This window comes from Strongylocentrotus purpuratus, unplaced genomic scaffold (genome assembly GCF_000002235.5).
Source record: "Strongylocentrotus purpuratus isolate Spur 01 unplaced genomic scaffold, Spur_5.0 spur5_scaffold_21, whole genome shotgun sequence".
Taxonomy (NCBI): domain Eukaryota; kingdom Metazoa; phylum Echinodermata; class Echinoidea; order Camarodonta; family Strongylocentrotidae; genus Strongylocentrotus; species Strongylocentrotus purpuratus.
This window is the reverse complement of record NW_022145607.1, coordinates 32,501,293-32,618,237: the sequence shown is the minus strand read 5'-3', so window position 1 is coordinate 32,618,237 and position 116,945 is coordinate 32,501,293. Positions and strand designations below refer to the sequence as shown.

General features: G+C 38.3%; 6 protein-coding genes across 6 annotated transcripts; 2 read left to right on the top strand and 4 right to left on the bottom strand.

Moving 5' to 3' along the window:
* Positions 1 to 11,345: 11,345 nt before the first annotated feature.
* LOC582336 (peptidyl-prolyl cis-trans isomerase sig-7) lies at positions 11,346 to 44,531 on the bottom strand. Its single transcript, XM_030994529.1, has 13 exons — positions 44,387 to 44,531; positions 34,039 to 34,106; positions 32,379 to 32,443; positions 30,709 to 30,826; positions 29,456 to 29,598; positions 28,984 to 29,080; positions 26,658 to 26,774; positions 22,615 to 22,739; positions 21,337 to 21,403; positions 19,665 to 19,776; positions 16,511 to 16,580; positions 14,197 to 14,329; positions 11,346 to 12,604 (listed from the first exon to the last, which is right to left on the bottom strand). Exons 1-13 carry the CDS (start codon positions 44,454 to 44,456, stop codon positions 12,107 to 12,109), a joined length of 1,683 nt encoding a protein of 560 aa, XP_030850389.1. The 5' UTR covers positions 44,457 to 44,531; the 3' UTR covers positions 11,346 to 12,106.
* LOC105445509 lies at positions 38,814 to 41,820 on the bottom strand. The gene is made up of 3 exons (XM_030994530.1): positions 41,421 to 41,820; positions 40,068 to 40,357; positions 38,814 to 39,814 (listed from the first exon to the last, which is right to left on the bottom strand). Exons 2-3 carry the CDS (start codon positions 40,302 to 40,304, stop codon positions 39,737 to 39,739), a joined length of 315 nt encoding a protein of 104 aa, XP_030850390.1. The 5' UTR covers positions 40,305 to 40,357; positions 41,421 to 41,820; the 3' UTR covers positions 38,814 to 39,736.
* An 8,047-nt stretch (positions 44,532 to 52,578) lies between the features above and the next one.
* Positions 52,579 to 69,731, top strand: LOC115927951 (uncharacterized protein K02A2.6-like). The gene is made up of 4 exons (XM_030994332.1): positions 52,579 to 52,884; positions 55,566 to 58,862; positions 58,991 to 59,582; positions 69,624 to 69,731. Exons 2-4 carry the CDS (start codon positions 55,687 to 55,689, stop codon positions 69,729 to 69,731), a joined length of 3,876 nt encoding a protein of 1,291 aa, XP_030850192.1. The 5' UTR covers positions 52,579 to 52,884; positions 55,566 to 55,686.
* Positions 69,732 to 77,140: 7,409 nt separating this feature from the next.
* Positions 77,141 to 79,487, top strand: LOC115927950 (sterile alpha motif domain-containing protein 9-like). Its single transcript, XM_030994331.1, has one exon. The coding sequence runs from the start codon at positions 77,239 to 77,241 to the stop codon at positions 79,384 to 79,386; it is 2,148 nt and encodes a 715-aa protein (XP_030850191.1). The 5' UTR covers positions 77,141 to 77,238; the 3' UTR covers positions 79,387 to 79,487.
* Positions 79,488 to 90,870: 11,383 nt separating this feature from the next.
* LOC115928233 (G-protein coupled receptor GRL101-like) lies at positions 90,871 to 93,529 on the bottom strand. The gene is made up of 3 exons (XM_030995232.1): positions 92,642 to 93,529; positions 92,020 to 92,161; positions 90,871 to 91,258 (listed from the first exon to the last, which is right to left on the bottom strand). The coding sequence occupies exons 1-3, from the start codon at positions 93,446 to 93,448 to the stop codon at positions 90,930 to 90,932; spliced, it is 1,278 nt and encodes a 425-aa protein (XP_030851092.1). The 5' UTR covers positions 93,449 to 93,529; the 3' UTR covers positions 90,871 to 90,929.
* An 838-nt stretch (positions 93,530 to 94,367) lies between these two features.
* On the bottom strand, positions 94,368 to 109,793 carry LOC105438398 (prolow-density lipoprotein receptor-related protein 1-like). The gene is made up of 14 exons (XM_030994330.1): positions 109,339 to 109,793; positions 105,791 to 105,875; positions 105,082 to 105,254; positions 102,724 to 102,840; positions 101,689 to 101,808; positions 100,375 to 100,527; positions 99,862 to 99,978; positions 99,275 to 99,394; positions 98,432 to 98,528; positions 97,734 to 97,859; positions 97,154 to 97,225; positions 96,118 to 96,189; positions 95,733 to 95,804; positions 94,368 to 94,461 (listed from the first exon to the last, which is right to left on the bottom strand). Exons 1-14 carry the CDS (start codon positions 109,673 to 109,675, stop codon positions 94,368 to 94,370), a joined length of 1,755 nt encoding a protein of 584 aa, XP_030850190.1. The 5' UTR covers positions 109,676 to 109,793.
* Positions 109,794 to 116,945: the final 7,152 nt, after the last annotated feature.

Genomic DNA, 116,945 nt, shown 5'->3' with positions numbered 1-116,945 from the left:
TATTTTTTCTTTCTTGCTCTCTTTCTTTCTATTTCTCTTTAAAATGCTTTTCAAAAAAAAATTGGGGGGGGGGGGGAGCTGGAGGGGGGGGGGGAGTTTCCCCCTTTGACGTTTCATTGAATTATTAGAGAAAGAAGATGATTCGTTGTACCGTTCTTGACTCTTTATCCTTTTCTGAATTCCAAGGGAAGCGCAGAAGCTTAGACGTTTTTAATAAATTATTAGGGAAAGAAGACGATTCGTCTCGATCTCGACTACCGGTATTATCCTTTTCTGAACTCAATTCACACCCCTCCCGCGCGATGGGCGGAAGCTATGACGTTTTAATTAAAACGTATGGTAAAGAAGACGATTCTTTGTACCATTATCTCGACTCTTAATCCTTTTCTGATTTAATTCCAGACCCTCCTCCCGAGAAAAATCCAAGTTTTTCACTGATTAAAAACTGTGAACACGCACCAAAAAAGGTCACAACGCGAAGTTAAGATGTTGAACCAACGATGGGTAAACAAAACTTCCTGATATTGATTGGTTCAAATAAAAAGGATGGATTGAAAAACTAAGCCTGAGTCATTACGGTTTTTGTGCCAAACGTTTCAGTCATTTGGATGAAGACATTCTTTCATATCTCCGTAAGCAATTAAGTCCCGCCAATTAATTTAGGAGTTCCATAGTGGAAATTAAGTCTCGCCAATAATTATTGTTTTAGATCTCCGTAGGGGCAACAAAGTCTTGCCGATTATCATTGTTTTAGATCTCCGTAGGGGCAACAAAGCCTTGCTGATAATTATTGTTTTTAGAGCTCCGGAGGGGCAACAAAACCTTGCCGACTATTATTGTTTTCAGAGCTCCGGAGGGGCAACAAAACTTTCCGGTAATTTTTGTTTTTAGAGCTCCGGAGGGGCAACAAAACCTTGCCGACTATCATTGTTTTTAGAGCTCCGTAGGGGCAACAAAACCTTCCGGTAATTATTGTTTTTAGAGCTCCGGAGGGGCAACAAAACCTTGCCGATAAATATTGTTTTTAGAGCTCCGGAGGGGCAACAAAACCTTGCCGACTATTATTGTTTTTAGAGCTCCGGAGGGGCAACAAAACCTTCCGGTAATTGTTGTTTTTAGAGCTCCGGAGGGGCAACAAAACCTTGCCGACTATCATTGTTTTTAGAGCTCCGTAGGGGCAACAAAACCTTCCGGTAATTATTGTTTTTAGAGCTCCGGAGGGGCAACAAAACCTTGCCGATAAATATTGTTTTTAGAGCTCCGGAGGGGCAACAAAACCTTGCCGACTATTATTGTTTTTAGAGCTCCGGAGGGGCAACAAAACCTTCTGGTAATTATTGTTTTTAGAGCTCCGGAGGGGCAACAAAACCTTGCCGATAAATATTGTTTTTAGAGCTCCGGAGGGGCAACAAAACCTTCTGGTAATTATTGTTTTTAGAGCTCCGGAGGGGCAACAAAACCTTGCCGACTATTATTGTTTTTAGAGCTCCGGAGGGGCAACAAAACCTTGCCGACTATCATTGTTTTTAGAGCTCCGGAGGGGCAACAAAACCTTCTGGTAATTATTGTTTTTAGAGCTCCGGAGGGGCAACAAAACCTTGCCGATAATTATTGTTTTTAGAGCTCCGGAGGGGCAACAAAACCTTCCGGTAATTGTTGTTTTTAGAGCTCCGGAGGGGCAACAAAACCTTGCCGACTATCATTGTTTTTAGAGCTCCGTAGGGGCAACAAAACCTTCCGGTAATTGTTGTTTTTAGAGCTCCGGAGGGGCAACAAAACCTTGCCGACTATCATTGTTTTTAGAGCTCCGGAGGGGCAACAAAACCTTCTGGTAATTATTGTTTTTAGAGCTCCGGAGGGGCACAAAACCTTGCCGATAAATATTGTTTTTAGAGCTCCGGAGGGGCAACAAAACCTTGCCGACTATTATTGTTTTTAGAGCTCCGGAGGGGCAACAAAACCTTCCGATAATTATTGTTTTTAGAGCCTCGGAGGGGCAACAAAACCTTGCCGACTATCATTGTTTTTAGAGCTCCGGAGGGGCAACAAAACCTTCGGTAATTATTGTTTTTAGAGCTCCGGAGGGGCAACAAAACCTTCCGATAATTATTGTTTTTAGAGCCTCGGAGGGGCAACAAAACCTTGCCGACTTATCATTGTTTTTAGAGCTCCGGAGGGGCAACAAAACCTTCCGGTAATTATTGTTTTTAGAGCTCCGGAGGGGCAACAAAACCTTCCGATAAATATTGTGTTTAGAGCTCCGGAGGGGCAACAAAACCTTGCCGACTATTATTGTTTTTAGAGCTCCGGAGGGGCAACAAAACCTTGCCGATTATTATTGTTTTTAGAACTCCGTAGGGGCAACAAAACCTTCCGATAATTATTGTTTTTAGAGCCTCGGAGGGGCAACAAAACCTTGCCGACTATCATTGTTTTTAGAGCTCCGGAGGGGCAACAAAACCTTCCGGTAATTGTTGTTTTTAGAGCTCCGGAGGGGCAACAAAACCTTGCCGACTATCATTGTTTTTAGAGCTCCGTAGGGGCAACAAAACCTTCCGGTAATTATTGTTTTTAAAGCTCCGGAGGGGCAACAACACCTTCCGGTAATTGTTTTTAGAGCTCCGGAGGGGCGACAAAACCTTCCGATAATTATTGTTTTTAGAGCCTCGGAGGGGCAACAAAACCTTGCCGACTATCATTGTTTTTTAGAGCTCCGGAGGGGCAACAAAACCTTCCGGTAATTATTGTTTTTAGAGCTCCGGAGGGGCAACAAAACCTTCCGATACATATTGTTTTTAGAGCTCCGGAGGGGCAACAAAACCTTGCCGACTATTATTGTTTTTAGAGCTCCGGAGGGGCAACAAAACCTTGCGATTATTATTGTTTTTAGAACTCCGTAGGGGCAACAAAACCTTCCGATAAATATTGTTTTTAGAGCTCCGGAGGGGCAACAAAACCTTGCCGACTATTATTGTTTTTAGAGCTCCGGAGGGGCAACAAAACCTTGCCGATTATTATTGTTTTTAGAACTCCGTAGGGGCAACACAACCTTCCGGTAATTATTGTTTTTAGAGCTCCAGAGGGGCAACAAAACCTTGCCGATTATTATTGTTTTTAGAGCTCCGGAGGGGCAACAAAACCTTCCGATAATCATTGTTTTTAGAGCCTCGGAGGGGCAACAAAACCTTGTCGACTCTCATTGTTTTTAGAGATCCGGAGGGGCGCAACAAAACCTTGCCGACTATCATTGTTTTTAAAGCTCCGTATGGGCAACAAAACCTTTTTGAACATTACAAGTCGGGTTGGCTTACGATGACTATAATGTCGGCAAAACTTTTGTGGATTAAAATATTGTGGCCGTAAACGGTTTGATTTTGAAAAGGGCATTCCGGCCAGTGAGAGGGGCATGGCGGCAAATTGCCGATTGCCGGTGGGTAATTCGAGCCCTGCCAGTTTGATGTACATCTAGGTCATATTTTCTTTTTTTTCTATATCAAAATTGTAAGATTTTAAAGATTATACTTGGAATACATTTTCTAAGAGTCTGTCAAAACAAGATTTCATATGCAAAAGAGGTAACTTGGTATTTTGTAGTCCAGAACATTTATCAAAGTTGTTCAAGTCTTAGTTGGAACTGGAAAAGGTTTCAGGTGTTTCAAACAAGAGAGATTTCATATGGTAAAGAGGGACACAAGTATTGTGTTCATTTTGGTTGTGGGTAATGTTTTGGCACTATCCATTGAGGATGTCATCAAAGTACATATATATGTATGTGTGTATCATAGATATAGCTGCAGACAGAGCAAATGCCATCATAAATGTAGATTATACATTGTATTTGAGGAGGAAACTCAGAGGTCCATGTAAGTTTCGTCCTTTGTTTATATAGTACACAATGAAAAACAGCTTTATTAGACTTTAAAATGTATTCAGGTATTTGTTTTTATTCCACATTTTGATAATTAAATCAAAATTTTTAAAATGTAAAACAATTGATCAGTACTTGGGACTGTATTTTTATTTTATAAAGGTAATTTTTAATCATTATTTTTTAGTTCTAATTGATTGATTTTATTTTCTATCATTCGCATCTTACTGTAATTATGAATATAATATTTACCATCAATTTGTTAAATAGACTAGAATATGGTGTCTTAATTGATAGCATTTAAAAAATGTCTTATTGTCCTCGAAGCCTCTTTAAAGCCTGCAGCCACCGATGGTGGTGCACTATGTGATGGTGGAGGCATTATGTTTTCGGGTTGTCCGTCCGTTGGTCAAGCGTTCTTGTTAAGGCGATATTTCAAGAATCACTTGAGGTACAAACTTCAAACTTGGCGATAGTATCACCATAGGAAGACAATATATATATATATAAGCTTATTCTCTCTAGAATTAAGCATATATGCTCAATGGTGAAAGTTTATTTTTGTACAAAAATAAAAACAGTCTTATAAATATTGAGATAAATACATGATAGGTCAAATGAGGTTGTATTTTTTTCGAGAACATTTCTTCTAAGATATGCTTCCAGTACCTGAACCTAACCCACTGCATACAGGAATCGAATTGATCCTGTATTAAGCCTATGGAAATGAGATAATTCAGTAATCAATGGATTAACTCTCACTGTGCTGAGGAGTTTTGCTTGTCTTGACATTTTACGTAAATGTGAAGGACGTTTTCTTTTCTTATGCTTGCATTTCTGTAATTTTCCTTTGTTTAAGAAAGTGTTTATTACAAGTTTTTTACAAGACAAAGACAATAAGAAGCCCTTTCAGATGGTACCAAGCATTAATGTAATGTGAATGTATTTTGTGCTTAGGAACTAGTGAAATGTTTATGCTGAAATATTTCCATCACATAAAAATGATAGATTCATGACATGTATGTGCCTTCCAAAGATGTCTTCCAAAACTGAAATAAAATGTTTAAATGTTACTGTTTTTCAAATCTCAACATGAAGGACATTTACTTTTCTTATGCTTGCATCTCTTTGATTATGCCTTGTATAAAAAAGTGGTATGTACAAGTTATTACAAGTCATAGAAATGTAATGCCCTTTTGGATAATACCTAGCATTGTATTGTGAATGAATTTTTGTGCTTTGGAAGTAGTGAAATGTTTATGCTGAAATACTTGATCGCATAAAGATGATGGGTTCATTACATGTATGTGCCTTATCTCGCCTGAAAAGATGTCTTCCAAAGCTTAAGTAAAATGCTCAAAATATTACGTTTTATTTTATCTTAACATGAAGGATGTTTACTTTTCTTATGCTTGCATCTCTTTGATTATGCCTTGTATAAAAAAGTGGTATGTAAACATTTTACAAGATATAGAACTTTAATGCCCTTTTGGATGATACCAAGCATTGTAATGTGAATGGATTTTGTGCTTAAGAAGTAGTGAAATGTTTTTGCTGAAATACCTATTCACTTAAAGATAATAGAATCATTACATGTATGTGCCACATCTCTTTAAAAAAAAAGTTCCTTCCAAAACTGAAGTAAAATGTTAAAAATATTATGTTTTATTTTACCTTTTAATATAAACTTGAAGGATGTTTACTTTTCTTATGCTTGCATCTCTTTGATTATGCCTTGTATAAAAAAGTGGTATGTACAACATTTTACAAGATATAGAACTTTAATGCCCTTTTGGATGATACCAAGCATTGTAATGTGAATGGATTTTGTGCTTAAGAAGTAGTGAAATGTTTATGCTGAAAAACTTGATCACATAAAGATGATGGGTTCATGACATGATGGGCCATATGTTGCCTTAACAAAATGTCTTCCAAAGCTGACGTAAAACTATTTTGTAAGTAAATAAAAAACTAATGAAAGAATTAAACAGATATACACTTGAGTTTTTGTGATTATTTTGGTTGTTGTGTGGATAGAGGTGGTGGCGGCCAGTCCAAGGTAGAGTACCTAAGTCTGCTGACCACAAGAGGGCCGTAAGAGTCACACCAGGGAAAAAAAATGATATTTATTTTTCAGGGCTTACTTTTCAAGCTTGCCTGCATAAAAATAACACTCTAAAATTTGTTTTGCGTTATTAACTATGCAAATTTTATACGGGGGCAAATTCGCCCTGAGCCCCCGTATCAATGACAATAACAGCCTTCTAGCATGCAGTCGTGGTTTCCAAGTGAGGCGTTAGTCATGAAGCAGGATTGACATCCATCGTGCCATACCCTGGGGAGTGTTTCACAAAGACTAAGATCGACTTAAGTTGGACTTGAACTATGGCGGGCCATTCATGCCACTAGTTCCTCTAACCATTCCTGGCATTGGTTACTCAAGGGACGTACAAATCATGGTCACAAATCTACAGAATTTATTTTTTGATAATTCATTATTGAAGGAAAAAATATTATCTTAAGATCATAATTGAGAGACCAATGGAGAGAGCAACCAGTGGCATCAACGGCCTGCCATAGTTAAGTCCAACTTAAAGTCAATCTTAGTCTTTGTGAAACACTCCCCTGATGTTGTAACCTTGTATTAAAATGGGTAATGCATGATGATCCTTGATCATTGGCGGAGTAAAAAATTACCCGTTTGCAGACTTCAAGAATATATTCCACAAGATATCGCCTGTTTTTAGGCAAAAAGGTACTCGTACAAAACTTAATGCCATGGGCTCCAAGTAACTGAGTCACGTTTTTTGGATGGTGACATTAAAAGGTCGGTCCCCAGACGTAAATAATCATATCTGATTAATACACGACTGTAAAAACCCAATACACACATGCACACGTAAAACCATTTTTTGGCTAACCAATTACATGTACATGTATTGCAGAGTCATGAAGCAGGATTATTTGGCATCCACCGTGTCATACCCTGGTGCTGTCACTTCGCATTCAAAGGGGTAATGCATGATGATAACATTAAACGCTGGTGGACAGGTACTGTACATGTATGTCATTTGGCAACCTAACTAGAACAGCTGGTGACAGAAAGTTATGGAGAAACTGTGTCTCAAGGTCCATTGCAGTGTTCCCCTAACAGCCTCAAAGCTATTTGACGTAGATAGATAGATAGAATGAATGATGATCATTAACAGGGTCTTAATTTCTTAAATCACCAGTTTGCATACAATCAAGAACATTTTCACTAAAAAATATCATACTTTTTCGCCTCAATACAGGTACAAATGGGCCATTCATGAATACTAAGTCCAAATTCACAAAAAAGTACACTATTTTCATGGAACTTTCTGTGTTAGAAACGTTTAGAGCCCTCATTGAAATACATGTACATGTTTATGACTAGTTGTCTTGAAATTTCTTGCTATTTCAGACTTTAACATATCCTTTTTCTCAAATTCGCGATCATTAAAGTGTCTGTGAAAATCCTGAAAAATCGCTCAATTTTTGGTGAAATTTCTAATTTTCTTTAAAGCACATGCTTTTAATGTTTAAAGACAATATTGACTGACTGGTAAAAAAGCTTGTGTATGCTTGTATTTAAACTTAGTTAGCAACCAGGGCACCAATGGCTTCCCATCCTCTCAGAGGGACTTGGTAATGAGGATTAATGCCTTACCAAAGGGCACTAGCACATCAAATTGGTTTCCAACAAACAAACGAGAATGGGCTAGTAATGTATGAAAAAAATAACCTGGACTTAATGGACTGGTTTCACTTTATGAGTGTGGTTAGATCATGCACTGATGTGATGTTTGAGCGGTTACAATATTGAATCAAAATTCCAATATAATACTCTTTACACCATTCCTTCCCATAGTATTAAAACATTTTTTTTTTTTTAAGATTGTAAATTTGTAAACTTAATATTTTTGGCAAGGTTTGAGTTTTGCCAAACTCAAGGTCTACTTTGGCAGTATCAGACACACGCATAAGCTTTTCTGGTTTAAAAAATTGAGGACTTGTGTATAACATCAGTGTTATTAAGGTAAAGACCAGTATTGGAAACGCCCCAATTTCAAAAAATGAAATGGAAGCTTGTATTACCAATCATGTGAAAAAATATGTTTTGACTAATACATGATGATAACAATTTTGCCGGGGAACCGCCTACTAATTGATATATTTGGTAAATTAGTTTATCTACATGGTCTGTGAGAGATAAACGCACGTGTCGCGCACGTGTGCGTATAGTCCCATATACATCTTTCTGTGTACAATGCTTGTAACTTTACGAAGACTGGGCAAAATTTCTTATCATTTTGATGATTCCAGAACCTTGCAGTACACACCAATACTTATATGCTAGATGATCAACCTTTTCTGATCGATTCCACAACGTTTCTTTCACAATGCAATCGCATGACCATAACTGGTCTTTACCTTTAAATGGTCGAAGACACACATGTTTAAGGAATCTACAGGCTCATAGTAGTGGGTTTTTATGGGGATTTTGACACCTTTCTGGTGTCCACTCAGTATATTAACCCTATGTTAACTGGGGGGGGGGGGGGGGGGGTCAATTTGACCCCCCCCCCCCCCCTGTAGAAATTTCGCGACTTCTCCGAAACCGCGGCAGATATAAAATTTTCCTTTCATGACTTTTTACTTTCGAGTCTTACGCATCTTTTAAAACCATTTTTTCAAAAATCGGACCTACGGTTACAAGGTCACGTGACGTTTTGTCTTTGCATGTCAGCCCGAAAATCGCTCATTTTCGTGATTTGTGTACAAAACATATGTAAAAGTCATTTTTCCTAAAAATAGATAAAACATTGGTTATTCAGTCTTGTTTAAAGTTTAGATGTTTGTTTTGGGGTCAAAATAGTTTAATTGTAGTTATAAATGAAATAAAACAACAAAAACAATAAAATACATAAGTTAAAAAAAACAATGAAATACATAAGAAATTATAAAAACAAGAGATAACCTGGCTCTTCCAATTCTTTTTTTTGTATTATTATTCCAAATGGTCTAATAAATATATGTAGTGAAAAAGAATACGTAAACATGAATAATCTATGATTTATGGGCAGAAATGTGAATTTGATGACCTTATTTGCATAAATTACCATAAATATGCAAATGAGTGAATTTTTCAAAAATTTGAAATTACCATAGTATTCTATACACTTCACTTGACATGCATGCAAATTTTCGCGCGATCGGCGGTGAAACGGCCGAGATCTTAGGGGGGGGGGGGGGTCAAATTGACCCCCCCCCCCCAGTAAAAAACCTGGTCTGAAATAGCCCAGTTAAAATAGGGTTAAAGGGAGTGTAGCCTGACACAGTCAGACCGCAGCGCGCGCGTTAATGAGGCTGAAAGCTGATTTTTTATTCAGCGATATCTGGCGATCACATAACATTTACGTCTGCTGAATTTCCATGCGCTTTTCAGTGAGATTTGTAGGGGTGTACAAATTACATGTAGCTGCGTTTTTGGTCGTTAACTTCATTCAACATGGCAGCATGCAACGGAAAGTCACTCTCGAGATTTTCAGCATCAGTTTGATATGTAATTTGCCATATTTCGCAATTTGTAAACAATAATTTTTCACAACTTTTATTGACGTTATTTTTGTAACATTTCAACTGCTGTTTTGACCCGGGAATTTCACTTTTGGTTCCTGACTTTGGTACAAAATAAATTTGTCCACTTTGAGATTCGTTCGAAAGATGAAAAGTCACTGATCAAAAATATGTCAAAACCTAATTGACGCAAAATCATGTTCTTTTTATAACCATGGTAATTAAGACCCTAAAAACCCGGAAATTACCAATTTGTTCTTTTTATGATAGCGCGAAATTGTGTGATTTCCTACTCGTGCATGCTCGCCGTCTGAGCAATGGCAATGCATAACTGATTATTAAACTCCAGGGAGCTCCGCCGCGCCATCGACTGGCCAAAAAAAATTAGAAAAATGATTAAAAAAGAATAAAAGTAAATAAAATTCGTTTTATCTGGCATGAGAGGTATTTGATCTCGGGTCCTTAGATTGTTGTCAAGACGGCTTGCGCGCACGTGTATTACAGGCGCACGCCACAACGCATGGTTACCAAATAGCGGTATTCAGAATGTTAATAAACCAAAGCGAAACATATGTGACGTAGTTGACCAATCAGAACTCTCTATTATCACATCGGCAAAGATGACTACTTTTTTTAATTATTCATGAACATGAGGGTGATCTTTTTTGGTTCCTGACTTTGGTACAGCGTAAAATATAATAATTTTGATATCATTGTAAAGAAAAATATTTATGCTTTATGCTGATTATAACATCTTCTTGACGCAAGAATGATTTCTATGTGAAAATCAGCCCTACTCTTTAGATAGATTTATCGTCGAAAAACCCTTTTTTCAAGGCGAAATATCTGTTTCCAAAATATATCTAACATGATTGACATATAAGTATATAGAGAGTGCAACTTCTTATCTTTAAAATAAGACCCATTTCATGAGAAATGAACAATTATAAAGGCAAAAATTGCCGATCGGCAAGACCGTCTGCACTACTCATTACGTATGCAAGACACGTAAATTCTTGCATACGTGCTGAATAAAATAGAGGGTTTTCGCACCGGCTGCGGTCTGACTGGACAAGACTGTGTCTTTTGGGTATATTATAAGACTACGGACGACGCGGCTGCAGCAATTACGTGCGTGCAACAATCGCGAAACCGAAGCGTGAGGAAAACTTCGGCCTGTTTCACGAACGCTGACCATGTAGAGATTAAAGTCGCTGACTACCATTAATCAAATCCATTCATTTACGTGCAGTTGTCCAAAAGAAGACGACGTAGATGGCGTTAAACAGTATTTGCCAAGCTACACTCCCTTTAAACAGGTGTTGTCAATCACCAAGAGTGGACTTCATTTTTACAACTGAGTAGATTTATGCAATGCACTGTGCTCTAGCCTACTGCCATCAGGAATTATCATTGAATTCTCATCATAACATTTAATAAATTTCCCTCATCCTGGAGATATGAAGGCAAGTTGAGGTATTTTTTTTGGTGGGACCACAGGTTCGCTGCTTTAGAGAACTTTGCACACGCAGACACATTAATTGTTAGTTAAACCGCATCTGGTGTCAGCAAAATTGTGATGCAATACACATGGACACAGACCACTATGTGGCTTTAACATCCTAAGAAATATCTGGAAATTTACTGCATATATACCGAGGACCTCCTTTTTCTGTACAAAAAGAGCACTTATATGAACATACCCCTACATGAAAGGGCCTCAAATTAACAACAGGGTTTTCATCAATAGGGTTCTCAAACCAAGGACGTCCTCATTTTGCGGGTGGCCGTCAAAGTAAAGGTACTACAGTTCTTATGAATATCCTTGGTACCAACCCACCCATGCACCCACAAACACACATGGAAAGGAAACAGATTTTTGCAAAAAGAAATTCATTTTTATTACATCTACTTTTGAATTTGATTGAATTATAAAAACGGCAGATGCGACTGCATCTCCATAATGCCCCAGTCTAAATTCAGTCAAGATCATGAAATATCACGATTAGAACAAAAAGCCTATAAGGCCTACAAAAAAACTTGTTGTATTGCCCTTTAGGTGCCAAAACATGGGTCGGCCGGTCGGAATTTTTTTTTTTTGTCGCCCTTTTTGGGCCGATACATTTTTTTTTGTTATTCATTAATAAAAACAGTTCTAAAAAACGGTTAAAAAAAAAACTTTTTTAAAATGCCGACCATAGATTTTCAGAATTTTGGGTCGGTCGCAAAGGGCAATGCAACAAGTTTTTATTTTAGGCCTAACTACATGTCCATTTATCTTTACGACCTTTGACCTAGCTATGACCCGACAATCCCAAAATGTCATCAATGCGAAATGCAGAAGCATTAAAGGGGGAGGGGGCTTGTGTTCACATTGTTACTGTTACGGTAAGAATGGTAATCCTTATCAGTGCTGAACATGTTGGATATATATTCAACATTTTCAAACTCATAAACTTTAACAATCCTTATTATACCAGTGGACAGAAAGCATAATTTGTATTTTTATTCATTTACATCATGTTGGGCTTTCAACAAATTATTCAGACACTGCAAGATTAATTTCAACTCCCATTTCAAACAAAAAGATGGGGAAAGAACATAATTACATCATACAGTAAAAATTTACATGATTTACTACCTGTCCCTTCCCCTTTCTCTGTATTTTTGACCATCCCTGCTTTTTTCTCTATGCCTGTCTCCATCTCTGTCTCGACTCCTATCCCGATCTCCATCCCTATATCCATGTCTCCCAGTGTCTCTGTCTTTCTCCCTTCTTTCGTCTTTCCTCCTCTTCCTATCTTCATCTCCCCTACCTCTCCCTTGTTCATCATTCCTGGATCTATCATCTCTGAATCTATCTGGACCTTTCTTCCGTCTGGAATGCCTCTCGTCGTCGTCTGAAGACCCTGAATCCTCCTCGTGGCGCATCCCCTGCGATCGTTTCCGCCTCCTTCCGTCTTCGCTCTCCGAGTCGTCCCTCGCTCCTTTCTTCTTTATTCTCCGGCTTCTCTCGTCTTCCGAGGATGCCGAGCTCTCCTGCCTATCTTTCATTCTTTTTCTCTTCTGCCGTCTTCTTTCGTCGCTGGAAGATTCTTCAGAGGAGCTGTCCTTCCTTCTGTGTTTCTTCTCATCCTGTGGGAGGAAGACAAGATGGAAATTAATTAATGGTAAACTTGGCAAAGATAAATTAATTCATGGTAAAATTGGCAAAGATGAATTAATTCATGATAAACTTGGCAAAGATGAATTAATTCATGGTTAACTTGGCAAAGATGAATTAATTCCTGGTAAACTTGGCAAAGATGAATTAATTCCTGGTAAACTTGGCAAAGATGAATTAGTTCCTGGTAAACTTGGCAAAGATGAATTAATTCATGGTAAACTTGGCAAAGATGAATTAATTCATGGTAAACTTGGCAAAGATGAATTAATTCATGGCAAACTTGTCAAAGATGAATTAATTCATGGTAAACTTGGCAAAGATGAATTAATTCATGGTAAACTTGGCAAAGATGAATTAATACATGGTAAACTTGTCAAAGATGAATTAATTCATGGTAAACCTGGCAAAGATGAATTACTTTATGGTAAACTTGGCAAAGATGAATTAATTCATGGTAAACTTGGCAAGGATGGAAATTAAATCATGGTAAACTTGGCAAAGATGGAAATTAATTCATGGTAAAATTGGCAAAGATGAATTAATTCATGGTAAACTTGGCAAAGATGGAAATTAATTCATGGTAAATTTGGCAAAGCTGAATTAATTTATGGTAAACCTGGCAAAGATGAATTAATTCATGGTAAACCTGGCAAAGATGAATTAATTCATGGTAAACCTGGCAAAGATGAATTCATTCATGGTAAACTTAATTGGCAAAGATGAATTAATTCATGGTAAACTTGGCAAAGAAGTATCACACCCTGCCTTCATCCACTGTGTAAGGCTGTATTAAAGTCACTTCAGAGATACTCTCTGCGCATGGCAGATAAAGGTCATTTGTACAAAACTGTAAAACCCATCGAGACGACTGCTGGATATGTCTTAATAAAATTTATCTAGTCGTTTACCATTTATGCACCAATTTCACATACCGTATAGGTAAAATGTCAAAATATCTCTTCACCCCCCCCCCACTTTTTTTTCTTGGAAATATATACCCCCCCCCCCCCTCTCCCGAATATACTTTCACCAATATGAAGAATAAGATGGTGTTGCAAAAATTAAGATATAAAATCATCGTATGCCAGGAATTTTCAGCCCAAAGCGGAGGCCAAAATATGACTACAACCAAACAGTCCGCGAAAATGGAGAAAATAAGAACGTACCGGTACACATAATGCCTATCTACATATACATGTTGTGTATGTGTTCAATTACCATGAAACTTTATCAAACACCCAGCAAGCATTCTGTTTCCTATCAGAAAAAAACCTGCATTTATAGCAACTACCTGTAAATATTTAGTCTCATTTTAGTACCGTAGTCTTTCTAAACCGGTTTCACTTAAAGACCATCAATACTACTGGACCAGAAGGGATTAGGCCACCCAGCCAGGTCACTGACAGGTGGCTATCTCATCAACTCGGCTCTCAACTAACATAAGAAATAGAGGATCATGGGGGACCAACAGGCACCGATTAGGGAAGTTTTCTATATAGAGGGAGCAAGTAGCTACAAGTAGGACAGTGGGGCTTTAATACTGAGTGTATATCTGACAAACCTTTTTAGATTTCATTCTGTGCCTGTCATCGTCACTATCACTTTCAGATGGTTGCCTGCGTGGCTTCTTTTGCTGTGACCTCTGTTGACCTCTGGAGTTGTCTCCCTCATCAAGCACTAGACCGTACTTTTGTCTGTTTATTTTTTTAATTAATTATAAGGTTAAGGAACACATTTTGAAGCACTAGACTGTACATTTCCCTGTTTCATTTTTAAGCTATAATAATAATAACAATAAAATAATCATAATATGTCTTTTTTTCCCTCGGTAGCCTCCTCAGTATTAAAGGGAGTGTGTCATGACGAGACTATGTGTCTTTCCCGTAGCCCTACCCTACGATGGACAGGCCATGTCATCAGGATGCCCTCTGAGAGGTTACCAAAGCAAGTACTATTCTCGCAACTACCCGCTGGCGAAAGAGGGATTGGTCGTCCACGGCTTCGCTACAAGGACACGATCAAGAGGAACCTTAAGCGGAGGCAAATTGAAATAAAGACTTGGACAACTGCTGCAGGCCAGCGAGCTGTATGGAGAACAGCTGTAAAGTGAACATGAAGGCGGTCATTGTCGCTTCGCGACAGACAGCTACTACTACCCGGGGGCCAATCGGGTAAAATACGAATACAGACGACGCGACCGCAGCATTCACGTGCCTGCAACATACGCAAAACCAAAGCGTGAGGAGAACTTCGGTTTGTTTCGCGAACACTAGCGCGCTGACCCAGTTTATCAAGTCCATTCGTTTACGTGCAGTTGTCCAAGAGAAGACGTAGAGAGCGTTAACCAGTATTTCCCATGATACACTCCCTTTAATACTGTTCTCCCTGAAGGCCCTGCAATCATATTATTCCGGCACTCAGGGGTTCAAGGAAGTTCTTCCTACCGGGTACCCATTCACCTACACCTGGGTGGAGAGTGGCAAACGTAGATGAATATCTTGCCAAAGGACACTTAGTGCCACAGTGGGAATCGAGCCGGAAGGGACGTACATGCATCCACTAGAACACGACACCTCTAAAACACACCATGAAGCACAGTATTTCTCTGTCTGTTTCATCTTTGATTTATTTACAAAATTAAAGGAATGCAACACATATAATCACAACACACATGCATCATCATCAACATCATCATCATTATCATCAGTGTCTGTTTTTCTAATGCTGTGTGGTAGGACATTTCATAAATTGTAACATGGAACTTAACAGAGATTTGAGCGTAAATTTTGAAGGTATTACAAAAATGGTCTATTATTAATAGTAAATAAATGCTTCTCATTATTATAGAAGATTTTTAAACCTCTTCTCTACCAACGGGATTGCTATGGAGTATCCCAAATAGACTCAAAAATCAAATTTGGGGTCTTCAATCTTTTGTTTCAAATCAAATTGTACTGTAAATATCTTTTTGGCGGGAAAGTAATGAAAGAGAGAGATGACAGTACACGAATGCAAACAGAATATAAGGAAAGATAGAGAGAAAATGATGAATAACATAAGAGAAGGTGATAGAAGGAAAAACATAGAATAATATAAGGAATGGTAGTAAGAAAATGATAGAATGATAAAAAATAACAATATATAGCAGAAGATGAGGCACTCTGTTTGGTTTGAAACTCTGCGCGAAACATTTGACCCGCTGACCTTTGCAACCCCCAGCAACAGGAGCAGTCTAGCTCATTCGCGCTATACCATAGCAACAAGAGCGGTCTAGCTCGTAAGTGAGAACATAAACGAAGCGAACCTTTGGAGCGATCCACTGGATTGGTCTAACCTAGATCGATCTAGGAAGTGAGTGAGAACGGGGTCTAAGAGCCTAGGGCCCTGTTCCATAAAACTTGTTATCAATTAAAAAAATGCAAAGTTTCAACAACAAATTTGCTCTCAGCCAATCAAATGCCACGATTTCAGTAGCTTATAACGGTTATTGTAACTGGTCATTGATAAAAAGTCTTATGAAACAAGGCCTGGGGGGTGTTTCACAAAGTTCCCAAGTCGAACTTAACTCTAAGTTGGACTTAAAAATCATGGAGAGCCATTTGTAGCCTTAAAATATAATATGTTTAACAGGGAAAATTCAGGTATTTTAGACTTTTTATAATTTCCACATCAAGAACATGAAATCTCCTTGATGATAGAAACTATGAATGATTTGTATGAACATTTTATGCCTTTTGAAATAACTTTTACAAAATATTTGCATAGATGCCAACAGCTTTCCATAATTGTTAAGTCCAACTTAGGATCTTTGTGAAACACCCCCCCCCCCCCCCAGGTCTTGTACACCATATACATGGTAAACATGGAAAGGATACGATTGTCTGCTCTTGGTGCCCTTGATAGCATATTTTGAGCTTTCTCCACCAGTCTGGGGTATTATGGGACCTATAAAGAGAAAATAGAACAGAAAAGAATATTACAACCCAACTGCACTACTTATAGCTACTTGATTTGATTTGATTTGATTTATTTATCTCTGTGTGATTTTCTTTTTCTTTTGCATTTTTACAAATACATAACAAACAAAACATTGCGATTTTACACATTTCAAAAGAATATAATAGAGAGAAAGAATAGAGAGAAAGAGAGAGAGAGAGAGAGAGAGAGAGAAAAGAAAGAAGAAAAAGAAAGAGGGGGGTGTACATCAAGATTCACAGATGTATGTGAATATTGGGTGGCCAATATATAGCAAACAATGCCTAAGTGGTGACCATTGGTGCCCCCATGATCCCCTTTTTCTTATGTTAATTGAGAGCTGATTTGGTGAGATAACCACCTGTCAGTGACTATGCAGGGAGGTCTAATCCCTCCTGGCCAAACTAGTGCAGGGGGGCTTTAAAATGTATCAAATTGTAATCTGTTGGACAAAAAGGCACTTTGATTTTAAAGAATTTTTCAAGGAATATTTCAAGTAAAGCCTGTAACATAGATTGTCCGTCTATTAAAGGGATCCGGTAACTTTGTCTCAGATTCTGAAACAAAATCCTGGATTTAGCTCATGCTGCAATGATAATTATAAAGCTTTAGGTCAGTCAGGAACTCCATGACTTTTACAAGCCGATCTGATTATCAAGATATTTATGATTGGAATTACAAATTTTGAAAACCGTTTGCCAAACGGTTTTCATAACACTAGTCTATTGGGGAAAACGAGTATGGTAAAATCGGTCACTCAAAGATTTTTACTTTTTTGAGGCACTTCTTGATCATTTTGAAGCGCAATTTTTTAGGGCTTCAATATCACACCATATCACAGACACTGATAATACGTAGGGCCGTGCATCTCAGATTTAACATTGTTAAACAATGCCTTTAAAAGGGAACAGAAATGTGACGATAAATGGGTGCCCTGTACAGAGAGGTTGCTGCTAAGACAGATGTACATGTAAAAGACGATTTACAATCAAAGCTACGTGAATCTGCAACCTTATAGCTAAAGATATAGACGCATAGTTAGATCAATACCTGCTTGACACATTTAACAAGAGCCCACTACACACTGTAAGACCTCAATACAACCCGAGTTGGAAGAATTTGTAAAAGCATTTGATATGAGAATTTAAACGTGCAAAATCTCAAATATAAAGATTCTGAAAAGTAATATGATTAAGAACACCAAAACATTGGAGGACTACAAACTAACTTGTAGGAAGATAGCCAAGTCTGCTCTGAATAAGCCAGGTCATTGCAAAACAAATTGTGAAATACACAGACACATAATCCTGGATACGTGCTCATGAAAGTTATGTAATCATTATTCATTTATGCACAAGCAGTGCACTCCATGATACACAGGTGGAAGTATTCTTTGAAAAGGGGAAACAAACTAAGGCTATTTATGTAGCACCTCCATCGAGAAGGAGTGATTATTTCAAAATGTACAAAGTGGGGCCTGTTCATGTTTTGAAGATCTGTGGATATTCGGGGTCATTGCAGACATGTGCTAACCATGAACTGGTCTATTGCAGTGACCTTCATTCTGTAGGGTCATCCTCCATAATTTGGAGACGATTGGGGCTTTTTCCTGACTAAAAGGCATAAATGCTCCAAATCTAAATTCACTGGAACCTCAGTATAAGGAGCTCTGATATAGCAAGGTATCTGTTATAACAAGGTGATTTTGCTGGTCCCAGCTCCATATATTCTTATGTTTTTTTAACCCCGATATAACAAGGGAATTTCCTAGATCTCAATGACCTTGTTATAATGAGTTTCCACTGTAATACATATTCTTATCGTTGTTCAGAAAGTCAATTGGGAAGATAATGCACGCTCAAATTTTCATACCTAATGTTAAAGGGATAGTTCAGTTCTGTTACAGAGGGCGCTAAAAAATTTGTTTGTGAGATAATGAAAAACTGAGTGTCAAATTTGATAGAACATAATATTTAAATGACAAAATCATCTTTGTTTGATCAAAATCAGTTCAGAAACGGCTGAAATATAACGATTTCTAATACTTGTGTACCACTACAAATATTAGATATTTTGAAAAATTTGAAAAAACTGTTAAAAAAACCGAAATGACGCCTTTTACGTCGTATTTCAGCCAATGCCAATGTTAGCTTTTTTGTTAGCATTTTCATGTTGCTTATATTACCCACAAAATGCCGGCTCATGTATTGTTATTTATAATTAAATAATTAATTAATGGACCCCATGTTTTTTTGAAAGTGGAGCTGAATTATTATGATCGTATTGGCTAAATTTCACACATTTTGGGGTCTAAAATTGCCTTCATAGCAATTTTAGGTTCTAAAAGGTCACTATAAATGTCATAGATAAGAATAAGAGCAATAACATGCACTTTGAAGGCATTTGCGGTCTGAAAACAGAACTCAACTATCCCTTTAATGCTATTTCTTCAAAATTGGATCGCAGTACGACCCATATTGCGAGTGCAGTGGGTTTTAAAGAAATTCTACACATAGGGATACCAGTTGCTTTTAGTCAATTTGACTGTAAACAGACCACTATGTGTATGTGTACATTCTGTTTCGTATGAAACCCGATACAGAGAGATGATGGAGCCTAAAATCTGGCAACTGCATGGAAATTGACACTTTTCTATCACAATACATTTGCAAAGTCTAATTATCATTTTGTCTACGTATCATTTGGTGTAATGACCATTTAGGCTAAGAGTCATTTGGTCTAATTTCCATGTGGTCTAATCTCCAATTAGTCTACTATCCATTTGATCTCTAGCTCATTTAGTCTAATTTCCAGTAGGCCTAATTCCCAATTTGTGTAATGCCCAATTTGTCTACTATCAATATGGTCTAATAATCATATAATCAGAAAAAACAAGTCATCAAAGGTTTATTAGTACTTCTGGGTGCATGACAGACGCAATGCACATTGGACAAACAGGGAATCTGACTAAATGAACAATAGACCAAATTGGTAGTAGACAAATTAGTTTTAGACCAAAACAGTGATTCGCATTTGCTGGGCAAGGCCTCGTACCTGATGGTCCCATGTTGAGTTTGGCGACAGACTGGCTGAAGTCGACGTGAATGCGACGGTCGTCAATGAGAACGTTGTCCATTTTGAAGTAGGCTTCTTCGCAGTCTTCCTCCTGTCAAACGAGAAGTGAAGAAGAAAAAACACAAAGGAGATGAGATAACTCAGAAAGGCATGAAAATGGGGCTCTTTAACGAAAGATCACATCGGGCAATATAAAGACACATTCAAGTTCTGGGGGGTGTTTCACAAAGACTAAGATCAAATTTAAAGCTTATCTGCACTAGTTTATAGGAGGGATTAGACCAACCTGCAAGGTCACTGGACAGGTGGTTATCTCATCAACTCAGTTCTCAATTAACATAAGAAAAAGAGGATTATGGGGGACCTATGGTCACCGATTGGGGAAGTTTTCTATATAGAGGGAGCAAGTAGTTACAAGTAGGACAGTGTGGCTTTAAGTTGGACTTAACTATGGCAGGTCATTCATGCCACTGTTTGCTCTCACCGTTTACTGTTATTGGTCTCTTAAGGGACGTACAAATCATTAGTCGCAAATTTTTTGATAATTCATTATTGAAGGAAAAAATGTTAGTTAAAGATCATAATGGTTAGAGCAACCCGTGGCATGAGTGGCCTGCCATAGTTAAGTCCAACTTAAAGTCAATCTTAGTCTTCATGAGATGGGGCGTTGTGGCATGCGCCTGTAATCCAGCTAAAAATTGAATTTACAAACTGATTCAGCCGAGGACGCAGGATCGAAACTGAGTCACGTTAAAGGTCGGTCCCCAGACGTAAATAATCATATCTGATCGATACACGTCTGTAAAAACCAATTACACACACACACACACGCGAAACACTCCCCTGGTCGTACGATTACATTGTGAAAGAAAATCTGGAAGCTTGAAAAAGTTCATTAAATGGTGTATAATGTAACGTTAGGATTCATCAAAATTATAAGAAATCGACTCTGTCTTGCTGAAGTCCGTATGCACTGCACACAGAAGTAAGTGTATGGAACAATGTAAAGACGTGGCATGAAGGTTTGCTCCTAACACATGAATTATTGTGCGTCATATTTCGAATATGAGGCCTCTTTAAGATATTCTTCCTCACTAACATAAAGAAGAATGACAAAGCACAGAGATTAATTGTTCACCTTCCCATAACTCGACCTCTTTTTTATCAGTGTTTCACCAACATGTTTGTTTGAGCAAGCTATCTGGGGCAAACAAACACCTTAAAGGGATTCGGTAACTTTGTCTCTGATTCTAAAACAAAATTCTGGATTTAGCTCATGCTGCAATGATAATTATAAACCTTTAGGTCAGTCAGGAACCCCATGACTTTTACAAGCCGATCGCCTGTCTGATTATCAAGATATTTATGATTGGAATTACAAATTTTGAAACACGTTTGCCAAACAGTTTTCATAACTATTGGGGAAAACGAGTATGGTAAAACCGGTCACTCAAAGGTTTTTACTTTTTTGAGGCACTTCTTGATCATTTTGAAGCGCAATTTTTTTAGGGCTTCAATATTACACCATTTCACAGACACTGCATAAATGCATGTAACCAAAGTTGGTAATAGCAGGATTTTGTGAAACTTACTCTACTAGTGACATGTATCTGTTTACAACTAAATAAAGTGAGAAAAAAGACATATTTACCCTTTCAAATTCGATGAAGGAATAGCTCAGGGAGTCTCCAGTCACCTTGTCTTTAATCACTTCACAACTGTTTACGAATAAAAAAGAGAGAGCGAGAGACAAGCATGGAAATCGGTTAGACATTTTGTTTTCTTTGCAAATCGATGAAGCAGGCCTAAAATGATGCACATTATTAGGAGAATAGTAAGAACACCAAAGGTTTGTAAAAAAAAATAGATATGTGTAGACCTGTTTACTAATTTTATTCATACCACATGGACAAAAGGATCTCTCGACAACTACATTGCTTGTCAGTGGCTTGCCCGACATAGCAACAACCAATGTATGCAAAGCAGGTGAAGAAAATGGTTGGTAAAGCAAGTAAACAGGGCATTGTTTCACGATACCGTCATAAGTACAAGTTCACCGACATCCCATTGAAATACGTGTTGAATTTAATGTACGCACTCCAATGGGATGTCAGAGAACTTGTTCTTATGACAGTTCCGTGAAACGATGCCCAGGTCAATTGGGTAGATGATTGCTTTTCATGAATAGAATTATAAAAAGATCTACTTGAATTTATTCCCAGGGGGGTGTTTCACAAAGATCCGAAGTTGAACTTATCTCTATTAAAGTTGGACTTAACAATTATGGAAAGCCATTAGCATCTTTGAAAATATTTGTAAAAGTTATTTTAAAAGGCATAAAATGTTGATTGTAATCAATCATATTTTCTATTATCATGGGAGATTTCATGTTCTTGATGTGGAATTCATGAAAAGTCTAAAATGCTTGAATTTTTGTTTTTGAACATATTTTTTTTCAAGGCTACAAATGGCTCTCCATAATTTTTAAGTCCAACTTAGAGTTAAAGATAAAGGTGAGTTCTGGTAACGCGATTGCATTGTGAAAGAAAAGGTGTGGAATGGATCAGAAACAGTTGATCATGTAGCATGTAAGTATGAGTAAGTATAAGTCTGGAGTCATCAAAATCATCATAAATTTGGCCGAGTCTTGGTAAAGTAACACGCACTGTACACAGAAAGCTATATATGGGACAACACACATGGTGTCGGGGCTAGTACTACCTTGATTTCCTTGTCTTTCTATGCTCATTACTCAGCCAGTATACATTGTCTTCCAAAATTGTTTGGCACATGTCATTTATTTGTAATCTTGAACATTCAGTGTAAGTTTCGTTTGATTCTGTGAGAATTAATTTTCTTTTTTTTACCAAAACTGGAGTTTATCTTCAAGTTCTACTTAGAATCTTTGTGAAACACCCCCCTGGATTACCTTGAAATCTTGCCAAATCTTGAAAAGATGATTTCTAGATCCTCGGAGGTGGTGAGAGGATTGAGCTTGCAAACAAAGAGCACGTTCTCTGGAGGTTTCACATCCGCATCTGGCAGATCACCGATCTAAAAAGGGAGGTCAAATAAAACTGAATTTTACATGGCGAATGAAAGCCAATACTAAATACCTCATTTTGGCACCGGTGTTGCTTGTTTGAGTACATTTGATCATTTTGATGTCAAAAGACGCTTAAGACTAGAAGGAGAAGTCAATAAAACAATGCAGCAATTTTTTTCTCTACTATATTGCGCATATTGCAAAATTTACTGAGATAAAGAGGGATAATACAGGCAGATATCTCTCCCACCCCCCCCCCCCCAGAGGTGTTAAAACCAAGCCTGATAGACCATCCCCACATGGAAAAAAATCAATACATGTACGTCCAATTCTTTTCTGAAAAGGTTTATGAACTTTATTCTTTTCTGAATGACTTACTATTTCCATTGCCCCCCCCCCCCCATTAAAAACTAGATGGAACTTCGACTGCGCGCAGTCAAAATGATGCCTCCGTCATAGAGCAATTTTACAAACCAAAACAGAAGAAATTGTTCAAATTCAAGTTCAATTGTAATCCATCTGTCAGTTCTAATGAGAATGCGTTCACAAGCTTTTTTTGCATACATAATGAGCCCATGACCTTTGACCTCATGACCCAAGAATCTACTCAGTTCATTGGCTCTGCAAGATACATACATGATCCAAGTTTGGCAGGAATCCATCAATCTGTTCTAATGATAATGCGATCACAAGCTGTTTTTGCATACATAATGAGCCCTGTGACCTTTGACCTTTGACCTCGTGACCCCAAAATCTAATCAGTTCATCGGCTCTGCAAGATACATACATGACCAAAGTTTGGCAGGAATCCATCAATCGATTCTTCAGATAACGCGATCACGAGAACGGGACGTACGGACGGACGGACGGACGGACAACCCGAAAACATAATGCCTCCGGCTACTTCGTAACGGAGGCATAAAAAATTGACTATATTGAAAAGCTGTTTCAACGGTGCCCCCCTTCCCCCAACCACCCCCTCACTGACAAGGGTCAAGATATTTTAAAGGGATCCGGTAACTTTGTCTTAGATCCTTTAAAAAAATCCTTGATTTAGCTCATGCTACAATGATAATTATAAACCTTTAGGTCAATCAGGAACACTGGCGTACCTGAGGGGGGGGGGGGGGCAAGGGGGGCAGAGTGCCCCCCCTGACAGGCTCCAGGGGGAAAAAAAGGAAAAGGGGGGAAGGGGAAAGGAAAAAAAGGGGAAAGGAAAAAAAAGGGAAAGAGAAAAAAAAAAGGGGAAAGAAAAGAAAGGAAAGGAAAAAAAAAAAGAAAAAAGGAAAAGGGAAAACAAGGAAGAAGAAGAGAAAAGGAAGAAAGAGGGGAAAAAATGGGGAAATTATTTTTTTAAAAACCATGGCCGTATGCACCGGGGGGGGGGGGGGGGGGGGGGAGGCATTCGACCCCAGATATTTTGAAAACGTACAATTTTTTTCCTGAAAATGTTTAACAAGGCTCACAAGTAGTGAAGGCCTATACCAAATCCTTCAATTCAACTTTGAAAATGCAAAAGTACCCTCATGACAAGTTTGGTCGCTCGAACTCCCTTCACTCCTTTTGCTTTTGAGTTTCTTCAAAAACTTTTCATGCATCTTTCCCCCTCCCCCATCAGAAAAATATTCAGCATACGGCAAAGAAAGAGACAAATTAAAATAGGAAAATATAAGTGATAATTATAACAAATTCGATACTCTTCGCTGGCGCGAGCTGCTTGCTAGCCTGTTTTGTATTAATTGTTTTCACTTGCTCGTCCTCCTGAAAAAAGAAAAGGATTAGCACTGCCTAGAATAAAATTGTGTCTGCCCCGCCTGACCCCAACCTGCAACCATGGTAACCATAACACCCAATTTATGTACCAAATGTTACTAAAAGAGACTAATTCATTTTTTTCTCGCTCGCTACGCTCGCTCGCGAATAAATGAAATAGACATTGCTTTAAAAACAATTGTGCCCACCCTTGACCTGCAACAATATCATTAAAAATGGAAGTGTTTTTTTCGCCCTCTCGCCACAAAGGAATTGATATCATGTTAAACGCGATTGCGCCCATCCCGACCTGCACCAATTATACAAGTTTATGTATTCATTTCTATTAAAAGAGAATTGATTTTTTTTGCATCGCTATGCTCGCTCACCAAAATGGAATTGACATTTCTAACAAAATATGTGCGCCCCCTTGCCTGCAACGAAAATCCCAGTAAATAAGTACCGAACGTTATTTTGAGAGATATTGTTTCCTCGCTCGCCAGAATTGATGAATTGATTGATTTTAGTGATTGATACATGTATATGAGTTGATATGTTTTTTGTTTACCCTCTCTTGCTACGCTGTCTTTACAATTAACATGCTCACCCCAACCTACAACAAATTACCAGTTTATAATTATGTACCAGACGTTAATCAAAGAAAATTTGGTTTGCTCGCTAGCTTCGCTCCCTCGCCAATATGGAATAAACATCACCTTAAACATGATTGTGTATAAAGCCCCGACCTGCAACAAAAAACCTGAAAATTATGCACCAATCATCATTAATTTTGTTTTGCCTGCCCACCAAAATGGGATTGACATTGCCACATTGGCTTAAACACGATTGTACCCACCCCCGACCTGCGACAATGAAACAAAGTTTATGTACCAATTCATTGAGGACAATTGAACCACGTTTAATTGGTAATAATTACAAAAAGAAGCGATTTTTTTTCTTGCTCGCTACGCTCGCTCGCCAAAATGAAAATAACATCGCTAACCTGCCCGCCCTAACCTGCAACAACTAGTTAATAATAATTTACCAAACATTATTCAAAGAAGTTTTGGTGTGCTCGCTCGCCAAAACGGAATTAACATCACCTTTAACATGATTGTGTAAGCCCTGACCTGCAACAAAAAAGCCTGAAATTTATGAACCAATTATCATTACAAAAATTTTCCTTGCTCGATCCCTACGCTCGCTCGCCAAAATAGAAATAACATCGCTTTGAATAATCACGTCCCTGACATGGATCAATGAAATCAAGTTTATATACCATGTTCTCACCGTAGAGAAGTGATTTTTTCGCTCGCTCGCTACGCTCGCTAGCTCGTGGAATTATGTGCCAACCACTGACCTGCTACAATATCATTAAAAAAAGAGAAATGTAGGGGGGGGGGGGTGGGTTGCCTGCCCGCCAAAATGGGATTGAAATTGCCTTTAACACGATTGTGCCCGCCCCGGATTGCAACAATGAAACAAGTTTTATATAGCAATTTATTAGAGAAAGGTGTATTTTCGCTCGCTAGCTAAAATGGGTATAACATCACCCTAAACACAATATTGTTCCCGCACCCGGCATGGGACAATTGGACCAAGTTTAAGTGGCAATTATTAAAAAAGAAGGGATTTTTTTTCTTGCTCGCTACGCTCGCTTGCAAAAATGAAATTATCGTGGCTAACAAATGAATGTGCTCACCCCAGACTTGCAACAATACCGGTTTATATACCAAGCGTTACTTAAATATATTTTTTTTCCCGCTCGCTCGCCAGAAGTGAAAATTAGCATCGCCTTTTTTGTTTTGTTTTGATCGCTTGCCCCCCCCCTGACGGACTACCCCAGGTACGCCACTGATCAGGAACCCCACTACATTTACAAGCCGAACGCCTGACTGATTATCAAGATATTTATAATTGAAAATAGAAATCAAATTTTGCGTTTGCCAAACGTTTTTCATAACACTACAGTCTATTGGGGACGAGTAATGTAAAACCGGTCACTCAAAGGTTTTTACTTTTTTGAGGCACTTCTTGATCATTTTGAAGCACATTTTTTTTAGGGCTTCAATACCGGTATAACATTATTTCACAGACACTGATAACACGTAGGGCCGTGCATCTCAGATTCAACATTGTTAAATGATCCCTTTAACACTGGTTTGACAACTCACCATTTCCAGGATATGTGCATTGGCAGTGGCGTCTTTCTTCTTTTCTTCGCCTTCCAGCTCCTCTTGAGTCTTTCCGTCGTCGTCTTCAATGCTTTCATCGGCTCCTATACGTCCACTCTGCAAACGGCACAAACAACAAATACAAAACAATGATGATACGAACATCACAAAACATCGCCATCATCATCATCATCATCATCATCATAACAACTACCAGTACATAACAATTATGTTTTACAAATGTAATGCTTCCTGGGAGAAATTTCAGTTGTTTAAAACATATTTGTGGCTTACACCCAGTAAATAAAGATTGATTGATAGATCTGTAATTGAAAACAAGTTGAAGATAATGATGAAGACAAAAGTGATGACGGTCACAACAATGATTATAATAATATTTACATCAATAACAACAATAATAATGATAATAATAATAATCATAAGCTTTACTAATAATAAATAAATAATAATCCCGCAAAGAGACAAACATATAGTCAATAGTTCATGAGTGATATTCGTTACCCTGGATAACGGGCCGCATAAATTAATTGTGTTCAGATTCCCATTGGTTTACGTGTTATAATTTTCTTTGTGTGAGCGCGGACACCATACAGTGCTTTTTGTCTGTGATTCCCAAATGATTGAAACTTTCAGTCATTTTCAAGTGAAGATAAACAGACAGTTTCTCAGATTTTCTGTGATGTTTTAACCAATCTTTACTCAATAAAAGTATTAGGTAAGAATTCTTGGTAGATTTTTGTTTCAATTTTGCTAAATGCTATTAAACTCATTTAATTTGTTTTGGAGGCATACAAATATTAATAATAATGATATTAAACAATAACACCATCCCCAGTAATGACAACAAGAAGGCCCATAGCAACCATCCTCGCAATAAATAATGGGTCATCAGAAAGGATATAGCAAGTGGCTCTTTAGACTACTGAGCTGTTCTTTTGTTGGCTGTGGGGACTGAACTGGTTTCTCAAGACCTTAAAGTTGATATTCATTGATTTTAAAAACTAAATTTATTTTCATTATTGCAAAGTTGAAACTTTGATTCGACAAGGTTATCAAAATTCAATGCTTGGAAACATTCGAAGTAATGATTATTATAAATGACAAAACGCTTAAATACAGCCCCGGCATAGCACCGGAAGAGCACTCCGAACGCGGCTGAGATGAGTGAGATCACAGTATGGACATGACTTGCACAAGCAGACGATGCCCCATGACATCTCACACATTTTCAGTGCCTGTGTTTTCATCTTTTCTTGAGTTCTTTCTCTTACTTCACTACCGTCAGGCTAAATGTATAATCTATTGCCTCACTCTTAACCCCGCGCATGGTTTTATTTTGATGACAAATGCAGTGATACAAAAATAAAGGAATCTGTCGCTTGTAAACAAAATAAGACGCCATTGTATATTCAGCTGCACACACCGGGGTATGTTAGGCGTTTCAAGAGGGAACAAATGCCGTCCTTAATATCATTCCAGGGGGTTTTCAATTTGAAAGTCTGGTTTCTTTGATTGTTAATTACCCCCTATCCTGTGTATTCACAAGCAAAAGATTTTAGTTATCAGAATCGGGTCATATCCCCTTTTGAATGGTTTGACATGCCATTACATTTATATACACTAAACTCATTATAATTTGACAAATAATAGCTTTGCAATTATGTTCATTCTCTATGGGATGTCGTCTGCTTAGGCAGTGTTGGTCCACATAGTGACGTCATTAAAACATCGTTATATTTCCGGTGAATCTCTGGTATATCCCATCTGCTATGGAGGTGGTTGTATTTGTATTTTGTATAAATCACCCGATATGTAGTTGACCTATAACTTGTACGATGGCCATCTGTTAGATTACCAGTTTCTAGTCAACCATTAGTTGACATATTTGTGATTTTATTTGAATTTCACCTTTAAGATCTTCAAACAGATCAACAAAAATCTCCAAGATCTAGAAACTTCAACCCTGGACTCTAACCCTAACCCTTCAAGGTCATCAAAGAGGTCACCATCATCAGAGCAAATGTTTGATTACCAGAGAGGATGTAACAAGTGGCTCTTTAGACCAATGAGCTTTGAGATGGATAAATACCTCTAGCTCAGGGGATCTGTCTGGTATCTCAGACCTTTAGGATCTTCAAACAGGTCATCAGAGATCTCCAAGATCTATGAACTTCAACCCTGGACTCCAACCCCAACCTTAACCCTTTAAGATCATCAAAGATCTTCACCAGAGCAAATGTTCGGTTGCCATAAAGGGTGTAGCAAGTAGCTCTTTAGACCAAGGAGCTTTGAGATGGGTACATACCTCTAGCTGTGCTTTAGTTGGCTCAGGGGATCTGTCTGGTATCTCAAGACCGTCAGGATCATCAAATGGGTCTTCTAAGACTATGGTGTGACTGATTCTATAAAAGAAAGAAAAAGGATAGCTTAAATGGAAATTCACCCTTACTAGATACTTGATCTAAAAAGGAAGGAGGTAGAAAAATCAGAGAAAAATCATCATCATCAACATCTTATCATCATCTTATCATCATCACTATCATCATCATCATCATCATCATCATCATCACCATCATCATCATCATAAATCATCATCATCATCTTATCATCATCTTATCATCATCACTATATCATCATCATCATCATCATCATCATCATCATCATCATCATCATCATCATCATCATCATCATCAATCATCATCATCATCATCATCATCATCATCATCATCATCATCATTACATCAGTTAAATCCCTGTTTTTCTGAGTAGGAACTTACCTGATATCCTGGTAAGGTCTATTCCCCTTGTCGCAGAATGCTTCATTGATCTTGTCTAGTACGTCGAATCCTTCCGTCACCTCACCAAACACAGTGTGCTGACCGTCAAGATAGTCCAGATCCTCAGCCAAAGTCAGGAAAAACTAGAGGGCAAGAAAAGCAAGGGTTCATTGAAGGAGGTCACGGATCGGCCTCATATTGAGCTATCCAATCATTTTGAGTATGCCCGATGATAATTCTATTTCAAGGTGGGCTTTGGGGGGGGGGGGGGATCCTGATATACATGTTTGTAGTATACAGAGCTGCCAACCTCCAGAGCAGAAAATCAGTAATCACATACTTCACAAGTTCACAGCACTCGCTACGATAAATCATATTTAAAAAAAATATTTAAAAATTTAAATCCGTAATTTGAGACAACATTCCGTAATGATCGTTAATTTCTGTACTAATTACAGGAAATCCATACTAGTTGGCAGCTCTGAGTTTATCACATTTCGCTAATACGGGATTCAGTTGAATTACTGTTACATGCTTGAACAAATCGTATACACGCAGCAAAAATGATAGGCCAGCTTCTGGGACGCCATTCCAATTGGGGATTTTTCAGAGCACAATCTTCTAGCTATTGAAGGGCACATTCTTTTTGGTTTGGAAGAAGAATATTGCTTTAACATTGATATGGTTCAGGCTGCATTGCGCACAGCTGTAAAAAGATGACATACCCTAAAGAGCTACATGTATAGATACAAACCTAGAATTTACTACTTCTTATCATCATTATTATGAATCTGGGCCCCTGTTTCATTAAACTCGCCATCAATAACAAGTTATTATAACTGTTATAACCTACCGAAATCAAGGAATCTGTTGGTTGAGAGCTAGTTTGTCATAGAATTTTAGCATTTCTTATTGATTACAAGTTATGTGAAACAGAGCCCTGGGGGGTGTTTCACAAAGACTAAGATCGACCTTAAGATGGTTGCTATGGCAGGCCATTCATGCCACTGGTTGCTCTCACTATTGGCCTCTCAATTATGATTTTTAGATAATATTGTTTCCTTCAATAATGAACTATCAAAACATGTATTTTCTGTTGATTTGTGACCATGATTTGTATGTCCCTTGAGAGACCAATGCCAGTAGATGGTGAGAGCAACCAGTGGCATGAACAGCCTGCCATAGTTAAGTCCAACATAAAGTCGATCTTAGTCTTTGTGAAACAGGGCCCTGGTCATGATAAGTAGACCAACCTGCGATCCGTGCATGTTTTCTCCGTTGTTGACCATAGAGAGTGCCCCTTTCTTTCTGTGTTTGATCCTTGGACTATTCTCCATCTCAAAGTACTTGGCTTGATCCCCGTACAGCTTGCTGAGTTGTCGAAAGAAAACAAAAATCAACATTTAAGCAAATATACATGTTTATCGTCCCCGCCCGCTTCATTTTCTTTTCTTTTTTTAATTTTTAATTTTTTAAAGAAAAAAAAGAATAAAAACACTGCTAAATTGGATCTGATTTTTTAAAAAAATTAAAAAAAATTAAATGCCGGCGGCCATCTTGAAAATAGCCTGACTCTCAGGGAAAATGTACAGAGCGGCCATTTTGAGCGGCCATTTTGAAGAAAAAAGAAAAGAAAAAAAAGGGCCTCCTCCTTCCTATTTTCAAAAAGGCAGGACGCTAAACATGTTTTTTTTTAAAATTTGGCCTAAAGGTACTACATGTATGTCCCTTTTGCAGCCAACATCAAATTCTGTAGAACTTTGCAGGAATTATGAGTATGTCACATACATGTACGTCTTATCTGTGAAATTTAAACGTTAGTAGTATCCTAGTATTCAAATTATGCAAGGAAACCCGTTTAATTTCTAGACTTCACTGTCAGACACTATTGAGTGACTGACTGCCAGAATAGGTATTTTGGTATTAATATCGATTTTTCTTTTAAAATGGCAAGTGAGGGACATGATTTTATTTCATTGCTCAGGGAATTCCATAGAATGCATCCAGCATATTGAATGGTAGATCTTGAGAATTCCCTCTTAACTTGTTGACTGGATTCTCTCATTCCTATAGGCTTTAATACAGGGACCACTTGGTTCCAGTAGGCAAAGGGTTAAAATCTTGAGAATTCATACTCAATGCTGAAAATAGTTTTCTAGCAAGAGCAATATTAGAGCATGTTAATTGGGAAAAATAAAAATAAAAATTGAATCTTACTTGCTATTTGCTGACTGTAGTTAAACATACATGTACAGTACATGAACAATGAAGAACAAATGTGGAGAAAAAAAATAAATTCAGCCATCTTTTCTTTTTTAAAATTTATTCAAACTATACATGTATATCACTATAGAATTTCTACAGTGATTTTGCTTGGGAAATAAACTTTTAATGAAATTTTATCCTAATATAATATCATTTTGATCACTACATATAATGTCTGCTGAGAGCCATAAATATGTCGAAACTACAGGTATGTAGAAATGAGCTCCTGAAAGACATCGTTTAACAATGTTAAATCTGAGATGTATGGCCTTACATGTTATCAGTGTCTGTGATATGGTGTAATATTGAAGCCCTATTAAAGAAATTGCGTTTCAAAATGATCATGAAGTGCCTCAAAAAGTACAAATCTTTGGGTAACCTGTTTTACCATACTCATTTTCCCCAATAGACTGTAATGTTATCAAAACCGTTAGGAAAATGCAAAATGAAATTTCGATTTTCAATCATAAATATCTTGATAATCAGACAGGCCATTGGCTTGTAAAAGTCATGGGGTTCCTGACTGATCTAATTGTTTATAATTATCATTGCAGCACGAGCCAAATCCAGGATTTTATTTCAGAATCTGAGACAAAGTTACCCGATCCATTTTAAAATGCCCTTCTGGCTCTCAACAGACAATTTCTGTGTCAATTACCTGAAGATAGAAGCGCCACCTTTCCCTGTTCCTGTTGGATCTCCAGTTTGAGCCATGAAGTTTCTCTGTAAGGAGAGGTCAAAGGTTAAAGTTCAACGTACTAACTAAAGCAGACTGCTGCATTGTCCAAGCTCATTTTCGTTTCTCCTATATCTGCAGTTACTGATTCTAGGACAACAAACCCCAAAACAAGTCCCCACTCACCTAGGGCTTATAATAATAATAATAATAAAAACGTTACTTTAAAGCGCTTACCACCGAAGTCTCTTAAGCGATATAGCACACAAAATAAACAATTACATATTAAACAAAACAAAAAACTACAAATAAACCTACAAATTACAATACATATGGAATACACATCAAAGTGAACAGAGTAATTAATCATTGAATGCAATTTTGAATGAATGTGTCTTAAGACTAATAATTTTGAATAGGTTAAAGGTTGGCAGTTTTTGACATTTAAAGGTACCGGTAGTCTGTTCCAAAGTTCAGCAGAAGCTTTGCAAAAAGAGCGATTACCCCTCTGACAACTAGTTCCAATCCTCCCACCTCTTCCCCTCCCTCCCCAACACCACAATCCCCTAATTAAGGTAGTGAGGTAGTTGTCTGAAAGAAATTGGAGTGACCGTTGATAGGGGCAGTTGTCAAGCAAGTGCTTATTATCCTAGGCGGAATTTTTTTCTAAAATGTTGTTTCAAGGGTAGTTTTCTGAGAGGTACATGTAATTACCCTAGGGGTGAATTAGTCGGGGGCATACATGTAGTTGTCCTGGGGACGGGGTGTCCAGGGGCAATTGTATGAGAGGTAGTATTCCTAGGGGGAGGGGGGGGGGGGAGAATAGTTGGGGGATAGCCTAGATCATAGCATATTGAGATAGATAGTTGTGACACTGGCATCCATGCGTACACGATCAGGGTCATAGGTTAAATCCTGGAGCTCCAAATAGTCCTCTCCCACCTACAAGTTCCATGATAGGGAACTATTTGGAGCTTCATGAAATGCCGGACTAATCAGAAGCTATTTCCGGTGACGTAACTATCTGTCTCAAGCAGCTATGGTAACAGAGAGTAACAGAGAGATGTCCTGAAGCTGATGGTTGATATACAAAGAAAGCTGTGAATATGCAGCTTTTAAGATGAACCCAGATTAAATGTAACAACTTAACCCATTGCCTATGGGAGACATGTGACAACTAAAGTCTAAGCGATTAAGAGAATTCAGTAGTCAACGGCTTTAATATGAGGCCATCAGTCTGATACTGACACTGGGCAGGAATGCAATTGAAGTAGGTATCCTATAGAAGTAAAACTATTGACTACAGAAGCATGGTGGTCCCTATATCAATCACCTGGGAATTAGACAATTTAGTATCCATTGGCATACCAAAATAATAAGTCAGGGAATAGTTAAGTTTTCATATTACAAAATGTCACATCAAGTCAAGATTAAGAAGATGCATTCTAAAATTGTCTGAAGAGTTCGACCAACTGAAAATGCAACAGTGCATTGTTAAAAAAACAAGTATTACAAGATTACTCTAAATCTACATGTATGTGGACCCTATACAAGATTTTTGATGACAAAGTTATGAAAGTTTGCATGTTTATGAACATTAAAATTACATACAATTAAAGATATTTTCAGGAAGTTTAGTTACCTGAATGGAATGGATCAAATTGAAGTTGAAATACTTGATCTTGCACAGCTTCAAGAAGTTCAAGCTGCCTGTGGATTGGAAGAAAAAATTGTTATACTAATACTAGTCTTCTAAACAAAATTTGTTAACGTTGGAAGAACGTAGGAATAAACTTTGTTTTGATTTCGCCATCAAATTAGAAAAGCATGATTTGTGTTCGTTATGGCTACCAAGTCAAAGAATTGTTAAATTTAATTTACGAAATGTACAGAAATATTCTCAATTTATTTGTTAAACTAGTCGCTTTAATAACAGCTCTATTCCCTATTTTGTTCGTATCTTAAAGGGAAAGTCCACCCTGAAATTAAGTTAGTTTTAATAGGAGTAGAAAAATGAGAGAAACAAGTCAGTGAAAGTTTGAGCAAATTCCGATTAAAAATAAGGAAGTTAGGATTTTTGAAGTTGTGATCAATCAGACACAAATTGGCAACTCTATGACGTATCATGCGAGCTCAACTTCCATTTGCTCAGTACTAAAAAAATCTAAAATTTTCATTTTCCCTCAAGAAAAATTTCAACCATACATGCACCCTAAATATAATAATTGCAAATATGTTTCTATCCTCCCCCTGCAAGGAACAAATATATATTCCGTCATCAATAACGAAGAAAACATGATTTTATGGAATATTATGCACAAAGTAAATGAAGGAGAGCTCGTATAATAAGTCACAGAGTTGCCAATTTGTATTTGATTGATCACAACTTCAATAATTCATAACTTTCTTATTTTCATTCAGAATTTGCTCAAACTTTCACTCACCTGATTTTCTTATTATTCTGCCTCTATCGAAACAAACTTATTTTGGGGGTGGACTTTCCCTTTAAACGATTATTATTCCAAAAAGTAAGCTTCATGTATTTTTGTATATGTTTATGTTTAATGATGTTGCCTATTATGTGTATAAATGTGTCCAGTATTTTTATCCTTTTATATGTCATTAATTTTATTTTATGTCAACATGTATAATGCTCAGTGTATTTTAAATATCATGATGTTTTTACCTTGTACAAATGATCTGCAATTCAGCTTCGGCTGCCAGAACATCATACGAATAAACCCTTATTGAATTGAATTGAATAGACAGAATAGTCAATAGTGAACCTACTTTTAAGTTTAAACTTTAAGCACAGTGCAGTGTTGAAGGTTGTGATGATATCTTCTTATTTTCTCCTTGTTCTTCATCATCTTCTTCTGTCTTTGTTGTTCTCTTCCATCTTCTTTGTCCACCTCTGATCTTCTTCCTTCCTTCCCTTCTTCCATCACCATGCTGGCTGTGCACTCAGGTGGACGTATGGACCTTAACTAAAGCATACCTGCCAACATTTGAAAATGAGAATTAAGAATTTTTAGCGCGGTATGTCTTCGAAAATAAGAAATCTGTACACTTAACAGGCGTTCGCACATGCAGCGGCAGTGTATAACTGGCAATACGCGGTAAATCTGTGCAAAAAAAGCGAATTTAATCATGCAGCCCTTCAACGCACCCAATACGTGAACTCTAACATCACGTCAAAGGATAAAACAAGCTTAATTTGGCTTAAGCAACACCAACAAAAAAAACCAAAAAAAAATTTAAATTTTTTTTTTTTTTTTTTTTTTTTTAAATCAAAATTTTGAAAAAAAACGGAATATTCCGGATTTTGGGGTCCTAAAAATCCAGAAAATGGAATATTCCGGATTATTCGGAAGGGTTGGCAGGTACGCTGAATTCAATTCGGTGTAGCGATTGTCCAACACAGCTCAGTTACGGCAACATTTGACATGCATCGATCAAACTATACACAGTACATGTACGGTACGCCTCGCCATCGCTGCCCCACTCCACTGGCACCGACTCACCTCCGGTACCGCACTGCAGCGTGCGTTCACTCTGTATACCATAGTTCCGACACACTTCTTCCAAATACTGGATTAGACAATTGAAAAGTTAGTACGGTACGGTAAACTCCATGAATCCATCAAGCAAGCGTATTCCTTGGGATTGGAAGACATTATAAGTAAAACTGACAAACTTTTGCAAGTTTAGTAACTATTCACGATCACACGTCGAAGCTAACCCGTTCGCTCAAAATTTATCGCACGTGAAGCGTGCATGTTCTTGTACATCGCTTGTATGGGTGTGTGTGTGTGTGTACGTGTATGGAAAGTACATGCCAGGCCAGACGCTACACACACACACACACATAATGCTGATCTCTACGCTATCAGTGGCACAAATACGCTGCAAAACCGTCATTACAAGCCAAATGAGCTTCCGCAGCCATCAACACACACACAGTATACTATACGAGAGCTTTCACACAAATCGCGGCAAATGGTAATACAAGCCCAATTTGGCTTAAATTTCCAAAATGCGGAATCTCCCGCATTTTAAGGTCCTAAAATTCCAGAAATGCGGAATATCCCGGAAAATGCGGGAGGGTTGGCAGGTATGCTAAAGGCTGAAGCCAGACACAGTCTCAGTGGAGCATATATGATATTAGACCGAAAGCTTCAGTCTCTATATCGTCGGTTGTTCCACTGAGACTACGTCTGGCTCCACTAGACCTCCGGATATACAGACTGAACGATCGCCTATGCCATTGTATGTTGAAGATATCACGGCTAGATTTTAGCCGTTAGGCCCCTCCCACAAACATGACAAACTTGAGGAGAAATACGTCATTTATCTTCAATTGCAGTAATTTTCTAGGCAATTGTCAGTCCCTAAAAGTTCCCTTTTTACCCCCCTTCCCCACGAAATAGAAATATAAAAGAAATAAAAGGACTCACCGAGCTTTTGGCTGCTTCTCGATGACCCACGTCAAGCATTCTGACAGACGGAAATCAAAATGCCGGCTAATGAATATTCAAATACGATAATGGGGATGGTTGACCTCGCCTCGGCTAGCTCCTCTGCGTGGCACATCGAGAATAGCGCGCGCAAGTGAAGCAGACAACACGAGAACTCAAACGATGCGAGATGTACATGTACGAGCACGTACGAGCACGTACGCGCACGTCTATGAATGAGGTCAATGGGGTGGAGACTAAAAAACTTTGTCATGAATATTCATTACTTTGATTCAAGATGGCTGACGTCTGAAGACAGTCAAGTGGAAGAGATAATAACACTTTTTTGAAGAAGATTTCATATGCAGAGGTCCAAAGTACACATTTTCTTAATGTTTATCATGTGTGGTTTAATTCTAAATGTCAATTTTATATGATAGTGCATGCGATTATAACAAAAAAAAGGATTTAACTTAGCGTCAGGGCAGTATCGTCTTATCGTATACCCGTAGAGTGTATCTTCAAGGTACGATCGATGGCATAGGCGATCGTTCAGTCTGTATATCCGGAGGTCTAGTGGAGCCAGACGTAGTCTCAGTGGAACAACCGACGATATAGAGACTGAAGCTTTCGGTCTAATATGATATAGATCTAGACTGATTAGACTCCCCGAAAAAAAAAAAGACTGAATTTTCTGTCTAGTAGTACAGGCTACAATGTACATGTAAGTCTACAGTATGACTTACTCCAGGGAGTTCTGAAAGGCGTCGGCGTCAGAGCTCCCTGGATCAATGCTACCCACCCGTGTCCGGCATCAACTGATTTGAAATCAGAAATGGACCCGGCGTATCAATCATATTAGATCTAACTGTTAGATCTACCCTTACAAAAAAAATCTCTATGGTACACCATACAAACACCATAGCAAATCTACCATAGATTACCATACAAACACCATAGCAAATCTACCATAGATCTACCATTCATTTACCATAGAACTAATTAAAATAATTGGGACAAATTTATTCATTTATTCAAATTAGGCCACACCTACATATTCTACCATAGAGCCACCATTCATATACCATAGAGCCACCATAGAGTCATCATTCATCTACCATAGAGCCACCATTAATCTACCATAGAACCACCATTCATCTACCACAGAGCCACCATTCATCTACCATAGAGCCACCATTCATCTACCATAGAGCCATCATTCATCTACCATAGAGCCACCATTCATCTACCATATAGCCACCATTCATCTACCATAGAGCCACCATTCATCTACCATAGAGCCACCATTTATCTACCATAGAGCCACCATTCATCTACCATAGAGTCACCACTCATCTACCACAGAGCCACCACTCATCTACCACAGAGCCACCATTCATCTACCATGGAGCCACCATTCATCTACCATAGAACCACCATTCATCTACCATAGAGCCACCATTCATCTACCATAGAGCCACCATTCATCTACCATAGAGCCACCATTCATCTACCATAGAGTCACCACTCATCTACCATAGAGCCACCATTCATCTACCATAGAGCCACCATTCATCTACCATAGAGCCACCATTCATCTACCATAGAGCCACCATTCATCTACCATAGAGTCACCATTCATCTACCATAGAGCCACCATTTATCTACCATAGAGCCACCATTCATCTACCATAGAGCCACCATTCATCTACCATAGAGCCACCATTCATCTACCATTCACTACCATTCAAAATATGCAACAAAATGTTACGCTTAATTGCAGCATTTTGAAATGGTATATTCAGAATGGTAGTTTGGATCTTGATCTACGGTTAGCAGAATGGTGGCTGTAGTGCGTTCTATAGTACACAGAATGGGGACTATAATATATTGAATTTTTGAGAAATCTAAACTTAAATGTTAACTTACAATACACACATGACGCTTATTAAAAATTGAATTGAATGAAAGTGGCAGGATGTATTTGGTTTATATCAAAAGTTGTATGCATGTACATATGCTAAAAACTAAAATAAAAGGCAAGTAAAAAATATATCACATAAACATGTACACTACAAACTAAAATGAAAGGCAAGTTCGTAATTGCAACACATATTACTTGGACTTACTGTACTAAGATGTAATAAATACCCACATATATATCACCCTAGTTCCTCTAAATAATCGGCAAGTTAAAAAGAAACAACTAAAATGTCATACACAGTGTGTACGTAAACATGACTAAAATGAAAGGCAAGTTAAAAATATATAAACATGTACAATAAAAACTAAGGCACTGAGTTGCAGCACAGGATTGTTCTAAAACATTGTATAAACATGTACAATAAAAACTCAAATGAAAGGCAAGTTCATAATTGCAACACATATTACTTGGACTTATTCTACTAAGGTGTAATAAATACCCACATATATATCACCCTAGTTCCTCTAAATAACTAAAATGTCATATATAGTGTGTATGTAAACATGACTAAAATGAAAGGCAAGTTAAAAATATATAAACATGTACAATAAAAACTAAGGCACTGAGTTGCAGCACAGAAATGTTCTAAAACATTGTATAAACATGTACAATGAAGTTCAAGTCAAAGAGGTTGTATGTGAGTTCGAAGAGGAGCAGAAAAGACAAGCCTTGCTGCTCAGTTTTGGAGTCTCTGAAGGCGATCAAGGTCCCTCTGGCTGAGAACACTGAAGACCCAACCCTTTCTATACTCAAATTGTTTACACGATTTTGATAGACCCTCTGTGTTAAACAATCTCCCCTGTATCGATTGGTATCACTACCCCCACCCCATGATTCGATGTGTAACCTCGTCTATGCCATGTTCCATCGTAGGGCACTGCCACGTCTACATAATCATTTTACCTGATGGTCAGATCCTTTTCCATGGCCCTTTGACGTAGGCATGCTGCCACCTTCTTCTTCTGATCCTTACTGGTCTGCACAAAAAAAAAAAGAGTTTGTAATAAATAACAAGTAAATTTCAAGTTCCCTCAGGCCCCTTACTTATTAGACCCTATTACAAATATTTAGATTTTATTAATCTTCATCCCTTGATTTGACAAGAAGGGATATTGATGTACATGTATTATACTGTCTATCGACCATAACTAAGAAATAAAAATATGTTTGGATTAAATGTACGTACAGATAAGATAATGTAATGAAGAAAACACAAGGCTGGTGACTAACCTCTTGGGATAAGGAAGATAAAGTGGCTATGTGCCTGTTGTAGCTAGGGGCTTCGACTAGTAGGGCTGTTCCGAGGATGGTCAGCAAGTCGCACAAGCTATCCCGTGCCAAACTAACCTCCGTTGCTGCCAGAGTAGCTCTGCGGTTTATTTCTGCAGACTTTCCACGTCCTTCGCATTCATTTTCTGATGAAGAGAATGTCCTCTCCTTCTTGCAAATGAAGCAACCAAGGACCATGGCGCAGTTCAACCCATTCCTCTTTGACAAATTCTCCAGAGGAATGAGATGCCCTGTAAAAGATATCCAAAACACTTTATGGAACAGGGAAAATATTTTGAAAAGCACAATCCCCAAATAATAACAAAGTGCTAGTTATGACATACATGTAGTATATTACACAAATACACATTTTCACAGATTTCACGACAATTCCGATGCCCCCACTTCGATTCACCATAGAGTAAAGGAGCGGTTTTTCGGCCACTTAAGACAAAATCCTATTTTTTGGACTCTTTACTTCCTATTTATTATCATTTCTTGTTCAAATCATGAAGCAAATACTATTATTATTTAAACAAAGAAAGAATCCCAGAAAAAAAATCATGAATTGCTATGACAACATTCATTTCCATTTTCACTGTTTCGGAGGTAGATTTCGGCCTAGCGAGGCAGTTTTCGGCCGCATGTACAAAGTCAATAGGAAGCAAGCAAGCGCGCCATGCGTTTCTCCACTGATCTATAGCACTAGCGGCCGGAGCAGGTATCCCAAGCCGGAGCTTCGCGTGCCGAAAACTACCTCTGCGGTGATCAGAAATTGGAATCTGAATTAGACAGAGATATCGTGTGTGCGCTGCGGTATCCGGCTGCATTGATTAAATACATGCGATGAGATACTTTTGAGCTTGCGACTCACACAAAATCGAACTCTAAATCTGAAAAATACTTGAAATAAAGCTCATTTTAGGGTACCCATATTCCTTACACGCGTAAGATACTTTTAATTTTTCAGATTCGGGGAGCGGGACCGCCGATTACATCGCTAAAATGTGATATTTTAGAATATATTTTCCATTGCAAATGTGGTTCTTCAGTGACTCTAGCATGGTATGGTATGTGTGGGATATATGATATATGCTAGCTGTTATGCGATGGATTTTAAAGGGATTTTACCATGACCATGCATCCAACGGATCGGCCGAAAACTGGTGATGGTCGATTACCCCCTCCTTTAGTCTTTACTCTATTCTTAATCATTTGATTTGGCTTTTTGAGTCATTCACCCCTTGAGCATGCAATACAATCTCAAAGTAACAGGTTGCAAACTAAAAATATTGTTTGATAGTAAGTACATACCTCCCAGACACACGTGAGCCTTTTGCAAAGCAGCTGCAAGTTGTGGGCCACTAATGACGCGGATCTTCACATGTGGGACCAGGGCCAAAAATAGGGCTGTCCAAACACTTATTCAGGGAAAGCTTCCTCGATCTCTGAATTAGCTGTTAGTTCTTCTGGCACCTCTCCAGCATTCGTGTTACTCTTCTGTAATATCTGGTATTGATCTCCTTTGAACACCTTCCTCTTCCTCACATATTTTGGAGTTTTGCGAAGCATTTTCAGTGAGTAGAAATTGGAGACCAACGGCTAGAAGAGTTATTCAAATCTTGGGCACAAGGTGGCAGCAAACAGCCCTTGTTATCTACTTTCTGCTGATATACATTACTTGTTACAATTTGGTTTAGAATTTTTTATTTAATGATTTTTTTTAATTGATTGAGACTAATTGAGCGCAAACAGAGGCAGTGGAGCGACTTCCAAAGTGGGGAGGGGGGGGCCGGGGGGGCACCAACAAAAAGGGCACTTTCTGGAGAAAATGAATAGGGCACCTACAAAGGGAAATCTCAAAGCGAAAATATATATTTAAAAAAAAAAAAATTGTATATACCCCCTATATTGTGATTACATTATCAGGGATGATTTCAATATTTGTTTTATCTTTATAAATAAGATTTGTGAGGTCGCAGTGCGAAAAAATTACATCAATTATAAAGAAGAAAAACCCAATCCTGATGGGTTTATTACATTATCATAACAGAAGACTGAAAAGACCTTTGATAAGTACCATAATTATAACATCTAGAAATGCGAGTGTGCTTTGGGTGATATTGCTCTTAGTAGCTGGAAATTAGGGGCACGTGATGAGAGGAAAAGGGGACACTTATCGAAAAGGGTGACACTTATTAGAAAAAAAAAGGAGCACATGTCAAATTACAACGGGTAATTATCAGAAGGTGAAAATGGGGCACGTATCATTGTTAAAGGGTAATTATCTGAGGTGAAAAGAAAAGGGGCACTTATGAGAATGAAAATCTAGGGGCACTAATAATAAGGGGAAATGTTCATTTGTTGTACGAAAAGGGGCACCGATCAGTTTTTAATAGGGGCATTTAATACGAGGGGAAGGGGGGATTTATGAGAAGGGGAAGTGCAGGCTATTATTAAAAAGAAAAGAGGCACATGTCAAGATAAACGGGGCACTTATGAGAGATGAAAAGGGGGTAATCATGGGAAGAGGATGGGGCACTTAAAAGAAGGAAAAAGAGCATTTATTAGGAAGGGAAGGGGGCATTTATGATAAAGGGAAGGGGCTCTCTTTTAAATGGGGCAAAATAAAAGGGGCAGTTATTGAAGATGAAAAGAGCACTTATCAGGAGGAAAAGGGACACTTGTCAAAATAAAACGAGTACCTCTCATAATTTAATAGGGTCATTTACTAGAGATGGAACGGGACTATGAGAATGAAGAGGGACTTAAGAATGAAAAGTAACTGTTTTCATAGATGAAAAGGGGGCATTTATGATAAAGGGAAGGGGCTCTCTTTTAAATGGGGGCACTTGTTAGAAAGGAAAGGGGGCACATGTGAAAATATAAGGTGCGCTTATCCAAGTTAAACAAGGGGTAGTTATTAAAAGGGGAAAGGCCCCTCTCAGATTTGAATAGGAAATTATCAGAGGTGAATGGGGCACTTATCAAAAGTGAAAAGGGGCACTTCTCGTATCTGAAAAGGGGCACTTACTAGAGATGGAAAAAGGGCACTTATGAGAATGGAAAATGGACACTTATTGCAAAGGAAAACCGGAACTTATCGAAGGTAAAGGGGCACTTTAAAAAAAAATAATAGGGGCACTTTTTAAAGTAAAGGGGCCCTTTTTATGTAAAAAGTGTCACGTTAGAGCCACCATGGAGTCACTAACCACTAGAAATATATCATAAAGTCATCATCCACCATAGAGCTACTGCTAAAATATCTTACACCACAGGGATATACCATTCAACAGAAATACCATAGAAATATATTCTACCATACAACATACCGTAGAAATACCATACACCATACAGCCACCATAGAGCTACCATAGATCTACCATTCACTTTAGAGCCACCATAGAGTCACATAACCACCATAGATATACCATAAAGTCATCATCCACCATAGAGCTACCACTGAAATGTCCTCCACCATAGGGATACCATTCAACAGAAATACCATAGAAATATATTCTACCATATAACATACCGTAGAAATACCATATACCATACAGCCACCATAGAGCTACCATAGATCTACCATTCACTTTAGAGCCACCATAGAGTCACATAACCACCATAGATATACCATAAAGTCGTCATCTACCATAGAGCTACCACTGAAATATCCTCCACCATAGGGATACCATTCAACAGAAATACCATAGAAATATATTCTACCATAAAACATACCGTAGAAATACCATACACCATAGGACGGCATCAATGATATACCATTGACCATAGAACTCCACCATTCAGCAATTTATTGTGTGGTATACCATAGAAATATATTCTACCATATAATATATCATAGAAATACCATTCACCATAGAGCCGTACCATAGGAATATCATAGATTTTTTTTGTAAGGGTAAGTATTCTAATCATTAATTTAGGATCTAGATCTAGATCTAGAGTCTAGATCTAAATAAGCATAAAGCAAGCTATCGTAAGTCAAATAAGCTTTATTTATGTTAGACTATTTTAAATTTTATTATTGTACTTTTGTAGGCCTAATATTGCAGCAATTCCTTTGATTGGTATTCAAGGTACAGGCACCAACGACAACGGAAAGAAGAAGCCCAGCACGGGGCCGGAGATAGGGTCTACGAATATGCCAGGACGTCCACGGGGAGGCAGCGGCGCGGTAGAGGGTGTCGCGTCGTTGTTGTTACTGTACAGTTGATGGGGAGAATCTCCAAAAGAAATCGGGAATGAGACGCTTTACTCACATCTTGGTCTTTCTTCTGGATACAAATCAACAACTAGATCACCAAGGGTAGTCTCCAAAAGTACTGCCATTTTCCCATCAAATTAGAAGGATTTTATGAGCTAAGAATAGGATTGATTGCAGGTTTCAGAGCACAGCGACCAGCGCAATTATATTTTTTCTACAGGATGCTATGGTGTGAGCTAGCTATGGACTAGACGTCAGATCGACGTCGCACCCCTCACGCGGCGGTAGATTATCCTATGAATAAAAAATAACCACAAAAAGTGAGCCCACGCATATTTCCGATTAGGCGCACCAGAAGCAGTTTGGGATGGGGGGGGGGGGGGGGGGGGGGGGGACATTCAAGGGGGCTCACCTTCCAGGGGCAGTGGCGTAATGAGCAAAAAAAAGTTTGGATTCTTACACGTTACATGCAGGTCACACAGGGGGGGGGGGGGGGGCAAACATTCCAGGGGGCTCACCTTCCAGGGGCAGTGGCGTAATGAGAAAAAACGTTTGGATGCTTACAAGTTACATGCAGGCCCCACGTAACGATCAGGTAGAGCGCAAATTGGCGTGGGGTCAAGGGGCTGAGCCCTGGAAGCTCAGGGTTTATAGGCATTAAATTACATTGAATTACAGAATGTTACAGGGAACATTCAAGGGGGCTCACCTTCCAGGGGCAGTGGCGTAATGAGCAAAAAAAGTTTGGATTCTTACACGTTACATGCAGGTCACACAGGGGGGGGGGGGGGGCAAACATTCCAGGGGGCTCACCTTCCAGGGGCAGTGGCGTAATGAGAAAAAACGTTTGGATGCTTACAAGTTACATGCAGGCCCCACGTAACGATCAGGTAGAGCGCAAATTGGCGTGGGGTCAAGGGGCTGAGCCCTGGAAGCTCAGGGTTTATAGGCATTAAATTACATTAAATTACAGAATGTTACAGGGAACATTCAAGGGGGCTCACCTTCCAGGGGCAGTGGCGTAATGAGCAAAAAAAGTTTGGATTCTTACACGTTACATGCAGGTCACACAGGGGGGGGGGGGGGGCAAACATTCCAGGGGGCTCACCTTCCAGGGGCAGTGGCGTAATGAGAAAAAACGTTTTGATGCTTACACGTTACATGCAGGCCCCACGTAACGATCAGGAAGAGCGCAAATTGGCGTGGGGTCAAGGGGTTGAGCCCTTGAAGCTCAGGGTTTATAGGCATTAAATTACAGTCAGATATATTTAGATACCTGACACTGGCAGGTCACTCATTGGCGGGGAGTCCAGGGGGCAGCGCCCCCGGTAGCTCAGAGGTTTTAGATATTTAACTACGGTCAGATGAGCATCCAGGGGCCCGCCTTAGGGCCCTTGGTGGGGTCCAGGGGGCAGAGCCCCCGGAAGCTCGGGGGTTTTAGGTATTTAATTACGGTCAGATGAACATCCAGGGGACCGCCTCAGGGCCCTTGGCAGACTTTTATTTTTTTCTCTCTCTGTAACATACTTTTTCAAAAAGTGAGGGGGGCTCGAGGCCCCGAGCCCAGCCGTTCTGCATGAAGACAATGAAGTCTTCTTAATAAGCATATTTTTCGCCCGACTGTAAATCAGAAGATTGTCTGGTTGGGTAGTTATGAATGTCTCTATTTAGAGTAAAATCGTTACAAAATGATAAATGCAGTTCTTTTTTATTAAGTCGGTACATGAACACTGCAATTTGCATGAAATGAATATCAGTAACTTTCAAAGTTCTTAATCTGAAAAATAATAGGTCAGTGTTATAAGTACCCAGAGCCACTACAAAGTCGCATGGCTCTCTTTTGCAACCTTAAGATACCATCAGTGTTTACTTTATTAATGGCCCATACAATGTTACAGTAAGAAATACGTGAATGAATGAAAGATTTGTAATAATGAACAAAATACTAAGTGGGAAAAAAGCTTTAACTTGTACATAACACCAATATAACGAGACAAAACTCGAGAAAGATCACGTAGGCCTACGTGTTCATCAAGCGCGTAGCCAGGATTTCATTTAAGGGGGGGGGGCGGCAGTGAGCACGCGTAGCGCGCTCCCTAGGGGAGTGGGTGCAAGGAGGGGGGGGGGGAGTTTCCCCCTCCCTCGCTAAGCGCGAAAGCTTTGACGTTTCATCAAATTATTAGTGAAAGAAGACGATTCGTTCGACTCTTAATCCTTATCTATAGTCAGTTTCTTTTGAAGAAGATTAGAGAAAGAAGACGATTCGTTGGACCGTTCTCGGCTCTTAATCCTTATCTAAATTCAGTTTCTTTTGACGTTTCATTAAAGAAAGAAGACGATTCGTTGTACCGTCCTCGACTCTTAATCCTTGTTTGGATCAGGTTCCCCTTCCTCCGCGTGTAGCGCGGTAGCTCTGACGTTTCATTAGATAATTAAAGAAAGAAGACGATTCGTTGTACCATTCTCGATCGACTCTTAATCCTTGTCTGAATTCAGTTCCCCCCCCCCCCACCCCTCCCGCGCGAAGCTCTGAAGCTTTGACGTTTCATAAATTATTAGAGAAAGAAGACGATTCGTTGTACCGTCCTCGCCGACTCTTAATCCTCATCTGAATTCAGTTCCCCCCCCCCCTTCTCCCGCGCGAAACGCGGAAGCTTTGACCTTTCATTAAATTATTAGAGAAAGAAGACGATTCGTTGTACCGTTCTCGACTCTTTATCCTTTTTCTTCCTACGTCCTCTTCCTTTTTTTTCTCTCTCTTTTTTTTTTTGGGGGGGGGGGGCATATGGAAACGTTGTATCATCCGCTCAATCTGACTTGCGTGCATAGAACAAATAAGCATTTTTCCATGAAAAGGTGAAGTTTTCTAAAATGTGCGTTTCTTTCGAGCATTGGGGCGCCCGGGAATCACTCGGGTTTCATTTCATAAAGTATAATATAAAAAGACCATATGCAAATTTTCTGTACTTTTGTCGGAAAAAAATAGATTTATCCAGCACAATGTCGTCTCTTTTTGCGTTGGAGAAGAGCAAAAATCGAGTTTCAGTCATACTTTGGCCGCTCTCGCAAGCTCTCACTCGTTTCACTGTGGTCAAGCGACTTTGAGGCAAGCGGTTAATGAAAATACTAATCGTTAGCTTTCTTCTGGTATTAAACTTGTTTTGATTGATTGTATAATTTTGTCGGAATAAAGGAAACAAAAAGGCTTGACCAATAACTTATCAGCGTCTGAATTGACCTTTTGACCTTGAATTTCCTGATGCAAGCTCACATAAACAGGTTCTAATGACATCATCTTCGCTCAATCGGTGTCTTTTATCGTAAAATGCTACACTTTCACAATGTTTATACATCTTTTTTAATTATTAGTAAGATATTACATATTTTGTCTGATATCACTGAAGTTTTGGGTTCTATTTAAAGGTACTATGCCCCATTTGCAGGCCAAACAAATTAAGAAGTTAAATTCCAACTGCATTTGAAAGATAATACTAATTTAGAACTACCCTAAAAAGGGTGGGGCTTGAAAATGTCTTCAAGTGGGAAAATAACGACTATTAGTTGTCAAATCGACTTTAGGGCTATAGAGCCCAAAAGTAATAGTCTTGATTTTCAGACAATTGTACCGAATGGTCATATATTTTATTCTGCGCAAAGATTCAATCAGTTTAATCTTGGCCATCACAAGAAGTGGGTTATTGATGTAGACAGATGCTCATGTACCCTTTACAACTCTTTTCATGTATGTTATTACCAAAGAAGAAAAAAAGCCAGTCAGTCACTCAATAGTGTCTGACAGTGAAGTCTAGCAAGTAAACGGGTTTCCTTGCATAATTTGAATATGAGGACACTGCTAACGTTTAAATTTCAGAGATAGTACATACATGACATATTCATAATTCCTGCAAATTTCTACAGAATTTGAGGTTGGTTGCAAAAGGGACATAGTACCTTTAATGAATAATTTTAAAATAAGAGCTATTTTACTGTTTTAATTTACTGGATCGTACCATTAAAGTCGCAGGGTAGAAAGATGCATTTTCCAACCGCGCCAAAGGGTTCGTGTTAGTGGCGTACCTGGGGTACTCCGTCAGGGGGGGGGGGGGGGCAAGCGACCGAAACAAACAAAAAAAGGCGATGCTAATTTTCACTTCTGGCGAGCGAGCGAGCAAAAAAAAATCTTTAAGTAACGTTTGGTATATAAACTGGTATTGTTGCAAGTTGGGGGTGGGAACATTCACTTGTTAGCGACGTTAATTTCATTTTTTTGCAAACGAGTGTAGCGAGCAAGAAAAAAAATCACTTCTTTTTTAATAATTGGCACTTAAACTTGGTTCAATAATTGTCCCATGCAGGGCGCGGGAACAATATTGTGTTTAGGGTGATTTCATACCAATTTTAGCTAGCGAGCGAAAATACATCTTTCTCTCAATGAATTGCTATATAAAATTTGTTTCATTGTTGCAGGTAGGGGGCGGGCACAATCGTGTTTAAGGCAATGTCAATCCCATTTTGGCGGGCAGGCAACCCCCTACATTTATCTTTTTAATGATATTGTAGCAGGTTAGTGGTGGGCACATAATTCCACGAGCTAGCGAGCGTAGCGAGCGAAAAAAAAACAAACTTCTCTTTTATAGGGAAAATATGGTACATAAAACTTGGGTTCATTGTTCCATGTCAGGGACGTGATTATTGAAAGCGGTGTTATTTCTATTTTGGCGAGCGAGCAAAAAAAATCACTTCTCTTTTATAGGGAAAATATGGTATATAAACTTGGGTTCATTGTTCCATGTCAGGGACGTGATTATTAAAAGCGGTGTTATTTCTATTTTGGCGAGCGAGCGTAGCGAGCGAGCAAAATTTTTGTAATGACAATTGGTTCATAAATTTCAGATTTTTTTGTTGCAGGGCAGGGCTTACACAATCATGTCTAAGGTGATGTTAATTCCGTTTTGGCGAGCACGAGCACACCAAAACTTCATTGAATAACGTTTGGTACATAATTATTAACTGGTTGTTGCAGGTTGGGGCCCGTCGGGGCAGGCATAATTGTATTCTAGGCAATACTAATCCTTTTCTTTTTTCAGGGGAACGAGCAAGTGAAAACATTTTATACAAAATAGGCTAGCAAGCAGTTCGCGCCAGCGAAGAGTTTCGAATTTGTTATTTCACTTATATTTTCCTATTTTCATTTGTTTTAATTTTTCAGGGCCGTATGCGGAATATTTTTCTGGTGGGGGAGGGGGAAAGATGCGTTAAAAGTTTTCGAAGAATCTCAAAAGCAAAAGGAGTAAAGGGAGTTTGAGCGACCGAACTGGTCATGAGGGTACTTTTGCATTTTCAAAAGTAGAATTGAAGGATTTGGTATAGGCCTACACTACATTTTCAGGAAAAAAACTGTACGTTTTCAAAATATCAGGGGTCAACTGTCCCCCCCCCCCCCCTGGTGCGTACGGCCATGGTCTTTTTTTAAAAAAAAATCCCCATTTTTATTCCTTTCCTTTTCTTTTCCCTTTTTTTTCCTTTTCTCTTCTTCTTCCTTTTTTCTTTCATTTTTTTCCTTTTTTCTCTTTCTTTGCTTTTTTCTTCCCTTTTCCTTTTTTCTTTTTCTTTCCTTTCCTTTCTTTTCTTTTTTTCCCCTGGAGCCCGTCTGGGGGGGGGGGCACTCTGCCCCCCTGCCCCCCCCATAGGTACGCCAGTGGTTCGTGTTGTAAAGAATCCACTGCTTTCTGCTCCACCAAACGTCCACATGCGGAATCGTTTATCAACTAAATTATTCAAATGTATGGATGCTTCCTTCACAGGTGTTTGTGTTGTTGAAGCATTTCATTCACCTGCTATTATTCTTTGTACTCCAATTGTTAGAATACAAAATGCATTTTGTTTTTATAGTTTCATTCAATAAGTAAGTCAATAAAAGAGTATGTTCTGCACAATAAAAAACAATGTGTGTCCATATTGTACAATGTAATGTGTCCCCTCATTTTGTAATAGTTAATTTACCCATTTACATAATGGAACTACCTGCCCGGTGAAGCCAGTAGCCCGTAACCCCTGAGCACTCAACACCGTGTGGGAGTCAGTTTATGGTCAACTTCTTTTATGAGACAAATCAAAGCAAACGTTTCCATATGGGGGGGGGGGGGGCGGCGTTTGGGGGGGGGGGGGCGACCGCCCCACCGCCCCCCCCCCCCTGGCTACGCGCCTGGTGTTCATGCAAAGACAGGCACTCATCAATATAAATGCCTAGGAATTTGGTATTTTTCCTTTTCTTGAATGGAGATGCTATCTATCTTTTAACGGAACATTGGTTTGTTCAGTATGAGCACGACTTTTATTTTACCCAAATTCAACGATACTTTATTGCATTTAAACTCATGAGTTAGATAATTTTGGCAATTCAGCATTTAGTTGGTTGAACAAGATTATCTAGGTTTGAATGAGAGCAAAACAAATTAGCGTCATCAGCAAATAACATATTGTAGTAAGGAAGAGACATAAGAGATATCATTAACAAAATCATATAAGGAAGCGGGCCTAAAATAGAGCCCTGGGGCACACCATATATACGTAACTGATTACATGGTCGATTTGGCATCTGTTAATATATAATACAGTGTAAACAGAGTACATCACTGTACATGACATTAGACCAACATATTTCTTATATGATTTATTACCTTAATTCAAATGCAAGCTCGAAACTAAACTTTGTTAAAGATGAAATCCTAATCACCAGTACTGATATATATATATATGAGGCAAGAGCGCCTTTTCATTAGTTTGTTCACTTCACTTGGTCACAATCAATACTCAGTTTATTACCAGGTATCTTCTAGATTCTAGGTTATCTAGAACGTGACATTTTTTCCGTTCTGTGATATCCTGTTCAGTGGATGAGAATAATCATGTTGTTCAAAGTAAACTTTTTATAAAGTTTACATCAAACAAAACAAATAGAACAGAATCATGCACTGAACATACTTTAAAGACGGACAGACAGAGACTATAGCATTACCAATACGTTAACAGTTACATTAAACGTAATATACTCAGACATTGAATGGTTAATTATATAAGCAGGGGCGGTGATTTCTTTTCATGACCGGGAGGGGGTAACGAAATCCCCGGAGGTTCGGGCTCAGATTTGGTTTGGACGGGGGGGGGGGGGGGGGGGAGGACAAGTCCCCCCTCAATTTTTCGGAAAATTTGAAAAAGTGAAAAGAAACAAAATGTAAAGCAAATACTGACTAAGAATGCGACAAACTTTTAGGCTCTGGTGGGCATAAGAGTGCGGCGTTTAGACTAATACAAATGTAAAAATCTCCTCGCTTGGATGCTAACCTCCCTCATATAATATCCTTCAACATGTACAAGTAAATATTGTAGAAAATCTGTATTCCGTTGGTATCACGTAAGCACAGTTTACACTGTATGTTTACAAGATTAAGAGTTATAGAAATAGATCAGGGCTACAAAAATGAATATTCCACTTGCTGTCTTTACAACATAGTCTATATTATTTGCCAGGCTGATATTTGTCATTTGAACTCCAATATCGACATCAATATACACGTACTGTATATGAGAAAGGCCTTAGAGTGGGAAATAGAAATTCATCCATGCCTCAAGCCCCTAGTACTAAAATTTACCTAATAAACTGATATTTACAAGACAGCTCTTCGGACTGCACACTAATTACCGGCAAAGTAAAAGTGAAGTGTAAAAAGAGTTATATTGCTTGGTTTGATACTATAGTGTTGCTAAGGAGCGTAATTTTTTAATTCAACAAAACTTCAAAAACCTGTGAAGGGGTAGTCACTGTCATCACCTTCGCCCCTCTCGTTCACTATGCTCCCTCATCCCTCGCACTGGCGTACTGATGGCCCGCCACCCCTCACTTCGTGAACGGAGGAATACCATGCGTGTTCCCAAAATGTCCGGTAAAGGGGTACTTTCACGCACCAAAGTCCGGCTCGTAGTACACAAAAATCTGGCCGCATTGACTTTACACACCGAACTTAAGGGGGGGGGGGGTTCAAAAGGAGGGAACATGCATATATGCGTACCCTAAATAACACTGAGTGGGGAGGAGGGAAGGGGGGGCGGACAGGGCTGATGGCAGGCTTGGGGCAGATGTCCCCCCCCCCCCCCCACCAATAAAATTCAAACGTTTTTCTTACTTTTTTTGTAAATTATACTTTTTATGCGTTTATGGATAATGACAAATTCCCAAATTTAGAGTTGTAGTATCGCCATTTGGCTTACCATAGTCACATACACATACACGCATACAGTACAACAACATAGAGAGACAGTGACGTTGTAACTAGGACAGACACAAATAAAACGTGCCAGTGTAGCAGCTACTGAACTGATATCTGAAGTGTGACTGTGTCATTTATTAGGACCCAATCATTACAATGGCGACGAGATGGCGAGGGTAGTGTTCACAGACCCTCTAGATTCAAACCCACTGCTAGTTTGGAGTTGGACTGGATGTTATTGTGAACAGTTTTAGCTACATTGACAGACTTTTCGCATGCAACGAGTGTATCTTCTTCTTCTTCTTCCTCCGTTGTTCTCGGAGATCTGCAGTTGTATTCTGCAAGCGTCAGTGTTGGTGTCTTTCGTCTCCAGCTGTTGACATTGTAGTTACAAACATTCAAGTGGGAGAGGAAAGGATAGAGGTACGGGCAATGTGAATTTTATGGAGGAAGAGTAGAATTAGAGTGTTCAGTCTATCATATAGATTTGATGGGAGCATGAGGTGGTTGGGAAGAAGTATAGCTTTTGTGAATGCAAAGCCATCATTGAAGTTGAAGTATGAGAGGGTGGTTTCAGAAAAGTGTCTGCTCTGCATTTCTCCAATGAAGTCACTTCGGTGTGACGCTAGGATACTACAGGAGGCCACAAAGTGGATATTATCCTCATCTTCCTGGTGGCAAAGACGGCAAATGGTTGAGGTTGTTTTCTTAATGGTGACAAGCCTAGTTTGGGTTAGGTATGTGTTGCATGCCAACTGTGATCTTATTATGATCGCTTGCCTCAGAAACTGTGAGCTGCTGGTCTGTGGATACAGGAGCATTGGGTCTGGTATGGGCATGTTCCTCCATAGTGACAGGGACGACTTCTTTTCTATTGCTTGTAGGATGTTGTCATTCACTACGTCCATCACTGCCCTCTTGGATTTCTTCTTCCACAATGTGTACGGAATTGGGTGTTGTATGAGGGTATGGAGATCTGGGAGTCTGTACTTCATTAGGATGGCTTGCCAGGAGTTGATGGAGAGGGTAGATTTGGTCAAGGCATGTAGAAATGTCCGATACTCAAATCTTTCATGAGGCAGGTCTAATGTTTGCCCAATCATCTGAAGCTTCTCAATATCGACTTGGTTGCTTAACGGCATAAGTCCTAAGAGGAGATATATAGCATCATCAGCTGCTGTTCTTGGGAGACCAAGGATTTTCTTGAACAGTTGGTGTTGGGCCTGGTCAAGTCTAGCTGACATCCCTTTGGTGATCTTTTCCACTGCTGATCCATATAGCATTCGCGGGATACAGTATACTTTCCAAAGGGATACACTATGCTGGGGAAGGAGTCCTCCTGTGTATGCTCCTGATCCAGTGAGTGCATAGAAGGTCCGCACTCCTTTGGAGATTATATCTTCTGCTGAATTCCTCTTTATGCTTGATTTTATGATGCCGAGGTGCGGATGTTGCAGCACAGATGGCACTGTGTCATGTCCAAGCTTCCACAACGGAGGTTGAGACATATTTTTCCCTTTGTTGTTGAAGGTAATTACACAGCTTTTGCTTGGGTTGATCTTGTATCTCCATCGTTTCGTATAGCTATCGACGACGTCAAGCATTGCCTGTAGTTCAGAAGGTGACGAGCTCAGCAGGGCTACGTCATCAGCTAGTACCACAAGGCCAGAGTATCTGCCTAGCAACTTGCATCCAAGATCCTTGTTGCGGAGGATTTTCATCAGTTCGTCAATGAAGGTAATATAGAGAAGGGGTGACAGTACACCACCTTGTCTTACTCCCTGTAGAATTGGGAAGGGGTCACTTACAGTTCCATCCCAAAGGACTTGGCTTTGCATGTTGTTGTAGAGGGATCTGACCATGTTGAGGTGTTGAGGATGAATACTTGTCGATGTTAGCTTCTGGAACAGACCAGCGTGCCAAACCTTATCAAAAGCTTTCTCTGCATCCAGTAGGGCTACAAAGGTGGGTTGTTTGTTGGCACAGTTGATCTCTATGATTAGTTCTACGCAGCTGGATGTGAGAAGACACGAATGGTGCTTCCTGAAGCCAAACTGAAGTTCATCCGGGATGTTGTTTTGCAGCAGCGATCTCTCAAGGTGAGGTTTAAGGACCATTTCCATTAGCTTGCAAAGGGTTGAAGTTAGAGTTATTCCTCTGTAGTTCTTTGGTTCCTGAGTGCTCTTGCCTTTACCCTTGTGAATTGGTATTACAAGTCCCTTCTGCAGGCTCAACGGAGTGTGTGCTTTGGTCAGGAGAACGTTGAAGATAAGAAGAATAAGCCTCTTTGCCATTTCACCAAGGTTTTGGATATGTTCTGTTGTGATGTCATCTGGCCCACTTGCTTTACCTTTCTTAAGGCCTCTAATTGCTTCATCCATTTCCTGGGATGTAATAAGCATTGTGGGAGCTGAGGACATTAGGAGTGTGTGATATTGTTGTGACATCTGGGCACTAGGTTGGTCTAACTTGGGTTCTTGTGATGTTAGGGCAAGATCTTCAAAGTAGTGTTTCCATCCTTCTGACATCGCATTCCCTTGAAAAGTCTGTCCTTTGTAATGTATCATATCTGTTTGTAGTTTCTTGCTTCTCTCAGGTCGTTGCTTCTTAATCAGGTGATGGAACAGTTTGGTGTTTGCTGAAGATGCAGATTCAATGCAGGAGAGGAGGTTCCTGTGTTCTTGAGCTCTGGATTGGCGAAGTTTCCTTCTGAATTCCTTCTTGTGTTTGTAGTAATCTGCATGTGTTGAGTTGTTCTTTGGCTTTCCTGCCCTTTTCCAGCGTTTCCATCCCTGGAGTGCATTCTGATATGCTTCTGCAACCTGCTTCGTCCATTCAGGTTTTCCTCTTTTCTTTCTTGATGGGATGCTGTTGGGAAGTTCTTTTGACTGTGTAAGCATTGATAGACTAAAGTCTTGCAGGAGTAGCTCTGCCTCACTTTCATTGAGCTCACAGTCCAGGGTCCAGGTATCGTCTGCACGCAGTGCTCCTACATGATGTCGTGCAGTGAACGTGAGTGTGCAGTATCAGCCTATGCATTATACATGATTACCGCTGTTCTGTGAACTTGTGCCTAGTATCATTAGCCATGAATCTGCCTCAATTCGAACGCTTTCCAGTTCATGAGGATCCCACCAATGTTGGTGTCAGGTGGGAAAAGTACATGAAGCGGATGGAGAATTTCTTCACTGCCTTCCAGATCACAGATGATGCTCAGAAGAGAGCATTGTTGTTACACTATGCTGGTCCAGAGGTTTCGGATATCTTTGATACACTCCCAGGGACAGGTACAGATTTTAAAGGTGCTAAAGATGCACTTGACAAGCATTTCTCTCCAGCTCTTAACGTCGAGTATGAACGCTTTGTTTTTCGCCAATGTAAACAATCAACAGATGAAACCGTTGAACAATACCATCTCAGACTTCAACAACTCTCTGCAACTTGTAAGTTTGCAAACACCAGTAGTGAAGTCAAGTCCCAAATCATCATGGGGTGTACGTCAAGTAAACTCCGCAGATACGCCCTGCGGGAGGAGGTAACCTTGCAGAAACTCCTCATGTCGGCGAAAACTTTCGAACAAGCAGATCGACATGCCACTGCTATAGAAGCTAATTCTCAAGATGCAGTCCAAGCTGTGAAATATCAACCAGCACCTGCTCCAGCTACAAATACAAACCGTTTTCAACAATCTCGCAATCGTTCATCTAGATCCTCCACTAAGTGTCGCAACTGTGGTGGGGCATTTCCTCACAAGCAGGACAAACCATGCCCGGCAAAAGGTAAACAGTGCCATTCGTGCGGGAAAATGAACCATTTCGCCAAATATTGCCGATCTAAACCTTGTACCCCGCAAAAGACGATCCAAGCTTCTACACATACTTCGGCACAGTCTACGGTAGACGACACCACTCATGACCCTGATGGCGACGCTTATGCCTTTCAATTTAACATCAACTCGAAAAAGGGCAATAAACCAATGGTGATGGTTAGTGTTGATGATAATGAGCCCCTTTCAGCACTGATTGACACTGGTTCCTCGGTGATGATGATGAGCAATGAAACATTCAGTCGTCTTAGGTCCAAGCCTCATCTCGTCACACCTTCCATCCCAGTGTATGCTTATGGTAGCTCTACTCCTCTTGATGTGATTGGGACCTTCCATGCAACTGTCAGATACAAGTCAAAATCGACGAAAGCTAAAGTCTTTGTTACCTCTCACAATGGAGACACGCTTTTAGACATCACCACAGCCACAGACCTAGACCTCATTGCTCTCACGTATAACTTGCAACCAGAGCAGACATATGCAGACCGTTTCAGTGGGATTGGTAAGCTAGCTAACTACAAGTGTCACCTTCATGTCGACAGGTCGGTGCAGCCTGTTGCTGTTCCGCACCGACGGATCCCGTTTCACCTTCGAAAACAGGTGGAGAGCGAACTTGACAAACTGCAGAAACTTGATGTCATAGAACCAGTTTCCCACACACCTACACCTTGGGTCTCTCCGATTACTGTTGTTCAAAAGCGAAATCGTGAAGACATACGCATTTGCGTCGACATGCGCAATGTCAATAAGGCTGTCATCCGTGAGCGCCACGTAATGCCAACAGTGGATGACCTCATCTCCGCTCTGAATGGTGCCACAACCTTCAGTAAGATGGATCTCAATTCAGGCTACCATCAGCTAGAACTAGATGAAGACTCTCGCCAATACACCGTCTTCTCAACTCATGCAGGCCTTTATAGATATAAACGTCTTAATTTTGGAGTCTCCTCAGCGTCAGAGATTTTCCAGCATGCAATCCAAGCAACGCTTCACGACCTACCTGGTGTCCTAAATATCAGCGATGATATTCTTGTGTTTGGCACCAACAAGGCTGAACATAATGCTCGTTTGGAAGCAGTCCTCAAGCGCCTCCGTGAAGTGAACTTAACACTCAATCAGAGCAAGTGTGTTTTCAACACTGACCATGTGGAATACTTTGGCCATGTCTTTTCAGCCAAAGGTATCAGTCCTGATCCCAAGAAGGTCGAAGCCATCCAGTCTATGCCTGCACCTCAGAACGTCTCTGAAGTACGCAGCTTCTTGGGTATGGTAAACTATTGTGCCCGATTCATCCCAGGCCTTGCCTCCGTTTCTGCGCCTCTTCGCCACCTAACAAAGGCCGACTCTGAGTGGGAATGGGGCACCTCACAAGCAGACGCCTTCGCTCAGATCAAACAGCGTGTTTCACAGTCCTGTACTATGGCATACTTCAATCCAGCAAGCAAGACTGAACTCATTGTTGATGCAAGCCCCCACGGCCTTGGTGCGCTCTTAGTTCAACATGACGATCATGACAACACTGTTCCTGTCGCTCTTGCTAGCAGGGCTCTTACAGAGGTTGAACAACGTTACTCCCAAACTGAACGCGAAGCCCTTGCTATCACATGGGCCATTATCCATTTCCATGTGTACCTCTATGGTGGTTCTTTCGTCGTGACTACAGATCACAAGCCACTGGTCACGCTCTTCAATAGCCCCACTGCCAAGCCACCACTTCGATTAGAGCGATGGATTTTGAAGCTCCAGCCATATGATTTCAACGTTCAGTACCGTCCAGGCAAGCATAACCCTGCTGACTATATGTCACGTCATCCGCTATCTACGGAGATGTCCTCTTCGGATAATGAGTGCCTAGCTGAAGCTCATGTCAGTTTTGTAGCAGGTCACGCCGTTCCTAAGACAACGACCTTGTCTGACATCACAGCTGCTACAAAACAGGATCCTGTCCTCCAGGTTGCCATTGACGCGTTGGTAAATGACAACTGGAAAGATGTTCTCGCACATGCCACCGACACCAAATCAGAACTCCAAAGCCTGTTCAATGTTCGCGATGAGCTCACTGTGTCAAATGAGAGGGATTTTCTTCTCCGTGGTAATCGCATCGTCATCCCTCAATCCCTTCGCCAGCAAATAATTGACATAGCTCACGAAGGACACCAAGGGATCACGAAAACAAAGAGTCTTCTTCGTGAGAAAGTTTGGTTTCCGTCCATAGACCGAATGACCGAGAAGACAGTCCGTGATTGTCTAACCTGCCAAACAAACACAATCGAACACTCGAAAGAGCCATTGCTTATGTCACCTTTGCCCAAGAAACCGTGGTCAGAGATAAGCGTAGATTTTGCCGATCTTCCTACAGGAGAGCATCTCCTAGTGGTCATTGATGACTATTCGCGGTTCCCAGAAGTGAAATTGTTTCCTCTACTTCCGCTAGACAAGTAATTCCAAAGCTTGATAGAATCTTTTCCAGTTTTTGGGTTCCCGACGTTGTTCGCTCCGACAATGGTCCGCCGTTTAACGGTCGAGAGTTTGCGGATTTTGCACGATATTTGGGATTCCAACACAGACGCGTGACACCTCGTTGGCCACAAGCAAACGGCGAAGTCGAACGGTTCATGAAAACACTGAAGAAAGCGTATCGTTCCGCAATCGCAGAAAACAGATCATGGAAGCAGGAGCTCTATAAGTTCTTACGCAATTACCGAGCTACCCCTCATTCCACAACTGGTGTTCCGCCAGCGACACTACTTTTTGGAAGAGCAGTTCGCACACGCCTTCCAGAGCATGCTTCTTCAGATCATCAGCCTCTCGATGGTTCCCTTCGCTCTCGTGATCATGCCAAGAAAGAGCGTATGAAAACCTATGCTGACAGCCGCGGCACAACTCGTAGCACGGAAATCAAAGACGGTGACACCGTGCTTGTTCGACGCGATGGTCTGGTTCCCAAACATCAGTCCCCGTATCTTCCTCAGCCATACACAGTGATCAGAAAGAGAGGAACCCGCATCACTGCCCGTTGTGGTAACCATTACATCACGCGTAATTCGTCACGTTTCAAGCGATATTGTGGACCTCTTCCTCGCTCTGCTCCTGATGATGATGAAATCGATTTTGACATCGCACTCGATGCCCGTGATGTACCACAACCACCACGTTTGGCTCAACCGCGTCGAAACCCCCAGCGTAATCGCCACCCCCCAATCCGTTTACGCGATTTTGTTTCTTGACTCTCTGCACGCAAACATACCCATGTGCACGTACTTCCCAATTGCATAACAAAAAAATGCAGTTAACTTGTTAGTTTTCTTTATTCACATCATATAAACTCAACAGAACATGCTAGTTTTATATCGCACTTGAATTTCTGTTGGAAATCATTGGAACTGAAATATCCATGTAACTCCACTGTATTACTTATGTACTCTTGCAAAATAACCATTTATTTCTCACCCAGCTGGAAAGTAAACAGGCATTCAGTTTTTTTTTCCAATGTCATGTGCATTGTTATGGAATACTGCTCCATGCTGACTAGAAAGTAAAGTACATTATTTTCTGTGCCATGTGTACATGTAATTGTCAGTTTATATGTGCCCTAACAGGTTTAGACCATTCATTTTCGTATACATGAAGCATTTTCTTTTCATAACAGGACATGTAATGTGTTTCCTTTTTACATGCATCTTTATTTACCACTCTTTTATCAACTTTGTCCTGTATCTCTCCGGCAGTTGTATAATGTTCTATTTATATTTGTGTGAGCTGCCATACATATACTGTCATCAAGCCTGTATCACGCTAGACATTTAATCATCCTCTTGTCTGAATGTCGTACATAGCAGGAAGTTTGAGATATACACTTTTTTTTTTAAGGAAAAGGAATGAAAGTAGTATCTACAATACTGAATAACCCAAGTTCATTCTGAATAGTTTTCACTCAATAATTTTGTTTAAAGACATATATTGCCTTTTATGTAGATACTCTTTTACAGCTACAAGAGGTTATAAGAGAGAAACAAAATGATCAAACTTTTTTATAATTTTAATAACAGTCTATCATTTGTTGTAGTAAATGTGATTCAAAAACAACAAAACGTTGATGCGAAAGGAAAGTTGTTTTTTGTTGTTGGATGTAGTAAAACTCAAATTTGAGGTATAAATAGCCTTCAGTAAAGCCAGGGCTATGTTTTATCACTGTTCTTTGTTTTGAAGAGTATTTAATGGTTTAATGATTTCTCACTCCTTGTGAATTGAGAAAAGAAGGTAAAATGTTATTTGGTATAAACTCGTTCACCCAAACTTATTAATTGCTTTGTTTAATGGGGTTAAAATATAACTCTAATGTATTTGTTGGCATTTGTTCAGTTGAAAAGTTGTGTTAGATTTCAAAGTTCAGTTTTTGTCTGAAAGAAGTAAAGAAAGTACTGGTTTCCAAAATATAAGACTAAAAAGTGGAAATACACAAGTTTTATGGATATATGTATGATATGAAAGGTTCATTCTATATCTTGGAAAGTATATTACTCGTGCTCATATTGCTTTTGATGCTTAACAAGATTTCTGTGGTAGATTCCATCCAAGGAAGGGAGGAATGTAGTATCGCCATTTGGCTTACCATAGTCACATACACATACACGCATACAGTACAACAACATAGAGAGACAGTGACGTTGTAACTAGGACAGACACAAATAAAACGTGCCAGTGTAGCAGCTACTGAACTGATATCTGAAGTGTGACTGTGTCATTTATTAGGACCCAATCATTACAAGAGTCAGGCGAAAAATATTCTTATTTAGAAGCTTACATGTCAGGGCCCGCGAATCGGGGAGGCTCGGGGTGCTCGACCCCCCCCCCCCCCAGGAGCCCTCACTTTTTTGAAAAAGTAGGTGAAGAGAAATAGAAAGAAAGAAAGAAAGAATGCTAGTGTCACAAAGGGGGTATTAAAATATGCTCGTCTAACCGTAATTGAATACAAAGAACCCCTGAGCTTGCGGGGCTCTGCCCCTGGACCCCACCAAGTGCCCTAAGGCGGGCCCGTGGATGCTCATTTGACTTTAATTTAATGCCTATAACCACTAAGTTGTAGGGGCTTCCGCCCAATGGACCCCATGCCAATTAGTGACCTGCCAGTTGCACAAATATGGTATCAAAATATGCTCATCTGACCGTATTTAAATGCCTAAAACCCCGGAGCTTCATACTTAATGCCCCCCCCCCCCACTTTAGAAAAACGATCCTCGGGGGCATGCATGCAGGCGCGTACGCAGGATTTTTTCAAGGGGGGGGGGGGGGTTTAACATTTATAAATCGGCCCGAAAATTTCGGTACGACTCAGCCAGCCGCTGAATAAGCGGGGGGGGGGGGGGGGGTAGCCTATAATCTAGGCGGAGTGCCGAGCTTTTTTCTTCGCGGCTCACGGTTCGTTGTCTCGCCGTATCAGACGTTCTGCTTAGGGTTAGTCTAGCAGCAAAGAAAAAAGCTCGGCACGACTCACGGTTCGTAGTCTCGCCGTATCAGACGTTCTGCTTAGGGTTAGTCTAGCAGCAAAGAAAAAAGCTCGGCACTCCGCCTAGATTATAGGCTATTGGGGGGGGGGGGGGGGGGGGGTTTAGGTCATCTTTTGGAGGTCAGCCATGGGAATATATATATATATTTTTTTTTTTAATTAAAAAAAAAAAAAAAAAAAAAAAAATCCAAAAGGGGGGGGGGGGTTTAGGGAATTTAGGGGGGGGGGGGTTTACACACACAAAAATACCAAAAGGGGGGGGGGGTTTAACCCACCAAACCCCCCCCCCCTGTGTACGCGCCTGCATGCATGTAACATACTATAAGAGTGGTGGTGATACGGGTTTTTTTTCTTCTGCCCCCCCCCCCCCCCGCAAACGATTTCGCTAAATACGCTCCTTGTCCCCCCCCCCCCCCCCGTCATGAAAAGAAATCGCCGCCCTGCTTTTCCGGTTCGACCTATACTAACAAACTTCAAAAATCTACCCTTCTGAAATTTCAATCATAATTTCACCCTATACAATTATTGCAAATATTGTTGTATACAACCCCTCGAGTACCAGAGTGACAATTATACGACAAACCACAGTCATATCTTTACTTAGTGCATCATGTCTCACGACGATGAAAATCAACGTTAGTAATTTCAATATGTGTGTGTGTGTGTGTGTAATTGTGTATTGGGTTTTTACAGACGTGTATCAATCAGATATGATTATTTACGTCTGGGACCGACCTTTAAACGTCACCATCCGAAAGACGTGACTCAGTTTCGAACCTGCGTCCTCGGCTGAATCAGTTTGTAACTTCCACTTTTTAGCTGGATTACAGGCGCACGCCACAACGCCTAGAATTATGTTGGCCTAGCCTTTTTCCAAAAATCTGTTGAGAACTCCCTAACATTGTTAAGAAATTATCGTAGATCACAAGGACTATTACAACTTTTTCAAAATAAATGATTTCAGTCATACCAGGGAGGTGTTTTAAATACCTGGTCATACTCACCCTTTTCCCGTGAACTCTATGTGCGAGTAGCGTCGTGCCTAAACATCTGCTTAATAAATTAAAGTGACGCGATGAGGTCAAATAAATTACTGCAAACGCTGTTATTTTCGCGTGATTAATTTTTCGCGCTGATCGAGCGGCGACCCCAAAACATATTCGTTGTATTCGCTCAAAACATGCATAAGAAGTCATCCTTATACAGTGCGTCCCAGAAAAAATGAACCAAGAATTATCGATGTTTTATCATATATTGATCACAATTATGATCAATAAATGACACATATTTGTAAAGCTTAGACCGTCCTCTTTTATTTGATGCAACTCATATGATGCATGTTTCACGCATGAATTTGAAGAGAGTGAACCAAAAAATCATTTGGCGGACGGTATCTGAATTTCAAAGAGAAAATCGCATTTCTAGAAAGTTCAGTTTCTGCCCTTTTCATGATATCTCAATCAGGAAAAATTAGTAAGGAATAACAAACTTCTGTTTGTTTAAAGTAAGGCTAGCATTTCCATAATTTTATCAAACGATTTCGTTTTCACTGGCTGCCTGCCGTAGCAACAAACGGAATTGGCAAACTTCTGTTTGTTTAAAGTAAGGCTAGCATTTCCATAATTTTATCAAACGATTTCGTTTTCACTGGCTGCCTGCCGTAGCAACAAACGGAATTGGCAAAAGACTCAGTTTTGTTGACGATCAGCCATAGACGAAAGACTTCATGCATGGCTGCTTGTATACGTACCAGGCGCGTACGCAGGGGGGGGGGGGGGGGGTGTTAACCCCCCTTTGGTATTTTTATGTGTGTAAACCCCCCTAAACCCCCCCCCCCCTTTGATTTTGATTTTGATTTTGATTTTGATTTTTTTTTTTTTTTAAATGATTAAAAAAAAAAATAATAAAAAAAACAAATATTGCCATGGCTGACCTAAAAATCCTACCCCCCCCCCCCCAATGGAGCAAAATGTCAAATTTTCAAATTTCGAGACAAAAAAAAAGTGTCCCCACTTATTCAGCGGCCAGCGGCCATTCAGCGGCCAGCTGAGTCGTTGCGAAATTTTCGGCCCGATTTAAAAATGTTAACCCCCCCCCCCCCCCCCCCCCCCCCCCCCCCTTGAAAAAAATCCTGCGTACGCGCCTGATAGGCACTGTATATTTGCGGACACCGACTTTAGCGCGAAATCCGCGAAAATATTGCCACGTTTACAGTATTCACATTTCTTGAACGATACTATCGATAAAATACCTATTCATTACGCTCACATCCAATCAGAATGCCGCTTAGTGTGCTTATTTCGTCACATGATCCATAAGAGGAGAAGCCTAATCCCATTCGCGCAATGATTTCCGCGCGTGCAGCGTTCCGTCTAGTAATATAGTCCTTAGTTTTCCCAATGGGCTAATAAACAAACACAAAAGCTTCGATCTATATTATGTATGATCCTGCATCATTTCAGCTGGACGAATGAAAGCGAGAGGGAGCAAGGAAACAAACGGAAAAGATTCAGCCTAACAGGGGAACGGTAAATCGAACAAAATATACATTTAACAAAATTCATGTTGATTTTACTTAAGATATATCAATTTACTGGCCTGGTACAAGGCCAGTGGATTAACATGTAAATGCATGTCTTGCGGAGAGTCTATGTGGATGATTATGATCGTTCAATTTAATTGGTTTTATTTGCTGACTTGACTGTCTTGCTGTCTTGATTGCTTTTAAAGAATGTACAAGTAGGCCTATATTGACTTCTAGATCTGCACCACTACATGTTAATCGGTTATTTTCTTATAGGTTAGAGACAATTTGGAAAATTTTGGACAGTAAAGTGAGAATGTCCGAGTTGTAGAACTGCATGATCGGCACAGTCTGAAGAGAGAGATGGAGAGAGAGACAGAGAGAGAGAGAGAGGAATATTCTGAATGTGAAAAGTATCTTTAAAAATTGTATGGGCCATGGCTAGCTCCTTGACTTTCATATTTCAATTGTGTATGATTCACCATCAAACTCGTTAGCACCTACGGCCGTGTTTCGTGCACTATTCATAGCCACTCACTGAAGGAAACCGTCAATTAATATAGACGACTTTGCATTAATATATGAAGTATCAAAACAAAAAAATCCTTTTGTTAGTTTGCATGACAATTTTAGTCAAGGGCGGCAGAGACACTTAAAAAAAAAAAGGGGGGGGGGGGGCAACAACAAAGGAAACTTTCTGGAAGGTAAAATGGCACCTACAAAGGGAAATCTCAAAGCAAAAATATACCATTTTTAGATATGGGTATATACCCCTACATTGTGATTACAAGTCATTATCAGGGATGATTTCAATATTTGTTTCTCTTTATACATCATGCAAGATGTGAGAAGGGGAAGGGGCACTTATAAGAAGGAAAAAGCAAATTATTAGAAAGGAATTGGCGCACTTGTCAAAATAAAAGGGGCACTCATCAGAGATGAAAAGAGGCATTTATGAGAGTGACAAGGGGGCATTTATGAGAAGGGGGAATGGGCTCTTCTTTCCAATGCCCTTTATGATTGATTTACTCTTCTAACTATATATTATTTTCCAAAGGACCATATAATTTGTTTAAATTTAGTTTGTATAGTCAACTTGTCTTATCTGCTTCATTTAATATTCCATTTATTAGTATGGGTAATTATGCAGCGTGACAGAATGGACTTTCTATCCTCACATGTTGATGCATTTACTCTTTAATTTTAAAAGACGCCTTTATTGATGTATATTTTATTACGTGGTAAGTTTCCCCCTAAATGCAAAGGCGAAAATTCTTTAATTTGAAATCCTATAATATAATTATTTTATTTGGGGTGGGGCTCCCCGCCCGGTGGCTCTTGTGATATTTTTTTCTCACTCTCCTAAATGGCTCATATTAGATTTCATTTTAACGATGCAAGTACTATTTTTCAGTGCTTTCATGAACCCTAAAACCTCCCAACAATTAATGGAATTATTCATATATATATATAGTTTTTCTTTTTAAATAACAGTGTGTAACATGGAAATTACAACATGTACCATCACCCCATCCTGACTCCCATGAACACACCACTGAGTCTACCAGGGAAAGTTACAATGCTACAATAAAAAAAAAATGCCTGTTCACTCATGCATAGCAGTTTGGTTTAATAAACCATGAAATTCACTCAGCAAATCATGAATGTATCATATCACCCTCAATTGTGTAAGCTCCAAAGGATTTACCTCTCACAAATTGGAAGGCTAATTCCTGCGCAACCTAATTTTCATACCCTTTACAAGAGCGAGCAGTGCTCACCCACGCATGAATTATTTTCGGACTTTTTGGCGTCATATGAAAGTTGGGTTTATGAGCTTTCCATGCTATAAAACTTTTCCCCAAGAATCATATATTCTTTATTCGGCAGCCATTTCAAAAGTGTATAGTTTTTCTTTTGGGACGCACGGTATCTGTATGCAATTGGAGACAGATTCAATGTGATATATTGCTATATAGACATTACACCATCTCCAACAAATATACAAATAACAGTGCTAATTGCCAGGTGCGGAGTGTGAGGTGACAAGAATAACGATTGTTAGTCACAATGGTCTCAAATATTACAATGAAATCTCCACCTTAACAATGAAATATTTTATTGATTGCTTGCAGACATTTTGCACCAACAAGATTTCAGTTCAGTCTTTCAGTTCATCATTTGTCCTCTATTCTGTTGTATTTGGATATACAGTGCAAAATATAGTTTTCAATGACATCGCGAATTTTGTTCTTAGAAACGAAACTGTTTATTATATTTGGTATCTAGTTTGTCCTGTTCATGGTCCAGTTTAAAAAAAAACTCAATGCACTTCTGTTTGCTTATACTTCGGTTTGAATGAAGTGTCATCACGTTGTATGCATAGTATGGTATTTTTTCTAACATCTTTTTTTCTTTTAAAAGGCATTCTTCCGTGCCATTTCATTCAATATTCTACATAGATTCCATATAGTTACATATATTATTGAGTCATCATTCCTTTATCTTGAATTGGATGTCATGTTCAGATAGGTGATGTAGTCGAGGGGTATAATAGGGACGTTTATATTTGCACGTCGACATAGTTGACTGCTACTAGAATGCTATATTTAAAACAGATAAGTACATGTATTATGAAGTAGGCAGCAGCCAAAAGAGAATATTGGCCCTTATTTGAGGTTGACACTGAATTAAAGAAGTATTCAATATCTACAACCTTTAAACACATTTTACATTGCATTACACAACACTATACTTGATAATTCCACTTTTTGTTTGAGTGCAGAGAAGAGGGAAAAGAAGGGAAGGACTGACATGGAGATACAGAGAGATAATCCTGTGAAAGAAGGATGGAATACAATAGATCCTCTGAAACTTGTGGGGTTTCTGAGAAACAAATAGGCACATGCTATGTTACTGTTAGCCGTTAATTGGAGTGTAAAAAAGGTCACATGACTTGAGTAGAATTCTGATAGTCATCATATCTAGGGGGTAGTAAGCACTACTTTTTTTGGCTCTCGAAAATTTGCAAAAGCACAACCCACCCCTTCAGCACCAGGGGGCGGGGTTCATCTCCCAAAAAAGGTAAAATTTATTTCCTCCCCCCCCCCCCGGATCCGCCACTGCCGTGTGGGGCCTTCCTTTTTAGGGTGCCTGTCGGTCCCTTTGCAGCAGAACTTTTGTCATGATGATTTCCTTAGTCTTAAATTAACCGGACAATTCCAAATTATTTTCGAGTCGTACCTAAAGTAGGTCTTCATATTAAGCTTTGGTCAATGATACAATAAGGGACCTTTGGGCCACATTTTGGGGGCATCGGGCAGCCCATAAAAATAGAAAATTTGTCTGGCTTGGTCCATAAGTGCTTTGTGGCATTCAACTATTTAATTACAATTAATTTCAAGTGGTACGTCATTAATCTGACCATGACCTATTTGGGGCACACTTTATTAGTGTGTCTGTGGCCCGCTTTGCAGCAGAAAATGTGTCTGTCATTCCGTAGACTTCCGTAGTCTGTAAGATGAACCCGACCAATCCAAAATATTGAGTGGTACTTTGTATATTAAATATGGGGCAATGCATACAATTATTGGCTTTTGGGCAACATTTAGGGGCGTCTGGTGGGCCCTTAGCAATAGAAGATTAGTCTGACATGGGCCATTTAGTGTTCTGTGGAATTTATGCATTTTGTTAACGCTGGTTTCACGTGGTACCTCGTACGTTTGATCAAATGCATTTTTAGTGGCCTCTTTTTTCGGTGTCTGGCGGCCGGGCCCCTTAGCAGCAGAAATTTTGTCTGGCATGGGCCATTCCTAGCGTTGTGGCATTCATGCATTTAGTTAACACTGGTTCTATATGGTACCTCGTTCGTATGACCAAATGCATGTTTGGGCCCCTCTTAACCGGTTCTAGGGGAAAAATGCAGCAGAGGGACCCCGGCAGACGTCCACATTTGGTTATACTAGGGTTTTCCTCAAATTTTCCAATATTCAAACATTGGTACCTCGTTAGTTTGATCAAAGTGCATTGGGCTGCCGGGCAATAGCTAGCACATTCCTAATGTCTGAAATGGATTTTAATAGCGAGTAAAACCAATGGTCTAAACAAGGAGTTATTAATATAGGTTTATGATTCCTTGGTCTGTGCTCTACCCAGCATGCTTGGGAATGTCTTCTTGTATATGATTGTAAGCTTATTTGATTGGCTACTTGACTGGGGCTATACCGACAAATGAATCTCCCCTTATTAGTAGTTGCAGGATTGTTTGCCGAATAAGATCAATACTAAAGTCATTGTTTCTCTGCTTTCATTTTGGTTTGTGGTAATCTTTGTGGCAAGCTTTAATTGATATGTTTTATATGTACTTAGTGCATTCATTATTTATGGTTTCGAGTTTTGGTTTAACTATTCATTACTAGGAGAGTGTGAGAGAAATCACAATATGGTGCAACGGGTATGAATACATCAAGTTAGTGGTCAGGTATTCCGAACAACGGCCTTCTCCCGAGAGTCAAAATGAGTAAAATTAAAATCGTTAATATCTAGTCGTCTTGCTTTGAATAGAAATAGTATTCATGACCTTCGTCGTAGGCCCGTGGGGGGGGGGGGGGTGCAGACATTATATTAGGTAGACCCTTTCGAGGGTCAACAGACCCAACCGAACGGGGGTAGGTTCTGGGGGGGGGGCAATCGAGGGTTGCACCCCGCGCATCCACCGTAGTTACGGGCCTGAATCTCTCGAGCAACTTGCGATTTATTTAATACAATTCTACTTGAGAATCACCAGATTCATTCTCATCATTATCTTTGTTAAATATTAAACCTTCATTATATAGCAATTATCATGCATCGATGCTGGGAAAGTGTCATGAGCGTGGCCATTGTATCCCTCTCGCTGCTCAGTAAATCGTCTAATGGTATCAACTTTTTTTTTTAAACGCAAAATATTTCCACATGAACACATTGTTTTCAGTCTAAATTGGTTGTATTCCTAGACATTTCATAGCAATTTTATCTCTGTCACACTGCACAAACTTTTACAGGAGGTCTTGGGTTCAGTAAATAATAGAATCAGGGCTGTCATGGGCAGTTCAGTGTTTAAACGGTTACTTTAGGGATTAACACAATTGACCTTTATGTAACTTTCTCTTTTTATCTATTACCTTGCAGAGCTCTATTAATTGCCACTTGAGCCATCAAGGCAGCCTCTTTTTCAAGTGCTTCATCAATGGATTTCTAAATAACCAGAAGTCTAGGAATTCAGGAACCAAAGGTTAAGCGTATATTCCTGAAGAGCCGAAGTGATCTAATTCCCTGTGGTCACCATGCCCAAGAAGAGGGGACCAAAAAAGAAAAAGAATGGGCAACAGTCGTCAGCAAAGCACAGCCCAAGAAACACCAAAGATGAGAATACGAAAGGATTCAGTATCGACCCCCAAGAGACAGCAGGGGACAGAGAGAAAGCACAGTCCATAAGCGTTGGAGCCGAAGGTTAGTTTCAATTGAGCAGACATTTAATTTTCAGGCAAACATACAGTCGAGTGACCCATATGTCAGAATGTGGATACTCTTTTCTTTAAATAATTTTCATTTACTCTAACTTGTAGAGTAATTGTAATGTGAAAGTGGGATAAAGTGAATTGATATGATTAGTAGAAAACTTCCTTTTTACATTTTATTGGAAATTTTTCAGTTAACATCATTTGTCAAAGATGTTCAGGGGCGGATCTACGGGGGGGTTTACTCCCACCCCCCCCCCCTTTGGGCTGCCAAGTGAAAATGTGATGTGCACTAGCACAAAGACATTGTTAGTAGATGCCAGGAAAACATCACTTACGGGGGTTCAAAAGAGCAAAAAATAATAATCATACAGTTAGTGAAACTTCTGGTAGTTGTCCGCGAGATGCTAATCGCCATGACGATCGAGTAAATATTTTTATCTTTATTTTGAATCTTTCTTCAAAGCAATAAGTGCAGTGCGACTTGAAGAGGAGGACGTTCAACAAGACAGTAAGGCTCCACTCCCAAACGGCAGCCGACTGGTTGACCAACCTTCAGGTGATGTGGAAGTACAAGAGAGCTGGCTTGAGAATCTGCCAGGTATGTCCTTGATTAAGTTATCGCTTTATATACCACACATTATCTCCCTGTGCAGCATTATATTTATCATTGGATAAATACAGTATATGTTAAGACTTCAAGATTATTCAACTGTTTCCAGTGCAAGATTAATCTATACTAGTGTTTAAGAAGCAATCATGGAGCTTATCAAGACTGAGTGTTTTTTGTTGTTTGGTGTCTGTTGTTTGGTGTCTAATGTTTTATGCAAATTAGCGCACATTTAGAGATGCGAAGAAAGTAACCGAAGTGTTATAAAAGTAATTGCTCCTCCATCCATCGAAACAAGCTCGAGCTTGTCATATTTTAGACTAGTTTTTCAGCAATTCAGCTATTAAGCTCCTTGTTTTCAATAATAACATCGTCATAATGATATGGTTGAACAGTGGCGTAGGTCTGTAATTGATACTTATTGTTCATGTGGGATGATCTATGCATTCACTTCCTGATAAAGATGATGTTGAGCTGTAGTTGAGTGCCTCCTCTATACATACATTTCCTTTTGAGCTACTTTCCTTTCGTTTTCGCGTTAAGATTAATCATTATTATGTTTTTAAACATCCTTAATTCAGAGCTCACCGAACTCATCCTGTGGAAGGTCAGTGAGGTCATTTTACCGGACAGATTCATGTCATTGGGACTGAAGCTTGGTCTACCTCAGATAAAGCTAGAGATGCTGCTTGCTGAAAGAAGCACCATGTTCCAATGGAAAGAGACAACCTTTAACATGCTCTACCAGTGGTACAATGACCAAGTAGGGGACCCGTCTAAGTTCCTCTTCCAGGTTCTGACAACAGACGAGGGCCTAGACCAGAAAGAAGTCTTCAACTTGTGTAAGTCTAAGGGTAGTGCTAGGATACTGTAAAGAATGGATGTAGGACTAAATTCGCTAAACAGTGAATTGGGGTTCCTAGAATGGAAAGAAGGTATGTAGGACCAACTTTGCTGTTAGAATATGAGAATAGGGTAACAAGTTTCTTTTGGTGAGCCTGATGACTGACAAGGACCTAGACTACAAACAAGTCCTCAAATTCTGTAAGTCTAAGGGTAACTAGATATTTAAAAAGCATTTCTGAAATAATGTAAAGATGTGATGATGGACCAAATTTTGCTAAACAGAGAAAATGAAAATGGCAATGACATTTTTAAATATAAATGTCATGTTAAATATCAACATCTATGAACTCTGAAAGAAAAGCTCCCTGCTTTCATTGGTATTTAGATTAAAAGTGAAACATAATCCATTGTGTTTTGGTTTCTTTCAGTTTTTGAGAAGCAGCACACATGCACAAGCTTGTCTGGAAGATCCTTCAAGGATTTTCAGTTGTTGGAAATAGCAGAGAAACTCCATGTAGATAAGCTGATCCCATTGAGTCTTCGATTAGGTCTGACCTATGCAATGATCTGCAGTATTCGAGAGGACAGCAACAGGCGTTCTGTAGATGTTCGCTTCAAAGTCATGGTGCAGTGGAAGAAGGAACAAACAGCTCAGATTGACCAGGTCGAAACTCTCGCCAGGATTTGGAGGCCTGCCACGAGAGAAGAAAAGCATACAAGATCCGTAAGTTTTCAGAAGATTCAGGTTGTTCCAATGTTTCATTTCTTTATTTTTCAGAAGTGCAACGTCAAGAATACAGTTGTAATTCATGTTTTTCATATCCATTTTAGACTTGATCGAAATATCTCAGAGAATCTACATTCACTTTAAGTAGTATGGTTACATTTCTTTTGACCAAACGAGACTGAAAAAGAGCGAATATATTTCTTTCATCATTATAGTGGACAGAGTAATTGTAGTATTAAAATGAGCAAAATAGCAAATAGATAATACAGGAGGTGGAAAGTTATTGGCATCTACTATACCTGTAACTAATGCAAAGATGTTTTTTGTTTATTCTATAGGCCAGAATCACTTGGGTGTCACCAATGAGAGAAAGAAATTGCTCATCAGTGAAGACCAGCCTAAGGAGGGAGTAGCAGGTAAGACATTCTCTATTCACTTTTGCTTCGGTGTACAACATTTGCTCCTGCAGCATTATTTGCTCAACGTCACTGACCAACTTCTTAACTTTATCCCTGGACCCAACATGATATACCTGTCCCTAACCCTAGAACCCCAAAACTAACTTAACACCCACTTGCAACCCTAACCCTAATGCTATACCTGTGATGGTATAAAGCCCGGAGCAATTGTTGTGGAAGCAAATGTCTGGTCACCGTCACCAATAATGGGAAGACATTGATAATCTATTATTATCAGCCTATGAAAGGTGTTGCAGGTAAGACATTCTATATTCACCATCACTTCAAGGAGGATTCCAAATTAGGATGTGCTTCTTAGATGTTTAATTCACCTAGCAGAACTGCCATTGTTTCTGCTGAATGTCCAATAAGATATACATTATATAGTCTGCTATGTTAATATTAATGACACCCATCAATGTTCTAGTTTTTATGTTGGTCTCTGTTTTGGGGCCATATATTTCTTTTTTCCTCTTTTGTGGAAAAGAACAGAGCAATGAATTTGTACAAGTTATGTATTGGTGATGAATCTTTGTATGCGTCAAAAGCAATGTCCTCTATATAGCTAAGCTTACCTTGATAACTTGTTCTTGTTCACGAATGGTTCATGTTGTGTCTTTGTTTCCACAGAAGTTCAGCTCAATGTCACCCATTCCAACCAGTTGGTGAGGGAAGAAGCACAAGGTAAACTACAAGCTCTCCTAGATGCCAGCTCCTCAGATGTCAGTTTGGTCCCATCCACAGGAGTAGGAGGAGATTTTCTAGAGGGGCTTAAGTCATTCACCGAATTGTGTAAGCCTCTTTTAGACGTGGTGAGGCACTTGGAAAGGAGCATAGGGAGGGATGGATTCTACAAGCCCACTGGATTGACTGTAGATTCTATTCATTTTCATGTGAAAGTGTACACCATCGAAGGGCTACGTTTGCTTCAAAGTGATGTCCAAAGCGGCCGCATCGGACATCAGCTTGGAATGGTGCTCATCTCTGAAAAAACCAAGCAGGAAGTTGGAAATGACATCGTTCTAGATGTAGCGCTGGAAGGAAGTGGTGCTTGGGATCTACTTTCACACGCAGTCATTGATCCAATCATTCCAAGCTCAAGTCTGTCAACAAGTACAGAGAAAGCATATACAGGTAAGAACAATTATGTTTGCATTGAGCTACTTGTAATTCTACATCTCAAAGATGTGTACATATCCCTACATCTTTTACATTGAATTTGAATTGAGGAAAATATGTTATTTGTTATTAAAAGGCAGAAAGATTATTTCAAGCCTTTATCAGAACCATCTGTGTTTAGTCTGTGTGTCTGTGGAAACCTAGCTGAAATTTGCCTGAAGATAAGGGCAATCCAATCGTTGTAAGAACTTCATTTGTATGAAAGCAGACCAGATTGGTAAAAATTTGGAAATAAATTGGATCAAAAGTATTAAGAGAATTTTAAATGTTTGAAATATGAGCTCCCTGAATAAGTGCGAAAATAAAATGGTTAATTTTGTCTGTGAACTGTGATTAAAACATGGAAACTCTCCTGTTTTGTTATGTTCATAAATATGAATAATTGTTTTTCTCCAAAGTGCCTTCTCTCTTGGGGTGCTACTCAAATATATTATGGATGACATATTATAATATGTCATCCATAATATATTAAAAAAAGGATCCTCTTGAGACATACATTTGTGAAAAATTAAAATTATTGTCATTTGTCTATGGAACAAATGGGAAAGTTGTTCGCCACTACATCAGAGACATTATCGATTTAGCCAATTTGAAGAGCCCAATACAATTTGGAGTGGACTTTAAAATATTATTATTATTATTATTATTATTATTATTATTATTATTATTATTATTATTATTATTATAATAAATTATTATTATTATTATTATTTTTTTTTTTAAATCATAACTTTCTCATATTTTGTCCCATTTCATTCGAAATTTGACTAGGATGCTTCTCTGATTTCTCTGCCTTCTTCTCTAGAGTAGTTTGCTATCAAGGTTGGATTTCTCTTTAAGGCACTTGTTACCAAATGCCCATAGTTCATATTGTGTGGTACATGTATTTTGTTATTGTGGTAGAACGAGAATAGAGATAAATATTATTCAATCATATTGTACTGTAATGAATGTTAAAAGAGTGGTGAGGAGTCGTGGTATAGTGGTTCATTCACGTGACTCTCCATCCTATGGTGAAAGAGTTCGAATCCCAGCTCGGCACCAACATCCTTTGGAAAAACATTAATCCACATTTGCCACCCTCCACCCTGGTGTACATGGGTAACTAGCAATTGCTTGGGTGATAATGATTTCAGGGCCATCGGGGAGAACAATATTTAAGCTGTTGAGGCTTTCCTGGGTAAACAAAATTATTAGTATTGTATTATCACCAAAGGAACATTGTAGTATATCTTTAATGTCTTTTGGAAGTTAACATTTATTTTGTCTTTACATATATGATAATATTTGTGACTTCCTGATTTGGATACTTTTGTTCTTACGTAATTTAGGTGAGGCATCAAAAGAGATGAAGGACTGGACAGAAGTAGAGGTGGCCATCTGGCTGAAAAGTTACGTAGGTCTCTCCGATGTCAGTAAGTTTGAAGGGGTGGATGGTTTCACGTTGGTGAGGTGTACCAAAGCTGAACTGATAGAAGATTTCAAACTCTCTGCAGGATATTGCAAAAAATTGATGGTAAGGAGGGAGCATTACCTTGAAAAAGAAGGAATGGGCATGCTGACCACTCCGGAATCTCCATCATCTCACAGTAGAGATGGAAACTCCAAGGTAAGTGCAATGGATAGTGTGACAACACCCAGTCCAGTCGCAGTAGAACCTACCCCACCACCAGCAATACTAGTATCACAGGGAGAAAGAATGCACAAAACCTCATCTTCTTCACCTATGGGTAACATCCATGTAGACTCCAAAGGTGTGGAAGTTCCAGGTAAGAAACAAACTACAGCAGCTCCTTCTGTAAGGGAAGTTACTGTTGCATCGCTTAAGATGGAACAGGACACTGTTGAATCTATTGTAGACATGGAGACAGCATACGGCTCGTCCTATGCTTCTGCCACACCAAATCCATCTGTGGATTTACCATTGCCAGTGAAAGACAGTGAAAGAAAGCTTACTAATCTTCTTCTTGGGTCTGACAAAGGTGAGCTTGATTCATCCTACTACCCAGTTCTGGTTGTAAACACCCCCGCTCAACAGATGAGTTCTGCAGAGTTGGAGGAACGGTTTGGTTTCATGTCCTCTGTCAGTTGGAATGTTGTCTTTGACTGCAATGCAGATTCCAACAAGACGGGGCTCTGTCAGTATGTGAATCAGAAGAAATCTCTTAAGATCTTGAGCACAGATAACTTCACAGAGACCAAGAATGTAGATGCCCTTAGAGAAGATATTGACTTCCCAGAGATCCCTGTTTGGGTATTTCCTAATGGTCGGAATGATGTGAATGTGCAAGGAATGGACAAGATGTTAGATATGGACTGGATGAGAGAGCGCTCACATGCAGTCTTGAATACTGTCCGGTTCTTCTCAGACCCTGGTGTCATTCCGCCAGGCAGAGCAGTTGTTGTGTTCTTCCTGCTTTCATATTCAGATATCATGGTCATGACACAGTTGTTCAGGGAGTTCTACACTTACAAATCGTTTCAGGACCTGAAACGTTTCACTGTCATCGCAGAGAATCAAAGTGTTCTGCACAAATGGATTCAGCATCTTGAAAGTCAAAGCATCGTTTCAAGCAAGGATATGAATGATAGATGTCTTGGAGGGGTGCCATGGCAGGAGATCAACACATACATGTTGAGACTTCTAGGGTCCTGTGAGACACGTTTGCCAGAACTTCCCATGTTTCCTAGAGGACAGTGCGAACTAAGGAAAAAACACCAGAGTCAGTGGACAGACATATCAGTCCTAGCAAAGAATGAGTGTGAAAACACTTCTATGGATGAGAATAACCCCAAATTCGTAGACTTTGTTCAAGAGAAAGAGTCTCGATTCTATCAAGGTCATGGAGTTGACTGGTGGAATTTCTATCTGTCGGAAGAGAGGTTGAATGGAGGTAAAGACTACAATCATGTTCTGAAGCGTCAGATTTACAACAGGCTCCATTCTGATGTTCGTAAAGTACTCAATTCTCAAGGCAAGAAGGTCTCCCACATTTCAATGGCAACAGTCTTTCATGAAGCAGGCTCAGGAGGCACAACGGTAGCAAAGAACCTCTTGTGGGACTTGCACCGACAATACAGATGTGGAGTTGTCAATAGGGTCACTAACGACACAGTGAATCAGATTGTTGCCTTCCACAAGTATGGCTATGAGGAAGGACAAAATCCAGGGCCAGTTGTCCTCCTCTTGGAAAACCTGGATTCTGAGACCATGCGACCGTTTCTAATAAGCCTTGAAAGAGAAACCAGGTACTTAGAAAGCGATGGATTGGCTTTTGTTCTCATCCATTGCAAAAGAACCTCAGAGCCGCAACATCATCAGCAGAAGGAAAAATCAAAGACATGCGCTTGTGTTGAGCATAAACTAACAAAAGAAGAGAATCGGTGGTTCACAAAGAAGACCACAGATCTTGAGCAGAGGAATGTGTTCAATGAAAAGAAGTCTCCTGAGCGCCTTCTTGCTTTCATGGTAATGAAAAAAGAGTGCGATCCTGAATACCTGAAAAATGTTGTGAAGGGCATTCTTCCACGAGTTGACAACAAATCCAAGAAGGAACTCCTGAATGCAGTCAATCTATTGAAGTATATCGCTGTAGTGCAGATGTACAATCCTAGTTTTGCAATGCCTGTTTCTGCCTGTGACGGTTTTATGCAAAGTCAACATAGAGTGATGTCCAGTGGTCGGCAACAGCGGTTTGGACCCTGGGAGAAAGAAAGGCAGCCATTTCTGAACCTGCTTCTCCTTGAAGAATTCATTCAAGATATTGATGGCTGTGTAAAAGGCCTTACAGTCGTCCATCCTGTTATTGCAGCAGAGATTGTAAAGCAGCTTGGTGAACGCTTCCAACAAAAACCTGCTGACATGATCCTTGAACTTCTTGAAAATTCAACAATCCTGGACACCTTGTCTCACAGCAAAGGCTACATTCAGAAGGTTTGCAGAGATTTGATGAAAAGGAGACTGAAGAAAGAGTACGGAGATGATAGAGAAACTGACTTTGCTCCTTTCATTGAAGAAGTATATGCAGAGGATAAGGCGAAGGCATACAAGATCATGGAAGTTGGCATCAGGAAATTCCAAGACCCATTCATAGCACAACAGAAGGCTCGGCTTCACAGCATGCGAGAAGGTGATTTTGATAATGCAGAACAAGCCATCAATATAGCACTTGACATTGTTAGCAATAACTCATACTTGTGGGACACGAAAGGAATCATCCTTCGAGAGAAGATGACACTGTATGAGAGCAGGGAAGGCCAAGAACTTATCAGTGACAGTGAAATGAAGGAGCTGTTGAGTACTTTCAATGAATCTTGCGCAGCATTTCAAAAAGCTCAGAGGGCTATGAAAGAAGATAAAGGAAGAAAGAATTATGCTGGCTTTGTGGGTGAAATCTCCTCCATTGCTAAGTTCCTGGACATAGTTCAGAAGAGGGTGAAACCTTTCCGTTACGGGAGTAAAGGATTGGGGACTTTGGGGAGGTATCTAATGACAGAATATATTCCTCCTGATCTCATCCTACCTTCACTCCGTGAATTCAGTGATACCATGAAATCATTGTCAGAAAGGGTCGACGAAGTACTTGGGTGTTTCACTGACTATCTTGCTCACTGTACACAGCAAAACTTTGGTGAAGCCTCGTACAAAATCCAAGATAAAAAATTGGAGACAATCTACTCTACCAGAAACCGCTTCTTCGCTCTGTCATCTCCACAGCTTGAAAATGTACAGTACTCAATGGAAACTGCCTATGCGATGAGACGATCTGAAGTGAAAAGGATGAAAGCGGGTGGATACCAACAGATCTTTGACATGGCTTCAAAGAAGAAAATTCCTGATCTCAAACAGGTTCAATATTTGCTCAGGCAAAACCTTAGTAGTCCAAGTCTTTTTGACATCAGGAACTTTGTGTTTACCCTCTTTGCCCTGGCAGTCTGTCCCAATGTAGGATTAGATGAGGAGGAGGCTAGAAAGTCAGTGAACATCCTGAAGACGATGGAGAGAAAAGACGATGGATTCTATGGCTTGTTCTTTGAGATGCTGTTAAATTGGCCCGATGGCACACCCAAAGAAGGAAGCATACCAGTCGGAGAGACAATTAGGCAACTGCGTGATAGGTGGACTGGTAGATACCGCAATAAGAAGTCTGCAGAGCCTCAACACAACTTGCCCAGACGATCCAGAATTCGCCAAAATTGCAGCCCCCTGAAGCCTGCCACAGAGTTCTATCTTGGACTTCAGAATGATAAATCCCAATTTGTCCACCGGAAGTCCTTGGGACATATCACATATGACATATGGAAAAAAGAGACCATCAAGAATAGACTCAGGCGACTGGATGGTGTCCTAGAAAGCAATGACCGTGTCCTGTTCAACCCTGATGGAGAAGAACCAGTGAAGATCACTCTGTCTCTTCCCATCAAGGGTCTACCTAGCCAGGAACCTGTTCAGTTCTACCTAGGGTTCTCATTTGCTGGCCCTCTTGCGTATGATGTAGAGTACAAGGACAACAGAGAGACCCTCTTCATTGCAAAAGAAAGTTCTACAAACTACCCTTTCTATGTCAATGAACTTGATGATGTTGATGAGGGCCCTGTAAGCTACGACATCTAAAGTTCTATGGGACGTTTGTTCAGATTGCTCCATTTCTATCCAAGTATGTTATTAGGGAAAGTTCAGATATGAAAGGTGTTAGTATCGGGGGTTTAAATATAAATTATTTATGTTATGCTGATGACACTGCACTTTGCGCAGAGAATGCAGCAGATTTACAACATGTATTGGATATTGTAAAAGTCAAAAGGGAAGAGTTTGGTATATGCATTAATGTCAAGAAAACTAAGTCTATGATTTTTAGTAGAACAGAGAATAAGTCTAGAATCGGTTTGAAACTGAATGGACATATCATTGAGCAAGTCAGTAATTACATCTACTTGACCGAGAGGGAAACCAATAATCAACTGGGAAGAGAATGTCAAGAACTGGAGTGGACTAAAACTGCAAGAGTGCACCAGAATAGCAGAAGATAGAGTGAAATGGAGAGATGTTGCAATCAACCTCCGAACCGGAAGAAGATAGATAGATGTTTCTTAAGAAAGGTGAATGTGCTTGAATTCTAACAGGGATAATCGTAAAGTTTTGTGATGGATTCCTAAATGCTTTTAAAGTACATGAGAAGGAAATCTCAACACTAACTTACACTTGAAATTATTCTCTGAAATATTTGTAGCTGTAAGACATAAATCCATGACATGTTTATTTCAAAGTCTGTTGTTCATTTTAAACCGCTGCATATTGATATATGTACTATTTTAGTGTCATTTAGTTGTGTTTCAAGAGTGGCCAAATGTTATCTGTGCGAATAGATTATATGACAGGAAGTGCTTTAATATGTTCTACAAGGTCACACATGTCCGTCGCAAATAATACTATTTTCCTGCATCCATTCGTGTTGGAATAATGTATCAAACTTACATGTATCTGATGTTTAAACTGCTAAAGTTAGTATCATAATATCATCATTTTTGTCTCGCCTGCATAGCAAAAGCGAGATATAGGCGTCGATTCTCCGGTGACGGCGTCGGCGGCGGCGTCAAAATCAAAAACTTAACCTAGGTTAAGTGTTTGAATTTTCAATATAATCAATGAAACTTGGAAAGGGTTATCAAGTATTCAAATCATGTTTTAGTAGAATTTTAGGTCCATAAGTCAAGATCAAAGCTCATTTCACGTCAACAAACTTAGACTATGTTGTGGCATCAACATCAAAAACTTAACCAGAAGTTAAGTTTTTACATTTTTAACATAATTTTGAAAATATACATTCCTCTTCCATGAAACTTGGGGATATGGGTAATCAAGTATCACCAATCATGTGATTAGTCTTTAAGGTGACAAAGTCAAGGTCTATTGTCATATTAGGTCTGCAAACATAGACTTTGTTGTGGCATCAGCATCAACATTTTTATTTTTAAACATAATTTCAAAAGTGTTTGTTCAAATTCCATGAAACTTGTACTTAAGGGTAATCAAGTATCACAAATTATATGACACATATTCCAGGTCAAAAATTTAACGTCAAAGGTCAGTTTAGGTCAATAGAATTAATAAATCAATTATTGTTTATATTTCAATCTTAGTTATCAATCTTGGTACAAATTATTGTAAATAATTATTCTGATGATTCTTAGTCAATATTCACTTCCAAATGTTGATTATATTAAGAGTATTTCATTGAGGGGGCGGGGGGGGGGGGGCGGGGCCTGCTAATGGGCCTCTCTGCTTACAAAGAATGTCCCAACCTCAATGTGTCATCATATCGAATTGCGTAATGCAGGCGAGACCGCCGAGAGCGTTTCCCTTGTTTTATTATTTACAATGTGATGTGACCATGTTCATTTCGAAGTTGGTGTATATACATACATAAACATGACGTTCAAACATGATTTTCTTGTGAAATCATCGCCATAGATGTTCCCTTCATCAACTTCAATTACAGTTATTGTCCAGTGATATAGGAAAGGTTTCGTTTGTAGTGTACTTTGACTTGTTTAGCAGTATATGATCATCTGTTTGTTTTTCCTAGAGTGAAAATCGCTCAGTGAGAGACTTTGAGCAAGCGTATGATTATTCTGCTTAAAGGTACTATGTCCCTTTTGCAGCCAACCTCAAATTCTCTAAAACTTATGCAGGAATTATGAATATGTCATGTATGTCTTATCTGTGAAATTTAAACGTTAGCAGTGTCCTCATATTCAAATTAAGCAAGGAAACCCGTTTACTTGCTAGACTTCACTGTCAGACACTATTGAGTGACTGACTGGCTTTTTTCTTCTTTGGTAATAACATACATGAAAAGAGTTGTAAAGGGTACATGAGCATTTGTCTACATCAATAACCCACTTTTTGTGATGGCCAAGTTTAAACTGATTGAATCTTTGCGCAGCATAAAACGTATGACCATTCGGTACAATTGTCTGAAAATCAAGACTATTACTTTTGGGCTCTATAGCCCTAAAGTCGATTTGACAACTAATAGTCGTTATTTTCCCACTTGAAGACATTTTCAAGCCTCACCGTTTTTAGGGAAGTTCTAAATTAGTATTATCTTTCAAATGCAGTTGGAATTTAACTTTTTCATTTTTTGGGCCTGCAAATGGGACATTATACAAATGATGCACAGGTTTGAGTGCGTCGGTAGGGATTGTGTGCACAAGGTACCTTTGAATGATTTGTACCCACGAAGCGCAGCCGAGTGGGTTTTAGACCAAATTCAAAGGTACCGCGTGCACACAATTCCACTGACCCACGAAGTAAACCTGTGCATCATCTGTTTTATAAGATGGGGCCCCAAAAATTGTCAAAAATACACAATTTTGTTATTTTACAGATTAACCGAATGCATGGCAAAATCATGCGTCCGGTAATTTTTTTTTACCGGACGCATGATTTTTAACTTATCATGAAATTTCAAAAAAAAAAAAAAAAAAAAATTGTCAGTGCACATTAAACTGTAAACTTAAAAAAAAAAAAAAAAAAAAAAAAAATTATAGATTTTTTTTTTCTTTTCAGATTATAATTATCAAAAAACACGAAAAACAAATAATTATCACCCCCAAAAAAAATTGTCAAAAAAAATCATTAAAAAAGAAAAATTATATAAAAAAAAAAAGAAAAAAAAAGAAAAAAGAAAATTAAAAAAAAGAGTATTTAAAAAAAAAAAAAGGATATCGGTGGTATCGATCGCCGATATCGCGTGCATCCAGTAAAAATAATTACATGGTAATTGACCAATCAGATTGCAGGGATTCTTCTACCCATCTTATAAAGTACCTTTCATATATCTTTGGGATGTTGATTTCAGTCTGTGTTTTCCATATGCTCCAGTTGTAAGTATTTTGCTTTGTACTGACTTATTCAAAAGAAACTAAAATAAATGAATCAATATTTTGACATCCAATCTTTTTAAGAATGAAATTCAAAGATAATATAATATTGCATTGTTTGCAAACTGTCTTCTGTCATTGTGCATTCGATTTGTAAACCCAGCTGTTTAGACTACCAAATGTGTGGACATTCAGTCTGTAATATTTGTGAAATGTTATAAATACATTTGAAATACAGGGTAAAAAAATGCTCGATAGAAAATTTAATTTAATTTAAGTTAATAAATTCATTGTTTGTCAGTGGTTTTTGAAACCACATGAATTGATGAAGTTCGAGTTCTTTGTGTAGGAGAAATATGTCTTGGTTTGACCAAACTCATGCAAAAGAAAAGAAGAAGATTTCGTTGTTATAATGAGGTCTCTTATGCATAGGCAGAATATCATTGCTGTTGATTTCCATTTTGGCCTTGTTTACACAATACAGATCAAATTGTATCTGCTTTCAACTATGCATACCTGCCAACCCGTCCGAATAATTAATCCGGAATATTCTATTTTTCTGGATTTTTAGAACCCCAAAATCCGGAATATTCCTTTTTTTTCTTCAAAATTTCTATTTTTTGGTTGTTTTGTTTGTTGCTTAAACCAAATTGAGCTTGTTTTATCATATGCCGCGATGTGAGAGTTCACGTATTGCGTGCGTTGAAGGGCTGCATGATTGAGCAGCGAATTTGTATTCGCTTTTTTTGCACAGATTTACCTCGTATTGCCTTGCCAGTTACACTGCCGCTGCATGTGCGAACGCCTGTTAAGGGTACAGATTTCTTATTTTCAAAGACATACCGCGCTAAAAATTCTTAATTCTCATTTTCAAATGTTGTCAGGTATGACTATGTAGCTACGTATGATAACACACTGTTCTGTATCACTTCGGGGGAAATACCAGATTTTCTATTATATACCGGTATTACTTGTGTTATTTTCATAGAAGCTGTAAATAAAAGCAACTTTAATGTTCGAGTATCATAGGACATTAATTGGAGTCTTGTTGCTGTTGAAAGTATTTGCAAATGTGATTTTTAATGTTGCCTAATTGACTCGATGAATCAAATTTTTCAGTGATTTTTGCTATATCCGCTCACGATGGTGTGATAGCATGAGCAACTTTGACACTTTTGTAAAGTAAATTTGTTAAACTCTATTGTTATTGTTTTTTACTCTGATTCTACATGATAATATATTTATTTTCTTCTCCCTGTATGTGTGTGTTTAGGGATAGTCTTTCACTAAAGAATCCCTCCTTTCTGCCTATCCCGAATGCTTTCATAAATTGCCATTGTAATTTTCTATCACTATCTTGTTCTTTATGTTATCATTCCATCCTGTATTTGTATGATTCAAATGTTTTCATGAAGAGTGTTGAATAAACTTTGAATTTGAATTTATGTGTAGTTCCACACATTCTGGATCAAAAGACAATGCAAAATGTCACTATAAGGAGACACAGTACTGCTATATATCCTCTAATGAGAGTTTGTGATAACTGTGTTCTTTATGTCGATGTTTCACTGCATTGTTTCGTTTCCCCCATATGATATATCAAGGAATTGTCTCCTCTTCAAATGTGTCTTGGCATCATTGCAGTGTCTAACATATTTATATATGAGCTCGTATTCATTTCTCCTAATGTAATATATTGTTATATTCCCGAAATCTCATTGAGATGTTGTTTCTTGGTACATGTATATAAGGTAAGGAATGTATACACTTCAATGTAGGAAGTGGTGTAATGTTAAGATGTAATGTTGAAATGGTAGAAGTGCGTACTATCCGCTTGAACTTGAGTTTTAAAAAAATGCATTTCTTATGAATCGAACCATTATTTTGACGCTGTATTCGTGTCATTTGTTTTCATCGCACTTGAAGTGATTTATATGATATCTAATAATTATCCTGTTTAAAATCTGTTTTTATTGTCAATGAAACGATACTGTATAAAAGATATTTCATTTATGCATAATTCATGAACTATACTATCATCATCCATGTATATAAGATGTTTTCAAAATCCATATGTTATGGATTTGTCATATCAAACTTTTTTGTAAACGTAATATGGGTAGGCATATAATTATGTCTTTCTGCACAACACCCATTGATTTCATGATAGAAAGCAGCTATTCCATGCAAGTGGATTGACCTTCACTTTTGCTCTCAACTAGTGTTATTCAATATTTGAATATATATCCACATACATGTATATATACAGTGTAAACTGCACTACATGTACTATATAATTCAATTGGTCTACATTTATATATGTTTATTGAATAATGTTTAATAGATTATTTGAGCAGTTCAACTTTGTACTTTACCAAGTAGGTCATCGCAGAATTAATATTTTTAAAGTTTGGTCTATGAAAGGTGTGTGTTGATTTAAGGTTGTTGATAATAGAAAAGGTTTACATGAATAACTCGTAGACTTTCAGAAAATAATATAGAATTTCTGTTAATAAAGAATGTAATACCAGTTTTCCTTGTGGTTTTGTCTTTTTTTTTTAAACTTTAATTTCTTACTGTTTTGGATGTGTCACAAACAAGGGCATCAGCAGGGTCTCAAACGTAGAGGGCGGGTAATTAAGTAACGGCGTAGGGGAAGACTTTTCAAATTACAAATGTTGGAAGTAGGCATGTTAATGTTTAGTTCAGTTGTATATTTTGTTGGTGTACTTAAAAAAAAGATGCCTTTAAAATTCGGAAAGACTGATGCTTTGGTGTCCCTCTACTCTTTGGTAGGGGGTAGGGGCGTATAATCCCCTCTTCACTGCTTGTCGGTGCCCTTGCATGATGTAATAATAATAATAATAATAACCTAGGCTTCTATAGCGCATTTTATCTTCAAAGTCCTTTACAAAATAAAACAACAAAATTACAGATTACTGCTAATTCATGACCTAATATAAAGACAAATCAAAATAAGGACAAGATTAATCATCCCTTTAAGTGAACAAGAACAAAATACACTCAAAAGGAAGTAAGAACGACATACAGCAACAACAACAACAACTTCATGAAGGACTGAAGGCCAAGGCAGGAGGTCGTCACTTTTTTGTCAAAAAATAGATATTGAAATTTTGGAAATAGAAAGAAACAGTCTAGCGCGGAGCGCTTTGAAAATTGTCAAGTCAATGCAATCCCATAGGCATAGTCTATTTATTATTACAGGTTTTTGGTTAATTTGTTAAAGTGCTCATTCTTTTTCCATTAGTAATCTATTGTTTTTAATTGAAAATAATCATCTGTAGAAATTCTCTCACTACGTCATCGCAAAGTCTTTAGAAAATACAACCCGTGAAGCAGTCTCAAAACTAGTAGTCTCTTACGTCATATCTGATAATATTCGAATATAACAATGGATGTACGTATTAAAGTTGATATGATTTCAAAAGGCATCAGTGTAGAAAATCAGAAAAAAGCCCCAATTACAACTGCAGCGTGATACCAGAATGAATTCCAGGAAATGATAATATGAAACGTTCTTTGTGATTTCATGAAATAACAAATGCAGACAAAAATCTTATCTTTTCATGAAAGAATAATTTTTAATAGCTAGCTTTCTTAAAATGATCTAAAAACAAAGACCGTATTATGACGTTTCAAAAATTATGGCATGTGACGCAAAAAGTCAATCAAGATGTCACGAAATATAAGATCACCAAACAAAATGTACACAGAATGAATTCTTATACAATAAAAGTAGTGATATGAATAAACACCAAAGTTATTCTGTTTGAGCGTTTCATGACACAAAGCAAAACATTACATTTATCTATGAATGCACATAATAATGATTTTTTTTGTTCTCCTATAACAAGTGTTCACATTTCAAGTACTTGATAATAAACGTATACACAATTCATATCGTCACTGGGCATTTTTTGTGTGTGTGCCACTAATGAGGTGTTTATTTACATTCAAACACCAAAATAAAGTTGTGAGAACAAATACAATTGACGCACAATGTTATCAATAGAAATCACATATTTTTTTCTCAACTATACAATATTTTGCTACTTTTCATCTAAAGTGCTTGTAGCAGTTTCTTTTGCAACCTCTAGTCCGGCTTTTTAAGCTCCTGATTTACAACAATTCTGTTTTTGATTCGTTTCAAATACGTATCTTAGTTTGAAATGGTTTTCATTAAATCCATACTTATTCCGGATAACTAACATTTTGTATATACACCAGATGGCGATCGTTGTTACGTCTATCTCTCTGTCAATATTAATCTTAAGTAAACAAGAGATATCCATTACAAAATCAATATCAAAAGTGTACTTCACACCATGTTTGATATAAGCAAAGAAATTCTTATTATGTTCACATTCGATAAACACATGCAGTATGTCCTCTATGACATGGCACCGGGGATAGTATCTGTCATCTGCTAATCCCCATTTGTAAAGATTGTTTCTAACAGGTATATTGTACCGCAATTTAAAATTGAACTCCCTTAAGCAATGTTCCCTTGTATATGTTAAATACCTTTTGAACACTGAAGACCAGTCAATATTTCTTTGTAGTATATTTTCCCCCAAAAGACAGCATCTGTTGTTGTTGAATGTATGTTTAAAAGATATCAGATTGTAGAAACGTTTGCTTTTTACGTCACTGATATTACAGTAAGGACACTCTTCCAATTTTAACATACAAAATTTCAAGAGAGTGAATATAATATACTGGTTCAGTTTCTTCCTTTGTAAGATCACTGAGCCATATCTTTGGAATACTGAGCTTTCTTCAATTTAGTATAATCGAATAAAAGATTTTGCTTGCTCTTTTTGTCTCCAGGCGTACTGACAGGTCTTTAATAGACAAAAATGTTTTTCTTTAAATAGGTCCTTTAGATAAATTATTCCACAACCAAACCAATCTGCGAAAACAAAGACTTCGTATTAAAAACAATATCCTTGTTATGCCATACTATCTGCCTATGAAAAAATGTATCTTGTACAGAATAATTTCCACTACAAGTAAATCCTTTCATATAATTCCAGGCTTGTAATATTTCTAAATAGAAATTAGGGAGTTGCGATTTCTGGACATCGAATAATTTATGGTCATAGGTACAGTTTAATAGAAGATTTACGCCACCGAGCCAATCAAACCAACAATTACACATATCTTTCCATGGACCTTTACTGTCATCCAATAATCTACCGAGCCATCTTAAACGAAAACTCAGTATCTGTTTCTCAGTATTAACCATACGTAATCCCCCTTGGCTATAATCTTGAGTAAGGATTGATCTTTTTACCTTGTCGATTTTGGATTTCCAAATAAAATTGAAAACTAATTTATTCAATTTCTGCAGACACATTGGTGGAATCGTGTCTACCATCATGAAATGAACTATTAGACTTAAAGCCAGTGATTTAACAACAGTGATTCTTCCAAATATTGTGAGGTTTCTGCTTCTCCAGTTATCCAGGAGTTTCTGTAGTTTGGTCAATTTATTTTCCCAACTCAATTTTGTAGCATAATATAAGGAATATCAACAATTCCCACATTTCAGAGGGAGAATGGTTCTTTTCTTGAACCATATTTATAATATTACGCACACTATTCAGATATTTCTCATCACTCAAAATACTGGTGTTCATTTTCTAGTATCCTGGACCAGTCTTATTTTCTTTTATTATAATTCTGAAGGATATTACATTATGGTCGGCACGTATTGCCGGTCTAATATCTGTTTTGATCACCTTAACCTGAACGTTCTTGTTTACAAGCCAATAGTTAAGTCTTGATGCTAATTTTAGAGAAGTATTTCGCCGTGTAAATTGTCTACTGAGTGGGTTTGTTCTTCTCCAAATATCACACAGGGAATATCGTTTTGACAATTTACAAAAGTTTCGTGGCTTTTTATAAAATTTACTTTTGGTACCTTGAACATCATAATGCACATTTACTACACAGTGCCAATCTCCACCTAATATTAGATTCGAATCAATTTCTTTTACATCGCTTGTAATAAGAGTGTTGTAAGTTCTTAAAAAATCCTTCCCTAAATTTTTTCTGTGTGGGTGCATACACATTGACAAGAGTATAATTCATTGTATCAATATTTACTTTTAGAAGCAACATTCTACAATCATTTTGCTTTACATGAACAGTATCTACTTTAAATGTCTGATAAAAAAGGATGGCAACTCCCGATCGTCACTGGGCATGATATTCAATAGAAGTTTACTGAGCCCGTAAACAGTAATAAAGCACAAGCATTCCGGAAAGTTTCTCTTGTTCAAGCACAGAATAGAATATTTTGTATAGTAGCTGCGATATGATTGATAATTTGGGTATGAAATGTTGTTACCATACAACCGGCAATGGATATGAAACGCAGAATGAATGCAACTGTAAGATTTAATTCACGATAAGAAAGGTATCAACTGCCAGTCACGTCGTTAGACGATCATAAAAATCAACGAATGTGTTACCCATTCAGTTATTAAAACAAACAGTCATTCATGAGATCAATTACCCGAACGATAAGTCAAGTACATACATAGATAAAACATCTAATAATTCTATAATTCAATGTAAATCAAGGTCAATGGGTACCTGGCAGGAACTAATTCGTTGAAATGCTCGAGTGCCGTAATGGCAGCCATCCTAAAGCCGGAGTAATAATTTCCAAAGTTCTTTGGAAGCGCATATAGAGACGTTAAATTGTGATATGCGCTATACAAGAACCGAATATTATTATATAATTATTATTATTATTATGTAGTAAACGATTAATTGATTCTAGTGGTAATGCATTGCCTATCAGAAACTAAAAACCGATTGTGACATCGAATGATACACTAAATAATGCAAACATGCAATGACTCTAATTTGCCAACTTAAATCAAATGTTTATTTTAGTTTCACAATCAACAACATCATACATGCAATAACATATTATTAAAACACAAGTGCGATGATAGATCAGTGACAATTATATTTACAACTGCTCACATAAAAAGTCCCCTTATTTTTAAATTTGCTACTACAAAGAAAAGAATAGCAACTATTCTTTGTTCAGCTACCATTCGTTGTTCAAATTTTCTAAAAGGATTTAAAAAAAGGTCAATGTATGAATTATAACTTTGAAGGGAAACCACGATTCTCAATCTTTCAAAGATTGTACCAAACAAATGAAGACTTAGTGACTCTGTCCCCTCACTGCCTGCTCCTGCACACGGGCTTTAACTCTAGTTTTAACTTCAATTTCCATTTCAAGATAATTTATTTCCGTACTTGTATATAAATCAAAAGCATGATATACCTTAAAGAAATGTTGCATACAATCCCGTCTTTTCGTTATTCGAATAATTTGTATTTAGAGTGAACCGGTAACATTGTTGAAGGTAGATGAACAAAAATTGCGTATTTTTTATATGAAATGTTACTTGTTATATTCCTTCTACCATACTAACCCTCTAACATGCAAAACATCCTGAACAAATTCTCAAACCACAAAGATATTTATGATTTTCTTTGAAGGCGTCACTGTGCAACACCCTTTAACATTAAATTATCCCAACCAATTTTTTTATTTTTCCTACCGTTTGCTATAACAATAAGACTTAAAACAGGCTTTAAACAATCTTTCCACACTTAAATGTTTGGAATGGTATATAGAGCCAATTCATTGCTTTGTGACGATTTACATTCGTATAAATTCAATCAAATTACAATAATATAGTTGGGAGAATTCAGGAATCGATCAGATCAGGTTTTCCCAATCGGTTTTCATTAATAATGGTCCGTTTTCACTCAAACTTTCAGATTATCTTTGATTGTACATCTGGCATTGAAGCCACTACCTAAGCACCATTTTTTTCTCATCACAACAATGTTAACAAATCCTTTTATAGGGCGCATGACTCAAAAGCATGATACAATGGAAACAATAGAGGGAACCCCGTTAATTAATCATATATATATACATATTTCATTTGTCAGGACTTCAAACAAAAAACTGCTTACAAGACCAAAAAGCCCACGAAGCTTGACAAACTTTTGTCCCAAGAACCTTGAGTAAATAAATTGTTAGAAGGACCTGAAGACTGACGTATCGGTCTCTTGGGCTGTCAGTCTTGATGTGCGCCGGTCTCGTGAACCATCGGATAGTTCTTGTATTGAATTCCTGCGAGATGGTGTGCCGGGATTTCAGTCTCAAGGGCTGTAGCCATGTTCTGGTGTGTGTATGTATACACACATTTAATACTCCATTTTGTGTATTTCCTGGAGTAACCCCATAACCTTAGAGAGATTGATTTCGGCCTGGTTAGGTACATCGTTGCACTGCTCATCCGATTCCAAATGAACGACAATGTTCTTTATACATCCATCCACGGTGTTGCCAGCCTTTATCAAGAGAGCATGTGATTGGCTAATGTCTCGTCGGATGACCTCAAGTTCTTGTTGGGTCAGGTCACGAGATTCACTTTTCAACCAGTGTTCAAGGTGCTGCGCAACCGGGACGGGCCAAATAGTTAAAGGGGGAGCTTTAGCCGTAGAAGAGCTGTCTCCATCCCCAAAGCTGCTCTCTACATTTTACAAAAAAAGGAGACAACGAGCGTTGAATTTAAAGAAGTTACATACAGGTAAACACGATCGTATAGACTTTCAAGCAATCAACTTAAGGGCAATAAGGGGGGGGGGGGGGGGGGGGGGGGGGGGGGGGTAAGCGGACACTTTATTTTTTTTTTTGTCTCGAAATTTGAAAATTTTCACATTTTTTTTCGTTGGGGGGGGGGGGGTAAGGTCACTTTACGTTAGCCGTGGGCATAATTTTTTTTTTTTTTTTTTTAATTTAAAAAAAAAAAAAAGGGGGGGGGGGTTTTAGTTTTTTTAGGGGGGTTTACACACATAAAAATATCAAAGGGCCAGGGGGGGGGGGGTTTGAACCCCCAACCCCCCCCCCCTGCGTACGCCCCTGTATCACTGTCATATTCGCAAGTTGCAACAGGTGATGCACAAGGATATTGATATTGTCTTAGGTTGATGATGTAAAAGTATTTGCAATCGCGTTTGTGGATGTTTTTAATGTAGACCTATATGGATATTAAATTCAAATATGAAACGATGGAAAACCCTATGTGAAGTATTGAATGAAAAATCTTTGAGAGAGAGCCTCGGAGTAAAGAGAGATAGAGATTCAAAGATCTTAGGATCCGGTGATCATTTACCACAACTCCCTCACTGATAGTTCATGCAGTACTTGTATTGTAAAGTTGACTTCCAAAAATGGCTGTCTCCCTAATATTGTTGATTGGCCAACAAATTTTAGTAATGCAATATGGCGTACCAATCGTTTTATTTTCTTCTGTAGCTGACTCTGCAGACTTCTTGACCTTCTGTTTCTTCCCATGCAAACTAGAGAGTGTATATAGGTAAGGGTTGAGAGACGAGTTGACAGGGAGGACGAAAACTGCAGTCCAGGCATACACCTATCAAAAGAATAAAAGAGAAGAAGACACTTTTAGCAAATAGGGAGCAATCAGCGAACAATCGAAATCAATGGAAATACAAGCTCCAAGACAAGCCGAAAGCAAACAAAGTAATATCAAATTTCAATGATTCTATTATGAAAATAAACAAACAAATTCAAATGCACTCGCTCATCTGCTAATTAATTTAACATTAATATTTTAATCTGTGTTCGATTGTGTTAATGAATGGTGATTATGGAACCAAGGTCAAAGATTTGGAGCATCGTTTTTACGGGAATCAGATATCTTATTGAACACCTTTCTTATATCCGCTGCCTCGTATTATTTAGGAAAGTCTGTAAGATATGAAAGAAATGCACTCCTTATCGAAAAGGAGATAGTTGCATTCCACTCAGCCAGAAAACAGTAACAGTTAGTGTTTCTGAATTTGTTTGTGTACGTAATGTTAGTTACATATCATTTTGTAGGTATATTCACCTGAGCCGATATAGTAAGTTTCCCTGCCGCTGATAAGAGACCCAAGACGATGATTGGGAACCAGCAAATTAGATCCGTTCCGACAATCAGTGACATCTTCCATGCCAATTTGATATCTTCAGTCAGTCTTTTGTCATCTCTGGAACCTTTACCTGTCTGAGCAAGCATCTGTTTGGACTGCTGATAGCGGATGTACATGGCCAGGTAACAGAGTAGGGTCACAAGGAAGGCTACAAAATTGGCTCCAATGAACAAGGAGATGGAATAATGCCATCCTGCAGAACGATCAACCGTCAGAGGCAGGGCCAAACAGACCCCGGACTGTCCGTAGAAGTTAACTTTGCTGTACGCTGGGATTACCACAGGTAGGACGCTAACCAGAGTCCCGATACACCAGATGATAAGCTGAGAACATCGAGCAGCCGTGAGAGAAAGATGGAGTCCTTGTTTGAAGGGGAGAAGGATGTGAATACACCGGTCAACACTGATCATCATGATAAACATGACAGAAGCCTCACTTGATATGACCGAAAGCATCCCCGCCACCTTGCAGAGGGCGCTAGACTGCCATTCATCAGAATGCAAGGCATAGTTTCCTCTGTAGTAGATATCTGCAGATGCAATTGTGATCATGTACAGACCCATCATAAAATCAGAAACGGCCAAATTCGTGATGAAACTGGACTGAACAATGGTTTTTCTGTCTTTCTTTTGATTGAATACCCTGTATGCGAAGACGAACCCGTTTCCGATGAAAGCACTGCCTCCTAGAATCCAGATGAAAATCCGTAGAACTCCATTGGCCATGAGTTCTTCGCATGATGAGAATTGATCACGTGGTGCATTGCAGCCGACCGAATCTACCAATCCAGCGAGACAACAAAATACGTAGCGGTCAGCATGTCTATTGAAAGAAATATGATATATCGTTTACGTCTAGAAGAAATAACATGCTGACTTGAAATGTATTGCAAGTATAGTAAATATGAAATAAAACTATGTCAAATTTACTAGGACCCTAGTAGATTGAGGCATCTTTAGCGAATCCATAATCGCATTATTATCCCTATTTGTACATGTTTATTATGATAATTTTGACTATTAACTATTAACTAAATTTCATTTAAGTACAAAAAAAAAGAGTCTTACAACCATTTCCTCAAATATATTCTTATACGTGACCTTTTCATGCGTATACAGTTTCCTAAAACAATAGTAATTTAGTTGCGTATAGGCTTACTCTCAGTCTACTGAAGAAGCAGTTAGTTGTTGCGTGAAATGATCAAAATAACTCTGCTTCTGGAAGAGTTTTAAATATGAAAATACAAGTTTACATGGGGAAAGGGACGTTATTATAGAAATCCAAACACGAACTATATCTTTATCTTTTAGGCTACGTATACAGGATTGCCCTTGATCTCCAATGATTTCGGATATGTTTTATTGTGTGGATGTGACTGGGCCATATGTACACGCATTGCTCAGAAATAATAAGTCAAGAGGCAGGTACCTGAATAATTTTAACAAATACAAATTGGATGTCACAGCTCGAATTTTCGACGTTTCCTGACAGTTTCCTCAGGACCAAACTTTTTTCAAACTGTTATCGAATTGTCAAAAATGTTACCCCAACTTATCATTGGCTACAACGCATTACATTCCTTGGTCTTATCATTCATGTTTCATCGTGCAATCATTCTACGGTCTAGTTTATTTATATCAGATTTTAAAAAACGAACATGTTCTTGAGGTGTTTCAATCCGTGGAACATATCACGTCCCGTGTCTGTTGTAACGGTGATGGCGGTCCCACGAAGATCCCTGCAAAGAAATCCGTAAATCATCTTTTGTATTCGTTTAATACGATCGCAATCACAGATAATCAACCTACAAAGTTTTGGTATGAGGTCATGAATTTGGTTCAAATGAACATTATTGGAAGCAATGCGATCCCACAATATTCAGTGATCGTTGTCGCGGTTGAAATCGAGTCTAAAGTTATGAAATTGTAAATAATAAACTCTTCATGTTGTGTAGCTCCCTCTCAAGGTCAATATATAAATTAAGCTATCAAACAATGTTTCTTGACTAAACTCGACCAATTAGCTATTCCCGTTTGAAAATTATATATCACAACTACATATTCTGAGATTTTCATAGTCGCAGCTACCATTGTTCGGCCGTAGGCGCTATTTGAAATTTATCAAAATGTACCGGGAGCACCGGTAAATTTTTAGATTCAATTTTTCTCGAAAGCAGAAGTGTTTTAGGGGCTAAAAGTTCTAGTGCTTATAAAATATCCACAGGGGCATTCAAATATATCAAAATTGTAATGAATCACTATCCACCCAATTTTCAAAATTTCCCAAAACTTTGTATTACCTTTATAAAAGCGATTGCAATATAGCCTAGGTCATCGCTTATCGAATCGTATACGAACACGATAATGACGCCATACTACGTATTTAGTATGTATTTACTAAGTATGTACTATGTATTTAGTATGTATTTAGTATGTATTTAATATGTATTTACTATGTATTTACTATGCAGTTACTATGTATTTACTATGTATTTACTATGTATTTACTATGTATTTACTATGTATTACATGTAATAAGAGCATGATTTCTATAGAGTACACAATAGGGTATTGAAATTGCCTTTGAATTGATTTCTGGAACGTTACACAGGTTTTAAGTGTACAAGTAGTAAGCGTTTGTATTTATTATGGTAATATTCTATCTTGGAAATATAAATACGGTCAACTAAGTAATAATTTGCGATGTATATGCCGTGGTATAGTGGTTGGTTCACTTGGCTCTCAATCCGTGAGTAGAAGAATCGAATCGAAGCCCGAATCTAACGTCCTTTAGCAAGACATTAATCCACATTTGCCACTATCCACCCAGGTGTTAATGGGTACTTGGCAATAACTTGGGTATTGAAAGTTGCAAAGTCCCCAGGAAGAGCTGTATAACTAATGATTGAGCTACCCTGGGTAAATGAGACCTAATTATTTATCTATAAAAAATAGGTTACATTATGATAGATTTAAGTTAAGTACTATTTAATCAAATTACGGTTCTTACAATTCTTGAAGATGGGTAAGATTCCCGAATGCTCCCGCCTCGACAACCGTGAGTGGATTTCCTGAAAGGTTTCTAAAAGAAATTAATACATTAAAATTGATTGCAGTCTATTTATCACAGGTCGCTACTACTGAGAATCAAATTACAAAGCACAGACAATGATTTTACTGTATGAAATCAAATCAGATTTAGAAGTGATGTTTCCTGCTCTCAATGAAGCTTTATCGGAGTCTTGTGTAGCTGGACTTCACTGAGATCAAAGAAGAAAATCCATCCAAGTCAAAACGTGGGAGTGAGAAGCTTTGAAGCTATATTGTTAACAATAAAGTATTATCCTGTAGGTTTGCACCTCGCTTAACATTTGAATTCAAAGGCAGGTACTTACAGCGTTTTCATACGATGGAGACCATCAAAAGTACCTCGAAAAAGACTGCGAATACTGTTCCTCGCCAGATTCCTGTAATGAAATTAAATATTAAAACACAATGGTATATACATTGATACTTAGATCTCAGCATAACGATTGATAAACTTTACCTAATGTTGCCGAGTTTACTTTGCCACTTTGGATGTGTTCCAAATCAACTCTGGCAATACTTCAAACAACGGGCCCGTGTCCCTTCTGAATCCCACGTGGCAACATTTGGTACTGAATACAATTCTTACTGTGGCCGAAGTATGATTACATTCCATAGGATCCTTCGGTGGAACCTATATTCAACAACGATTATTCTGCCCTCCTGGTGGACACAGCGTGATTACAATCACCCCGTGGTACCTATATCCCACAGTTCTACCAGTGACCAGTGTGTTTATATCCAATCTCGTCACGCTTCCGTACCAATATTCAATCATTCTCTTGGTGGCCACATTGGTTACATTCATTCTCACCGCACTGTGTTATCTACATTCCAGTTTTCCATTGGCCACAGTGGTTACATTCATTTTCACCACACTGTGGTTTCTATATTCCAGTTTTTTCGGTAGCCAAAGTGTGATATATTTTACTCTGCGGGTATCAATATATGTTAGTTATTAATATCAGCTCGTCTAGTGACCATAGTACTTACATTCGTTCTCCTATTTTCCACAGTGTAACCGAAATAAGCACATTGGTCATGCTGAATTTAGATATTTGGAAAACCGTCCGTGTAGCCATACAGACTCGACTTATATTTTGATATTGTATTTTTCTTAAAATGTAGTCATTCTTAATACGCCAAACTTGGCGGCTGTATGTTAACAAGGATTCTGGCATACCATTTGGCCTCCTGCAGGTTCGGTAGATTTATCGATCATTACCCGAATGTTCATTTGGAGCACTGTGGCTCTAAATCGACGTTCTCAGTGAAATGCCAGTAGAAATAAAACCTCTAGTATATCTACGCAACCTTTACACAAAAGGTAGGCATCATACTTACAAATTCAAAAGGTTTTTGTTTTCCAGAAATGAACCTTGTTGAATTTCTTCCAGAAATGACGCTTCCAAGTACCTGTAATTAATTCACAAATTAAAACCGGTAAGTCCAATTCGCTGTATCTGGTTGATAAACCAAACCATTAAGTCTTTACAAAAAAAGAGGAAATGCCATATCGCACATTGCTTTCCAATGCATTTTCGTTGTGATACTGGTTTTACGCCGATACAAGTCCTTCTAATGATAATAATAATAATAGCAGCAACACTTATAACAATAATATTAATAATTTTGTAATAAAAAGTAACAATTATGATTTATGTTTGTTTTAATTATTAAAAAATATTAATATAAGCCGAAATATAAGATACCTCGGTTACAACGACGAGACTGCAGACAGACCGAACAAAAAAGATTATTACCAGCAGTGGCTAAGAATCATTCGTATTGGAATCGAGGTGGAGTTGGTTTGGCTGTGTGACTAAGGTATAAGGCCTAGACCCACTCGAAGAGTGGAAAACCACATAAAGCACTTATACACAAATGAAAAATCAATTATAAACACTATTAAACAGATACTTACAAAGAAATCAAATAGGGCATCAACAGGGGCATGAGTTGATAACTAGTCCCTTCTGTGACGTCATCATTCGTCACAATACTTAAGGATGAATCGCACGGGCCATCTAGCTCGTCACAGATTACAGATCTAAAGAAGATGATGGGTGTAATATGGATGAGTCTTCACTGCACAATCAAGGAGAGTTTAGGGACTAAACGTATTTTGTTCCAATGCCTGAGTACACCCGCACTTTCAAAAATGGAGACTAACATGGAATGAAATATATTAAAAAATATGTTTCATCAGATTTGTCTTCATGCTTAACATAAAAGCAATAACCTTCGAGTCAAATCAAATCAGTTCATTTCTGTGAAAGAGTTGTTTAAGCATTTATTTGATATGTTGACGTCATAACTGCTCCGACGAAACCATTCATTTTCATATTTCATCTTTTCAGAAAAATAAATCAGTTCAAATATTACCTATACCACAATTGCGTGTACTTAAGTGCATAACCTTGTAAATAAAATCTTGTGAAATACAGTCAAACCTGCTTAATTGACCACCTGGCAACAAAGATCACGTTTTTTGATTCCCTTCGAAATGGTTTCTCGTTGAAACATGTACTAGGAATCTGTCTACAAATACCATTTTTGTGTTTCCTTTGGGTGGCCGCTATAGACAGGTTTGACTATATATATATATTATATATTATTTACAATTTTCTGAGCTGGCGGGGAAGGAGCCTAAAATCGACCTGGTCCGGATGGCAGGAGTAGGATAGTGCATCACACTCACAGCCTTGGGGGCATTGATCTTTTGTAAAAACAAAATCCAATTCATTAACATGTTAATTCAAAATAGAAATATTTGAAATTAATTTACTATTACGTGAAAATGTACATTAATATTGTCATTCTATTGTTAAAATTATTATGTAATGCCAGTATCCTACTCGACTATGTCAAGGTATTTTTACACATTAAACGACTCATGTATACTACCATTCTTCTTCTTTATACCAATCATGCCAATATTAACAAATTGTCATTTTTTTAAAACAGTTTTTTGTGTAGTAATGTAAGTTTTTAAAGGCACACTGCACTACTTGTAGCTACTTGCGCCCTCTATATAACAAACAATGCCTAATCGGTGACCATTGGTCCCCCATGATCCTCTCTTTCTTATGTTAACTGAGAGCTGAGTTGATGAGATAACCACCTGTCCAGTGACCTTGCAGGGCGGTATAATCCCTCCTGTAAACTAGTACAGATAAGCTTTAATGTACTGTAATGCCTCTTTTTTCCTCTTTTTTACCACATTGACTACTTTACCCGAATCTATACTACTTGATCAATATTCACTGATTTATTTATTTATTCTGTCGTTGATGCTGTTGTTGTTTCGTTGTTGAAAGATCAAGTGGCTTGAATTTGCAACTACAATGTACACAAGCCTAAATGTAATGACATACAATTTACAAGTAATTTGTTGTACAGAAGTATAGATGATACCATATGTTCGTGTGTGTAATTACCACCAAAATAGTGAATATCACATACCACAGAATTCCTCATCGTCTCGTTCGGGACAGTGTATGATGTCATCGCACACGTGATCAAGACCGATACAATAGTGTTGCCCATGACATCGATATGATCCATCCGGGCATTCATACTCATCTACGTTCGATGTATACAGGGGTGGAGGTTCAGAGATATGACACAGAAAAATACATTAACTCTTTATATGCCACATAATTAATCTCCATGTGCCAGCTAGCATTTATCATGGGATAGATATACCAAAGGATACAAGATTCTTTTCGTTTTCTTTCATGGACCTAAGAAACTGCTAAATGAATTTGAAAATAGGGCAAAGAATAGTTCTAAAAACCCAGTTTCACAATATAGCTCGGGCTAGACAACTACGACGTAAGTAAAGGTTAAAAGAAAACTTTAAATTCTCCAATTCTAACCCCCAAATCAATGCTATCATCCACCCTAACATGTCAATTAGTTTCTGCAATCTTTAACAGTGGCTCTGTTACTGCGAATTTCTTTCAAATTCCCAATCGACTAGTGTATGCACATCTTATTATAAATTGAATCCATCCATCTGCTCTTTAAAAATCGTTAACCAAAGTCACCGCAAAAGGCTTCATCTTCTCCGGAGGGGCAGTCCATTTTTCCGTCGCATCGATATCGGAGGGGGATGCAGTAAGAAGAAGGGCACTTCAGGTATGACTCTGGACACTCAAAATTACCTGTACAAAATGAATATTTAAAAAATGTTAATTGAGAACAATGAGTGATATACGCGGTTGCGTAATATGTGTGACAAAAATAGCCGCAATGAAAATGTGTAAAATGACCTGTGAATTTCTATAAGAAGAAGAAAAAAAACATAAAACCCTTCTTTTATTGAATCTGTCTTGTACTCATCATAAATGAATTTAAGTTCTCGCTACAGCTGTACATGAACTCTTGAAAACCACGACTCTTATAACTGATAATTTGTAGGCAACATTCGCAACGGCAAAAAATGCCCTACACTTCAAAGTCGTCGTTAAACTCGGATACCAATTAATTATAAAGCGTTTGGATTAACCATTTTAACACTCGTAAATACTGAACATCATTGAAATGAAAATGGCGCCTACCACAGGCTCTTAGATGTGTGACGTCACGACATCCGGTGAAGAAGCCATATTCATCTAGTTTATGAAGACACCGTGTTGTGTGTGACGCGCATGCTCCGTTATTGCACGTGATATCTGTAGCCGAATCGCAGGCGTCACCCGGAGTGCTATAAGCTGTGCAAAAGAAGTGGATAATCGAAACATTTAATTTGACCAACAAATCGAATTACTAACATTTTTAAAAGTGTTCATACTTTTAAAGAAAGGGTGTTCTTGACAAATTGAAAGCTTACCCGAGCCTCGCCCGACATAGCAAAAAGTAATGTATGCAGAATGGTTTCCGAGTATTGCAGTTCATTCATTAATAACAGGTTAATGGAATCACTCGTCACAAGGTCTCAAAGAAAGAAACATCCATAAATGTTAACATGTTAGTAAACCGGTATAGGCTATTATTAAATCTAATGATGCACAATGTAGGCTATCATTTTTATAATAAGGTAACACTTTGGGAAAGACAATACGGTTATCTAAAGACCATCTCGCCTTTCCTATAATATGTTCAGGTAGGATTTTATTTATTTGTCGTTTTGACAGGGTAGCCCTTTCAGTTATAAAAACTGCTCGACCAACATAATCAAAACAAAACAAAAACAATTTTCTTTTTTACAAAACATATAAACATACATAAGTTATAATGAACACAAAAATTAAACAAGATAAAATATTGAAATAAATGGGGGGGGGGGGGGGAGGGGTAAAATATTCATGTAAGTACTATTTTAAACTATGTGAGAGAAAGGAGTTTGCAGTGTTTTTTTAAAAATGAATCCAGTGAGTTTAATAAACGTACAAAAAGGGGGTAATGCATTACATATAACGGAGCCTTGATAACAGAAAAATCTTTTGAAATACTCGGTTTTGTGTTTTTTAATGAATATTGCACAGGTAGTTGCATACCTGGTATAAACGTTTATCGGTCGATAGCACACGATATCCTTAATATATTTCGGCATTTTATTATTTATCACCTTATACATCCATAATCTATATTGGTATTGCACTCTTTCAACAACTGATTGCCATCTTAGACAGGATAATAATATAATACGAGGTGTCAAAATATGTACGTTTAGTATTAAACGGGCATAACGATTTTGTAACATTGATCAGTAATGCAGATAATTAATTACGTTACAATTAGAAGCTGGATGATTTGTTTGTATCTAAGATGAAAAACACACTCTTTGACCGGGTTAGATACTCAGTATTTGTCCGGTTAGTAGTAAATCGGATTGGATTTGGTGATGCATGAGGTCACAGAGTGATACTCACCACACTCAGATTCATCCTCGTTCGTATTTCCTATGCAGTCGATCACACCATCACAATGAACCTGCCTTGGAAAAAGCGAACCGTCGTAGCACTGGAAGGCAGATTGAGAAAGCTCTAAGACTGTGTCGGGGGGAAGGAGATAGAATAGCATAAACTTGGGCTTCTATCATGATAGTGTTGTTGTTGTTGTTGTTGTTTGTTGTTGTTTTTATTTCTGTATAATAAAATCAGATAAAATACATACAACGTAATCACACAGAGAAAAAGGACAAAATACGGCTGGTAGCCCATTTTCAGTTGCAACTGTATTGTTGCTGCTGGTCTTCCATTGGGCCCCAAAAGTGTGTAGGGTAGAATTTGAATTCATCCCCTTACAAATAGAATAGTTTGAACTTCACACAAAGATTACTAAAAAGATCTAGAATAGAATAGATGTACAGCATTACAATAGTTTTGCATTACGTTGTTAGAATAGTTTGAAGTTGACAAGAGCTGCCGAAGACCTCCAGGAAATTTTCTGACAGAGAACCACGAATTCAGAATGCAATCAGATTTAACCCGATCAGAAAGAGGTATTTATGTTTAAATTGTATTCCTATTTCACCTTATGATTTATACCAAGTCACGATACCTTTTTTTGCATTTTCTAATAAATTATTTCACGACACGATATTGAAATTGAACAACTTTTGTTAATGTCGAATGTCATAATAATTTATTGACCAAACATGGAAAATACGGCGATTTCCTGTTCTACCATAAAACTCTCTTTTTATTGTTAGATCTACATCGTCCGCTATAGTTCAGTAATATAATTGGTCTGGAATATATAAGTGCCCCTTATCCTATTACCATCATAGGGAACTTCGGACAAATAAGATCAAACACTAAAAACTTAAAATTATCGTATCTATACCTAGAACCAAATTAACACCAGATTGACATAAATATGATAAAATAGGGCCTGCATGGCTACATAGAGTCACCAAACAATTTAACATTCTAAATTACTAGTATTTGAAATATAATTATTACCACAGCCATCTTCATCTGATGAATCGTGACAATGGCTGATGAAATCACATCTTTTACTGGCTGGAATGCACTGACCATTGTTACATGCAAACTCATCTTCAGTACAAGGCGGTAAGGCTGAAAGAAAAACAAAATTAAATTCGATCTAAATTACACCTGTAGTTGCTGTATTTTTATAAGAAAATATAGTCGTTACCGCCCCCGTTCTTTGATTGATATACCTCTGATAGTCCTATGTTCTAACATGACTTTGTTGGGACGGGAACTTGTCCTAATATCTTTGGAATCGACAGAAGGCCTTCTGGTTGCTTACCCACAAGCATGTATGCTTTCTTAGCAGTCAGGTAAAATAACCACCACCACCACATAATTAATAGTAATAATAATAAAAACAGTAATCGGGGTGTTGGAACATTAATTTGGCTTAAAAGAAAAACAATTTTTCTCACTTACCACATTCACTTTCATCCGAGTTATCCGGGCATTGCGGGATGGAATCACAATAGAATGATATTGATATGCATGACCCGTCACTGCATCGAAACTGATCAGAATTACAAACTGAATCAGAAATGACAGAGTTAAATATTATCAGTCAGTCAAATACCTTTTGCCTCAAATCGAGTAATCATTCTTATTCACTTTTGATAATTCTTTGCAGACGTTGTTCCTCAATTATCAATAATCACTTCCTTTCAAAGCTAAATTTCAATATGGATGCGAAAGAAAAAGTGTCAATGTTGCGACACTCTTGCATTTAGGAGTTTAGGCTCTAGGAATAGTTTTTAGATATCCTTATCCGAAGTTGTCCCCGGGCTTCTTCCTTTATTACTGTTCTTGATGATTTTTAGTGTTTTGTTTATTTCTATCATTGTTTGTTTATTTTCGTTTATTAATTTTGGCCCTTTTGGCCGCCCATAACAATGAAATTATGTGCACACCGCAACGTAACACAGAGGAGTATTATGGACAGCAATTCGTCCCTGTTTTCACGAAGTGACGGTAGTGAGGAAAATCGTCACGCAAAGTGAATGCAATTCTTTTTCACTACCGTCACTTCGTGAAAACAGCGACGAATTATATGATTTTAAATGTATGGAGTCATGACAATTTGAGATTGTAGATTTCATAAGTGAATTGATTTGATTTGATCTATACCTTCTTGGCAACTATCTTCATCGCTCCCGTATAAACAGTCCAGTACTCCATCGCAAACAACGGCCTTACTGATGCATTCACCCGCAGAACATCGGAAAAGTCTAGTCCCGCAGTTGCTGACAGAGTCTATATGAATTGATAGAATGACAAGTTTTTTCTACTTCACTTTATCGGGCAATTGAACTGGAGATACGTAATAACAAGGGTGACTTAATTTCATGTAATTATGACAAACATACAAGCTTCTGTTAAAATATTGTAGTAAAGATGTGACATGCGTATTAATGCAGTGTAAACAACTTAATTGGACGGATCTACTACGAAAGCAAGGTGTCTATGTTTGGTGAATAGGAAAAGGGTGTATAGGTAACATTAATATTTTGCATATATATATATATATATATATTTGCACATTATAAATAGTACAAATTAAACAAAACATATTATAAATATGAGTATACGTACTGTTCTTACTATAGCACTTCTAATTGTTATTTTACACATAAAGAACAGATTCCACTCGAAGACTTTCAATTGAAAGTGCGAAATTATTGATCAGAAATGAAATTTAAATATATATGACTATTTCGTGCTATCTAAAAACAACAAAGCATAGAGAAGTATCTTACCTCCTGACGGTAAGGTTATTAGTAATTCCCCTGATAGATCTGTGAAAATCATGATAGTAAACAAAGTAAAACTAATTGCTATAACATTCGGATTATGTATTTCAAAGTATAACAGCAATATCAATTTGAAGAGAGAAATGTTAAACTAAAGTATGTAACGTATGTAGAATGTAGCGTGGAAACGATACGTAGGCTTTTTGCAAATAAGAGTCAAGTCTTGTTCATACATAAATGTGTTTGGGTGGGTGTGTGGGTGTGTCAGTGTATATTTTATTCATAAGCATACTCATACCCTTTTCAAACGATGAAACTTTTCTTTTTAATTTTAACTTTACCATCTTTGAGTTTGTATGCACATTCCAAAACTTGGAACTAATTAGCACCGCAATTAATTGATAATTGATTTACTGTTTTCTATCTCATCTTCAAAACATACATATTTATATGCATCAATGTAATATTTGACATTGGATACATTTTCCGATACAGTACATTACAATACTGAGCTGAGTGTGGGTGTGTGTAGGTGTGTGAGGGTGCATATGTGTGTGACTAGATTTAATTACTGTACCAAGTGCTCCGGATGCTGCTGTTTCACAAATGAACTGCTTTGTTTCAGGAGATGCACACGCTACGTCATGCCACAGATTGGTCGACCGATCTGTCGAAGTGGCTGAATCGAAGACTAGCATTGTGCATGCTTCAAGTGAACCTCCATTAGGCTGCCTCTCACCTTCCGTTCCTCTGCAAATTAAAACAAAAATACAATGTTTTAGGCGTTTAAAGAAATGCAGTCAAAGATAAAATTCCGTTATTTTAGCGGTCAGCTAATTTTAGAATGCAACTTTTAATACGAAAATAGTTTTTTAAAACATGCACGTGTCAAAAAACACATTTCTATGGGATTCTACGAAAAATACATTATGTAAGGAGCAATACGAGAAGGTTATCGTTCCAAATAATGTGTACATGGGATGCTTTGGTACACCTGCACCTCGTGGTTCGTTATGCGCCTTCGACTTTATTTCGCTGACTAAACAAGAAAATTGTTCAAACGTCATCCATTTTTCGTACAAAGAATACTGAGCTGAATTACAGAAATGATTCTGAAAAATGAATAACATTTAGGGAAATAAATAGTACTATTTACTTTGTGATGATAATAATAAGTACTACATTTCCTAAGGGTTAGCTGTTAAACAAGATACAAGAAACATAAGGTTTAACATATCACAAATTAATTTAAAAAAAAAAAAATCACTTTCCATCACGTGACTTACTGTGGGGGATTGTACCAATCTGTGTAAGACATAGGGGTGCCGTCATTCCAATAGAAAACTCCACGTTCATCTCTTCTGCCGAGACCTACGATCAAAATGTGCAAACAGTTCAGTCGTCAAATATTTCCAAAAGTTTATAGATTTTTCCTCCTAAAATATCAAAATGCTTTGCTAATCTATAATAAATAAAGACATTTACATCATCTGAACAGCAGAGAAGCAATACGATTGGTCCATTTGGGACTCTTCTTGCAAGGACTGCAAGGACTGCTTGCACGACCATGCTTCAACAATCTTGACAATTATTTTTTAATACCTGAAGTGCTCGCAATTGCACAATGCACGAAGAGTCAAGAGGGGTCAATTGAACAGTCAGAGAGACGGTTGTTGAGGTCTTAAAGTGTAACATGGTCTTAAAGTGTAACACGACCCCCTAGCTCCTGAAAAAAGAGTCGCTGCGTGCGCGCGGCGCTTACGTACAGCTAGCTGTAGTTATCATGCATGCAAACAGCAGTATACTGCTCGCTTTCGTTCCAGCTAACTAGCTAGTTGCTGCAATTGTTCGACTAAAGTGTACCAATTCAACATTTAAAGCTTAATACAGACCGATAGGAAAGATTATGCCTTACATGAGTAGCTTCGTAAGCTCTCTTTTATCCCATAAAGAGAGAGAGAGAGAGAGAGAGAGAGAGAGAGAGGGAGAGATTCAAGTGGAAAAGGCCGAAGATTGTCATTACCGCGAAGCATTTATAGACTGCGCTCCGACTGCGCTACATGCACAGCAGGCCGTGTTAATCGCCATTCGTTATGGGGGGACAATTTGGAATTTGACCGTTAATTTGGAGATATCATTGTTTCTGATTACATCTATCTAGCACATTTAACTTCTCTTGATGATGAAAATATGCCGGAAAGTAAGCCGCAAAGAAAAGAAAACAAATGAAAAAGAAATTGAAGAAGCAGAAGGAAGGAAAGGAAGAAAGAAAATGGGATAAGAAAGAAAAAAGAAAAAGTAAAAAAAGAAAATAAATATAAATAATAAATGAATAGAATATAGGAAAAAGAAACCAAGAAAGATAGAAATAAATTGAACGAAAATTGAAATGAAAAGAAGACGAAAGGAAAAGAGCAAGATAATATTGATACCATGTCTTCACTTCTAGTCAACCTCTTGTTTTTTTTTATAGGCCTGGCTGCCTTTTTTTCCCTTCTTTCCTTTATCTTTTTCTTATTTTTTTCTCTAATTTTAAAAGTAATCTTGGTTTCTTATATTTTTCTTTCCTTACTCGTATACTGTGAAGAAATGATTTTATCCTATGGCGTATTTCATCTGGATTGTATGTTTGTCACAAGTTCATAAGTGCCCCTTATGATATCTGATAATAGCCCTTTTTATTGTTTACCTTGACACGCGTCCCCTCTAATAAGTGCCCTTTTACTTTTTGATATGTGCCACTTTCCCCTTTTTAATAAGAGCCCCTTCCCTTTCTCATAAATTCCTCTTTGACACATGCCTCCTTTTCCTTTCTTGTAAGTACCCTTTCCCTCCTAATGGGTGCCCCTTTTCCCTTTTTTATACGGCCCCTCTCCTTTTCATAAATACCCCTTTTCATCTTTGATAAATGCCCCTATCAAAATCTTATAGGTTCCCCTTTTCCTGCGACAAATGCCTATTTTTCATTATCATTAGTGCCCCTTTTAAAAATCTCTGGTGAGTGCCCCTTTTCAGGTGCGAGAAATGCCCCGTTTTCACCACTGATTACTGCCCCTTTTACTTAGACACATGTTCCTTTTCTTTTCAAATAAATGTCCTTTTTCCATCTGAGTGCTCCATTTTCATTTATCCATAACATGTGCCCCTATTTTTTAAGCGACTAAGAGCAACTCTTTTTCTTTAACCCCCCCCCCCCCCAAGCTTGTGTCTACGCTAGATCGCATTTATAGTTGATATAAGTGTGTTATATAGTTTTCAGTCTTTCATCATCGTGATTAAAATCCCAAGCTGTAATTTTTCGCACAGCGACCTCACTTATCTTGAAACTTTTGCTTCCATGTCATGTAAGTGAATATTCAGATTGTGCAAAGTAACATGATGCTTAAACAGTAGCTAATTGGACCATGCATGTTCAGTTGAAAGAGTCTGAGAAACAAATATTGAAATCATCCCTCATTATTGTGACCACAATGTAAACAATTTTATATTTTTGCTTTGAGATTTCCCTTTGTATGTGCCCTCCCCCCCCCCCAGAAAGTGTCTTTTTTTTGTCCCCCCCCCCCCTGAATATATTGATTAGTTAGTTAATTCGGCGAGACATTGCTGCGGCCAGCTGGTTAGTTCGAGTGAACAGCAAACACTTAGCTAGATGTATTATGCCAAGGCGCTGTGCGCATCGACTAATTTTTCAGGAACTTAGGCACCGTGTTACACTTTAAGACCATGTTACACTTTAAGACCTCAACAGACGGTCGTTATTGGAGGACAATGTAAACCCTCCGTTTACGAGAAAGTTTCGCAATCAGTAAACACCGTGATCAGAGCCAAGCTGCCCAACACGACCCTGCGTAAAGCCGTAAATGTATGACAGTGGCTGTTCCGATTTTTAATGCAAATGACCAAGCGACGTGAAATCTTATTTTTATTCAAAAAAATCAAGTGTCTGTACAAATATAACAGATCACGAGTTCAAATTTTCATACTATCAACATACTATGGGGATTCTATATAAATGATTTTCTTATTCAATTCAGTTCTGTCATGTTTCTTCATAGTGATGCGTGCAGCGGTTGAGTGAGTAGCATGGCTAAAAAGTAAGACGTCTTCATCACTGCGGAACTGTCTTGCTAAATGAAGGACATCCCTTTTCCTCAAAACACGTCCGTCTCTCTGACTGTTCAAGATCGTCATGAAGCACAAACAGTGGCGTTGATCAAGATGTTAAACAGAGACCAAATAGTACCAGGTCTCGAGACATAGTTCATGCTAGTATTTAGGGTATAATGTGTGTTATGTGTTAAAGTGCCACATGCAAACTGGAAACAATACTTTTAGGTACACCAATACTTTCCTATATACGTCTCGGTCTCTGTCACTTCCCATTGGGAAGAGATCATATAATGTAGAAAGACCATCTCGTCTTGATCCCGAATGCTGACTAGATGACCCTTAGGGTTTTCCTGGCATACCAGTTCTGCCTCGTTCCATGTACTTGCTTCTGAGTTGATAAAGAGTCGGCAACATGAGCCATGGAAAACATCCCATCCATCAGAACATGTGTGATCTATGATTTGAATTTTTTAAAAGATATAAAGTTATAAAACAAACGGTTAAAACACATAAGCCCTGGCTGAAATTGGTCAAAATGGCAATGGTTGATCCGGTGACAATTGCTCCGCGGTCATCATCCTACACAAAACGCTTTTCCTGTGTCATGTTACCAATACCATTTGTACCATTTTTGTTAAAGATCGAGGTATTATATATAAGAAACTCCTTTTGTTGTTGTTGATCGTACAGAAAATCTGCCAAATAAAAAATCCGAAAAACTTACTGCTTGTACTGTTGATCATATCAGGAATAAGAATATATGACGAGTATTCAGCTAAGAAACCATCACCACTTCTGATGCTGTCGGAATGGAACCTGATCTCCATTCGGTTCAATGACGACACAACTAATCCAGAGGGTTTCTTCTGATCGCAGAATCGCCCAAGTGAACGTTGAGATGACATATCCATGATGATCACGTAGTCCTCATTGCATCCTTCTTCCAAGGACTTGACATCGAGTTCGACGAAGTGCAGACTGATCTGAGTCCATGGTTTGGTGGCGATGTCCCAGGAGAGGTCCAGATCGGAAGGATATGAATCGAAGTAGCCCGGAGACATCAGAAACCCGGAGCTTTGCTTGCAGGAGAAATAATCCTCAGATGTACCTTCAGTTCTTTCGCTACACCTGGGTTTATCTTTAATAAAATTCAAGTCATTACATACAATCACTACAAGAATATATTTTGTATATACCTGAAAAGGTAAATTACAAAAATGTTCACAATAGAACGTAATTTTATGTCAATATATTTTCGGGGGAATCAAGCCGCTAGTAAGATTTATTCAGAAATTTCTCACTGTGTATAGGATTTTAACAAAACGAACCTTACAGCTCCTTAATTAATCCCCCTCTCTCCATAGGATCTGTGTCATAAAACCTAAATATTTCCGCGATATTAGCTCTCAATCTTTTCCCAAAAATGAAGATTCGGACGGTAGGTGCAGTATTTTAAACCAGCAAAAGGTTATGCGATTAACATGCCTAATTTGATCATTTCATATTTTTGCTTTTGATGTTTATAATCAAATCTCTTGGTTCTCCAAAATGAGAAGGCCCAGTATATAATTAAAAGGCTTAGGAAACATCCGACGATGCCAACATACCTACAGAACCATAGACAACTATGGCGCTTGAGATCCCGGTGAGAAATCCTGACAATAAGGTCACTGATGGATTTGAAGATGATGAGACAAAGACAGATGGGACGTGACTGAGGTCAAAGGACACGTCCGTCTCACCGACTGAGTCACTGATCGAGAGAATACCATCCGATTTCCCGCTACTGTCAACCTCAGACTTGAAGGGAGAAAATAACATGTTTCGTCGCAATTTTCTGCAATTTTAAGTACTTTATTGCATTTTAGAACTTTTGAGAAGGGAAATCCAAAGAGTTATGGTATTTAGGCATGTTCAATTTCAAGTAACCAAGTACGTTTGAGTCATGACACTATGATATATTCTTGATAGATAAAGTTTTATTGTTCTCTGAGCTTAATTGATCAATCTAAAGATTCATAGACATTCATCTCTAAAGTTCTGATAAGATATGAAGCGTGTCTATCAAAATAAAGCATATTGTCACAGCCATTCTATGACGAGAGATAAGAAAAATCATTCCAACTTTGTGGGTAACGTCGTATTTGGTCTGATCTAATCTCTAGATAGGGCTATTGACGAATTTACTAAATCTCAGATGTGGCCCGAGTACGAGACAAAATAGATTGGACTTGCCCCCAAAATAACCAAATACACGGAAAAAATGCTGTCGAAAAAGGACATGCTGTTGTTAATGAGGACGGTTAAAATGTAACTTCATCTCATCTTACATTTTACAAGATAATACAATATATTTAGAAGCTTAAAACTACATGTTAATATATTTATTATTTGCTTTAAATCTGGAAAAATTGAAATTTATCATCTCCCTTTACTTAGGAATCATGTTTAAAGTAATGTTTAAGACATTTGATATCACCAAACATGGCGTTAAAGCCCCACTGCACTACTTGTAGTTACTTGCTCCCTCTATATCGAAAACAATGCCTAAAGCGGTGCCCGTTGGTCCCCCATGATCCTCTTTTTTATGTTAATTGAGAGCTGGGTTGATGAGATAACCCCCTGTCAGTGACCACGCTGGGAGGTCTAATCCTCCCTGGCCAAACTAGAGCAGACAGGCTTTAAAAGATGAAAATCTTGAAATACCTGAAATCCATGGAAAATGAACACCACATATTGACCTGCTGGCAATCTGATTTCCTGATGGCACATAGCACGAGGAGGGAATGTTCTTGATTGGTCCAAGGCTATTTCCGTCGCTACTTCAGGGGAAAGATACGCCGATGAGCAGTTCTCCTCGCAGTATCGAGACGCACAGTCTGCGAAAAGAGAACATCGAGGAGGATAATGCTATTTGCACACGAGGCCTAATTTTTTCTGCATAGAACTGACGTAGAACATGGAGACGCGATGGCTCATTGGTAAAGCAGTGGATTCCAAACCGGGAGGTCCCGGATTCGAAACCAAGGGGATGCACTAGTGTCTTTTGTAAGGCTTTAATCCTTATCATCAAGTCCTTCGGAAAAAAAAGTTAAAGCCTTCGGTCCCCTGGTTGCTTTCTTAGCAGTCAGGTAAAACAAACAAACAAAACAAAAAACTGCGTCAGCACCTGGCACAATCGAATTGATTCTCCGTGTCCAACGGGTATTACGGCCTGAGTCGAGATATTAGAGGTGAGGGACATTGTGCATCGTAGCTTGCAATAAGGGTAACAAGTTGAAAAGTCGATTTTGTATACAAAAATCTTTAAAAACTCTTACCAAGTATATGACATCCTAAAAGCTCCAGTCGGAAACACAATTTGTCGTTCCAGTCAGTTGGTAGTACCCAGTATCGTGTAGCTATGATTCTTTCCGGGAGAGATACTTTACACATCGCCGTCTCGCAATCTGAAATATCCTATACATGTAGTGTAGATTGAGACAAATTGATACATCTAAAAAAAAGGAGTATTCATTTCCTCTTCCAAAAACACATCGCACAAAATGAGTCTAGGAAGACGTAGTAATACGGCGGAAATCAAATAACATACAGAGATACACCAAAAAAATAAAGTCGCATAGCGCACCGACCACCACCACACATATTCTTATTTTCCCTTTCGGTCTTAAGCCCCCCCCCCCCCGAAAAACGAAAAATTAAAAGATCAGCCAAATGTTTAAGTAAAGTTTACAGTAATTTGAGATTTAATTTTTGACAAGATTCATCTCGTTGGAAAACAAAAAGATACACAACCACTTCTTTGGGAGATTTCCGGCAACATTTAACTTCTTTCTCTGAAATTGATTTCCTATTGGAAAATGTCTAGATAATCAAGCACTCACGAAGTGAAATATGTGTGAGACATCATCTGACATAGCCGTCAGGTTGAACGAAAGAATCCGTACATCATCGCACTGCTGAATGATGACGTCCTGAACTATGGTGCGGCTCCCAATGAAAACTTCTACCCAATCACCAGCATAGCTTGAAGAGCGCCCTCCCCAACCTGTCGGTGGTCTGTGCTCGAAAGGCCAAAGCCTCAGATTTTCAAAGTCCGACTCTGATTCGTTGAGAGCTCTATGCATCTGACTATTTGTTAATGCGAGAATGCCTGAAGCCAGCCCAAGATCAAAATGACAACCTGTACATCGATGGAGAAGAAGACATATTACAGTATTAGTACTTGAGACATAGATCAACCTACTTTTTGGGCAATACATTCTAAATCCCATGCGTGAGTTTTGACGTTTTTTGTAAGGCTGTTCAATTACGTTTCTTTTCAATCATTCCAGATAGACATACAATATATTTCTCATCTTTATAATATTGTAAAACTTCCTTTTTCAACATATCAATAAGCGGAACAATACTGTTCAGTTTACAAATAAACATCTGTTGTTTAATCAATAGATCAATGCAATTTAGGGCATCGTTTCTCTTATCTTCAAAGACAAACATTATAATTGGTAAAGTGAACAAAATTTTAATTTGATTTCTTTCATAAATCCTGTTTGAGGTTTCATTCCAGATCTTTCTACTTATCTCACATTCAAAATAGAAATGTGCCATATCTTCTATTTCTTTTCTACAAAATGAACATATCATAGTTTACACTTTTCCTCCTAAAAAGTTGTTTATTAAAAAACAAAATTCTATTAAAATCTTACACTGAAAGTATTTCAGACTAATAACTGGTGTGAAACGAAATTTGTTATCAATACAGCTGGTAAATTGTAAGTCGAATATTGTTCCCACTTTGAACTTATTAGAGACAAACAATTTGTTTCTTCAAAAAGAACTTTATAAATGTATCTACATCCTTTTTTTTCTTCTCATGAATAAGTGCTTTAACATGGGAAGGAATTAAAGGTTCTTCCAAAATTGTTTGACATGTTTTGTGAAATGCACTTTATGTGCATTTCATTATTTAACAAACTGAATAATAAGATAAATAATTTCGCTTCAAATTAAACTTTTCTTGTGAGACAATAAGTTTCCATTTCTATTCATCAAATCGTTAATAAATCGAATACCCTTTTCGTACCAGGATTTAGAAAAAATAGACTCATTGCCAAATCTGAATAGAGCTATTCATCCATAGAGATTCGGATAACCAATCATTCTTATATGCTTTAACTAACAATGACATGCCCTTAAAAACTTCTTTCCAAAATGGATTGCCAGTTACATGAGATGGTTTAAAAAAAAAATTATCACCAAAACTGATCATAAATGTTTGTTTTGTTGTAAAAATGACTGCATTAAATGACCAACATTTGTACATATATTCCAAATAATTCTTCTAACCCATGTTAGCTTTAGTTTCTTTACTAAAACAGTCTGTGTCAACCATTTTAAGCCACATTTTTCATATAAACCAACAACTTGTTTTCTGCTTATTTTATCAGGGTTATATTTCCATATAAACTTTCAAAATTGTATTTTCATATTTTTCATTAATTCAACAGATGGGTTCTGAATTTACGTAAAAAAATGATTATATTGTGGTAATAATAATGACTTAATAATTGTTATTCTCCTCCAAAACAGTAATATTTCGCTTGATCCAAGAAATCTATTGTCGTTTCACTTATCAACTATTCTATCATAATTTTAATCGGGCATCTTTGTAATTTTAACATGAAAGTCTATTCCAAGATTTCTAAAATAACCATTATAAACAAACTTTACATTTGATGCTTCTAATTTTAATTCATTATTATCTTTTGAAACTCCAATCCAAATTGCTTTTTTTGTTGTTGTATATTTCCCCTAAGTCCAGAGCAGTTACCAAAAGAATACAACATATTTATAGCATTCTGAAAACTAGCATTGGAGCCGTCAAGAAATAAAACTGTATCATCTGCATATTGAAGAATTTTAAATTCTTTCGGGTTAACACAAGTTCCTTTCACTTCATGTGAATAACGAATAAACATACCAAATATTTCAACACATATCAAATACAAATATGGGGACAGAGGATACTCTTGGCGACAGCCTCTTTCTATATAGATCTAGAAGTTAATTGCTTATTTACCATAACACTGGCGTATGCATTGCTATATACCACTTTTATCCATTTCTTAAAAGAATTACCAGAATTAAATCAGGAAAGTACCTTAAACAAAAACACATTAGAAACAATTTCAAATGCCTTTTTGAAACCAATCAATAAAATCATACCGTGTTATTTTTCCTTATCTTCATAAGCATTATTTCATAAATAATTCTTACATTTTCACCAATAAAACAAAACAAAAGGAACTCTGTTTGATTTGGATGTTTTATACAAGATAATACTTTAAAAAAAATATATTAGCAATACAGCTCGATGTCTTAAATGTATCATTTTATCGCCTTTTGGTAGCAAAGTAATGACCCCTAAATTTCGTGAGAAGGATAATCTTCCACAGTTATAAGCCCAATTCATACTTTGAACCATGGAAATACCCATCAAAATGATATTTTACCATGCGCGGGGTTTAGAGTGAGTCAATAGATTTAACATTTAGCCTGAAGGTAGTAAAGTAAGAGAAATAACTGAAGAGAAGATGACAAAGCAGGCATTAAAACTGCCAGATGTCACTGGACATCGTCTGCTTGTGCAAATCATGTTCAACATGTGACGTCACACATCTCAGCAGCGTTCGGGGAGCTTTACATGTGCTATGCCGGGGCTGTATTTAAGCGTTTTGTAATTGATAAGAATCATTACTTCGAATGTTTCCAAGCATTGAATTTTGATAACCTTGTCCAATCAAAGTTTCACCTTTGCAATAATGACAATAAAGTTAGTTTTAAAAAATCAATGAACCTCCTCTTTAAAGGTGCAAACGTTAAAAAATGCCCAAAACCTGTTCAATACTTAGGGAGGAATGCATACTAATCATGATATGAATTGAGATACGGATTAAACTTAACAAAAAAACGAACTTGAATCGGAATGACATTACGAGTAAAACTAGGTTTCCGAAACAGGTCTTTCTTTGTTTCCGACACCTAAAACATGTAAATGTGATTATGTATTGGCCACTGACCGGAGTCAAGAACTTTCATTGATTTCATGGTGTACCTAATCGCATAAACATTGGCAAGATATAAGGGTCAACTCTTCTATATTATATGCCTTGTAGTCTCAGGTCATGGGTTACGGTCACATTTCCACTTGGGATACAATAAAAGTCGATGGAGAAGTATGATAATGACTGAAAACAAACATGTCGAAATCAACGGAGGGATAAACATTTCGCCCACCACTTTGACATCCAAGGATCTCGAAACGCAGAGACAGAAGATTGGGATCTTTGCTCCTCGGTGTAATGCGAATGTGACTAGTCAATCGAGGCCGTACAAAGAGAATGAGAGACACTGACTCCGGGTTCCACATTCCATGAACTATCTGTAATATGAAGAAAAAGAAGGGGGGAAATCGCCCTTTTCATCAAAACAGTTCTACAGTGGTGTGGCGTACTGCGAACTTGATAGGGGTCGAATCCCTTCCAGAAATCTCAAATTAAACAGTAACAAAATCGAGTTAAAGTACGGGCGTATAGGCAAATTTCTTTCCCCGGGCTTGATAAGCGTAGGTATAAAGCAATTATGATAGCGCCTCGTGTGCAACGGAAATTGGTTCGAAAGTGACGTAGCTAGGTCACTTCATTCTTTAGGTAAATATGTTACATGATAATGAGTGAGCATGGAGACACTACAAGGACTTTTTATCAACTTCTACTCTACTCTCCTTTTCTTGCCCATCTCCCTTTCTTTCCCTCTTTCTTTCGGTCTATCTATCTCTGTCTCTCTGTCTCTCTTGATCTAAATAGTTTGGCACCTTACCTCTGCACTCTCATCCTCGAAAGTGACGAGAATTGATTCAATCCAGGTTCCTACACTCCCCAAACCGCCCTGGATGAGGATTCCCGTGATGTAGTGGCCTTGGTCAAAATTTACCTAGAGCAAAAGACGACGATGATGATGATATGATAATCATGGTGAAAATAATATTAACAGACCTGGGGGTGTTTCACAAAGATCCTATTTCGAACTTAACTCTAAGTTGGATTTACAAATTATGGACTGCCATTTGTAGACTTAAAATAAAATATATTCAAACGCGAAAATTCAAGTATTTTTAGACATTTCATTAATTCCACATCAACAACTTTTTATCTCCTTGATAGTAGAAAATATGAATGATTTGAATCAATATTTTATGCCTTTTAAAATAACTTTTACAATATTTTCAAACATGCTAACGGCTTTCCATAATTGTTAAGTCCAACTAAG

Bases quoted from the DNA above. Each gene is read 5' to 3' on its own strand.
- LOC105445509 (XM_030994530.1), bottom strand. From the start codon at position 40,304: ATGGTCCTTGGTTGCTTCATTTGCAAGAAGGAGAGGACATTCTCTTCA. The intron at 39,815-40,067 runs GTTAGTCACCAG...TTTTTTGTGCAG, and splicing joins TATCTTCCTTATCCCAAGAG to ACCAGTAAGGATCAGAAGAA.
- LOC582336 (XM_030994529.1), bottom strand. From the start codon at position 44,456: ATGGCAGTACTTTTGGAGACTACCCTTGGTGATCTAGTTGTTGATTTG. The intron at 30,827-32,378 runs GTAATTGACACA...TCGACAACTCAG, and splicing joins GGTGGCGCTTCTATCTTCAG to CAAGCTGTACGGGGATCAAG. The intron at 19,777-21,336 runs GTAAATATGTCT...CTCGTTTGACAG, and splicing joins CCTTCATCGAATTTGAAAGG to GAGGAAGACTGCGAAGAAGC.
- LOC115927951 (XM_030994332.1), top strand. From the start codon at position 55,687: ATGAATCTGCCTCAATTCGAACGCTTTCCAGTTCATGAGGATCCCACC. The intron at 58,863-58,990 runs GTAATTCCAAAG...ATTCCAACACAG, and splicing joins CCTCTACTTCCGCTAGACAA to ACGCGTGACACCTCGTTGGC. The intron at 59,583-69,623 runs GCTCAACCGCGT...ATTACCTTGCAG, and splicing joins TACCACAACCACCACGTTTG to AGCTCTATTAATTGCCACTT.
- LOC115927950 (XM_030994331.1), top strand. From the start codon at position 77,239: ATGGTAATGAAAAAAGAGTGCGATCCTGAATACCTGAAAAATGTTGTG.
- LOC115928233 (XM_030995232.1), bottom strand. From the start codon at position 93,448: ATGGCCAATGGAGTTCTACGGATTTTCATCTGGATTCTAGGAGGCAGT. The intron at 92,162-92,641 runs GTGAATATACCT...TTCTTTTGATAG, and splicing joins AACTTACTATATCGGCTCAG to GTGTATGCCTGGACTGCAGT. The intron at 91,259-92,019 runs GTACGCCATATT...TGTAAAATGTAG, and splicing joins AGAAGAAAATAAAACGATTG to AGAGCAGCTTTGGGGATGGA.
- LOC105438398 (XM_030994330.1), bottom strand. From the start codon at position 109,675: ATGTCTCCGGGCTACTTCGATTCATATCCTTCCGATCTGGACCTCTCC. The intron at 98,529-99,274 runs GTATGTGATATT...TTTTTACAAAAG, and splicing joins AGACGATGAGGAATTCTGTG to ATCAATGCCCCCAAGGCTGT. The intron at 97,860-98,431 runs GTAAATAATATA...CATCTTCTTTAG, and splicing joins CCCCGCCAGCTCAGAAAATT to ATCTGTAATCTGTGACGAGC.